The following is a 143,044-nucleotide window of genomic DNA, read 5'->3' on the forward strand; positions in this document are numbered from 1 at the left end:
TGGAGGGTGGAGTGTTTGGCATTGCATCTGCCTGAGGTCCCATCCCTCTTCAAACCCCACCCTCTCCAGGCTCCACCCCTCAAATCTCCAGGAATTTTCCCAACCTGGAGTTGGCAACCCTCCTTCCCTTTATCTACCCCTCTGACTTCAGCTTTCCATTGCCTCCCCCTCCCCCGTAGACTCTACCTAGGAAAAGGACAGTCTTTCTCCACAGTGGGAGGGGGGGGGACCAAAGCATTGTTCTCTTGTCCCCCTTTTGATCTGCACAACAACCCTGTGAGGTAGGTTAGACTGAAAATCTGTGACTGTTCCAAAATCACCTTGTCAGCTTCCACAGCAAGAACCTGGCTCTGGCAGACCCCGCTCTGAAGCCCTAGCTCCTGTGCCACACAGTGGCTGTCATGGGGGGCTGGTGCTGAACAGTAGCAGGCAGCCAGGCCTAGGGTAGCCAGCCTCCAGGTGGAGCCTGAAGACTTCCTGGTATCACAACTGAACTCCAGACAACAGATGTCTCTCCCCCTGGAGAAAATAACTGCTTTGGAGGGTGGACTCTGGCATTATATTCAGCTGAGGCCTTTCCCCTCCCCAAACCCTGCCCTCCTCACTCCACCACAAAATCCCTAGGAATTCCCCACCAGTTAAATAAACAATAAAAATAAAATATATTTTAAGTCTGTTCCAGTTTTCTCATACACCATACACCATATATATTAAAAGATTGTGGTAGATTAAAACTGATAATATAACAATCCTTAATTAATAGTAAGTAATACTAAATATTTAACTTTAACATACACTAACCACACTTTGCTCTATATTATGTCAAAAATAGAATTAGTCAAAAAACATACAGACTGTATTATTAAAATAGCATACTTTTATATAATGAATATTGAATATATACTAGGAGGCAGGTATATTCCCTCACATGTAACCACTTATTCAACTACATCAAATGAATCAAACCTTATATAAACATTTATACATGGCATCTTCAATACATTGTGTCTTCTCAGTTTTTAGTTATAATATAAGTAGTAAGCTTTCCATTTCTACTAGAATTTTTTAGTCAGTCTTGTGTTTACATAGTTCATTTTCATCATAGTATCTAGTGTCACTCCTAACCCCCCCCCCCCCACATTTCAAAATGTTTGGACCAGGGAGTCCAATTCTATGAGCCCCAAAAGAAGGTGCCTCCATCCTCCATTATTTCCAGTGGATGGAAGGCATTTAAAAGGAGTGCAGTCCCTTTAAATATGATTGCCAGAACTGCCTTTGGAGTTCAGTTGTGCTCTTCACAACCTTGCCCCTGGCTCTACCCCCAAAGTCCCCAGATATTTTCTGAATTAGACCTGGCAGCTCTAACCATGTAATATGAGGACACCTTCCTCCAATCTGAAAGAAGGCATGACAGAGTTCCAGCTTTAAAATCTCCCTCATGCTCCGTTTCCCACCCCACCCAGGGCCAGCGCTACCCAGTAGACCATGTAGACTACCGCCTAGGGTGCCATCTGAGCACAAGGGACAACTGCTAACTTTCCCCCTCCCTCCCAATGTATCACCTGCACCACTGGCAACAGTGATCCACGCAACAGTCACCTCGAGACTAGATTACTGTAATGCCCTCTACATGGGGCTGCCTCTGTGCCGAACCCGGAAGCTGCAGCTAGTGCAGAACGTGGCTGCCAGACTGCTGTTGGGGCTCCCAAAGTGGGAGCACATACAGCCGGGGCTGCGTGAACTGCACTGGCTACCAGTTACATACCGGATTCATTACAAAGTGCTGGTTATTACCTTTAAAGCCCTATATGGCCGAGGACCTGCCTACCTTAGGGACCGTCTCTCCCCGCACGAACCCCAGAGAGCACTAAGGTCAGCAGGGAAGAACCTGCTGACTATCCCTGGGCCAAAAGAGGTAAAACTCCAGAGTACCCGCACTCGGGCTTTCTCCGTTATGGCTCCACAGCTATGGAACCAGCTTCCAGAAGAAATGCGGGCCCTGCGGGACTTTGAACAGTTCCGCAGGGCCTGCAAGACCATCCTTTTTCGAATGGCCTTCAGCGACTAAAACTGCTAAGTAAACTCACCATCGGAATAATAGCACCAACATATTAATATTAATTTTATCGTTTTTAGAATTTTAATCGTTTTTAATTAACTGTAGTCTAATATTGTATGTATCGAATTTCTGTTGTGAGCCACCCTGAGCCTGCTTCGGCGGGGGAGGGTGGGATATAAATAAAATGTGATGATGATGATGATGATGATGATGATGATGATGACTGCACTCATTGTTGCCACCACCTGCCTCCTCTGCCTCGTTGTCCATCCTAGTAGCATACCAGGAGTGCTGCGGGCAGTGATGGGGAAGGGGCTGAGAGGGGGGAGCATGTGTGCTCCCCCTCCCAGACACCACTTGAGGGCAGAGGCAGGCAGGGGCACTCTTGGCTTGGGCCCGCTGCCGCTGTTGTGCTTGCCCTCGCCACTGCCCACCTCTTTGCCACCCTCCTCCACCTGGATGGAACGGCGAGGAAGAGGTGGTGGTGGCACCACTCCAGGCCTGGGTGAGAGGAATGCAGCGCTTGCATCTAGCCCAGTGCACCTCCTGCTGCCTTGAGAAGACCCCGAGGTCGGCAGCTGGGATGCCTGCCCACACCCTCCCCTGGGGGATTCCTGCAGCCCCCATTGCCAAGTGACCGAGCTGGACCGCAGCCTCACCATCCACCCTGGCAGCCTACCAGAAGTGCTGCAGGTGGGTGGCAAGAGTGCTGCAGGTGGGTGGCAGAGGCAGTGCGGTAGGGCGGTGACAGCAGCTGCACTTGGAGGCACAAGCAAGTCTGCTTGCCTGCCCCAGACAGGAGAGGGGCCTTGGGAGTCAGTGGTTACATGTGAGGGCACGCTAGCCTGCCCTTGTCCAGTCCCACGCCCGCCCAGGCACGTGCTGGGAGGGACGGTGGCTCAGTGGTAGAGCATGTGCTTGGGAAGCAGAAGGCCCCAGGATCAATCCCCGGCATCTCCAACTAAAAGGGTCCAGGCAAGTAGGCGTGAAAAACCTCAGCTTGAGACCCTGGAGAGCCGCTGCCAGTCTGAGTAGACAATACTGACTTTGATGGACCGAGGGTCTGATTCAGTAGAAGGCAGCTTTATATGTAGGAGGGACGGTGGCTCAGTGGTAGAGCATTTGCTTGGGAAGCAGAAGGTCCCAGGTTCAATCCCCGGCATCTCCAAAAAAGGGTCCAGGAAAATAGGTGTGAAAAACCTCAGCTTGAGACCCTGGAGAGCCATGAATGGGGCTGTGGCTCAGTGGTAGAGCATCTGCTTGGGAAGCAGAAGGTCCCAGGTTCAATCCCCGGCATCTCCAACTAAAAAGGGTCCAGGCAAATAGGTGTGAAAAAACCTCAGCTTGAGACCCTGGAGAGCAGGGGAGGGACGGTAACTCAGTGGTAGAGCATCTGCTTAGTAAGGAGAAGGTCCCAGGTTCAATCCCCGGCATCTCCAAAAAAGGGTCCAGGCAAATAGGTATGAAAAGCCTCAGCTTGAGACCCTGGAGAGCCGCTGCCAGTCTGAGAAGACAAGACTGTCTTTGATGGACCAAAGGTCTGATTCAGTATTTATTTATTTATTTATTTATTTATTTATTTATTTATTTATTTATTTATTTGGGATTTATATCCCGCCCTTCCCACGAATGGCTCAGGGCGGCTTCCAACAATTAATCAAACTTAAAAGTAAACAATTTCAAATATAAAACAGTTAAATAATTTAAGCAGTTAAAACATTAAAACAGAGTAATTCAGTTTCCTATGAACAGATGGCTGGCCAGTTTCTTCAAGTTGTTATCCTAGCTAAATGTAGGCTAGGTATAGGCTAGCCGGAAGAGGGTCGTCTTACAGGCCCTGCGGAACTGCGCCAAGTCCCGCAGGGCCCTCACCTCTTCCGGCAGCTGATTCCACCAAGTGGGGGCCATAACGGAGAAAGCCCTTTCTCGGGTGACTTTCAAGCGGGCTTCCTTTGGCCCGGGGATAGAGAGGAGATTTTGTGTTCCTGACCTCAGTGCTCTCTGGGGAACATGTGGGGAGAGACGGTCCTTCAGGTAGACAGGTCCCAGGCCATATAGGGCTTTAAAGGTAATAACCAGCACCTTGTACCGGACTCGGTATATCACTGGAAGCGTATAAGGCAGCTTCATATGTTCATGTTCATGCTGGGGTTGGAGGGGGGGGAAGAAGGGCGCAAGTGGCAGGGCAGGAAGTCGGGGGTGGAGGGGCCTTGCCTCACCAAAAAACCTGGCACCAGCCCTGCCCCCCCTCCCACTATATTTCATTAAAAATTCAGTATCAGGCCTTTGGATGCAGTTGGCTATTGTCTTTCAGTCTAAAGTGCAGCCACGAATAAATTCCACCCCTACAGCTCTGAGGAATGATGTGAGTTGCAATAAGAAACTGGGCCGGTTCTTGCTCAGGAGGTGAATTTTATCAGAGTGAGATGGCTTAGAATGAAGCGATGCTTCCTAACACTGGACTTGGTTATTATGGGGGGTTTGGTTTTTTTCCTGTCAAGCAGACACTTGGGATAAATCTGTCCTGCACCCAGCATCCTCCTCATTGGGGCTTCCCTAGACTCCAGCAGTGCCAGAGCTTTTCTCTGGCAAAATAGGGCAGCCTCCATATGAGCTCTGGTTTGCAGGTTTGCCTCCATCTCAAAGCTCACTTGGCCAAGTCTCAGTCATCTTCTGCACCCTTCCTGGCGATGCCCTCTTGGACAGCGTTTGTAAGGCAGCCACCTGGTCTTCTCTGTCAGTGCTCATCTAGTGTTATGCAGTTGATGTCGACTCCCGGCAGGATGCAGCTGTGAGGAAAGCAGTTTTGCAGTCCTTATTTCACTGAGTATCCCACTCCCACCATCTGGAGATAAGTGAATTTACTCTTCTCCCATGTGGGACTGCAGAGAAGCCACAAAGAGGAAACCAAGGTTGCACTTACCTGTAACTGTTGTTCATTGAGCAGTCTTCTGTGCAGGCACACATCCCTTCCTCCCCTGCTGTGGGAGCCTCGTGCTCATGAAGTCCTTCCAATTTGGTGAGAAGGAACTGAAGGAAGGAGTTCTCACCCCTCGCCGTCATGTGTTGGCTGGGCAGGAAGGCGACAGACCTTGAGCAAAGGGGGCCGAGAGTTCTGGACACGCTAGAGAACTTTGTTGAAGAAGTCTCGATGGCAGGCCTGCCCAAACATGGTCCCATGTGTGCCAGTACAGAAGACCACTTGATGAACAACAGTTACAGGTGAATGCAACCTTGTGGTCCTCAAGTTTGAGAACCTGATTTTGTAAGTGAAATAGAGCAGTAGAGAAGTCTGAAGTGTTCATCTGGACTGATTATAGAAATGGACACCCACCACAGAGGTTAAGTCACATGAGAAGCATGGTTTTGTTTTCAGCCCGGTGCTCGCCAACAGGAAACAGGGACGGTATGTGCAAAGATGCAAGCTGCAGGCGGCTGTTGAAATCACTGAGGTTATTTTTGTGTCATATATTGGACATTCGCTGAAGCAGTTTCTACTGAAGGAAACTTGCTGAGGCATCTGGTTCAGTGTATTACTGACTCAGTGTATCACTTCTACAAGGGTTTCCAACTTTACAAACCTGTGGCTTTTCCCAAGGGCAGTTGGGAGCAGCTTGTTCTATTGCAATAAGGTCAAATAGAAAGCAGTGGCTTTTCCATTCTGACTTCCCTGCTGAGGCCGCAGACTGCAGTAGCGGTTACAGAAATGGAGACACTGGCAAGTAGGGACTTGAGGAATCTTGATCAGTGAAGGCAGTCCAATTCCTGAAAGTTTGCTAAATAGGCCTGGACCACACAGTGGGTAGCTAAATGAGAGTGTTTTCTGGTCCTGAAGAAAGGTCCTCATCTCCTTCCATCGCACCTGATAGAGCAGGTCCCCTCAGAAGGCCTGCCAGCCTCAGGAATGAGGAACAAGGAGGCTGGACTGGCAGCATCCTTTGCAGGGGTTATTTCATAGAAAATGAGGTGCCAGAGCTCATTAGCACAACTCATTTGTTTAGCTCATTTGCATATGCCACACACACCCTGACATCACTGGAAGGTGTACTAAATTCTATCAGCTCAGCATCTACCTTAAAACGCATCTTGAATTGTAACTGTCATAATAAAACCTTACTCCCATCATACTTTTAAAATTAAAATTTCTCCCATGTGGCCACAGTGGCATGATGAAGATTTCCATCTGTCTGCTTTATACGTTTTGGTTATTTTCCCATTTTTTGCGGGGGGGGGGGAATATTAGAAAGTTTGTCAGATCTTAGAGTTCAGCAAAATTCTCACAGGGGGGTTTGAAGAATGGAGCCCAGAAGCAAGTTCTTTTTTTGGGAGGGGGGGTTGGAAATGAAAGAAAGCACAATAAAATTTAATAATAATAATAAATTTATTTTTGTATCCCGCCCTCCCCCGCCGAAGGCAGGCTCCGGGCGGCTAACACGACACGGTATATACCATGATAGTAAAATACAATATTACAACAAACAATTAAGCAATTAAAACAAATAAAATTACATTCAAAAGTTAAGTTAAAATTAAATAGACAGTTAAACCATTGTGAATTATACATTTCAGTGCTACAGTTCAACTATATCTAGGAAGGCTAGATGTCATTTCCCGGGTTTCATCTTAATGCAAGCTGAAAGAGGGCAGTTTTACAGGCCCTGCGAAACTGGTTTAGGTCTCGCAGGGCTCGCACCTCTTCTGGTAGTTGATTCCACCATTGGGGAGCCATTGTTGAGAAGGCTTGCTCCCTTGTTGATTTCAATCTAACTTCTCTTGGTCCAGGGTCTTTTAAAAGGTTTTGAGAACTAGATCTCAGTGCTCTCTGAGGGACATATGGGGAGAGGCGGTCCCTAGGGTAGGCAGGTCCTCGACCATATAGGACTTTAAAGGTAATAACCAGCACCTTATAGCGAACTCGGTACACAATCGGCAGCCAGTGCAGGTCCCGCAGCCTAGGCTGCACATGTTCCTACCGAAGCAGTCCCACTAACAGCCTGGCCGCTGCATTCTGCACTAGCTGCAGTTTCCGCGTTCGGTATAAGGGCAGCCCCATGTAGAGGGCATTACAGTAGTCTAGCCTCGAGGTGACCGTTGCATGGATCACAGTTGCCAGGTCTCTACATTCCAGGAAGGGGGCCAACTGCCTCGCCCTCCTAAGATGGAAGAAGGCGGATTTAGCAGTGGCAGCTATCTGGGCCTCCATTGTCAGGGAAGGCTCCAGTAGCACTCCCAAACTCTTGACCCTGCGCAAAATTTAGAAGTTCCGGAGCTCTGCTCCTGTGAGCTTCCGTCCAAAATGAAGCCCAGTCCTTTGCATTCCTCTTCCTTTACCTTTTGGAGCTTTTGTCTGTCCACATATCTTCCATTTCCCCACCCCCCACTGTCTCTCCATAACTTCCTTTTATAATACCACCCCTTCCTGACTCTCCCCCCCCCCCAACTTTTCCAGCTAAAAAGGTAACAGGGCTGAGAAGAATGACCCTCAGAGGACACAGCTCTAGACCAATGCCCTGTTCCTGTATAATAATAGAAAAAAACGGGACCATGGGATAAAAAGGCTCTATAAAGCAGCTCCTGGAGTATTATGGTATTGGTAGCAGCAGAAGCACCAGATGCGTCTTAGGAAGCTCATGGGCACAAGCGTCATCAAAAGGACTGATAGATGTGCAAGGGCACTAACATACTTTTCCAAGTTGGTACTCAGAGAGATGTTTTTACCCTAAGATAGAGATGTGCTAGATGGTCTGTGTCTCAGTGGTAAAACATCTACGTTGTGTGCTGAAGGTCTCGTCCCTGGCATCCCACAGTTAAAAGGACCAGGTAGGAAGTGATGAGGAAAAGCCTCAGCTGGAGATCCTGGAGAGCCACTGCCAGACAAAGTAGGCAACACCAGGGCTTTTTTTGAGCAGGAAACGTGCAGGAATATAGTTCCACCTGGCTTGGTATCAGGGATGCGTGGCCTAATATGCAAATGAGTTCCTGCTGGACTTTTTCTTTTAAAAAAAGCCCTGGGCAACGCTGACCTTGACAGACCTAATATTTGACTCAAAAGAAGGCAGTTTATGTATCTGTGCACATATTTATATAGGAACGGGATCTGTGGTTCACTGGTAGGGCATCTGCTTTGCATGCAGAAGATCCAAGGTTCAAATCCCTCGTATATCCAGTGTAAAAGATCAGGTAGGAAGTGATGTGGAAAGACTTTGACTGAAGTCTTGCTGCCAGCCAGAGTAAACAACAGGTAGAAAGCCAGGAGGCACACTGGGAAACAGTTTCCCAGAAGATAAAGCCAAGAGTGGGGGAAAGGTTTTTTATTATTATTATGTGCATCTTTTGGGCCTTTGGGGTTTGAGGACTTTGCCTGATTTGCCAGACTTGAGTGTGGACCTTAGAGCTGAGTATCCCAGGAGAGAATCCAAAGGCCAGAGCATATATTGGTTTTTAAGCTTGTAGAAGTCCTGTGTGAAACAGGGCATTATGCGCATCCCTGTTGCGACTTGTGCCTTGCTACTTTCAATTCTTACGCTGGCTATAAGAAGACTTGAGCGTTGGACTCTATCGCCACGGTTCACCATACCACAATCCGAAGTTCCAGTTTTTAATGTATTAATCCTCTGATACAAATATGGACTTTGCATTCGGGGTGTGGCGGCTGTTTGCATTTTATATAGAATTTTGTTACCTATAAGTAAAAAAGTTTTGTATAAATACTTGAATTATTGAGGCTGGTTTTGGCGTGGATGCTTCCTGGCTTTCTACCTGTTCCGTTTTCCACGTTACTCTTTTTGGTTGCTGTAGCCAGAGTAAACAAGCCTGTCCTTGATGGACAAATGGCTTTACTCAATAGAACGTATATTCATGTATTCTCAGCGCCCATTAACTTCAAAGGAGATTGGGCATTCACATCTACTTTTATGAATAAAGGTGATTGTCCCATTAGAACGTAAGAAGGACCATGCTGGTCTACCAAGTCCAGCCTCTTGTTTCCCGCAGTGGCCAACCAGAAGGGCCACAAGCTAAGGCTTCTTTCTGTTGTTACCACACTCCAGTTCTGTTGTTGCCTTAGCTGGTATTCACTGTGCCTCTTAATGTAGAAGCCCCCTTTAGTTATTCTGGCTCATAGGTTTCAATGGGGCTATTGCCTTGAATTCGTCTAATTTTCCTTTAAAAGTACTTGAGTGTCTGTCACTATATCCTGTAGGAATGAATTCCACAAGTTAAAATGCATTGGGGGGGGGGGGGGAGAGCCGGTTTGGTGTAGCGGTTAAGTGTGCGGACTCTTATCTGGGAGAACCGGGTTTGATTCCCCACTCCTCCACTTGCACCTGCTGTAATGGCCTTGGGTCAGCCATAGCTCTGGCAGAGGTTGTCCTTGAAAGGGCAGCTGCTGTGAGAGCCCTCTCCAGCCCCACCCACCTCACAGGGTGTCTGTTGTGGGGGAGGAAGGGAAAGGAGATTGTGAGCCGCTCTGAGACTCTTCGGAGTGGAAGGCGGGATATAAATCCAATATCTTCTTCTTCTTCTTCTTCCTTCTGTCCCACAGTTCTTTGGTGTGCTCCTTGCCAGATCAGCTTTGGCGTGCAAAGTTCTGTAGCAACTGACAGTTAACGGTATAACTTCTCAGCAGTGCTGTGGTAGTGGAAATCGCCGCAAAGTGGACCTGTGCATTTAACTTCATCTGGGGTTGGTTTACGCAGAGCCAAGCAAGTCTACATGCACTAGCTCTTTGAATCATGGCAACCTCTAGACAAGATTTTAAAAAAAAAAAAAAAAACTTGCAAGAATCTGCCAGGGCTACAGATAAACGCATTGGCAGCAACAGATAGCGAAATCAAATGCACATAGCAGCACATGTGTCTTGCTTGCCGTTCAGCAAAGAGTTAAGGAGCTGTGGTGGGCTTGGCTGGTTCTGGCTACCCTGAAGGAGATGACTTTCTCCCCAGCCCCAAATTCTTGCCTTCTGGCTTCTGTGAAGGGCATCCCATGCCCTTGAGCCATGCCATGTCGGATTGCATCCATCCTTTTGCGCTCCCTTTGTGTTAGGGCACACACTGTGGAAAATCATTTCACAGCTCAGCTATCCGGAGATGAAGATCGGGACTGACAACAGCATGGCCAGAATTTGGGCTTGATGGCAAAATAATCTCAGTAAGTCCAAAGCAGGGAGTCTAGCTTTGTTCCTTGACCTGACGGGGGGATGCCCTTATTTAAGGTATTTTAAACCTAACTTTTTCCATTAAAAACCTATCAGCCAAAGGCCCAAGCCTGAATTCTATGCAGGGAGCTTCTAAAACACACGCTGTTTGATTTCAGAGACATCATTAGTAAATCATATTGTTGTAATGCGCTTATAGCCTGGCCTGGGCCTGGGCCCCTATGCCACAGTAAAGTCTTTGCAGAGTCTTCTGCATGCTTGGGCTACGGTTGCCAACTCCAGCTCAGGAAATTCCTAGAGATTTAGGGCAGTGCCTGGGGACGGTGAAATTTGGGAAGGGCCTAGGGAGCTCAGCAGGGATGTGATGCCTCTTTACCACCATGCCAGTGACAACTATGTAACTTCAAAGCCATGTCTCCACAGCTGGACTGCTCAAAGCTATGGCAAGAAGGCCGATGGGTTCCAGCAATTAATCCTTTTAAAATAAGAGCAATCTGAGCTGCAACATAATGGAGTGGTTCATGTATCAGACTAGGATCTGAGAGACCCAAGATTAGATCCCTACTTTGCCATGGAAACTTGCTGAGTAACCTTGGGCCAGTTACACACAGCCTAACCTACCTCACATAGATGTTGGGGGGGGGGGGGGGTAAAATGGAGGATGGGGAACTATGAATGCTTCCCTGAGTTCGTCTGAGGAACGGGAGGAGAAACATATGCAGTTGAACATATGAAGCTGCCTTATACTGAATCAGACCCTTGGTCCATCAAAGTCAGTATTGTCTTCTCAGACTGGCAGCGGCTCTCCACGGTCTCAAGCTGAGGTTTTTCACACCTATTTGCCTGGACCCTTTTTTTTGGAGATGCCAGGGATCGAACCTGGGACCTTCTGCTTCCCAAGCAGATGCTCTACCACTGAGCCACCGTCCCTCCTACATATGAAGCTGCCTTATACTGAATCAGACCCTCGGTCCATCAAAGTCAGTATTGTCTACTCAGACTGGCAGCGGCTCTCCAGGGTCTCAAGCTGAGGTTTTTCACACCTATTTGCCTGGACCCTTTTTTTGGAGATGCCAGGGATTGAACCTGGGACCTTCTGCTTCCCAAGCAGATGCTCTACCACTGAGCCACCGTCCTTCCCCTTAGAGAGTTAGAGAGACAAAAGATTGGGAGCTTGTGGTGGTAGAGGCTCAGAACTCTGCACATGTTCACTTGAATTGTTGATTTGTTGAGTGGTGTCTGTAACAACTTACACTAACAAAATTGTAATAAAGCACCAGCGAAGGATAAAAAGAGACACAGTGGCCAAGGCCCCTTTTGAAGGGCTGGGTGTTGAAGGCAATTGTCAATTGCAGCCAACGAGTCAGGAATCCAAATCTTTCTGTCAAAAATGTTGATGATCTCGCCTCTGAATTTGTCCCAAGAAAAAATGGGGAAATCCTATAACGATCACCTGGAGACTATTTGTCATTCTTTTATCTTGGTTTGATGTTTCCATTCCTGGGTGGGGTACGGAAGAAGAATTCCATGCGCTGAGGAATGCAAGGGAAGCATAATAGTCACTGGTGTGGCAAGAAGGCTGGACTCCCCTCAAACGAACAGCCGGTTCCCAGACCACTCAGCATCTTAAAAAAGGAATCAACAGAGGTCAATAGTACTGAAAATCAAAATATGTCCCTTGTAAACAGAGGCCATTGGAAGCATATGTGCACTTACCGGTAGGTTGTGACAGCTTAGAAGATGTGCCTAGTGGTATCTGCCTCACCGGCATGCCCCTTTCTATGTCTTCTTCTCTAGGTGCTTGTTCTCACTCAGCAAAAGCCATGGCGCAGCAGCACTGACCTGAAGTAACGTTTTGGTAAGTATTGAAATAATCAGTGGGTAAGAACCACATTTACCGCATTGCTTCATGCACTGTCAAATTCACACTGATTTGTGTAAATAATCATGAACAGACTGAGGGTCTGCATGGAATAATGGGGGATGGTTTAGAAATCTCTCCCAAATGCCCCTCTCTAGGAATCTCTAAGCTTCAAGAAGTGAATATCTCCTCCCCTCTTTAGCCCTTTAACAGACTCTCAGCTGCTTTCGGCTTTCAGTGCCTTCTGGAGCATATTCAGACCTCTATAAACCAGGAGAGGGGTTTTGTTTTGTTTTTTTGGAGGAGGGAGATTTTCAAAGTTATATTAGTCTGCAAACCTGGGAAGTCCCCCAAATATGTAGAAACCCCTACTTTGATTGTGGGTGGGCTAGTATTGTTATCATAACAAAGGCCAGCCATTTTACTACAGACTGGGGACCTGCAAGGAATTTCAGGGGAGCATAATGAATCTGGAAATCCCACTACAGCCCTTGAAATATCCCTATCCATGAATCTCTAAGGGCCATGGGGCTGAAGCTCACTGACTTCTCTCCTTATTTCTAAACTAGTACTCATCTTCTCTCAGCATTCTGTCTTTTCTGGGGAATATTTATTCCTCATCAGACCAATTTTTAATGTTTTTTCTTCCCTTTGAAACTCTGCGGAGTTCCCTGCCTTATCAGTGGGCGGCCGACTTTTGCTGCTTTGATCATCTGCCTGGGGCCCAGCCAACTTGCAATTATTTATAGCGAAGGATGATTATCGTATGGCATTGTGTGTGGAATAGCTAAGAGATCCCAGAAGGGACTGTTCGGCTGCCAAAGCAGTAGTTCTTTTTTTGGCACCACTCGACGGTAAGCAAGGCTTATTTTTAGGCTGAGAGTGCTGCGACTTGCCTAAGGTCGCCCAGCTAGCTTCCAGTGGGGGATTGAACCCAGTTCTCCAGATTAGAGTCCGCAGCTCTTAACCTCTACACCGGGGTCCTCAAACTACGGCCCGCGGGCCAGATGCGGCCCGCTGGGTTATGGCAAAATCAGACCGGAAGTGACGTTCGACCTAAACTCGCGTTAGCAACGCACACTTCCGGCACTGGGCTCAGGTGGCAGAGACAGAGTGTGAGGTGATACCGAGGTGAGGTGAGTTCCCAGGCCGGGGTGTGTGGTGTGGGGAAGGGAGAGTGATGCAGAAGACGGAGAACTGACGGCCTGCGGCCTTGTACAGTAACGGCAACCGCCACAACAGTCCGGCCCTCCAACAGTCTGAGGGACAGTGAACTGGCCCCCTATTTAAAAAGTTTGAGGACCCCTGCTCTACACCAAACAGGCTTTCTTATAGTAAAGAATTCCCATCATAAGCAGGGTAGAGAATCTGCCAGGAGTATTGTCTGACAATATGCTTCTGAAACACTGCATCTTGGAGGCTGAAATGACATATTGGGCAGGAGAGCCCAGTTTAGCAATCCAGGTCTCTCTGGAGCAACTACAAAGTGGGAAGTGGGTCTTGCAAGAACAGCAGACAGACAGATGTTTAACCTTTCCCCCCCCCTGCTTGCTTCCCTCCCACAAATATACAGTGGGAAGCCAGTCAGAGAGCAGCTGGAAGGAACAGCTGGAAGGAAGTTTCCTGTCTTCTCCTTGAACAAAGGGATATCATCGCCCCCTTATTACGACCCTTATATTGAAAGAAGTGGACTTAATTCTTGAAATGTGCTGCACATGTGCAAATCCACAGTCACACCTCCCTGTGAGCACGTTGTAGAGATCCCTTGAGATTTGTAACGCATGCCTCAGTCTCTGGCTTGTAAGCTACGTCCCCTGATGCTGTCAAGGATTTTCAGCGCTTGCCAAAGAGTGGCCAATGGCAGCACTCATCTCTCTGTTCCCCCTGCCCACTGCACTGGCTCTCGACTGGCCCGCTAACCCAGGGCTGTCACTGGCAGGTGGCTCGGAGGTCTGTGTCACTGCAAATTAAGAGATGTGCCCCCCCCTCTTCTGCTTGTGTGCTCTTCCTTCCTGCTGATTTCCCCCCTCTGTTTCTTGCAGCACCAGACTGTGCCTAAGGCACTGTCTGGGTACAGCTTGACTCTTCTTGCTTTATTTTGTCAAGATGGGAAGGCCCTAAAAGGCTAGCGTGAGAAGCCCAATGATTTTCTTGCTTTTTTCTCTCGGTGGGTTCAGGGCCTCGACTGCGATCGCTGTTTCACTCCTGGAAGTTTCCATGGTAGCAACCACAGACTCTGGCATACTTGCGTGAGAGGCGGCGCTTCCATGCCCTGAGTGGGGGGGAAAACCCCGCTCCCTTGCCTCTCCCCATGTAGAAGGCATTCTTATAGCATGTCACATTTGGTTGCGGCTTGGGGAAAGGTTGACTTTTGGCCCTGCTCTTTTGCTAGGATATCTGGCAAGGCTACTGTGCTGGTCATTTGGAGGCCCTGGGACCTCCTGTGTCACAGGCTGGGGCCGGGTCAGGGTCAGGCAAAGTCCAGGGGCAGTCCAAGGTCTGTAGCCGGTGAGCAAAGAGGGCCCAAGGCGCCAAAACCAAATCACAGTCCAGGTATCGCAGGTCAGAGGTTCAGAAGCTGAAGTCGGGGGTCCAGAAGTCAAAGTCAAAGTCAGGGGGTCCAGAAGCCAAAGTCAAAAGCCAAAGTGGATGCTAGCACGTCAGGTAAGTGACTAGTTGCTTCCACAAAGCCTCCTCCCAAAGCCCCCAGCTATATAGCCCTCTGCTGTCTGTTGCCCATTTGGGCTAATTGCGGGCTCAGAGAGGCAGCCAGGATCCTGCTGAGACTCAAGCATCCTCACTCCTAGAAGGGCCAGAATCCTTTCAAAACTCAGGGCTCAGGGAGCGTCTTGCTCGTGAGCGTGCCGCCCTCCTCCAATCCCTGAGGTCCTGACGAAGGCGGTCACGCACACGAGCCACCCGAGAGGGCGAGGCAGGGGGGCTGGGATCTTCTCCAGCAGGAGGCAGGGGCACTGGTGCAGGTGGCAGGGGCACGGTTTCTTCTGCAGGCTCAGCTTCTTCTGCAGGGTCCCCAGTACACATGACATCCTGCCCCGTAAGAACAGGAGTCATCATGGTGGTACAGAGGGGGGGGGGGGACATCCTGGGGCTCATCTGAATCTTTGCAAGCTGCCTCCGTCCGTAATCTTTAGGTTTCTATCATGCCTCCTGTTACATATGACTTTCTTTGGCTGGTATACAAGGCATGTTGCCATGCAACCAGCACGTGGCAGGAAGAAAGAGAGTGAAAAACCAACTGTCCTTGAGAATAACAAAGCAGGCAGATGCCTGTTCTCCTCCCTTCCTTCGTGTTGAGTTATGCATATCCCCCCCCCTTGCACATGCACAGCTGCAGAGCATCAACGATCCAATGTGCCCCAAGCTTTGTCTTTCCTCATATGCAACACAACAAAGCGCTTTCTAACAGTGGCTGCAGGATTGGAAAAGGTCAGTTTATATTCCAATCCCAAAGAAGGGTAATGCCAAGGAATGTTCAAACTATCGCACCATTGCACACATTTCACATGCCAGCAAGGTCATGTTAAAGATCCTACAAGCTAGGCTTCAGCAGCATGTCGATCGGGAACTACCAGAAGTTCAAGCCGGGTTTCGGAGAGGTAGAGGAGCTAGAGATCAAATTGCCAACATTCGCTGGATTATGGAGGAAGCACGGGAGTATCAGAAAAACGTCTATTTCTGTTTCATTGACTACGCTGAAGCCTTTGATTGTGTGGATGACAACAAACTGTGGCAAGTCCTTAAAGAGATGGGAGTACCAGACCACCTCACATGTCTCCTGAGAAACCTGTATAAGGGTCAAGAAGCAACGCTCAGAACGGGATATGGAACAACTGATTGGTTTAGAATAGGAAAAGGAGTTCGACAAGGATGTATATTGTCACCCTGCTTATTTAATTTATATGCAGAGTACATCATGCGGAATGCTGGCCTGGATGAAGCACAAGCCGGAATTAAGATTGCCAGGAAAAACATCAACAACCTCAGATATGCAGATGATACCACTCTAATGGCAGAAAGCGAGGAGGACCTAAAGAACCTCTTGTTGAGGGGAAAAGAGGAGAGCACAAAAGTAGGCTTGAAACTCAACATCAAAAAAACTAAGATCATGGCATTCGGCCCCATCACACCATAGCAAATAGAAGGGGAAGACATGGAAGTAGTGACAGACTTCACATTCCTGGGATCCAAGATCACTGCAGATGGTGACTTTAGCCATGAAATTAAAAGACGTTTGCTCCTTGGGAGCTATGGTGAACCTGGGCAGTATAATAAAAAGTAGAGACATCACCCTGCCAACAAAAGTCCGTATAGTCAAAGCGATGGTATTCCCAGTAGTAATGTATGGCTGTGAGAGCTGGACCATAAGGAAGGCCAAGCGCAGAAGAATAGATGCTTTTGAGATGTGGTGCTGGAGAAGAATCTTGAGAGTCCCTTGGACTGCAAGAAGATCCAATCCGTCAGTCCTAAGGGAAATCAACCCAGACTGTTCCCTGGAAGGTCAGATGCTGAAGCTCAAATACTTTGGCCATCAAACGAGAAGGGAGCACTCACTGGAGAAGATCCTGATTCTGGGAAAGGCAGAAGAAGAAGGGGACGGCAAAAGATGAGATGGCTGGACAGCGTTACTGATGTAACAAACTCGAATTTGAGCAGACTTCGGAGGATGGTGGAAGACAGGAGGGCCTGGCGTGACTTTGTCCATGGGGTCGCAAAGAGTCGGCCTCGACTGTGCGACTGAACAACAACAACAATAACCAGTTTTATAGTCTGTAATGAAATTTTGGGGTGAGGGACAGTTTCCATGTTTCAGACCCTATATATATAATATGTGGTCACCAGTCAAAACACTCTTTAAATTCTTTCTTTTCCTTTCTTTCCAATGCACTCTTTGAGCATAAATATGTGTTTGAACAGTAAATAATAACAGTTCCAAGCCAAGGGAACCATGTTCACTGTGCTTGGAAGGGTAACTAACTAGTACAAATGAAGTTACCTCTGAGTTTTATAGTGCCAGTGCAACGTCTGCACCAATATCTGCCTTCAGTGTACACTTTCCCACACTATGTGTATGATTTTCTGTCCCTGTGGTGGCAACTAATTCGGCAGATAAGTACTTGACAGACAGGGAACTTGTCCATCCAGATTACTTAGCCCATATTCACTCCATACAGCGTTGTTTCCTGAGTTGGTATTTTGGCCTGCAGTGCTTCCCCTGATGGGGCTTGCTGGCTAGCTTAGAGAAGGGTCTTGCTCTGTATAAACCAGGACTTGCCTGAGCCATTTCAGAGATGATGTATTAGGCTGGGGTCTCAAGTATGATAAGAAATAGTAATTCTTGTTTGGGCCTACGTTGACAATCCACTTTCTGAATATAGTTCTGTTCTGCCGCTTAACGTTCCATTCATCGATCGGAATACAGCTGAAGGGAACTACTCTGAGGTCTTTGATGGTGGTTAACATGTTCAGCAGTTGATTTTTCTAGAACTTTGGAAAATAAATCCTATAGCCGCCAAAGCTAAACACAGCAATCAACGGTCATCGTCATTCTCCAAATGGCTTCCAAAACAGGAAAGATTGAGTGACGTATTTATATTCCACATTTCTCCTCAATGAGAACCTAAAGTGACTTACAACGTTGTTCTCCCCCATTTAATCCTCACAACAATCACCCTGTGAGGTAGATTATGCTGAGGCAGAGTGATTGGCCCAACAAACTTTCATGGCATGAGTCTCTCAGAACCTTTGAGGATGGCTATAAAATAAAACGGTGGTGCTTCATGTACCAAGGGACAGTCTTAGCTAATGGCCAACAGGCGCAATTGTCCTGGTCATCATGTTGGGAGGAGCCCTGAGCACCCACCCACAGCACCACCCCCACAATGGAGGAGGGAAAGAAGAATAGCAGGCTTTTGCTGTTCCTGGTGTTTGCCACATCTGGGGCTGCAGTCAGGCAGGAAGGCTGAGTTTGGGAGTGCCGCTAATTACTTCATCGCATTTTGTGATGGAGATTTTCAGTCAAGACTCCCACCGTGATCCAGCCTCACCACACACTTCTTCTGTGGTTGACCCTTGATTAGTGCAGTGTGTGTTACGGAGTATGCAGTCTGGTCTTCTTCCTCTTCCTCCTTTTCTTCCTCTTCCTTCTCCTCTTCTCCTTCTCCTTCTTTTAGAACTTTGACTGTTTTTGAAAACATTTTTTGGGTGCACGTGGGTGCCCGTGCACATATGCACTACCAGGTTAAAAAAAAAAAACAGAACAGCAAAACCAGAATTAAAGGTTCACACTTCTGAACCGGTTTGAGCACTGGGGGAGTTCAGACATCTGAAAATGCAGGATGAATGCACAGACATCCATAAACACCAGTCCTTCTCCAGTGGCTGTTTACTCCGCATCCAACTCATCATATGACAGGGTAAGTACAACTGAGGAATGGGCACCAAATGTGGCTGTGTGAACAAGCCCATTGAATCTGTAAGGGGACAACAACTATGGTCCATCTGACTATAGCCCAGATCTTGGGCTGCTAGCTTCAGCATCAGTGGAAGCTTCCACCCATATCACACAGAGCAAGAGCCACCTGGTGTTTGTGGGGGGAGACAATGATTCTAGGGTTCCATCCTCAGACCCCAGAATCAGTCCCAGAATCACCCAGGCCATACCACAGCGTGGAGAGTCATCACTGGGATTGCTAGGTCCTACCTGGCAGCCAGTATGGGGATCCTGGGTCTTCTCTGGGAGTTTATCCCACAAACACAAAGCACGCGCAGTGCGATTACATCACTCAGACGTGATGTCATCACGGCACTTCCACCAGGGGGTGACGCTCTAGTTTTGGGGCAAAACTCTATGGTTTGTAGCTGATTTTTATTTTGTAGCTGTAGTGGATCGCTGTATGACATTGTTGCTGTGATGGTGTCACTTACAGGTGACATCATCATATCGCAGTGTCAGTCACCATGCCAGTTGGGGGTGGGATTTCCGCCCCCCCCCCCGCCCATTGCTAGCCAGTTAGCCAGCAGCAGGAAAGTGCCCCCCACCAAAGTGGGGAGTCTCCCATCCCCAGTGGGGATCTGGCAATCCTAGTAATCGCAGTGAAGGAACAACATCTCAGCGGGGAAGACTGATCAAACTATGGAATGATCAGAAGCCGTTCGTGTGCAGCCGGCAGGTGGTTCCAGGGTGGATTGGGAAGTTAAAACAGCTCAGAAGCAAGACAGGCTGTGCGAAACAGTGACAATAACCTGCACAGTCTCAGCTGTCCTCTCCTGCTTCAATGTTTACAGCTGGCTGCAGTGCAGGAGGCGGCTGTGGTGAGCCTATGTCCGTCACGGCTGCCAACAACCCGGTCACAGTGGCTCTGCAACGTTACTGTCATTTCTGGGCCTCGGCTTAGCGTGCTCCAGCCTGATAGCAGCCCTCTGGGCAGCTTTCTGATAAATGACAAGGCCAGCCTACATTTGAGAGTTGCCTTCGCTGACCTCTGTCTCTGTTGTTCCTTCTGTCTCCCCTCTTCTTGCTCTCCTCCACTTCCTACAGGTGCCACCCAGCAATGGGTTGTGTGCAATGCAAAAAGAAGTGGGCAAGCAAAAACCAGAGCAACGGCAGCGACGGGGCAGCCAACCAGCCTCCGGACTCCTGCTACAACCCCGATCCCACGCAGCAGAACCCCTCCAACAACTTCACACGCATCCCAGATTTCAACAACTTCCCAGGGACACCGGGGCCTTCCACTCCTGCCTTCCTTCCCGGCTCTGGCCTCTACCCCACCCCAGCGCTGCATACGCATGGATTGGGGGTTGCAGGTCAGTCTCCCGAGCTGTTCTGCGGCTGGGTAGGTTGAGGGTTTGGATACAGGGAACTGGCTTTCTGCTTCTCCCCCCTTCCCTGTTCTTGCACACCCATGCGGTGATGTGGGGTGGCGTTCAGGTGCGTGCCATTAGTGTATTCTTAATTTGCTGTGCTTTGCAGATTGTGAAGCAAAAGTCTGCGGTGGGAGCTGAGCTTTTGAGCAGCTGGGGATTTGGGGTCTAATAAGGGGAAAAAATGCTTCTTTAAGTTGATGAGGGGAAAGTAGAGAATGACAATGGATACTGTCTCTGTTTTTTGTAATCTTTCTTCTTGCTCTCTTTTTCTTTCTTTCAGTTAGGGAAAAAACCTTACGTGCTTAGAGAGTATGGCAGTGGGGATGTTGGTATACCTGCATGGGGGGGAACAAGTTTAGGATAAACCAAGCATTCCCTTGGTTTCTTTTTTCTGTGTGAGCCAGTTTGGTGTAGTGGTTAAGTGCGCGGACTCTTATCTGGGAGAACCGGGTTTGATTCCCCACTCCTCCACTTGCAGCTGCTGGCATGGCCTTGGGTTAGCCATAGCTCTGGTAGGAGTTGTCCTTGAAAGGGCAGCTGCTGGGAGATCCCTCTCCAGCCCCACCCACCTCACAGGGTGTCTGTTGTGGGAGAGGAAGGGAAAGGAGATTGTGAGCCGCTTTGAGACTCTTTGGCGTGGAGGGCGGGATATAAATCCAATATCTTCATCTACCTCACAGGGTGTCTATTGTGGGGGAGAAGGGAAAGGAGATTGTGAGCCACTCTGAGACTCTTCGGAGTGAAGGGTGGGATATAAATGCAATGTCTTCATCTACCTCACAGGGTGTCTGTTGTGGGGGAGGAAGGGAAAGGAGATTGTGAGCCGCTCTGAGACTCTTTGGAGTGGAGAGCGGGAGATAAATCCAATATCTTCATCTACCTCACAGGGTGCCTGTTGTGGGGGAGGAAGGGAAAGGAGATTGTGCGCCGCTCTGAGACTCTTTGGAGTGGAGGGCGGGATATAAATCCAATATCTTCATCTACCTCACAGGGTGTCCGTTGTGGGGGAGGGGAAGGTAAAGGAGATTGTGAGCCGCTCTTCGGCTCTTCAGAGTGGAGGGCGGGATATAAATACAATATCTTCATCTACCTCACAGGGTGTCTGTTGTGGGGGAGGAAGGTAAAGGAGATTGTGAGCCGCTCTGAGGCCCTTCGGAGTGGAGGGCCAGATATAAATCCAATATCTTCATCTACCTCACAGGGTGTCTGTTGTGGGGGAGGAAGGGAAAGGAGATTGTGAGCCGCTCTGAGACTCTTTGGAGTGGAGAGCGGGAGATAAATCCAATATCTTCATCTACCTCACAGGGTGCTTGTTGTGGGGGAGGAAGGGAAAGGAGATTGTGCGCCGCTCTGAGACTCTTTGGAGTGGAGGGCGGGATATAAATCCAATATCTTCATCTACCTCACAGGGTGTCCGTTGTGGGGGAGGGGAAGGTAAAGGAGATTGTGAGCCGCTCTTCGGCTCTTCGGAGTGGAGGGCGGGATATAAATACAATATCTTCATCTACCTCACAGGGTGTCTGTTGTGGGGGAGGAAGGTAAAGGAGATTGTGAGCCGCTCTGAGGCCCTTCGGAGTGGAGGGCCAGATATAAATCCAATATCTTCATCTACCTCACAGGGTGCCTGTTGTGGGGGAGGAAGGGAAAGGAGATTGTGCGCCGCTCTGAGACTCTTTGGAGTGGAGGGCGGGATATAAATCCAATATCTTCACCTACCTCACAGGGTGTCCGTTGTGGGGGAGGGGAAGGTAAAGGAGATTGTGAGCCGCTCTTCGGCTCTTCGGAGTGGAGGGCAGGATATAAATACAATATCTTCATCTACCTCACAGGGTGTCTGTTGTGGGGGAGGAAGGTAAAGGAGATTGTGAGCTGCTCTGAGGCCCTTCGGAGTGGAGGGCCAGATATAAATCCAATATCTTCATCTACCTCACAGGGTGTCTGTTGTGGGGGAGGAAGGGAAAGGAGATTGTGAGCCTCTCTGAGGCTCTTCAGAGTGGAGGGCAGGATATAAATCCAATATCTTCATCTACCTCACAGGGTGTCTGTTGTGGGGGCGGAAGGAATAGGAGATTGTGAGCCGCTCAGACTCTTCAGGGTGGAGGGCGGGATATAAATCCAATATCTTCATCTACCTCACTGGGTGTCTGTTGTAGGGGAGGAAGGAAAAGGAGATTGTGAGCCACTCTGAGACTCTTCAGAGTGGAGGGCGGGATATAAATCCAATATCTTCATCTACCTCACAGGGTGTCTGTTGTGGGGGGGGGGAGGTAAAGGAGATTGTGAGCCACTCTGAGACTCTTCGGAGTGGAGGGCGGGATATAAATCCAATATCTTCATCTACCTCAAAGGGTGTCTGTTGTGGGGGAGGAAGGTAAAGGAGATTGTGAGCCGCTCTGAGACTCTTCGGAGTGGAGGGCGGGATATAAATCCAATATCTTCATCTACCTCAAAGGGTGTCTGTTGTGGGGGAGGAAGGTAAAGGAGATTGTGAGCCGCTCTGAGACTCTTCGGAGTGGAGGGCGGGATATAAATCCAATATCTTCAATATCTTCTTATTATTCCTTTCAATCCAGCTGAATGGAAAGCTGGGTGGGTGGTACTGTTGGTGACTCAATTAACCTGGGGCACAGTGGTGGAGCTGAATGTCAGATGTGCCGAAGTTTGACATGCAGTCTTCCGCTGGGCTCTCATTGTCCTCCTGCTGATGCCCAACAGGTGGCGGAGTGACCCTTTTTGTTGCCTTGTACGATTATGACGCCAGGACCGAGGATGATCTCACGTTTATGAAGGGAGAGAAATTCCACATCATCAACAATACGTGAGTTTACTTATCTCGGAGGGGAAGCTAACGCAGTAGATCTTCAGACTTTCCAGACCCATGGCTCATCTAGCTGCAAGGATGTAACATCAGAGGCGTGACAGGAAGATAGGGAGCTGAGTTATGACCACACCAGTATCAAGGCCAGGACAGTGAGTGACAAATGGAGAGAGGAAGGGGAAGGAAACAGAGGCAGGGAGAATGCCAGAAAGTGGATCACAGTGAGGAATTAGCTGAAAGTTGGTCCCATGGAGGAATCCTCTCTGCTGCTGAGGAGGCTGGGAAACTGGGCTGAAACCAATAAAATGAATTTTAACTGGGACAAATGCAAAGTTCTGCATTTAGGTAGGAAAAATCCAATGCATGGTTATAGGATGAGGAAGACTTGTCTTGGCAGTAGTATGTGCGAAAAGGATCTAGGGGTCCTAGTGGACCATACGTTGAACATGAGTCAACAGTGTGATGCGGTAGCTAAAAAAGGGAAATGCAATTTTGGGCTGTCTCAACAGAAATATAGTGTCCAGATCACATGAAGTGATGGTATCACTTTACTCTGCTCCTGGGTGAGACAAGGACCGTTTCCCCAATCCTGCTCATATAGATTGCCTCATAAGCATTTATATCACCTACAGCTGTACAAAATGCAGCAAGTAGACCTTAGCTGCAAACTCGCTGTATAAATTCTGTTCTCTCGTACACAGCCTGCAGCTTCAAAAGGCAACAGGGAGACGCAGAACAATCCTGTTCCAGACTGGCAGCTGGAGATTATTATCATTCCCTTAAACTTTTTATTTCATCCTTCCGCCAAGGTTTCCTGCATGGAAACTTTGCCTGCATTTTCCCTTACAACAACACTTTGAGGTAGGTTAGGCTGAGAGAGAGAGCGTTTTCGCACTTACCTTAAGCCGGAGCGACGTCCCTCTTCACCGCGCGGCGTCTGCACGGTTTTCGCACTAATTGCAACGCAGCACCTGGAAGAGCCGCAAAGTCCCACAGCTTTTGCGTCGCAAATGTAAACTGGTTTTTGGCGGTTTACATTTGCGACGCAAAAGCCGCGGGACTTTGCAGCTCTTCCAGGTGCTGCGGAGCAATTAGTGCGAAAACCGTGCAGACGCTGTGCGGTGAAGAGGGACGTCGCTCCGGCTTAAGGTAAGTGCGAAAACGCTCAGAGTCACTCACGACTGATTTGAATCTGGTCTCCTGAATCCTTATCGAGCACTGAAACCCCTGCAGTGCACCGGCTACCTTGTTTCCTGTTCATGTCCCTTACTGAGAGATACCCCAGAGATGCCAGAGTTATGTGGGGGGTTTTTTAAAGTGGTTGCTCTGATATAGAAGCGAGGTCCTGTTTGGCCTCATGTGGTTTTTCTCCTGTCTTTTCAGAGAGGGAGACTGGTGGGAGGCCAGATCTCTGAGCACAGGAACAACAGGCTACATTCCTAGCAATTACGTGGCACCTGTGGACTCCATCCAAGCAGAAGAGTAAGTAGGGTAACCTTCGCAGGGGGTACGTTTGTGCTGTCCAAAAATATGCACATATTTCTGCAAAGGTTCTCCCCCTGTACACTCAAGCAGAAAGCCTTAGTGCTCGAAGAGGCTTGATCCTGTGCCCTGTTGACAAGCCTGTCTTATGTGAAGCTAGATCATTGATCCATCTACCTGATTCAGTACCGTCTGACATGCTCTCTGGGATCAGAGTAGGGTTGATAAGTCCAATTCAAGAAATATCTGGGAGCTTTGGGGGCAGAGCCAGGAGACGTTGGGGTGGAGCCAGGAACAAGAGTGTGACAAGCATCATTGAACTCCAAGGGAGTTCTGGCCATCACATTTAATCACATTTCAATGCCTTTCTTCCATAGGAAATAATGAAGGATAGGGGCACCATCTTTTGGGGCTCATAGAATTGGACACCCTGGTCCAATTGTTTTGAAACTTGGGAGGTATTTTGGGGAGAGGCACTAGATGCTATACTGAAAATTTGGTGCCTCTACCTCAAAACATAGGCCCCCCCCAGAGCCCCAATACCCACGGATCAATTCCCCATTATTCCCTATGGGAATCGTTCTCCATAGGGAATAATAGAGTGCTCAGGAGACATTTCCCTCCCCCCCACACACTTTCTAAAGCGGGGGGGGGGAGGGCCTCCAAACCAGGGAATCCCCTGCCCCCTCCCTCTCTCACACACACAAATACTTACTGGGTCTTGTTCCTGCAGAACTTTACTTGATCTGAAAACGAAAGCAAAACAAAGGGAGGGGCTGTTCTCCGAAGCCCTTCCGGTTTCCTGCTTCCTGCTCAGCCTTAAAGGCACATATTTTAAAAACGGACCTGCAGGAGCTTTAAATGACATGGTGATTGTGGGGGGTGGGGCTTTCCCCGCCGGCCAGCTGGCTGGGGGCGGGGAGAAGCCTGTAAAAGCGGGGGATCCCCCGCTGGGACCTGGGTATTGGGAAGCCTAGATCAGAGACAGAGAACAATCTTGCCCAACACTGATATTTGAGTTATGTAACTAGAAGCACCAGGGAACTGTGCTATAAAATGCCTCCCCCACAACTGCATGTCTTCAGATTGCAGGTGGATGATTCCATCTTTCATTGTTCCTCTACTTTTTAAAAAAAAAGCCCTCTCTGCACACAATAAGCTAGCTTGGCAGGGAGAATGGTTCTACCCCCTTTCTTCGCCTTCTGCACTGATTTTCTCTTCGTAGGGAGTTTTTAAGATGGGGGAGCATTCAAAAAATATTAGTCTTCACATACAGTCTTTTTGTTGTTGTTGTTCAGTCGCATAGTCGAGTCTGAGTCTTTGCAACCCCGTAGACAAAGGGCGTTTTCGCACAGGTCTTACCCCGAAGCAACGTCCCTCTTCACCGCGCAGCGTCTGCGCGGATTTCGCACCAACTGCTCCGCAAAACCAGGAAGAGCCGCGAAGGGCCGCGGCTTTTGCGTCGCAAATGTAAACCGCCAAAAACCAGTTTACATTTGCGACGCAAAAGCCGTGGCTCTTCGCGGCTCTGTGGAGCAGTTGGTGCGAAATCCGCGCAGACGCTGCGCGGTGAAGAGGGGCGTCGCTCCAGGGTAAGCCCTGTGCGAAAACGCCCAAAGTCATGCCAGGCCCTCCTGTCTTCCACCATCCTCCAAAGTCTGCTCAAATTCGTGTTAGTTACATCAGTAACGCTGTCCAGCCATCTCATCTTTTGCCGTCTCCTCCTTCTTCTGCCTTCTGTCTTTCCCAGCATCAGGATCTTCTCCGGTGAGTGCTCCCTTCTCATTTGGTGGCCAAAGGATTTGAGCTTCATCTTCAGCATCTGACCTTCCCGGGAACAGTCTGGGTTGATTTCCCTTAGGACTCACCGATTGGATCTTCTTGCAGTCCAAGGGACTCTCAAGATTCTTCTCCAGCACCACAGCTCAAAAGCATCTATTCTTTTGTGCTCGACCTTCCTTATGGTCCAGCTCTCACAGCCATACATTACTACTGGGAATACCATTGCTTTGACTATATGGACTTTTGTTGGCAGGGTGATGTCTCTGCTTTTTATTATACTGCCCCGGTTCACCATAGCTGTCCTCCCAAGGAGCAAACGTCTTTTAATTTCATGGCTACAGTCACCATCTGCAGTGATCTTGGATCCCAGAAATGTGAAATCTGTCACTTCTTCCATGTCTTCCCCTTCTATTTGCTATGGTGTGATGGGGCCGAATGCCATGATCTTAGGTTTTTTAATGTTGAGTTTCAAGCCTACTTTTGTGCTCTCCTCTTTCACCCTCAACAAGAGGTTCTTTAGGTCCTCCTCACTTTCTGCCATTAGAGTGTTATCATCTGCATATCTGAGGTTGTTGATGTTTTTCCCGGCAATCTTAATTCCGGTTTGTGCTTCATCCAGGCCAGCATTCTGCATGATGTACTCTGCATATAAATTAAATAAGCAGGGTGACAATATACATCCTTGTCGAACTCCTTTTCCTATTCTAAACCAATCAGTTGTTCCATATCCCATTCTGACAGTTGCTTCTTGACCCTTTCTCAGGAGACACGTGAGGTGGTCTGGTACTCCCATCTCTTTAAGGACTTGCCACAGTTTGTTGTGATCCACACAATCAAAGGCTTTAGCGTAGTCAATGAAACAGAAATAGACGTTTTTCTGATACTCCTGTGCTTTCTCCATAATCCAGCGAATGTTGGCAATTTGATCTCTAGTTCTTCTACCTCTCCGAAACCCAGCTTGAACTTCTGGTACTTCTCGATCTACATACTGCTGAAGCCTAGCTTGTAGGATCTTTAGCATGACCTTGCTGGCATGTGAAATGAGTGCAATGGTGCGATAGTTTGAACATTCCTTGGCATTACCCTTCTTAGGGACTGGAATATAAACTGACCTTTTCCAAATCTGTGGCCACTGTTGCATTTTCTAAATTTGTTGACATAATGTGTGCATCACTTTAATAGCATCATCTTTTAGGACTTTGAATAGCTCAACTGGGATACCATCATCTCAGCTTGCTTTGTTGTTAGTAATGCTTTCTAAAGCCCATTTGACTTCACAGCCCTGAGCCATCCGTGGGAAGGGCGGGATATAAATCCCAAATAAATAAAAATAAATAAATTTAAAAAATGTCTGGCTCAAGGTCAGCGATTTCACTGTCACGGTTGTCAAGGACATTGAGATACTTCATGTGTAATTCTTCTGTGTTTTCTTGCCACCTCTTCCTGATCTCTTCTGCTTCTGTTAGGTCCCTACCGTTTTTGTCCTTTATCATGTCCATATTTGCACGAAACGTTCCTTTGATTTCTCCAATTTTCTTGAAGAGATCTCTTGTCCTTCCCGTTCTATTATTTTCCTCTATTGCTTTGCATTGTTCCTTCAGGAAGACCTCCTTATCTCTCCTTGCTGTTCTGCATCTGCATTTAGTTGGGTGAATTTTTCCTTTTCACCTTTGCCTTTCACTTTCCTTCTTTCCTCAGCTATTTGTAAAGCCTCATCAAACAGCCACTTTGCTTTCTTGCATTTCTTTTTCTTTGGGATGGTGCTGATTGCTGCCTTCTGTACAGTGTCATGAACCTCCATCCATAGTTCTTCAGGCACTCTGTCTATCAACTCTTGTTCCTTAAACCTATTCTTCACCTCCATTGTATATTCATAAGGGATGTGATCAAGGTCAAACCTGAATGGCCTGCTGGCTTCCCGTTTTCTTCAGTTTAAGCCTGAATTTTGCAATGAGTAGCTCATGATCTGAGCCACAGTCAGCTCCAGGTCTTGTTTTTGCTGACTGTAAGGAGCTTCTCCATCTTTGATTGCAGAGTATATAATCAGTCTGATTTCTGTGTTGCCCATCAGGTGATGTCCATGTGTAGACTCTTGCCCACAATAATAGATGTAGTGATCCTCTGAGTTAAATTCACCCATTCCCATCCATTTTAGTTTGCTGATTCCCAAGATGTCGATGTTCAGTCTTGCCATCTCTTGTTTGACTACATCCAGCTTACCTTGAATCATAGAACTTACATTCCACGTTCCAATGCAGTATTGTTCTTTGCAGCATCGGACTTTCCTTTCACCATCCACAGCTGAGTGTCCTTTCGGCTTTGGCCCAGCCGCTTCACTCTTTCTGCGGTTACTTGGACTTGCCCTCTGCTCTTCCCCAGTAGCATATTGGGCACCTTCTAACCTGAGGGGCTCATCTTCCAGCGTCATATCTTTTAGCCTTTTGTAGCCATCCATGAGGTTCTCTTGGCAAGGATTCTGGAATGGGTTGCCATTTCCTTCTCCAGGGGATCACATTTTGTCTGGGTTCTCAGCTGTGGCCTGTCCCTCTTGGATGGCCCTGCATGGCATAGCCCACAGCCTCACTGAACCGCGCAAGCCCTCTCGCCACGTCAAGGCAGCAATCCATGAGAGGGCACCTACAGTCTAGTGCCGCCCATTCTTCTGCCACGATGTCCTGCTCCTACGAACCCAGACTTTGTTACCTCAGACCTCCTTCCGCACTCAGTGCTGCAGACCCTCATCTGACAGGATCAAAGTTAATGCTCAGCGAAGATTTGCATTACAACAGCTGTGCTATATCGTGCAGGGCCTTTTTTTGTAGAAAAAGCTCAGGAGGGACTCATTTGCATATTAAGCCCACTCCCCTGGCACCAAGCCAGCTGGAACTGCGTTCCTGTGTGTTCCTGCTCAAAAAAAAAGGCCCTGGTGCAGACCTCTGTAGATGTACTCCAGTTTAAGCCCCTTGATTTCAATGCGCTTAGGCTGGAATAACTTTGCAGAGGATTGCATTGTCAATCTGCCGCTTACGTCGCTATTTATTTATTTTATTTGTTTTTATTTATTTTAGTAAATTTCTATTCTGCCCATTCCCCGTAGGGCTCAGGGCGGAGTACAACATATAATAAAACAATAAAATACAATAAAGACATTTTAAAACAGACAACTCAACAGCATGTCATGGGTACTGGGGACCCTGCAGAAGAAGCTGAGCCTGCAGAAGAAACTGTGCCCCTGCCACCTGCACCAGTGCCCCTGCCTCCTGCTGGAGAAGATCCAAGCCCCCCTGCCTCGCCCTCTCGGGTGGCTCGTGTGCGTGACCGCCTTCGTCAGGACCTCAGGGATTGGAGGAGGGCGGCACGCTCACGAGCCAGACGCTCCCTGAGCCCTGAGTTTTGAAAGGATTCTGGCCCTTTTAAGAGTGAGGATGCTTGAGTCTCAGCAGGATCCTGGCTGCCTCTCTGAGCCAGCAATTAGCCCAAATGGGCAACAGACAGCAGAGGGCTATATAGCTGTGGGCTTTGGGAGGAGGCTTTGTGGAAGCAACTAGTCACTTACCTGACGTTCTAGCATCCACTTCGGCTTTTGACTTTGGCTTCTGGACCCCCTGACTTTGGCTTTGACTCCTGGACCCCCTGACTTCGGCTTCTGAACCTCTGACCTGCGATACCTGGACTGCGATTCGGTTTTGGCGCCTTGGGCCCTCTTTGCTCACTGGCTACAGACCTTGGACTGCCCCTGGACTTTGCCCCAGCCCGTGACACAGCACTCCGATTACCGTGACATCACCTATTGCCCAGCCTAGCCATCTCACATCATGATGTCTCATAGGGATGGCAGTTTTTATTCCAGTTCCTAGCATAGATGACAGTGCTGGCCGGGGGGGCCAACCAGATCTAGAATAGACGCCCGCAGCCTCCGCTAAAAGCCTGGCGGAACAGCTCCGTTTTACAGGCCCTACGGAAGGCTAATAAGCCAGACAGGGCCCGGATCTCAATAGGGAGCTGATTCCACCAGGTTGGGGCCAGGACTGAAAAATCCCTGGCCCCAGTTGAGATGAGACGGGCGTCTCTTGGGCCGGGGACGGCCAACAGATGTTGAGAGGGCGAACGTAACGACCTCCTGGGCATATATGGAAAGAGAAGGTCCCACAGGTATGTTGGTCCCAGGCTGGGTAAGGCTTTAAATGTTAGCACTAGAACCTTGAAGTAGATCCGGTACTCGATGGGCAGCCAGTGCAGACTGCGGAGCGCCGGCTGAATGCCCACCCGTAAAGGTGGTGCTGTCAGCAGGCGAGCCGCCGCATTCTGCACCCGCTGCAGTTTCCGGATCAGTCTCAAGGGTAAGCCAGCGTAGAGCGAGTTCCAGTAGTCTAGTCTGGAAGTGACCATTGCATGGATCACTGTAGCCAGGTCCTGGGGGGGATAGATATGGTGCTAGCTGCCTGATTCGCCAAAGATAACAAAAGGCAGACCTGGCAACCGTCGTGGTCTGGGCCTCCATGGAAAGGGAGGCATCCAAGGTCACTCCCAAGCTCCTCACCTTTTGGGCTGGCACCAATGTGGCACTGTCCAAAGCTGGGAGCTCAATGCCCATACCCATCCCACCCCAACTCAGGTACAGGACCTCCATCTTAGCTGGATTCAGCTTCAGCCGGCTCTGTTGTAACCATCCAGCCATGGCTCCCATTGCCTCGAACAACTGGTCGGGGCTGCGACTGGCCGGCCACCCATCAACAGATAGAGCTGGGTGTCATCAGCATACTGGTGACAACCCAGCCCCAAACTTCGGGCAATCTGGGCAAGGGGGCTCATGTAGATGTTAAATAATATTGGCGAGAGAATGGCTCCCTTCAGCACTCCACATACAAGAGGATGCCACAAGGAAGTCTGCTCGCCAAGCACCACCTTTTGTCCCCGTCCCCGGAGAAAGGAGGAAAACCATTGGAAGGCCACCCCCCGAACTCCGGAGATGGCGAGGCGGCGGGTCATAAGGTCGTAATCGACCGTGTCAAATGTTGCTGACAGATCGAGAAGTATCAGCAGTGCTGATCCGCCTTGATCCAGATGCCGTTTTAGGTCATCTGTGAGAGCGACTAGGACAGTCTCCGTCCCACGGCCCGGGCGAAAGCCGGACTGGAATGGGTCCAAGGCGTATGCCTCATCCAGGAAAACCTGTAAGGCTCCTCTTGAGGCGGGCTATCACGAGCAGGGGCCAGGCCAGGCGAAGTCCAGGGGCAGTCCAAGGTCTGTAACCGGTGAGCAAGAGTGTCCAAGGTGCCAAAGCCAAATCGTCGTCCAGGTATCGTAGGTCAGAGGTTCAGAAGCCGTAGTCAGGGGGTCCAGAAGTCAAGCCAAGGTCAGGAGGTCTAAAGTCAAAAGCCGAAGTGGATGCTAGGACGTCAGGGAGATGACTAGTTGCTTCCACAAAGCCTTCTCTCAAAGCCCACAGCTATATAGCCCTCTGCTGTCTGTTGCCCATTTGGGCTAATTGCTGACTCAGAGGGCAGCCAGGATCCTGCTGAGACTCAAGCATCCTCACTCCTAGAAGGGCCAGAATCCTTTCAAAACTCAGGGCTCAGGGAGCGTCTTGCTCGTGAGCGTGCTGCCCTCCTCCGATCCCTGAGGTCCTGACGAAGGCGGTCACGCACACGAGCCACCCGAGAGGGCGAGGCAGGGGGGCTTGGATCTTCTCCAGCAGGAGGCAGGGGCACTGGTGCAGGTGGCAGGGGCACAGTTTCTTCTGCAGGCTCGGCTTCTTCTGCAGGGCCCCCAGCACCCATGACACGGGCTCTACCCTTGCTGCCTTCTGCCTTTAGAATCTCATGGTGGGATGCACCGCATATATGTGAGATGGGGCTGTGGCTCAGTGGCAGGGCATCTGCTTTGCTTGCAGAAGGCTCCAAGTTCAATCCATGGAATATGCATTTAAAGGGGTCATTTAGTAGATTACACGAGAGTCCTCTGCAGTCATGGTGGAGCACCCTGATTTTCCAGGCACACCTCACCTCATTGCGTCTGCACCAGCCAGCAAGTTGGCTCTCTAAGAGCTCTCTGAGACTTCCCGGAGAGCTCTTGGAGAGCTGGCTGGCTGGCTGACACAGATGCAATGGGGCACCGGGGCAGACCCTTGAAGAACGGCTTGTCCCAACAACTCACTGTGCCTCCTCTTTGATTCTCTGACAGGTCTCTGAGAGCTCTCAGAGAATCGACTCGCTGGCTGCCAGTGAGTTGGTTCTCCAAGACCTCTCGGAGAGCCGACTCACACTCTGAGGGTCACTCATGGTGATGTCACTTTTGATGTCACCATGTTGAGGGGGCCCACAAGCTCCCCCCCCCCCAAAAAAAATTCCACAGCTCCTCAAAGCCACGTTTTCTGGCTATGGGGCTGGTCCTCTTGAGACATTACAGAGCATTTACCAGTCAGAGGAGCCTTGATAGATCAATTGTCCGACTCAATAGAAGGCAATTTCATTTGTTCAGTATTTTACATTGTGGGGTGGGGACTGTGGCTTACTGGCGGAGCCAGGTTTGAACCCCAGGAGGCACGCGACGGTCACCTCAAGACTGGACTACTGTAACGCTCTCTACATGGGGCTGCCTCTGTACCAGACCCGGGAGCTGCAGCTGGTGCAGAATGCGGCGGCCAGGCTGTTACTTGGTCTCCCAAGATGGGAGCATATACGGCCGGGGCTGCGCGGACTGCACTGGCTGCCGATTGTATACCGGATCCAGTACAAAGTGCTGGTCATAACCTTTAAAACCCTATATGGCCAAGGACCGACCGACCTGAGGGACCGTCTCTCCCCATATGAGCCCCAGAGAGCACTGAGGTCAGTGGGAAAAAGCAGACTGAATATCCCTGGGTCAAAAGAAGTCAAACTTCAAAGCACCCGCACTCGGGCCTTTTCCGCTGCGGCCCCACAATTCTGGAACCAGCTCCCAGAGGAGGTGCGGGCCCCGCGGAACTTAGATCAGTTCCGCAGGGCCTGCAAGACCGTCCTCTTCAAACAGGCGTTTACCAATAACTGAATTAGTGTTTACCGTTAGATTAATAATGTTTACCGCCAGTGTTGATTTAGGAATGTTTTAATCATGGATTGTTTTAATGTGAATTTTAATGTGAATTTAATGTTTTATTATTGTATTGTTTACTTGAAGTGCTGTTAGCCGCCCTGAGCCTGCTTCGGCGGGGGAGGGCGGGATATAAATAAAATTTTACATTACATTTCCAGCTAAAAGGGTCAAGTAGAAGATGATGCGGGAAAAACATTGGAGAATTGCTGCCAGTCAGAGAAGTTAGTACCAAACCAGGTGGACAAATGACCTAGCTCGGTATCTCTCTCTCGGCTTGGCTTCGCGAACGAAGATTTAAGAAGGGTGCAATAGTCCACGTTTGCTGCAGGCTCGCTGGTGGCTGACAAGACCAATGTGGGACAGGCAGGTCCGGCCACAGCGGCTGCAGGGAAAAGTCTGATTTAGGGTTGGTCCTGTAGCAGTGCGATTCTTCCTCAATCTCCTTTTGTCCTCAAGACCAGCTATGCGTGTGTTCTCAAAGGAAGAGACAGCCTGGTGGATGGTGTGCCTCCATGCTTTGCGATCTGAGGCTAGGTCAGACCACTGGTGATGGTTGATGTGACAGGTGCTAAGGGATTTCTTCAAGGAGTCCTTGTACCTCTTCTTTGGTGCCCCTCTATTTCGATGGCCGGTGGAGAGTTCGCCATACAGGGCAATCTTGGGAAGGCGGTGGTTTTCCATCCTAGAAATATGCCCTGCCCAGCGCAGCTGCGTCTTCAACAGCAGTGCCTCGATGCTGGTAACCTCCGCCCTCTTGAGGACTTCAGTGTTGGTCACAAAGTCACTCCAGTGGATGTTGAGGATGGTGCGAAGGCAGCGCTGATGAAAGCGCTCAAGGAGTCGCAGGTGATGACGGTATAAAACCCACGATTCGGAGCCGTAGATGAGGGTTGTCATCACAACCGCTTTGTAAACATTGATCTTTGTGCCTTTTTTCAGATGCTTGTTGCTCCACACTCTTTTGTGCAGTCGGCCAAAGGCACGGTTTGCCTTTGCCAGCCTGTTGTCAATCTCCTTGTCGATCTTGGCATCTGAGGAGATGATGCACCCCAGGTAGCTGAACTGCTGGACTGTCTTCAGAACTGATTCACCCACAGTGATGCAGGGAGGGTGATAATCTTCCTGGGGTGCAGGCTGGTGGAGAACTTCTGTCTTCTTCAGACTAACTTCTAGGCCGAATAGCTTGGCACGAATTTTAGTAATCTAATTCCTAGCTTTCCATCAAATGCTGGACATGGAGCCTAGGATGATATCATGCCGATCAGAGCAGGCTTAATTCTCTATTGCTGGGGCCCTCCTGATTCAGAGACTGAGGGACCATCAGTCCATGTAAAGCAGCTTCATGGATTCACACGCATGTCTTCTTCCCCAGGTGGTACTTTGGGAAAATTGGCCGTAAAGATGCAGAGAGGCAGCTCTTGTGCCATGGCAGTCCTCGGGGAACCTTCCTCATCCGCGAGAGTGAGACCACCAAAGGTACTTACGCTCCTTTCTTTCTAACCTCCGGGACAAGCTTCTGGGTTCTACTGTGTTGACAACACAGTTTTAGGGGCCTGTCTTGCATTGACATGATGGACAAGGAGGAAAGGTGCTAGAGTTTTTGAACTGGAACTTGTAAGAACATAAGAGAAGCCCTGTTGGATCAGTACTCTAAATGAGGCTGCACCATTGATTTATACAGGGGCATTATGATACCGGCTGGTTTGTTTTCAATTCCCGTCTTCATAATTCCCAGCATAACGTTGGCCTTTTTTATTGCAGTTGCACACTGTCTCAACGTTTTCAGTGAGTTATCTACTACGACCCCAAGATCTCTCTCTTAGTGAGTCTCCACCAGTTCACACCCCATCTACTTGATTTATAGTTAGGATTTTCGGCCCCAGTGTGCATTACTTTGCACTTGGCCATGTTGAACTTCATTTGTCATGTTGATGCCCACTCACCCAGCCTCAGCAGATTCCTTTGGCGTGCCTCACAATCCTCCCTGGTTATCACCAACCTGAACAATTTAGTATCATCCACAAGCTTAACCACTTCACTGCTTACTCCCAGCTCCAAATCATTAATGAACAAGTTAAAAAGCATTGGACCCAATACTAAGCCCTGCGGTACCCCACTGCTTACCACCTTCCACTGAGAAAATTGCCCATTTATACTCACTCTCTGTTTCCTATTAGACAATTTTTGATCCACAAGAGGACTTGTCCCTTTACCCCACAACTCTTGAGCTTACTTAGGAGTCTTTGATGAGGAAATTTATCAAAAGCTTTCTGGAAGTCAAGGTAAACAACATCTATTGGGTCCCCTTTGTCCACGTTTGTCCACCCCCTCAAAGTTCTCTAACAGGTTAGTGAGACAAGATCTTCCCTTACAGAACCCATGCTGAGTCTTCCTCAATAATTTTTGTTGAATGTGCCTATTAATTCTCTCTTTAATAATGGTTTCCACCAATCTTCCTGATGGGTTTGGCTCTCCCCCCCCCCCCCGTAGCTGCAGAAGGGAAGCCAGATGTGGAACAAGGCTGTGGATTTGGAGGGGGGGGTTAGTCTCCCCCCATTGCCATTCCCCCAAGACAATTAAGTTCAGAGTCTAAAATTGCCAAAACGTGCCACTAGTATAGTCCTTTCACAAGACTTGGTGCTTTGGCAGCTTCTAGTGTCCCCATTAGTGGACCTCCTGATGATACCTGCTTGTTTTGGCCACTGTGTGGGAGAGTGTTGGACTGGATGGGCCGTTGGCATGATCCAACGTAGCTTCTCTTATGTTCTTATGACTTTGTCCCTTCAGAATGTACATGTGTGAATTACCTGTCAAAATCTTCTTACCTGTGGGGGGGAGGAAGCAAAAAAAAAAAGAAAGCATGATCTGAGACCTTAGAGTTTACCCTCAAACAAGTGATCCCACAAGTGCTCCATTGAGATTATCAGTTCCTCATGAGAGGATTGTGGGAGGGAAGGCAGCAAGATACAGCCAAACCTCATCTGATCTTGGGAGCTACAATGGGCTGCTATTTGGAAGAGAGACCACCAAGGAAGACTCTGCAGAAGAAGATAACAGCAACCCACCTCTACTTCTCATTTGCCTTGGAACATATGAACATATGAAGCTGCCTTATACTGAATCAGACCCTCGGTCCATCAAAGTCAGTCTTGTCTTCTCAGACTGGCAGCGGCTCTCCAGGGTCTCAAGCTGAGGTTTTTCACACCTATTTGCCTGGACCCTTTTAGTTGGAGATGCCGGGGATTGAACCTGGGACCTTCTGCTTCCCAAGCAGATGCTCTACCACTGAGCCACCGTCCCATCCCCATGGAAGCCGTGAGTCAGCTGCAAATTGACAGCTCTTATGTACGTATGAGAGGAATGTGCCATTCTTTTATGGAGCTTTGAAGGAGCTCCAAGAAATATGTCATTTAGAGAGGCTGTGACTGATTAAGCAGCTATTAAAGTGTTCAAAGCCAAAACGCTTGCCCAAATCCTCTATGGTATCCCTATTTGGATCTCAGCTTTTACCAGGAAAGTGGAGGGCATTCAAGCCTCATTCTTTAGACAAATTCTTGGTTTGCCAAAATGTGTGTCCTACTTTGCTGTCTGCTCTGAAGTGGGTCAGTCTTTGGTGGAGACAAAAGCCTGGATTGCAGTGTTTAAATTCTGGCTCAAAATTCATTTTAGAACAGATCCCAACAGCCTTCTTGATTGTATGAAAAGAGACCCATATATTTCATCCTGGACAGCAGTGCTTCTGTCTAAACTCAATCAATTGGGGTTAGAGGTAGATGATTTTTCTACCGCTGATGAGTCATATATCTTCAGATGTATTAAACTGAGACTATGGGAATCGGAGGATACAAAATTACGGCCAACTGACCCTTATATTTGCTCTCCAGCTTCCTTAGGTCTTTATGCTTTTTGTGGCAAAATGCCCAATTATCTATCAGACCTAACCACTCCAAGTCATCGCAGGGCATTTATGTTGGCTAGACTAAACGCGTTTCCCTCCAAAGTTTTACAAGGGAGATATCAGCGAGTCCCTTTAGCCGACAGACTTTGCTCCTGTGGAGCGAATACCCCTGACTCAATCCAGCATATATTGCTTGATTGTTCTTTATACCATAACCTCCGTAAAGATTTATTTGGCAAGCTTTCTTTTTCTCCAGATTTGTCTATTCTGCCACCCTGTTATTATTTATTGAGTGATACTGAGGGGGTGGTTAGTGAGGCTGTGGCAAAATTTCTGGCTGACATCCTTAAATTTAATTCTGACCATGTTTGAATGCATCTGTACGCTCGGTTTTATCTTGATTTTATCGCCAATGTTTAAATTTTAATATTCTGTGTATTTTTATCTGAATCTATTATGCCATTAAAGGTTTGGTATGGTATGACTGATTAAGCACGTTAAGATTTAGAGTTTTTCTTTCAGTATTGTCTATTGGATGTGTTTGCAATATGTCATGATACGCATCTTGATCTGGGTGGGTTTACAAGCCTAACAGTTCAGTCCTAGGCAGAGTTACGCTCCGCTAAGTCCACTGCAGTCAATGGGTTTAGAAGGATGTAACTCTCTTAAGAATACAGCAGCCCTGTTTGCAGGTGAAAGTAAAAGCATGTACAATCAATGTACAATGTACACTTGCTTTTTCTTTGTATACGTTTTGAGTAACGCATGTATAGCTGAACGTGTGACTGAAGCCAAACATTTTTCTAGGTGGTGGTGCTAAGCGCTGTGGAGTCACAGCTGACTTAAGGCAACCTCGTGTGGTTTTCAAGGCAAGAGATGCTCAGAGATGGCATACTTATTAAGTCTGCTTCCACATCACAACTCTGGTATTCCTTGGAGGTCTCCCATCCAAATACTAGCCAGGGTCGACCCGCTCAGCTTTCTATATCTGACAACTTTGGGCTAGCCCGGGCTATCTAGATCATGGTTTTTCCAGTTGCTGGCCCCCAGTTTCAGTTGCGAGGTGAATGCACGTTGGCTGTTTCTTACAATACATACATACATTCAAAGTTTACATATATTCACAAGTAACAAGTGAACAGCACTTCTGTTCCATAGAATCTGCTGAGGAAAGTCTTTGTGTGACCATTCAGATGGCAGTGTGGCCTATAGGATAGAATTAGAAAGCTGAGCAGCCAGGTTAAAACGGATAAAAGGAAGTACTTCTTCACCCAAAGGGTGATTAACATGTGGAATTCACTGCCACAGGAGGTGGTGGCAGCCACAAGCATCGCCACCTTCAAGAGGGGTTTAGATAAAAATATGGCGCAGAGGTCCATCAGTGGCTATTAGCCACAGTGTGTGTGTATATATAAAATTGTTTGCCACTGTGTGGCAGAGTGTTGGACTGGATGGGCCATTGACCTGATCCAACATGGCTTCTCTTATGTTCTTATGTTAGAATTCAGAAGTGCTGTTCGCTTGTTACAGTGAATACATGTACATTTTTAAACCCCTTTTCTGGGGTCACGTTGCAGAGGCGGCCCAATCCCTCCATTCTATCCTATGGGCTAATAGGATAGGATGGAGTGTGGGGGGGAGAGAGATCCTTTCCCTGAGTTTGCACCCCAGGGGTGAAAAAGCAGGGAGACAGCCCCGGCCACTGGCGCCTCTCAGGAGACCCCTGAGAGGCATGGGGGGAACTCAGAGAGGCAGCCACTGGGCAGCTGCCTCACCGAATCACATGGGGGGCACCCAGTTTGGTGCCCCCTGGAGGCTGGCACCCTATGGAAACATCTAGATTGCCTAGTGGCAGGGATCCTCTTAAGCTGAGCAACGTTATCATAGAGAGAGTGTTGGTCTGAAAGGTATCACTAAAGGCCTCTGAGGCAGAACTCACTGGGGCCAGTCCTGACTATGGCTGCCGGTTCCAGGTTGGTGGGAAATTCCTGCCAGACACAATTTCTTGCTGTGGAAGCCGACTGGGTGATTTCAGACCAGTCACAGACTTCCACCCTAACCTACATCACAGGGTTGTTGTTCAGGTCAAAGGGGGGAGAGGAGAATGATATGAGCTGCTTTGGTCTGTGGAGAAAGACAGTCCTTTTCCTACATAGAGGCTGCAGGGAGGGGGAAGGCAATGGAAAGCTGAAGTCAGAGGGGCAGTTAAAGGGAAGGAGATAGGGTTGCCAACTTCAGGTTAGGAAATTTTCTAGGGATTTAAGGGGTGGTGCCTGGAAAGGGTGGGATTTGAGGGAGGCTGGGATCTCAGGCATGTACAATGCCATTTCCTCCTGGGAACCACTGTTGCCAATCTCTAGGTGAGGGATGGAGATCGCTCAGAATTACAACTGCTCTCCAGATGGCAGAGATCAGTTCCCCTTGAGGTATGTGTGTGTGGAGGGCAAGGAGAGAATGCCTTCGCTTGGGTGGTTGAGAAGACACCAAGTCTTGTGGGGGGGGGGCACTCACCCAGAGCCTGCTTCTAGAGCCCATTGTATTTGTCACCACAACGGGCCTTCTTCCCAGTTTATTCATAAAAGTCTATACAATATGGATACATAACACAAGCAGATCTGTGAAACCAGCTGTAAAAAGTGAGCTTTTTTAACAAAAAAAAAAATCTTTTTTTTTTGGTTTTGCATATCATCTTGGCTTTTAAATTTTTTTCACACTTTTTAATTTTCACACATCCATATAGCAAGCAAAAAAAACCAAAATTCAGGCAGAACTGAATGTTCATTTGCAATCCAGAGAAGATTAAACAGTAAGGGGGGGTGGGGAAGACTTGGGCTAGAAGATCATCAGTGGAGGCAGTTACCTAAGGGGTGGCTTGGCTTCCCCTTGCTGGAGATCTTCCAGAAGAGAGCGGACGTCTGTCTCTCAAGGGATTCTCTAGTTTTAGATTTCCTGCAATGGCCAGAGAGTTAAATTAGATGGCCTCTAAAACCCTTCCAGTTCGAGAACTGATTAATTTGAATCAGTATGTGGAAATTAAGACAGCCAACTGCCTGGAGGGGAGGAAATGCAAGGCTAATGGTTAGAGAGCTGGAGAGACCCACATTCAGCTTTCCATTCAGCCAGGAATCCCAGTGGGATAACTGTGGATCAGTCACTCCCTTTATCCTTATTTTTCTTCACAAGTAGATTAAGCACAGGAAGAGAGAACTTCCACTGCTACCCTGAATTCCTTGGAGGAGGGGAAAGATAAAAAGAGGATAGGTAGAGAAGCTCTCAAGGGATCGCTTTCCTCTCCTTCCCTTGCCTGCCGACAGCACAGGCCTTCAGTCTCTGGGGTTTGAGTGTCATCCTCCTACCCCCAGCCCTACACCTTTTGTGGCTTTTCTTTGATTCCACCACCCATTGCTTTTCTGACAGTCGCTTATGTGATCCCTTGGCCAGTTTTCCAGCTTAGCGAAACCAGGGAGCTTGCTTTATCCCCAGTTCACTGCTGCCGGGAGCACTTTTCTTGATTATATTGGGATGTTTTGTAGCTACTTCTCTGCTTCCTGTGTTTCACAGCATTTGGATGAGGCAGTTTACAACCTACCCCCGCCCCGCCCTTTGTGTGTGTGGATGTGTGTCTATATGTCTAGTGAGGACCTCCCACATTCATTTGATACCAGTGTGGAATTCAGAGGGCACTGGCCAATCCTGGGGTCCAGAATGCCTAATGATCACCTGGAGCTGCTTTCAGGGAGAGCTGGTTACAAATCAAATTATATAAATAAGGGAAACTGTTAGTTGTGGCCAGGTTATCAGGTTCAAACTACACAATACATTTGAGTACTTTTTCATATTCTACATAGCCAGAAAACAGCTGCAGAGGAGCACTGTTTTCCCCACTTGGGGGGGGGGGTGCAGTTGCAGTAAATATACAAACCACTCATGTGACGTCTGAATGCATCGTGCAGTTTGGACCTCAGAATTTAACTTTGTGCTTGTGTTAGGCTAGTAGAAGTGTAATATAGCAAAAGTCACACTTTTTGAGTACAGTGGGTGTGAGAACGAATGAAGCTGCAAAACCAGAGAAGGCAATACACTCATACCGATTTTGCACTAGGGCTTGTCCTGAGTGAAGATCCCTTTTGCCCCCGGTGTTTCTCTTGGTTTCCGCACAAGCTGCCCCGGAGCTGCGAATTGGCACGTGGCTTTTCCGCAGCAAGCAGAAACTGCTTGTAAGAGGATCTCGCTTTCTGCGGAAAAGTGTCATGCCAACTTGCAACTCCGGAGCAGCTTGTGCAGAAACGGAGAGAAATGCCGGAAGCAAAAGGGCTCTCCACCCAGAACAAGCCTAGTGCGAAATCGGTCACAGATTGCGAGGACGTCACTGCCATACCTAGGAGAACAAAGCTGGAGTCAAGTCGCACCTTTGAGACCAACCTTTATTTAGAATGTAAGCTTTCGTGTGCTCTCTAAGCACACGGAGAGCCAGTTTGGTGTAGTGGTTAAGTGTGCGGACTCGTATCTGGGAGAACCAGGTTTGATTCCCCACTCCTCCACTTGCACCTGCTGGAATGGCCTTGTGTCAGCCATAGCTCTCACAAGAGTTGTCCTTGAAAGGGCAGCTGCTGTGAGAGCCCTCTCCAGCCCCACCCACCTCACAGGGTGTCTGTTGTGGGGGAGGAAGGTAAAGGAGATTGTGAGCCGCTCTGAGACTCTTCGGAGCGGAGGGTGGGATATAAATCCAATATCTTCATCTACCTCACAGGGTGACTGTTGTGGGGGAGGAAGGTAAAGGAGATTGTGAGCCGCTCTGAGACTCTTCGGAGTGGAGGGCGGGATATAAATCCAATATCTTCATCTACCTCACAGGGTGTCTGTTGTGGGGGAGGAAGGTAAAGGAGATTGTGAGCCGCTCTGAGACTCTTTGGAGTGGAGGGTGGGATATAAATCCAATATCTTCATCTACCTCACAGGGTGTCTGTTGTGGGGGGCGGGAAGGGAAAGGAGATTGTGAGCCGCTCTGAGGCTCTTCGGAGTGGAGGGCGGGATATAAATCCAATATCTTCATCTACCTCACAGGGTGTCTGTTGTGGGGGAGGAAGGGAAAGGAGATTGTGAGCCACTCTGAGACTCTTCGGAGTGGAGGGCGGGATATAAATCCAATATCTTCATCTACCTCACAGGGTGTCTGTTGTGGGGGGCGGGAAGGGAAAGGAGATTGTGAGCCACTCTGAGACTCTTCGGAGTGGAGGGCGGGATATAAATCCAATATCATCATCATCTTCTTCTTCACTTCATCAGATGAGGGGATGTGCTTAGAGGGCACGTGAAAGCTTACGTTCTAAATAAAACTTGGTTGGTCTTAAAGGTGAAACTTGACTGCTGCTTTGTTCAACTACTTCAGACCAACACGGCTGCCCGCTTGGATATACCTAGGAGAAAGAAGAGAAAGAGCCCCTTTAAAACTTTTGACTCCTGTGTTATTACACCATCTGCTGGTGTCTTGGGTCACTACATCTCAATAATGTTTCCACCTGGACGATGGGATTTAAATCAGGAGGCATCATTCAAATGGCCTGAGTGGCAGAGATTCTGCTTTGCTTGCAAAAGGTCCCCGGCACAGTCCCCGGTATCTCCAGTTAAAACAATCAGGCATGAGGTGATGCGAAAGTCACAGTGTACCACTCTGACCACTCTGAGCTCTGGCTTGCCAGTCACAGTGAACCACTCTGAGCCTGATACGCTAAGAGCCTTAAAACTGGGACTTGAGCAACCATCCTCCTTCTCATTGAGAATAACTGAACTAGGATTTGAAAGTCCCTGGATCGAGTCCCCACTCTGCCGTGGAAGCTTGCTGGGTGACCTCGGGCCAGTCACTCTCTCTCAGCCTAACCTAACCCAGAGGGCTCTGCAGAAGAGGAGAAGAAGGAGGAGGAAAGTGGTCATCAAGGGAGGAAATTAAACTCAATCCCTTCAGACTAAATGGCATGTCATCCATAACTGGGCCGTTAAATATGTGATGTGGTTGAATAAACCCAAAAGCAGGACATGCAAAAAAAAGCTATAGAGCGTCTCTTCTTGCTGAACTAATTTTGCATCAGCAGGGAGGATGAACACTGGAGTTTTTTCTGCTTGCACCTCCCATTTCAACCAACTCATTCAGCTGCATGAGTAGATGGTTGCCTTGGTTCCCACCCCCACCCCCAATAAACTGATGCAGACAAAAGCGCTTTCAATGAGATACTCCCTAAGAGACGTTGGTTCTGTCTTTTTGGAAATCCTCTGAGCGTAACCTTCCCTCTGCTTCCGCTTCTGGCAGGTGCCTATTCTCTGTCTATCCGCGATTGGGACGAGGTGAAAGGTGACCATGTCAAGCACTATAAGATCCGGAAGCTGGACAACGGAGGCTATTACATCACCACACGGGCTCAGTTTGAGACTGTGCAGCAACTGGTCCAGCATTACGTCGGTAAGGCAGGGGGGCAGTCTGAGTTCCAGGAAACCCTCTTGGGGGAGGGTGAACGGTGTTCGCTGGATCAAAGAAATGCTGGGCTGGTATTTACACACCAGGAGCTCATCACTTACTCTTTGGCTTAAATCCTTGGCTATTGCTCTTCGGCTGCACTATCATGGTCATTTGACATTGGAGTATCTCGGATGGGCTAGCCAAGGTCCACTAAGTGAGCAATTGCTATAATGCAGTGATTCCCACCATGGTACCTACCAATTTGCTGGTTTCTTCCCTAAAGCAGAGAGCCAATCCTGGCTTTCCTCTGCCTCACTTGTAGGATGATGCTTGGCTTGGAACCTCCCATTGTAACACCCGTACAGATGGCAGCCATTTTGTGAATAACTTCCCCACCTCCCATGGCAGCCATTTTGTGAATACCTCCCCCACCTCCCATGGCAGCCATTTTGTGAATAATTTCCCCACCTCCCATAGCAGCCATTTTGTGAATAACTTCCCCACCTCCCATGGCAGCCATTTTGTGAATAACTTCCCCACCTCCCATGGCAGCCATTTTGTGAATAACTTCCCCACCTCCCATGGCAGCCATTTTGTGAATAACTTCCCCACCTCCCATGGCAGCCACTTTGTGAATAACTTCCCCACCTCCCATGGCAGCCATTTTGTGAATAACTTCCCCACCTTCCATGGCAGCCATTTTGTGAATAACTTCCCCACCTCCCATGCAAGCCATTTTGTGAAGGCATCCAGTACTCTTTTCTCAACAGGGTATATTGATGGTTTTAGGAGATTTTAAGAGTCCTGCGAAAGCAACTTTTGTGAAGTATTTGTGTCTGCTCTCTCATCATTTTCTCTGTTTCTTTTGATCTCTCTCTCTCTCCTTCCTTTGGCAAGAGAGAGCTGCGGGGCTCTGCTGCCGCCTGGCTGTGCCCTGCCACAAGGGGATGCCCAAGCTAGCAGACCTTTCCGTCAAAACCAAAGATGTTTGGGAAATCCCGCGTGATTCGCTGCAGCTCATCAAGAAACTGGGCAACGGGCAGTTCGGGGAAGTGTGGATGGGTAGGGCTGACCTCAAGAGGCTGAGAGGCTGAGTGGGAGGAGAAGGAAGAGGAGACGAAGAGGCACCAGGACTCTGACTGGCCACTGGAGGGTGGCGGGGGGGGGGATGAGCCACACCAAGAAGCTGCCCCATCTATGGAGATCAGTTAGCTTTTGTAACATTTGCTCTTCTGGGGCTGAGACTCACTCCCCAGTTTCATTTTGCTCCTCTCCTCATGGCTAATTAGGACACAACTACATGCTATACCCAACACCTGTTGGGATGTGGGTATGCAGCCAGACTGGCAAACGAGTATTTTCTGTGCTTTTATGAGTTGTCACCCTAGCAGTTCTCCTGCTACATTTTGTCCTAATATTACAAGCATTAAACAATGACAACTTCTCTGGATAGATCCTTCCCCCAAATATGATAAACCTTAAAGAACACTGAATACAGCAGCCTTATTGAGCCCACAAACATATGGTTTGACACCAACACGAGCATCCTACAAGAATGTGAAAAAGATCTGCCGTCTTGCAAAATGGCAGCTACTGCGAAAATGGCTGTCTCTGCTACTAATAAAGTAGCGTATTTGTAGGGTTGCCAATCCCCAGGTGGGGGCAGGGGATCCCCCGGTTTGGAGGCCCTCCCCCCGCTTCAGGGTCGTCAGAAAGCGGGGGGAGGGAAGGGAAATGTCTGCTGGGAACTCTATTATTCCCTATGGAGATTTATTCCCATAGAAAATCATGGAGAATTGATCTGTGGGTATCTGGGGCTCTGGGGGGCTGTTTTTTGGGGGTAGAGTCACCAAATTTTCAGTGCCTCTCCCCAAAATACCCCCCAAGTTTCAAAAAGATTGGACCAGGGGGTCCAGTTCTATGAGCCTCAAAAGAAGGCGCCCCTATCCTTCATTATTTCCGATGGAAGGAAGGCACTGAAAAGATGTGCTGTCCCTTTAAATGGGATGGCCAGAACTCCCTTTGGAGTTCAATGATGCTCGTCACAGCCTTGATCCTGGCTCCACCCCCAAAGTCTCCTGGCTCCACCCCCAAAGTCCCCAGATATTTCTTGAATTGGACTTGGCAACCCTACGTATTTGGCTTTATTGACTCAAAAAACATGTATTTTGACATCGATGACCATCCTACATGGATTTTAAATATTGCAATAACCGTATCTGCCATCTTGGAAAATATCCCAAAATTGGAATGTCTACCCCAGAAGACTATAAAGCAGCTGTGCCCTGAAACACATGCAAACAATACAGTTCTCTGTATATATATTCTTTTTGCAGAGGGGAAGGTAAGGTGGATCCAGAACTATTAAAAGTTTTCCACTGTGCTAAATATAAGCCGAGGGCTCCATCCGGCGGTCAAAGCAGATATTGCAGCCGGGCAACATTTGTGCCCGTGTTCTCCTCCTCTTTCTCCTCATGGGCTCCAGCCATTGCACAGGTGCATGCGAAACTCATAATTCATTCCATTTTCCACCTCACTCTCTCTCCCTCATTCAACCCACACCCATCCCACCCTTTACAGAGTTCAATGATGGTCTCTGCCACCTTCTAAGCAAGGTCTGCCCCAGTATGAAACCCCAGACTATGGGACTGGCCAAAGATGCATGGGAAATCGTGCGCGAGTCCATATACTTGGAAAAGAAGCTTGGCATGGGATGTTTCGGAGATGTGTGGATGGGTAAGGTGGGGTATATATTGGGCTGTCAGCCTGCACACAGCAGGGAATGTTACGGGGTTCACCTCGTGGTGGAGAGTTATGTTTTAGTATCCGTCTGCTTCCGTAGGGAGGCTGGTGGCTAGACCTGCTGGAGACCTGATGACCGCTGTGTATTAACAGAGCTGGCAAACATCCTTTGCATTATCTAGCTGAAAGGAGTTTGAATGGAAAGGCCAGGAAAGACTTCTGCTTGAATCCTTAGGCAGTTTCTCTATGGCTTTCTTAGATAGGGCTGGCCAAGGTGAAGCAAAAGCTTCTCTCAGATCGATTTCTCACTAGGCTTGTTCCGGTCTTAGAGCCCTTTCCCCCCTGGCACTTCTGTCTGATTTCACAGAAGCTGCCTGGGGCTGCAACATGCCCTGCCTTTCTTGTGGCAAGCAGAAACCAGTTTTCAGAGGATCTTGCTTGCCGTGAGAAAGAGGTGGGGCAAGTCAGAGCCCCGCGGCCGCTTGTGTGAAATCGGACAGAAGCGCCAGGGGGGAAAGGGCTCTGAGACCAGAACAAGCCTAGTGAGAAATTGGTCTCGGATTAATTCCCTGCAGCTCTTAGGAGGATTCTGTGTGTTTGTGCATTCCATGCATTCACAATCTCACTTTGCAAAATAAAATGTGGTGGTACATTTCTCAGGTGATGTCTTGAGGATTTTTTTTTTAAATAAAAGCATGTTTCTAGTCCTTTTGGAAGTCCAGTTAGCATTGGAAGAGTTAGGATAAAGCACTCAATGAAGGGGTTGCAATTAAAATGGATTTCTGACGGTGAAAAAAATGGGCCTTCGGCATGCTGTGTAGCTTCTAGAACCCTTAGTAAGACTGGCAGGAGCAACAGAAATGGTGCAAAAGGAGGGCTGAAGGAGACAAGGGGCTTCCTCCCCATGTCTTTCAAAGCTGAATTACAGCTGTTTGGGGCCTTGATTTGAATTGGCACTTGGTAGGGAGGATAGGGGAGGTTTAACCCTTCCACTCCTGCATCATTTTGCAAAATGTGCTGTTTGTGCTGTTATAGCACTTTTAAAGGAGAGAAAAAGATGGATACCCTTGGTTTAATTTCATGAGAAGGTTGGTGGCTTTGCTTTGCAAAACTACATGGGTATAGAACGGCTCACCCTTCCCTCCTCATGTGGCCCAATCGGAATTTTTTTTCACACGGGACTGCCACTGGCATCCAAATTTCATTTATTTATTTTACTATGTCCACCTTTTTCTCTGGGAGTCGAGGCGGATTAAACAGGGCGAGTCGATTTCATCAGTAGGATGAGACATCTAATAAACGCTGGGCTGGGACCGGGATAAAATAAATCTGAAGGAGACAAGGGGCTTCCTCCCCATGTCTTTCAAAGCTGAATTACAGCTGCTTGGGGCCTTGATTTGAATTGGCACTTGGTAGAGAGGATAGGGGAGGTTTAACCCTTCCACTCCTGCATCATTTTGCAAAATGTGCTGTTTGTGCTGTTATAGCACTTTTAAAGGAGAGAAAAAGATGGATACCCTTGGTTTAATTTCATGAGAAGGTTGGTGGCTTTGCTTTGCAAAACTACATGGGTATAGAACGGCTCACCCTTCCCTCCTCATGTGGCCCAATCGGAATTTTTTTTCACACGGGACTGCCACTGGCATCCAAATTTCATTTATTTATTTTACTATGTCCACCTTTTTCTCTGGGAGTCGAGGCGGATTAAACAGGGCGAGTCGATTTCATCAGTAGGATGAGACATCTAATAAACACTGGGCTGGGACCAGGATAAAATAAATCTGAAGCAAGCATAGAATGTTAAACATGATTCCGAATGCACACATGGTGCAGAAAAAGTGGTATCGCATAGGTAGAAAACTATGTAGTGACAGCAAGGCTGCATATAGCACACAGATAACAGATGTCCTGTTGTCTGCAGCGATACAGTTCACAGTCCCTTCTCTTTGTAAGTACCTTTCTGAAGTAATGACAGGTAAAGGTCTCTGTCAGCTTTGGCTTGCCTTTAAGCCATCGCACTCCCTCCTCTTCAAGGGCTGCAGGCCTCCTTCTCTAGCTGAGTGTCGTCCCCTAGCATGCCTACAGCTCCTCGCAGTGGAGGACAGTCTCTCCCCTGATCCTCCCCAAAGAGGGATTGCATGAGGTTTCATTTTTGCAATATCCCCCTTGCAACCTGTCAGGACCATCCTAGCAAGCCCGTGCGTCAGCGTTGAAGCCAGGATTCTTTTCTTGAGAGGGCAGGCAGGGGGCAGTTAGAGCTTATTTCCAAGGAAACCTGCTAAGCGGATTGGGCTGCTCAAAGGAATGGAGAAGCTGTGCTTGTTTTGTTTTGACTGTGTGTCTTTGCCAGGTCAGGACTCACAGACAAACATTTATAGGAAACTTTATATTAAGTTTATTTGTTGAGTACTTTGGAGGCTTGGGTTGTTTAAAACTGTCACCTTCATATATATTTTTTAAAAGAAGGTTTTGTCTTGTAGCATAGCCTCACCCTTTAGAAATGCTAACGACCTCCCTGATCAGAGTCAATAAAACGATCAGTTCACACCTAAAGCTAGTCCGTTCCTTTCAGCCCAACAACACTTTAGAAATGCTAGCGATCCCCCTGGCCGGACAATTCACACCTCCAGCTAGAAGCTGACAGCTAGCAGGGAAATGAAAACAGCTTTTACCTACCAAAGGGTTTTTTCCCTCTGTCTCTCACCAGAGCAGACATGGTACAATCAATTTTCTGGCTGGGCTGGACAAATTGAGGAGGGGGTGTTGTCGAGTGAAAGCCCTCTCATAGCTATGGATCTCCCATGTTCAACTGTGTTGTAGGGTTGCCCGCTTCTAAGCCGGTCCCTTTAACAGAAGCTTGATCCCCAGCTATGTTTTTATTTTCTTTTTCTGAAATGCACGTAAAGGCCCCACTCTCGAGCTGATGATTCCCAAGGTACCCAGCAATAGTCCCACAGCAACAATACAGTGTTCATAAAATGACAACCATAAATATCTAAAACATGAAGACATCAACACTGTAGCAGCGGCGCGCCCAAAAGAAGCTGAACAATAGCCCCTTTTCTTAACAATTGGTAGGTCGTATCATCCTGAAAAACCAGTCAACGACATAAATAAAATCAAAACTTTACTCAGAGCCTTGAGATAAGATTGCTATAAAAATGTAAAAACGATAAAAGCAAACTTAACAGAATTCCCTGTAGCAGAAACTTTGTCAGATGCTTGAAACAAAAACCCCTAAGTGTCACGGCTGGGGCCGGGTCAGGCAAAGTCCAGAGGCAGTCCGAGGTCTGTAGCCAGCAAGCAGGAGTGTCCAAGGTGCCAAATCCAAATCGCTGTGCAAGTATCGCAGGTCCGAGGTCCAGAAGCCAAGGTCAGGGAGTCCAGAAGTCAAAAGCCAAAGTCAGGGAGTCAGGAACCAAAGTCAAGCCGGAGTGGATGCTAGAACGTCAGGGAGATGACTAGTTGCTTCCACAAAGCCTCCTCCCAAAGCCCACAGCTATATAGCCCTCTGCTGGCTGTTGCCCATTTGGGCTAATTGCTGGCTCTGGGAGGCAGCCAGGATCCTGTTACAACTCAAGCATCCTTGCTCTTAGGAGGGCCAGAATCCTCTCAAAACTCAGGACTCAGGGAGCGTCTTGCTTGTGAGCGTGCCGCCCTCCTCCGATCCCTGAGGTCCTGACGGAGGCGGTCACGCACACGAGCCACCCGAGAGGGCGAGGCAGGGGGGCTGGGATCTTCTTCAGCAAGAGGCAGGGGTACTGGTGCAGGTGGCAGGGGTACAGTTTCCTCGGCAGACTCGTCTTCCTCTGCAGGGTCCCCAGCACCCATGACACTAAGTATGCAGATCCAGACATGCGCATACAGGGAGAAAAACATAGGTTTAATTTTTGCAATCCAGTTTACTATCTGGCATTAAAAATTCAGCAGACTTGCTTTTGGGCACATGGCTGTTGGGTGGGAGTTCTGCAATCAAGGTGCTACCACTGAGAAAGCCCTGATGATGTCCATCTCAACCAGAAGAGAAAACAAGTTGGCACCTTGTATTCCTGTTTAGTAGCTCCAAGTCCTTGCAAAGTTTTACTTATGGATTCCTTGCAAATCAAGTATCTGTTCAAGGGACAGTAGAGGTGGGTGTAGTTACTTCACAGCACTGTTCTAGCACTTTACAAAAGGGGCAAAACTCAAGCAGGTCTCAGAGAAAGGAGGGAGAGTGCTTATATCCCAATTTAAAGAGATCTGCCTAGAGATTAGACAGATTTATGGAGGAAATGATCCCTCAATTGCTACTAGTCCTAAGCAAAGCAGTCAAAACACCGATGTTAAGAGTCAAGCCGGGGGAAGTCTTGGCCTCTGGGCCCTGTTTGTTGGCTCTCCAGGTCAACTGATTGGCTGCTGTTTGAGACAGGATACTGACCTAGAGAGACCACTTGAATGATCCAGTGGGGCACCTCTGGTTTTCTTACTAAGAAGGGATGGTAGTAGAGGCATGGGGAAACTATTCTCTTCAACTTGAAGGATGGGGAGGACTGACCCTTCATTCTTAGGTTCCTTATTCTGGAAGCTTTATCTCATTGTAACACATTTTCTCACCATTCATATTGTAGTGGGCACCATTTTGATTCGGTCATGGCCTTTCCTCATCCATCTCCATTTCCACTTGGGTTTTGGGTGGAGGTGGGCAGGGAGGTCCTTTCTCTGCCTCTGTGGCCCTGACACCCTTTTGCTTGCTCAGGCACGTGGAATGGAACCACCAAAGTGGCAGTGAAGACCCTGAAACCAGGGACCATGTCTCCAGAAGCCTTCCTGGAAGAGGCCCAGATCATGAAGCGTCTGAGGCATGACAAGCTGGTGCAACTCTATGCTGTGGTGTCAGAAGAGCCCATCTATATCGTCACTGAATTCATGAGCCAAGGTTCAAAACAAGGGTTGAGTTCGAGAGCCTTGCTGCTCAGACAGAAATTAGCCTCAGAGCTTGCAAAGGGCAGGCAGGCAGGGAAGGGAGTGTTTGCGGGGTGGGGGGTGGCTGCAAAGAGGTGTCTGGATTAGGCATATCCCAGATGGAACTAGGGACATCTTTCTCTCTCGGCTTGGCTTCGCGAACGAAGATTTAAGAAGGGTGCAATAGTCCACGTTTGCTGCAGGCTCGCTGGTGGCTGACAAGACCAATGTGGGACAGGCAGGTCCGGCCACAGCGGCTGCAGGGAAAAGTCTGATTTAGGGTTGGTCCTGTAGCAGTGCGATTCTTCCTCAATCTCCTTTTGTCCTCAAGACCAGCTATGCGTGTGTTCTCAAAGGGACATCTTTATAACACCGCGATTTGTGTACTTGGAAGGATCTCTGGACCTTCAATTATGTATTACAAAAGGTTTTTCTCTCTGTGATGGAGGAATATGCCCTTCCTGAGGAGCTCAGGAGTGGTATGCCAACAACTCTGTGAGGTAGGTCAGGACTCAGGAAGAGAATGAAGAAGACAACTGAAGATTTATACCCTGCCCTTCTCTCTGAATCAGAGACTCAGAGCAGCTTACAATCTCCTATATCTTCTCCCCTCACAACAGACACCCTGTGAGGTGGGGGCAGATTTATACCCCGCCCTTCTCTCTGAATCAGAGACTCAGAGCGGCTCACAATCTCCTCTATCTTCTCCCCCCACAACAGACACCCTGTGAGGTGGGGGCAGATTTATACCCCGCCCTTCTCTCTGAATCAGAGACTCAGAGCGGCTTACAATCTCCTATATCTTCTCCCCTCACAACAGATACCCTGTGAGGTGGGGGCAGATTTATACCCCGCCCTTCTCTCTGAATCAGAGACTCAGAGCGGCTCACAATCTCCTCTATCTTCTCCCCCCACAACAGACACCCTGTGAGGTGGGGGCAGATTTATACCCCGCCCTTCTCTCTGAATCAGAGACTCAGAGCGGCTTACAATCTCCTATATCTTCTCCCCTCACAACAGACACCCATGTGAGGTGGGGGCAGATTTATACCCCGCCCTTCTCTCTGAATCAGAGACTCAGAGCGGCTTACAATCTCCTATATCTTCTCCCCTCACAACAGACACCCATGTGAGGTGGGGGCAGATTTATACCCCGCCTTTCTCTCTGAATCAGAGACTCAGAGCGGCTTACAATCTCCTATATCTTCTCCCCTCACAACAGACACCCTGTGAGGTGGGGGCAGTTTTATACCCCACCCTTCTTCCTGAATCAGAGATTTAGAATGGCTTACAATCTCCTATATCTTCTCCCCTCACAGCAGACACCCTGTGAAGTGGGGGCAGATTTATACCCCACCCTTCTCTCTGAATCAGAGACTCAGAGCAGCTTACAGTCTCCTATATCTTCTCCCCCCACAACAGAAACCCTATGAGGTGGGTGGGGCTGAGAGGGGTTTCACAGCAGCTGCCTTTTCAAGGACAACTTCTTGCGAGAGCTATGGCTGACCCAAGCCCATTCTAGCAGGTAGAGGAGTGGGGAATCAAACCACGCATTTAACCACTACACCAAACTAGCTCAAGGCTTCAGAATAAACTTCAGGGTGGAGCAGGGGCCGTGTGAACCCATGTCTCCCTAGTCCTGTTTTAATTCTTCACCACACCGCATTGGTTGGCCAATATATCATGCAATGGAAATGGTTTAAAGGTAGAAGTGGTTCAAAGCAGCCGTGTGTCCCTGAGTCAGGCAGCAATGGCTGACATCTGTAGTCGCGGCTTTTGAAATGGCTGTTTGGACATCCCGTGGCACATTTGCATGCATTTCTTTGCAAATGTACTAGGAACAAAAATGCAGCCTCCCTCCCCCTGCCCCAGATTAACTTCTGAAGATATCAGAGCAAGGAAATCTGATGCGAGAGAACTCGGGCATCTCAAGCATTCTTGAAAGGCATCCTAGAAACCTTTACCTCTAGGAGTCGGGGCAGTCAGCTGAGTGGCTGGTGGGAAATTCCGAGGGCTCCCGAATGGAAGATGGTGAGAGCAAAGCAGTGTGGATGGCTGGTGTTCTTGGAGCTTTGCTTCCTAACTCAGAATGAAGTTGGGAGGGACTGCCCAGCTGCTTGGGTTGGAGCCATCGTACACGGCTTGCCTCTCAGGAACTAGAGAATAGCAGAAATGGAGAGCAGGAAACAGAGCACAGTCGAAGGGCTTGGGTCTGCGTGGGAAGAAGCAGTTGGGGAATGGCTTCCCACCAGCAGCTGACCTTCCCCTCCTCTCCACAGGGAGTCTGTTGGATTTTTTAAAAGACGGAGACGGGCGCTTCCTGAAGCTACCGCAGCTGGTGGATATGGCAGCCCAGGTAAGCCGGAGGTGGTTTAATTTCAAAATCAGCTTCCCTGGCGGGCTTCTGAAGAAAAAAAAAAACAAGCCTGCCCTTCAGTCGCTGATTTAAAATATCTCTCCTCCGTGGCAGTTTGCCCCAACAGATTAATCAACTGGCACACTTGGTTTGAACAATCTAGCAATTATGTTGATTAAAGCTTCAAGCCTTAGCTTAGGAAGGCATCCCTTGGCTGCTGGGTCACCAAGCTACAGTGTGAAGAATGTGCTTATCGCTTTAAACCCCCCCACCCTGCAGAAGGAGAAGCAGTTTTGTGCCTGTCTTCTCTCTTCTTCCTCTGCCCTCGCTGTATGGTCCGTCCAGAATTCAGCTTGTTGCAGTAGATGTGGGGGAGGGACAGAAGGGAGGCCCAGGCTAAATGTGACAGAAGCAGGCAGGCTACATCCCCTCGTGCCCTTGTTGGATTTCACGCTATACCCCATGACCCCTTTCCAAGTTTCCCCACTGGGCTAGTGCGTCGCTGTTTGGGGACTGGCTTTCCCCACTTTGGTACTGTGGGTTGAATTCGGGAACATGATTTTATTGCAAGCATTATTATTTTGGGAATCGAAATGTTGTACAACTAACAAAAATTAAACCATGGCATCTCTGGGTGAAAATAGGCCTGCAGTCAGGAGGGAGAGATGTGATTTGTGGCCCTGGAGGAATAAGAAGAAGAAGATATTGGATTTATATCCCACCCTCCAGTCCAATGAGTCTCAGAGCGGCTCACAATCTCCTTTACCTTCCTCCCCCACAACAGACACCCTGTGAGGTAGATGAAGATATTGGATTTATATCCCGCCCTCCACTCCGAGGAGTCTCAGAGCGGCTCACAATCTCCTTTACCTTCCTCCCCTACAACAGACACCCTGTGAGGTAGATGAAGATATTGGATTTATATCCCGCCCTCCACTCCAAAGAGTCTCAGAGCGGCTCACAATCTCCTTTACCTTCCTCCCCCACAACAGACACCCTGTGAGGTAGATGAAGATATTGGATTTATATCCCGCCCTCCACTCCGAGGAGTCTCAGAGGGGCTCACAATCTCCTTTACCTTCCTCCCCTACAACAGACACCCTGTGAGGTAGATGAAGATATTGGATTTATATCCCGCCCTCCACTCCAAAGAGTCTCAGAGCGGCTCACAATCTCCTTTACCTTCCTCCCCCACAACAGACACCCTGTGAGGTAGATGAAGATATTGGATTTATATCCCGCCCTCCACTCTGAGGAGTCTCAGAGGGGCTCACAATCTCCTTTACCTTCCTCCCCCACAACAGACACCCTGGGAGGTAGATGAAGATATTGGATTTATATCCCGCCCTCCACTCCGAGGAGTCTCAGAGGGGCTCACAATCTCCTTTACCTTCCTCCCCCACAACAGACACCCTGGGAGGTAGATGAAGATATTGGATTTATATCCCGCCCTCCACTCCAAAGAGTCTCAGAGTGGCTCACAATCTTCTTTACCTTCTTCCCCAACAACAGACACCCTGTGAGGTGGGTGGGGCTGGAGAGGGCTCTCACAGCAGCTGCCCTTTCAAGGACAACTTCTGCCAGAGCTATGGCTGACCCAAGGCCATGCTAGCAGGTGCAAGTGGAGGAGTGGGGAATCAAACCCAGTTCTCCCAGATAAGAGTCCACGCACTTAACCACTACACCAAACTGGCTCTCTGGAATAGAATTAGATGGGAGTACTGGAGTAGGCATTCAGAAATGCTCATGGAAGGAACATGGTTCAATGGTAGAACATCTTCTTGGCATGCAGAAGGTTCCAGTTTCAATCCGGGCATCTTCCGTTAAAAGGATCAGGTAGCAGGTGATGTGAGAGACCTGACACCCTGGAGATCTTCTGCCTGTGTAAATAGACAACACAGGCCTTGATGGACCAGTCGTCTGATTCAGTAGAAGGTGGCTTCGTGTCTTCGTGCCCTCCCCATGTTCAGTGCAAAAATATATTCTGTCATGAGTTTTCATGAGCTGGAGCTCACTTCGTCAGACGCACAGGGGTGTACATCCCATAATGTTGTATTTATGTTCACCAAAGAAAGGCAGGGGGGGGGGAGTGGGGATGTTACAAAGATGTTTGCTTGGACATTTTAGGACATTTTTTCCCCTCCCTTGGAAGACTCAAGACAGCTTTTTTTTGAAGGATCAAATTTACATTCGCAAATTCAGCTACATGTATTTCATCTGCTGACTTTTTGCCAGAAGGATCTTGCTGCCCGGGAGAGAAACACTGATCATAGGAGAAGGCTTTTCGTGGACTTGCTGCGCTATCTTAGCATACCAGAGGGAGTTTGGGTAGAAATTCATGCAGGAGAGAGCAGTAACAGACAGATGGATGAGCCATTGGCTTGCTGTCTCCTCTTGTCTTGCTCAGATTGCAGCTGGAATGGCCTACATCGAACGGATGAATTATATCCATCGAGACCTGCGGGCAGCCAACATTTTGGTGGGAGACAACTTGGTGTGCAAGATTGCTGACTTTGGCTTGGCCCGACTCATCGAGGACAACGAATACACAGCGCGCCAAGGTGAGTTGTCAGGCTCGCCCCGCAAGGACGGCGCACTGACCAAGTGAGCCTAGAGAGAGCGGTGATTTGTGGCGCCGGAGGAGTGGAATCAGATGGGGATAGGGAAGGCTTGGACTGACGAGAGGAATGTCAGGCATCCAGTCCCATCTGTGAAAGCTAAATTGCTGACTCCTGCACTTTCAAATTGCCTTGGGCATATACAAGGAAGCGGGACGGTTTCAAGCTTCACTTGGTTCTGTTCAAAACCGGGCTCCTCACTTTGTCAGTGGCTTGCAGATTGCATTTGATGGACAGCCCAAGGCCTGTGATTTTTCACCTTACCTGTTCAAGCCTTAAGGCAGGCAGGTATAGGTCACTGATTCAGCCGTAACGGCTGTGTCGAAAGTATAGATGCAGCCTAAAGTTCTGTTTAAGGATGTAATCTCAGGCTAAGCAGGGATGCGCTTTTACATTTTTATCTTTGCCTCTTAACACAACTTGTGTCTCAAACTTGTAGTGTTTGTTGATGCAGTGGGGAGGAACGGTGGCTCAGTGGTAGAGCATCTGCTTCGGAAGCAGAAGGTCCAAGGTTCAATCCCCGGCATCTCCGAAAAAGGGTCCAGGCAAATAGGTGTGAAAATCCTCAGCTTGAGACCCTGGAGAGCCGCTTCCAGTCTGAGAAGACAATACTGACTTTGATGGACCGAGGGTCTGATTCAGTAGAAGGCAGCTTCATATGTAGGAGGGATGGTGGCTCAGTGGTAGAGCATCTGCTTGGGAAGCAGAAGGTCCCAGGTTCATTCCCCGGCATCTCCAACTAAAAAGGGTCCAGGCAAGTAGGCGTGAAGAACCTCAGCTTGAGACCCTGGAGAGCCGCTGCCAGTCTGAGAAGACAATACTTTGAAATCCAGATTAATAACACTCCAGATCTCCCATTCATGGTAAAATATCTCAGCAGTCAGACATCCCTGAGGAAGAATGAGAATACCATCCAAGGAGGAGACCTACAAAAGACAGACGTCCTAGCAGAAAGTCCCTTGGTCTTATAGTTCTTGTATTGTGGTTCCTGGGAGGAGCAAGTGCGACGCCTACTTTCTGTTTTTCCTCAGTTGGGCCTGAGCAAAATGAGGGGAAGGCCAAGAACGAGGGAGAGCTCTGTAAAGAAGTTGTTACTATAAAGTTTAAAGTTTCTTCAAAGGCTGAGAGTGTTTTACTATAAAGATAGAAATAACAGACCCTGAAACAGGTCTTACTGAAGAGGTTTATATCGGACAGGCTGATGGCACAGTCACCAGAAACTGCTCTGAGGATTTAAGTCAGTTTGCAGATGTTATGGTGGGTGAGCCAGTCAATGGTCTAACGCGTAATTCCTAGGCATGCTTCTTTTCCTGCAATCTCAACGTCTTCCCTGTCTCTTTCCTGGCAGGTGCCAAATTCCCCATCAAGTGGACAGCCCCTGAAGCAGCTCTTTATGGCAAATTCACCATCAAGTCAGACGTGTGGTCCTTCGGCATCCTCCTGACTGAGCTTGTGACCAAGGGCCGGGTACCGTATCCAGGTAAAGCCATCTTAGTGGTATAGCCCTCCTCTGGGTCTGCTTTTGAGGAGTGGGTTTTGTCTTCTTTAGTCCAAGTTGGGATTTTTTCCCCCAGCTTTCCTTTTCATTGGAGATGTCAGGAACTGGGCCTACGACCTCTTGCATGCCAAGCATGTACCGTATCACTGAGGGCCAAACTAGATATGACAGTGTCCTCAAGGCTTCCACAAGAACCATGACACCATTTAAAAGTGATTTCCTGCAGCATAGTGCTCTTGCTCCCCTCTGCCCTGTGCACATACTTTGTCAAGTGCCAAAGAAGTCACTGAGCGGCGAGCCATTTTGGCACTTTATAAGTTGCAGGGAGAACAAGAGTGCCTCAGCCCACTGCAATCAGGGCCTGATCTCTGGGCCAGTTTGCAGTCTTCAGCAGAAAGTGGGTCGGATCCACAGAAGGTTGGGAAGGAGTTAATGACCCCTCCAACCTCTTATTACCGCAAGGAACTCTGAACATGCTCTGAGAAACCTGCTACAGCTTGGGTAATGTGTATTTTAACTTAGTTGGTTCAAAAGTATTGCTTTTTATTTGAACCTCTCTGTGCCTTTCCCTGTATTGTGTTTTTTGGCCTTTTCCATCCCTTTTTGAAATCCAGTCTCTCTCTCTCTCACACACACACACACACACACACACACACACCTTTCTTTTATAAATACATTTTTGGCTTTGCTTGTTTCTCTGGGATATTTCTCTTTATCTCTTCCCCACATGCTAGACTACACAGGTGCTATTGGGTTGGGGATAAGGTATTCTAGGGTGTCTACCCTGTCACCTTGTTATTGTGCTAGAACCACACTAGAAGGATACCTTCTCAGTGGGTCAGCCTAGATGTTCTCAGGAGATCCTTAGGGGTGGAATCAATCAATAATGTATTACGGTACCAAGCCAGACAGTATACATGGGGGGGGGGGGGGGGTGACCAATGTATTTTTCAGAGAACCCTTGGCCTAAGGGGGTGTCCCAACAAAGAAAGACAGCATTCCCCCCTTCTTACTGTACTAATCAGACCCATGGGAGCAGCATCCCCATGGTGGCCACAAGGAGGCTGTCCAGTTTCTAATTTGGTCTTCAGTGATGGCCCTTTCCTAGCATTATTACAGGGGAAAATGTGATTGATGCCCCTTTCCTTAGCAGCATTTTGCTCACTAGTACTTCGTAATGGTTGCGTTTTCTTGATAAAAATAATACATTTTGCAGACAGCAAACTTAACATTAGTAAACAGGCAAACATATCTGCCTCCAGTGATTCAGAACCGGATTGATTGCCTGATAAAACAAAAGCAGGAGAAATCTCTGCTTATAATGACCAAGGGCGTTTTCGCACTTACCTTAAGCTGGAGCGACGTCCCTCTTCACCGCGCAGCGTCTGCACGGTTTTCGCACTAATTGCTGCGGAGCACCTGGAAGAGCCGCAAAGTCCCGCGGCTTTTGCGGCGCAAATGTAAACCGCCAAAAACCAGTTTACATTTGCGACGCAAAAGGCACGGGGCTTTGCGGCTCTTCCAGGTGCTCCAGAGCAATTAGTGCGAAAACCGTGCAGACGCTGCGCGGTGAAGAGGGACGTCGCTCCGGCTTAAGGTAAGTGCGAAAACGCCCTAAGTTTACTTTTCCTGGGCATCAGACTTAAAACGTAGAACCATCAGAAAAAGAAAATGGGTTTATCTTCACTACAGAAATATAGCTTTAACAGTCATCCCCGCCCCCCAATGGACCCTAGGAGTTTTAATTCAGGGGCATGGGGTAAATGGATTCTTAGCTAGGAGCACACAAGTGCTCCATGTGGGGCAGGACTGCCCCTCATCCCACCCTGGCTACAGCCCAGCCTTCAGCAAATATTGCGAGGGTAAGAGGATGCAAGATTTGTGTGTGCTGTCCTTTGTTCCTTGGAGGAATAATGGGATAAAAATGTGATAAAGGAGGAGGAAAATCTCAGTATAGCACCCCCTCTTCTGATTATCATGGGACACACAATCCATTAAGACGGGGACTCCAGTCTTGCTGGAGACTTGGGGGGAGTTCTGAGAACAAATGTTGAGCATTATAACAAAATGTCTGACTTGGAGGTGGGGGGAACCAATCCCAACATGGCTGCCATGGAAACAGATTCCAGCCACAGAGTGTTGAGGAGTTGGGGTGTTTGTATTTCCATGGTGTGGCCTGCTGTCTTGAAATTGGTGTTCACTGCATAGACAAAGGCAGTGTCTCCTGGGCTCTTCTGAAGCGCCTCTTGCTCCAATAAAGTGGAGAAAAGTCAGAACTAGCTCTTAGCTTTAAGGGAAAGCTGATTTTGGGAAGAAACGAATCAATACAAGGAGTTGCAGCATTAGCATCATCGGGCCTATGGGCACAACACTAGGGGCCACGGTACTAAGGAATCCTATTCTGTTATTACTGTATATTTCCGTAGCTTGTACTAGGGAGACTGTGGTGTGACGACTTCACACCTGACAACACATACACACTTGTGGTCTTACCCCCTTCCCAACACACACACACACACACACACAGAGTATTCGGCCATGAAATTTCTTTTTAAAATCTAAAATCCCATAAAGGGACCTTTATAAAGATGGGAGGGACAATGGCTCAGTGGTAGAGCATCTGCTTGGGAAGCAGAAGGTCCCAGGTTCAATCCCCGGCATCTCCAACTAAAAGGGTCCAGGCCAATAGGTGTGAAAAACCTCAGCTTGAGACCCTGGAGAGCCACTGCCAGTCTGAGGAGACAATACTGACTTTGATGGACCAAAGATCTGATTCAGTATAAGGCAGCTTCATATGTTTATATGTTTGGGGAGGGACGGTGGCTCAGTGGTAGAGCATCTGCTTGGGAAGCAGAAGGTCCCAGGTTCAATCCCTGGCATCTCCAAAAAGGGTCCAGGCAAATAGGTGTGAAAAACCTCCACTTGAGACCCTGGAGAGCCACTGCCAGTCTGAGGAGACAATACTGACTTTGATGGACCAAAGGTCTGATTCAGTATAAGGCAGCTTCATATGTTCATATGTTTGGGGAGGGACGGTGGCTCAGTGGTAGAGCATGTGCTTGGGAAGCAGAAGGTCCCAGGTTCAATCCCCGGCATCTCCAAAAAAAAGGGTCCAGGCAAATAGGTGTGAAAAACCTCAGCTTGAGACCCTGGAGAGCTGCTGCCAGTCTGAGAAGACAAGACTGACTTTGATGGACCAAGGGGGGTCTGATTCAGTAGAAGGCAGCTTCATATGTTCATATGTTCAATGGTAGGTAATTATTTCTTAGATTTTTATCTCAGCCTTCCTCCATGGAGTTCAGGGTGATGCACATAGTTTCCTCTCATCCTCACAACAACCCTGGAAGAAATGTAGGTTGAAAAAGAGGCCTGGAGTCACCCAGGGAACTTTGTGGCTGAGTGAGGAATGCAAATGAAGACACTCCAATCTCCCCTGCCTTGGTTTGACCCAGGGATTTGCCATCTGTGTGGAAATTCTAGAACCACTAGAACCACTAGGGTGCGAAGAGAAGGGCAAAAAGATTAAGAACATAAGAACAGAAGAGAAGCCATGTTGGATCAGGCCAACGGCCCATCCAGTCCAACACTCTGTATCACACAGGGGCCAATTATATATATATATATATATATATATATATATATATATATATATATATATATATATATATATACACACACACACACACACACACACACTGTGGCTAATAGCCACTGATGGACCTCTGCTCCATATTTTTATCTAACCCCCTCTTGAAGCTGGCTATGCCTGTAGCTGCCACCAGCTCCTGTGGCAGTGAATTCCACATGTTAATCCCCCTTTGGGTGAAGAAGTACCTCCTTTTATCCGTTCTAACCCGACTGCTCAGCAATTTCATCGAATGCCCACGAGTTCTTGTATTGTGAGAAAGGGAGAAAAGTACTTCTTTCTCTACTTTCTCCATCCCATGCATCATCTTGTAAACCTCGATCACGTCACCCCGCAGTCGACGTTTCTCCAAGCTAAAGAGCCCCAAGCGTTTTAACCTTTCTTCATAGGGAAAGGGTTCCAACCCTTTAACCATTCTACTTGCCCTTTTCTGCACTTTTTCCAATGCTATAATATCCTTTTTGAGGTGCGGTGACCAGAATTTTGATGGGACTAAAGGGCTTCTGGCTCTGACCTGTGTGGCCCAGGCTAACCTGGTCTTGTCAGATCTCGGAAGCTAAGTAGAGTTGACACGTGGCTAGTATTTGGAGGGAGACCTCCAAGGAAGTCCAGCGTCGTGATGAGGAGGCAGGCAATGGCAGGCCACCTCTGAATGTCTCCTGCCTTGAAAATCCCTCTGGGTCACCGTAAAGTCAGCTGTGATTTGATGGCAAAATCAAGGGGCTTCTGTACTGTACTGTACCAGGCGAGGGCTGCCCTCACTTGGGACCAGGGCGAGTCCGTCGACCCACCGAGACATGTTTTTAAATGGTTGTACTAGTAGACTTCATGGCCCACCCCACCCTGGCGCTGACGCAATCCCTGTTCCTTTTCTGCAGGCATGAATAACCGAGAGGTGCTGGAGCAGGTTGAACGAGGGTACCGCATGCAGTGCCCGGGGAACTGCCCGCTCTCGTTGCACGAGTTGATGGTGCAGTGCTGGAAGAAGGAGCCCGAGGAGCGGCCCACCTTTGAATACCTCCAGTCCTTTCTTGAAGACTATTTTACTGCCACAGAGCCTCAGTATCAGCCGGGTGACAACCAGTAATGGTTGCCAAGGGCGTCAGCTGGAACTCTTGTCCACAGGCAGCCCATTATGGCCCCCGGTGGGCCTGTGGCATCTTGGGACGGTCTATACAAAGAAACGATGCCTTCCCACTCTAGAGTGTGTGTGGGGGGGAAGGCTCTCTTTTTTGTACAATCGGGTTGAACTCTGAGGGTTTTTTAAATGATTCTACTGGGGAAAGGGTTTCGGGCGGGCGGGCGGGGTTGTGAATTTGTGTTTTAAATTCTGCCTCTTCCTGGGTGACTGCCAGTTTTGGGAGAATGACAAACGAAGGTTGAAATTAGCAAGGGGAGAAAGCTGGTTTTGTATAGTGTGCTCTTTCCTTTACATCATTGCTTCCTTTCTCCTGCCCGCCCACACCTGCCATTCTGGAAGGTGGTGATGAATACTCAAGAGGGACTGCTCTTATCCTGTCCTTTTGCAACACCCCTGATGTTCCCACCTCCCCGCTTATAGCTACCTCCTCTGCCACGTGTGTGAGCTGTATCATGTGGCCCGTTGGCTCACTGACATTTGTGGCTTGAGGGCACCCATGCAGGCCGAACTTAGCTCCCAGCATAGCAGTCATTAGGCTGCCAATCTTGAGTTGGTGACTGGAAATCACCCAGAAGTACAACTGATCTCCAAGCTACAGAGGTAAGTTCCCCTGGAGGAAATGGCTGCTTTGGAGGGTAGAGTCTATGGCATCGTATCCGACTGAGGTCCCTCCCCTCAGGCTCCAACGCAAATCCTCTAGGAATGCCCCAACCCAGAGCTGGCATGGCAACCCTAGCAGTGGTCCGACTGAACAGCAACATGTCTTCTATGCGTGTTGGCAGAGAAGGCTTCCTTGGATGCTGAGCCTCGGGGTCTGAGCTTGGGACCGACCGCATGTAAGGCAACTTCTCTTAACCCTGAGCCTCAGCTCCAGCTCTGCCCAATATGCAAACCTGAAAATCGAGGCAGGAGGCTGCTTGCATTTTGGAACAAAAATGAACATTGCAATTCTGGAATTCTCCTCTTTCCCCTATTTTCTAGCCCTTGTTAATCCTTCCCCTCCCAGCTCCACCTGGGGTACCTGCATTTGTTATCCCACCTTAATTATCACTCACCAGAACCCACCACTGACTCAAAAAACCTGTCTATGTGATGATCATCACACTTTGTATCCTGCTGTTGCTGTGAGGAGCTCAGGGCATCCTGCGTGGTTCCCTGCATTGTATGCTTACAACCACACTGTGCGTGATGAGGCTGCAAATGGGCCCACTGAGCATCCTGGCAGGGCACGCATTTGAACCCAGATCTCCCCAGTCCTGAATACTGAGTGGTTTGCCTTGCATGGGCCCATGAAGCAAGTTCTGTGCCAGGCGCTAAACTTTATGTTCAGCTTTTGTGCACACAAATTTGGCACCGACAAGCTTCCCCTTAAAGGCAGCATAATTTTCTCCCATCCATCAAACTACCCTGGTTTCCTGGAAGTGACATTGTAAGCAAGGGGGGACTGGCCCTTTAACTTACTGGGAAGGTTCTTGGCAGACTCTGGGTCCAGAGAGCCACAGGTGGGTCCAGGAGCAGGCTAAGCCCAGTAACTCTTCTAGGGCCGCTTGGCTAGGACCCCTCCGTGGCAATGTCGATTGGTGTCAGCTCCTCAGTTGCTTCTTCCCTTATAGCTGCTGGGTTGCAGGATGGGTTATCAGAATCCCAGTCAGGTCAGAGCTGCAGTACTGCGTTAAAACATCATGGGGGGGCGGGAATTCAGATGGGTCCCTTCCAGGGCCTCCTTGAATTGTCTTGGAGACAGCAAGTGGGCATGAGGTAGGGTTGCCAAGTCCAATTCAAGAAATATCTGGGGACTTTGGGGGTGGAGCCAGGAGACTTTGGGGGTGGAGCCAGGAGACTTTGGGGGTGGGGCCAGGAGACATGGGGCGGAGCCAGGAACAAGGGTGTGACAAGCATAATTGAACTCCAAGGGAGTTCTGGCCATCATATTTAAAGGGACAGCACACCTTTTAAAATGCCTTTCTTCCATAGGAAATAATGAAGGATGGGGCACCTTCTTTTGGGGCTCATAGAATTGGACTCCCTGGTCCAATCCTTTTGAAACTTGGGAGGTATTTTGGGGAGAGGAACTAGATGCTATACTGAAAATTTGGCGCCTCTACCTCAAAACACAGCCCCCGCAGAGCCCCCAATACCCACAGATCAATTCCCCATCATTCCCTATGGGAATCGTTCATGGAGATGCATAATGGCTGTGGGGGCGGGGCTTCCCCCGCCGGCCAGCTGGCTGGGGAAGGGGGGAAGCCTGTAAAACTGGGGGATCCCCCGCTGGGACCTGGGGATTGGGAAGCCTAGCATGAGGCCTTGTATTTCAACTCAGACGGCTCAAATTGAACAGGTATAGTGGTACCCCAGTCTTGGGGCGGATCAGGCACAACACCAAGGATCTGTCATTAGTAGCTTCCATGTTTTTAAAAGCTTTTTAGCAGGTCCAGGTGTTTGCTGTTCACAGAAGTGTCTTATGGTGACAAGGTAGCTAACTAGGGTTGCCAATCCCCAGGTGGGGGGCAGGGGATCCCCCTGTTTGGAGGCTCTCCCCCCGCTTCAGGGTCATCAGGAAGCGAAGGGAGGGGAGGGAAATATCTGCTGGGAACTTTATTATTCCCTATGGAGATGTATTCCCATAGGAAATAATGGAGAATGCATCCGTGGGTATCTGGGGCTCTGGGAGAGCTGTTTTTTGGGGTAGAGGCCCCAAATGTGCAGCGTAGCATCTGGTGCCTCTCCCCAAAATACCCTCCAAGTTTCAAAAGGATTGGACAAGGGGGTCCAATTCTATGTGCCCCAAAAGAAGGTGCCCCTATCCTTCATTATTTCCTATGGAAGGAAGGCATTTAAAAAAGCGTTCAGTCCCTTGAAATGTGATGGCCAGAACTCCCTTTGGAGTTCAATTATGCTTGTCACACCCTTGTTCCTGGCTCCTCCCCCAATGTCTCCTGGCTCCACCCCCAAAGTCCCCAGATATTTCTTGAATTGGACTTGGCAACCGTATAGCTAACCCATGAAACATTTATGATTTAGCAACGCCCCGCCCCCCCACACACACACTAACCTCTCAAAGCTGCAATAAATGATAGATATCTAAGCCCCTCTCCTGCCTAATCCTACATCCAGTTTAATGGCAGCTCAGAGTCAGGAGGGGTGTTTTAAATCTTGGAAAAAGCATGAAAAGAAAGGGTAAACTCCCTCTGACTCAGCACCCTTTGATGCAGTTGCTTTAATCTGCAGAATATCCTGATTTCGAATCAGTTTTTGGCCCTTTGGCTATGTTCAGAACTCAAAATGCACGTTTAATGAGCTTTTATTTGTTTGTATAATTTTTTTAAATTGTTCTTCATTTTCAAATACAGCAACAAAATAGATGCTGCCCTAGGCTCCCCAATCCCCAGGTCCCAGCGGGGGATCCCCCGTTTTGACAGGCTTCCCCCCTCCCCCAGCCAGCTGGCCGGTGGGGAAGCCCCGCCCCCACAGTCATCCTGTAGTTTTAGAGCTCCTGCAGGTTTAGAAACCTGCAAACAGGTCCCTTTTCAGAATGTGTGCCTTTAAGGCTGAGCAGGAAGTAGGAAAAAGGAAGGGCTTCATGGCAAAGGGTCAGTAACAGTTTCCTCAGAGAACGGCCCCTCCCTTTCTTTTGCTTTCCTTTTCAGAGCAAGTAAAGTTCTGCAGGAACAAGACCCAGTAAGTATTTGTGTGTGAGAGAGAGGGAGGGGGCAGGGGGTTCCCTGGTTTGGAGGCCCTTCCCCCCCTTTAGAAAGTGTGAGGGGGGAGGGAAATGTCTACTGGGCACTCTATTATAACCTATGGAGAACGATTCCCATAGGGAATAATGGGAAATTGATCCGCGGGTATTAGGGGCTCTGGGGGGGGGGCTATTTTTTGAGGTAGAGGCACCAAATTTTTAGTCTAGCATCTAGTGCCTCTCCCCAAAATACCCCCCAAGTTTCAAAAAGATTGGACCAGGGGGTCCAATTCTATGAGCCCCAAAAGATGGTGCCCTTATCCTTCATTATTTCCTATGGAAGGAAGGCATTTGAAAAGGTGTGCTGCCCCTTTAAATGTGATGGCCAGAACTCCCTTGGAGTTCAATTACGCTTGTCACACCCTTGTTCCTGGCTCCACCCCCAAAGTCTCCTGGCTCCGCCCCCAAAGTCCCCAGATATTTCTTGAATTGGACTTGGCAACCCTAGCTGCCAGTGTCACAAGGGCCATTGGACTCAGCTAGCTTCCGGCCTCCAGCATCCTGCCAGGAACTTCCCCAGTGAGTTAAAGGGTCAGTCCGCCACTGATTGAAACCATCTTTGTCTTCCTGCCTAAGCCAATAAGCCAGACAAGGGGCCTAAATATTTTGCCACAGATCATTTTGTGTTTCAGTCCTTCTTCTCTAGCGGTTTCTCTCTCTCACACGCACCTCTATGTTTCTTAACCAGAGCTGATATTAAAGCCATAATATGACATCTGCATGCATGTTGTGAGAGTGGACAGTGGTGCTAAAACAGGGAGGGAGGGAGTTATGGGTAACAGAAGGACCAGGGAAGGAGACAAGTCTGAGAAGGGAATGGGAGCTGCAGTGTTATCTGTTGTACAGTTATATCTTTTGATAATGGTGTCTCTTAACTAATGGGACAATGCAGACTTCTCACATCTGATGAAAGGAAGGAAGCCAAGTCTACATTAGGAAACCTCCCCCCCCCCCTCCAACTTCATATTTGATACTTCTGGAGATCATTTGGAAGGGAGAGAAGTGTCTTACTTTTGCTTACAAATGCTTAAGTCCAGTGGCCGTCAGTCCATGGGCAGGTGGGCTGCAGAACTCACCTCTTGGATGGTGAACCTTCTACAGAGCTGTCGGGTTTTGCTGCTTTGGGGAGGAACATGTCGTTAGTGAGCATGTGCACAAAGCAAGGGGAGTGTCTATGATGAAGATGATAAAGACAGGAAAATCCCCCCGGGGGGGGGCGGCTTTCACATGTGCTAAATAATGCCGTTTCAGTCCAGTTCAGCAATCATTTGCAAATGGATTTTGCCATTTCACGTAGTAAAATCCAGTTGCAAAGTGGATTGAAATTTAATGCGTGTGAAACAAGCCAGAGTGTCATTACGAAGACCGTTTTCAGCCAGTTTTTTTCCTCCTCCTCAGTTTTCCAAGGGTGGGAGACTGGGGCTGAGGACAGGGCTTACCTGCCGCATGAGTCTAATTTCTGCTGCGTGCTCTAGCTTATTGAATCTGTGAGCTAAAGGTGGGTCTTGGATCTAGAAAGGTTGAAAGAGCAGAGCCATTGGCTTAACCAGTATAGGAGGCAGTAGCTGGGGTTTGCTTTGATCCGTCAAGGCATTGCCTCTGCCGTGATCATTTGCGGGGAAGGGCAGATTCTTTTGTTCACACGTTATTAGTCCAGTGGTCTTCTAGCCAGTGGTTTGGATTCTCAGGTGTCTTGCATGCTAGGTTGGAAGCCTCTCTAGAGTTAGCACAAAAAAGCAATGATGCCATGGCTCTTGCTTCTCTTTTCACGCATGCTGAAAGGAGTAATAGACTGGCGAAGTGAAAGTCACCCCAGCTGGAAAGGGCTCCTCCGTTGCTCAGATCTTGGCTTGTATATCACTGGTGCCTGGCTTCTGTTTCCTGGCCTTAACTCTCTTGGTCTGCTGCCCATGTCCTTGCTGGACACCAACAGGGGCATAACTCTTGCTCCCCTTCAACTATACGGTCCCATGGTTTCCTGGTGTACACTTCTGTGAGTCCCTTGCTTGGTGAGTTCTGGGTCTGGAAAGGTGGAAAGCCATTGCTTTGGGCAATAATATTATGATACAGGATATCCTAGAGTTCATTTCTGTTCTTCGTTAAGAAGCATATTATCTTAGGAGCTCTGAGAAGGGTGAAAGAGGGCCCTGCTCTGGCTACATTCACATGAAGGGTCTGGGAAAGTAAATATGCATGGAACTGTCTTATATTGTCAAAGATTTCAGGTTTTCACGGCTGGTAACATCATTAGGGTTTGTAGAATCTTTCGGGCTCAAGTGCCGTGTTCTACTGGAGAAAGTTTTCCTTCCAGACGTTTCGTTCTCGGCTGCGGAGAACATCCTCAGTGGCGTTGCAGCCGGAGCAGGCGCTCTGACCTTCTTGGCTGCTATGCATTGAGAAGGAATGCTGTGCATCTGGAAGGAAAACTTTCTCCAGTAGAACATGGTACTTGAGCCCGAAAGATTCTACAAACCCTAATCTCTTATATTGAATCAGACCATCAAGACCAGTATTGTCTACTCACACTGGCAGTGGCACACCATATCACCTGTGGCCTGTTTCTTTTAATTGGAGATGCCAGGCATTGAACCTGGGACCTTATTTATGTAAGTCAGAGGCTTTTCCACTAAGCCACAGCCCCTCCCCCCCCCTCTAGTGTACAGCAATAGGTCCACAGTGGGCCCTAGATGCAATGTTCTCCAGCGTCTCTTACACATGCATACACACAGTGGAGGAGGTGATGCATAATGCTTTAGTCTTGTAATGTCCCCCTTTGGCTGTGAGTTCCCAGACTGGAATTCTCAGTCAGGCACCCATTCTCGGGTCCATTCAGCAGAGACAAAAGCTGACTCAGAACATTAGGCATTTATTTGCAAGGAGACAACTCTAACAACAGATAACTTCAGCAAACGTTCAAAACTGGAAACTGAAACAAGAGCTCCATCCAATGGAACCAAACTAAATCACATAGATGTTAGTGGAGGAGCTAAAATAATTCACTTGCTGGAAAGGAAAGGTCCCCTGTGCAAGCACCAGTTATTTCTGACTCTGGGGTGACGTTGCTTTCACAATGTTTTCACGGCAGACTTTTTACGGGGTGGTTTGCCATTGCCTTCCCCAGTCATCTACACTTTCCCCCCAGCAAGCTGGGTACTCATTTTACCGACCTCGGAAGGATGAAAGGCTGAGTCAACCTCGAGCCGGCTACCTGAAAACCCAGCTTCTGCCGGGGATTGAACTCAGGTCGTGAGCAGAGCTTAGGACTGCAGTACTGCAGCTTTAACACTCTGTGCCACGGGGCTCTTCACTTGCTGACCATATACCAAAATAGAATCTGTTAAAGTGGTATCTTTTCCATGGGTGTTAAAGGTGCACAATTCTTTGCTCAGTTTTACCTACCAATAGCCATCATTTTCATCTAGGATGGTAAACAGCTTCTCCCCAGCCAAGTTTTTCCTGACACCCTCAACAATGGGAATAGAGAAATGCTGCTTAAACACTGCCTTATTAAGATCATGTGGATCAAGACAAATCCATATTGAATCATTTTTCTTTTGTGTGATCACTAGGCCACTGATACAAGGAGCGGGTTTTGTAATGTTTGTGATGATGGCTTGTGCTTCCAGTTGGTGAACTGCATCCTTCAATTGGTTCGTAATGTAGTAGGGGAATCTTTCTACACGCACGGACAACAGGAGGGATTGATGCGTCCGGAAAGATGTGGTGAGTGCCAGGAAATTGACCCAAGTCTTCAAAAACATCTGAGTAGGTCATTTCTTGGTCCAGGTACAAAAAGAGGTAACGAGTGGACTCGCTTGAGGAGATCAAGACTGATGCAGGCTTCTCTTCCAAGCAATGGAATGACCTCATTAACAATCACACAAAAAGTCTTCTGGGCTTTACTGGGGCCTGCTCTGCTGTGAGCCACAATTGCCCCTAAGGGTTTTATGCAGGCGCTCCCAAAATCAACTGGTGTTTTTATAAGGTGCACTTTTTCCTTCAAAGCTTTAGCCACTGCAGTAGGGATGGTGTTTGTTTCAGTTCCACTGTCCAGTTTAAAAGAGACTGGGAGACCTCCCATGGTTACTGCGCCAGGCCTTAGAGCACTCAAGAGTAGACAGCAAGCCCATTAACAGCATTTCCACATCCCTTTCTATCTTTGAATATTCTGCTTCCCTTCTGCACGCTTTAGCAAAATGTTTTTTTTTTCCCTTGAGCATTTGTAACAAGTAGCTCCAAAGCCTGGGCACTGCCTAGGCTCTATATGCTTCCACATTTATCGCAAATCATTAGGGGAGGGACGGTGGCTCAGTGATAGAGCATCTGCTTGGGAAGCAGAAGGTCCCAGGTTCAATCCCCGGCATCTCCAAAAAAGGGTCCAGGCAAAGAGGTGTGAAAAACCTCAGCTGGAGACCCTGGAGAGCCGCTGCCAGTCTGAGTAGACAATACTGACTTTGATGGACCAAGGGTCTGATTCAGTATAAGGCAGCTTCATATGTTCATATGTAGTTTAGCTGGGGCAGGTGTGTATGGTGGCTGGAGCTGGAACACTTTCACTTTTGCTCCATAGGGTGCAGTGTTGCGTCTACAGGCCTGGACATTTGTGAGAGCCTTCCTTCTGCACGTATCAATTGCTTGCTAGAGGGTGAGATCAGGATTTTGCAATCCCTTATACTGAATACAACCTTGTCCCTTAACAGGAGATCCTCAGGACCAAGCTCACAAAGCTGTGCTTTTTATCTAAGCTCAGTGGCAAAATAATTTTTCCAGATGCTTCATTGTATTGTAATTGCCAAAACTAGTATCTCTCAAACATAGCGTTCTTTCTGGTTCACAGGGGGCTTGGAAAGCTGTGAAAACTTCTGCCAGGGTCTTCTTGATAGGATTTGCAAACACATCTCGCAAATTCATGTCTGACGGAGGCTTGAAATGCTCTATTGCTTTAGGAGGAATGTATGTTCCACTTTGGCTGTGGGTTCTCAGACTGGAGTACTCACTTAGGCATCCTTTTTCAGTTCCATTCAGCAGAGACAAGGTGGCTCAAAGCATCAGACAGTTATTCGCAAGGAGATAACTCTAACAACAGATGACTTCAGCAGGTATACAAAACAAGAAACTGAAACAGGAACTCCACCCAATAGGACCAAACTAAACCACACAGATATTAGGGGCGGAGCAGACTGTACCATTACATATATACAATAAATATACCACATCTCGTGTAAGCCCTGTTGGCACTGGCAAAGTCATGAGCTCCACTCTCTCCAAATCCCTCTGCCAGCATAAAATGTAGGGCTGCCAATCCCCATTTGATTTCCTGATTTGGAGGCCCTCCCCCCCCCCCCACTACAGGGTCATCAGAAAGCGGGGGATGGAGGGGAGGAAATGGCTGATGGGCACTCCTTTATACCCTATGAAGACCGATTCCCATAGGGTATAATGGAGAATCAATCTATGGGTATCTGGGGCTCTGGGAGAGGTTGTGTTTTGAGGTAAAGGCTCCAAATATCTGGGGACTTTGGGGTGGAGCCAGGAGACTGGGGTTGGAGCTGAGAGCAAATTTGTGACAAGCACGATTGAACACCGAACAGGCTAGGGTTGCCAATCCCCAGGTAGGGGCAGGGGATCCCCCGGTTTGGAGGCCCTCCCCCCGCTTCAGGGTCGTCAGAAAGCGGGGGGAGGGGAGGGAAATGTCTGCTGGGAACTCTGTTATTCCCTATGGAGATTTATTCCCATAGAAAATAATGGAGAATTGATCCACGGGTATCTGGGGCTCTGGGGGGGGGGCAGTTTTTGGAGGTAAATGCACCAAATTTTCAGTACAGCATCTAGTGCCTCTCCCCAAAATATCCCCCAAGTTTCAAAACGATTGGACCAGGGGGTCCAATTCTATGAGCCCCTAAAGGAGGTGCCCTAATGTCTCCTGGCTCCACCCCCAAAATCCCCAGATATTTCTTGAATTGGACTTGGCAACCCTAAAACAGGCCCAGTGTGTGGGCGTAGGCAACTTTGGCAAATGCCTAGGGCACCAGCTCCCATCAGGGGCAGGCACCCCCTCCCCACTTGCACCGTCCCCGAGCCTTGCTTCCCGTCCGCAGCGCTTGCCAAACTCTGCAAGCGCTGCGGATAGGGTTGCCAATCCCCAGGTGGGGGCAGGGGATCCCCCGGTTTGGAGGCCCTCCCCCCGCTTCAGGGCCATCAGAAAGCGGGGGGGGGGGAGGGAAATGTCTGCTGGAAACTCTGTTATTCCATATGGAGGCTTTTCCCATAGGAAATAATGGAGAATTGATCTGCGGGTATCTGGGGCTCTGGAAGGGCTGTTTTTTGAGGCAGAGGCACCAAACTTTCAGTAGAGCATCCCGTACCTCTCCCCAAACTACCCCCTCCAATGTTCAAAAAGATTTGATCAGGGGGTCCAATTCTACGAGCCTCAAAAGAAGGTGCCCCTATCCATTATTTTCTATGGAAGGAAGGCATTTAGAAAGTTGTGTGGTCCCTTTAAATGTGATGGCCAGAACTCTCTTGGAGTTCAATTAGACTTGTCACACCCTTGCTCCTGGCTCCACCCCCAAAGTCCCCAGATATTTCTTGAATTGGACTTGGCAACCCTAACTGTGGAGGGGAAATGCTGGTTTTTTCCCCTGGCTTTAAGGGGTAGTTTCCCCGACCCCTTAAAGCCAAGGAAAAACAGTGCTTCTCATCCACAGAGCCTGCTGAACTCAGCAAGTGCTGCGGAGGCGATGTGCTGAGTGCTGGCATGATGTTGTCACTTCTGGGTGACGTCACCTCTGGGTGATGTCATCAGGCCGCACGTGCGCAAAGCGCACACACAAAAAATGGACTGGGGGAGGGTGCGTGTTGGGGTTCTGCCTCGAGCGGCAGAACCCCATGCGCCGGGTCTGACTCCAAAGGGAGTTCTGATCATCACATTTAAAGGGACCATTTCCTTTAAAATGCCTTCCCTCCATTGGAAATAATGGAGGATGGGGGTACCTTCTTTTGGGGCACATAGAATTGGGCCCGCTGGTCCAATCTTTTTGAAATTCGGGGGAGTTTTTGAGGAGAGGTACTAGATGCTATGCTGAGAATTTGGTGCATCTACATAAAAAAAAATGGCTCCAAAGCCCCAGATACCCACAAATTGATTCTCCATTATACCCTAAGGGAACCGGTCTCCATAGGGTATAATGGAATGCCCAGCAGACATTTCCCTCCCCACGTTCTGATAACCCTGAAGCAAGGGGAGGGCCTCCAAACCGGGTGATCTGCTCCCAGCTGGGGATTGGCAAGCCTCTGAAGAAAATGGGATCTGCAGCTATAGGACACCCAATCTATGAAAGGGAGGGGGGAAGGTGATTGGTTGTGTTGGTTCCCCACCCATCTCTTGGAATGCCCCACCCCAAGCTAGTTGCTGAGCACAACAGTAGATGTGGGCATGCAGGTATTACCACATTGACACATGATACCTTTTTGCTCTCGGTCTGCCCCCCCCCCCATTCACCCTTGTCTATACTTCCCCCCTCCACTTCTTGGCCTTGGACTACCCCACATTGCAGCTACAGTCCTTTCCCTTGCTGGAAAAAAAGTACGTATATTCAAGATGATGGTAGCCTCTACAGCAGTTGCTTTCTTCCCTAAAAGACAGAGTCATTTTTTAAAACCCTGACTCCTGAACCCAAATAGTGTGCAAAGCAAAACAAAGCTCCTGTACTTCCCCTGGTTGTATAGAAGAGATCTGACTGCAGCATTTCTAACCCCTGCATCACTAGATTACCTGGCCAAGCAATGCTTTGTCTACACAAAAGAGCTGAGAAGCCCTTGGGTCGCCCTGCAATCTCAGCACCTCGTGACCTGGCAACTAAGGGATGCATTCCACCTTTGAGCTGGGCAGAGAATTCGGCATCTTGTCAAATAGCACCAGGGTTTGGTCTGGGTTTGGGGGGGACGGTGGCTCAGTGGTAGAGCATCTGCTTGGGAAGCAGAAGGTCCCAGGTTCAATCCCCGGCATCTCCAAAAAAGGGTCCAGGCAAAGAGGTGTGAAAAACCTCAGCTTGAGACCCTGGAGAGCCGCTGCCAGTCAGGGGAGGGACGGTGGCTCAGTGATAGAGCATCTGCTTGGGAAGCAGAAGGTCCCAGATTCGATCCCTGGCATCTCCAAAAAAGGGTCCAGGCAAAGAGGTGTGAAAAACCTCAGCTTGAGACCCTGGAGAGCCGCTGCCAGTCTGAGAAGACAATGCTGACTTTGATGGACCCAGGGGGGTCTGATTCAGTATAAGGCAGCTTCATATGTTTGGGGAGGGACGGTGGCTCAGTGGTAGAGCATCTGCTTGGGAAGCAGAAGGTCCCAGGTTCAATCCCTGGCATCTCCAAAAAAGGGTCCAGGCAAATAGGTGTGAAAAACCTCAGCTTGAGACCCTGGAGAGCCATGAATGGGGCTGTGGCTCAGTGGTAGAGCATCTGCTTGGGAAGCAGAAGGTCCCAGGTTCAATCCCTGGCATCTCCAAAAAAGGGTCCACGCAAATAGGTGTGAAAAACCTCAGCCTTAGACCCTGGAGAGCCGCTGCCAGTCTGAGAAGACAATGCTGACTTTGATGGACCAAGGGTCTGATTCAGTATAAGGCAGCTTCATATGTTCATATGACCCTCAACAGGATGGCCTCACACCTTCCTTTCAGCATGGCATTCTACTCATATGGCCAGAGATCCATCAGGCAAAGACATGGCAAGGAAGAGGAGCAGTCCCTCCTCCCCTAGCAATATGGATAGAGCAAGAGAGCAGCTCCTTCTGCTTGCTGCCCTAGCTGCTCCCTTGCCTAAATTGGTGGAAAGCAAGTACCTGGAACAACAGTGGGCCAGGAGGTCCAGTTTGGTGTAGTGGTTAAGTGTGCAGACTCTTATCTAGGAGAACAGGGTTTGATTCTCCTCTCCTCCATTTGCAGCTGCTGGAATGGCCTTGGGTTAGCCAGAGCTATTGCAGGAAGTTGTCCTTGAAAGGGCAGCTGCTGTGAAAGCCCTCTCAGCCCCACCCACCTTACAGGATGTCTGTTGTGGGGGAGGAGATTGTAAGCCACTCTGAGTCAGAGAGAAAAGCCAGGTATAAATCTGCAGTCTTCTTCTTCTACTACTGGACCCTTCTGCAGAAGTGGACCTTTTGCAGCTGCCCAAAGATCCTGACCCCAGTACCAGCCCTGAAAGATACCAACCTTATTGTGGGTGGGTTTATTTATTTATTTCTCGGACTTATATCCCGCCCTCCCCACCAAAGCAGGCTCAGGGCGGCTAACAACAATCAAACCAAAACAGTAAATAAACAATTAAAATGTGAACAATTAATGCTAATTAAATAATATTAAAACAGTTTAAAACGACTTAAAACAATTTTGGTTGCTAGTGTTGATTTCATTACATTCAGTGATGTTGGGCGTCTACACCAGCTAAAGGCAAGTCGAAATAGGGCTGTTTTACAGGCCTTGCGGAACTGAGCAAGGTCCTGCGAGGCCCTTACTTCTTCTGGAAGTTGGTTCCACCAGTGGGGGACCGCAATTGAGAAGGCTCTCTCTCTGGTAGCCTTCAGTCTCGCCTCCCACAGCCCAGGGATTGACAGTAAATTCTGCGATCCAGATCTGAGTACCCTCTGGGAAACATGTGGGGAGAGATGGTCCCTCAGGTAGACAGGTCCTCGGCCATATAGGGCTTTAAAGGTGATAACCAGCACCTTGTAGCAGATCCGTAATACTATTGGCAGCCAGTGCAGTTCCCGCAGCCTTGGCTGTATGTGCTCCCGTATAGAGAGACCCAATAACAGCCTGTCCGCCGCATTCTGCACCAACTGCAGTTTTCGGGTACGAGACAAGGGCAGCCCCATGTAGAGGGCATTGCAGTAGTCCAGTCTCGAGGTCGCTGAGCTCAAGGAAGGGGACCAACTGTCGTGCCCACCTAAGGTGAAAAAAGGGCGGATTTTGCAGTGGCTAGGGTTAAAGCCCTATGCTAAATTTATATACTTAGTGCATTTTAATCCTAGCCTTTGACCAAAGAACTCAGGACAACATTCTGTGTGTCTCTGTTTCATCTTTACAACAACCCTGAGGCTGAGAGAGAGAGAGGAAGAGATCAAGGTAACTCAGCAAATTTCACAAGAGAGTGGGGCTTTGAACCTGGGTTTCATCTGTCTTAAGCCTCACATCAACCACCATTCCACATATGGAAAGGTGCCTCCTGGAGTTACACACGTATACCTAAGTCTGAGACCCAGACTAAACTATTATATTAAAGGCTCAGGACTTGGGTAATTGGAAGAACTCTCTTATGAGCCTTTTGAACAGTGGACATGAGCAAGCCGAGATGAACCGAACGACAGCATCTTCCAGCGTCTGAATATGTAGCACATTCCAAAGAGTCAGACTGGTGTTCAAGACTCTCCCTTTCTTGTTTCACCTTCCCAGCCCTCTTGTGGGTAGGTTGAGCTTGAGTGACTGGCACAAAGTCACTCAGTAAGCTTCATGACCAAGAAGGAATTTGAACCCCAGTCTCAGAGATCCTAGTCCATTGCGCTAGCCACTACGCCACCCAACTCTCATTTGTAATACTTCCCACCTTTCTTTAGCTTTTTTACAATCTTGTTCCCAGTAGGTAATAGGGTTGCCAATCCCCAGGTGGGAGCAGGGGATCCCCCAGTTTGGAGGCCCTCCCCCCGCTTCAGGGTCATCAGAAAGCGGGGGGAGGGGAGGGAAATGTCTTCTGGGAACTCTATTATTCCCTATGGAGATATATTCCCATAGAAAATCACGGAGAATTGATCCGTGGGTATCTGGGGCTTGGGGGGGGGGCTGTTTTTTGGTGTAGATGCACCAAATTTTCAGTATAGCATATAGTTCCTCTCCTCAAAATACCCCCCAAGTTTCAAAAAGATTGGACCCGGGGGGGTCCAATTCTATGAGCCCCAAAACAAGGTGCCCCTATCCTTCATGATTCCCTATGGAAGGAAAGCATTGAAAAGGTGTGCCGTCCCTTTAAATGTGATAGCCAGAACTCCCTTTGGAGTTCAATTATGCTTGTCACAGCCTTGATCTTGGCTCCACCCCTAATGTCTCCTGGCTCCACCCCCAAAGTCACCTGGCTCCACCCCCAAAGCCCCCAGATATTTCTTGAATTGGACTTGAGTGACTGACACAAAGTCACTCCGTAAGCTTCATGACCAAGAAGGAATTTGAACCCCAGTCTCAGAGATCCTAGTCCATTGCGCTAGCCACTACCCAACTCTCATTTGTGATACTTCCCACCTTTCTTTAGCTTTTTTACAATCTTGTTCCCAGCAGGTAAACAAGCCTGGGAGAATAAAGTTGGCAATACCGATTATTTTTAGTCTAGGTTGGCTGCAGATAGCTGAAGACACGTCAGGGGACAACAGCTAGGGTTGCCAATCCCCAGGTGGGGGCAGGGGATCCCCCGGTTTGGAGGCCCTCCCCCCGCTTCAGGGTCGTCAGAAAGCGGGGGGAGGGGAGGGAAATGTCTGCTGGGAACTTTGTTATTCCCTATGGAGATTTATTCCCATAGAAAATCATGGAGAATTGATCCGCAGGTATCTGTGGGGGGGACTGTTTTTTGGGGTAGATGCACCAAATTTTCAGTATAGCAGCTAGTGCCTCTCCCCAAAATACCTCCCAAGTTTCAAAAAGATTGGACCAGGGGGTCGAATTCTATGAGCCCCAAAAGAAGGTGCCCCTATCCTTCATTATTTCCTATGGAAGGAAGGCATTGAAAAGGTGATGGCCCTTTCAATGCGATGGCCAGAACCTCCCTTCGGAGTTCGATGATGCTTGTCACAGCCTTGCTCTTGGCTCCACCCCTAACGTCTCCTGGCTCCACCCCCAAAGTCTCCCGGCTCCACCCCCAAAGTCCCCAGCTATTTCTTCAATTGGACTTGGCAACCCTAACAACAGCTGATTTGTCCAGAGGGTCACCAAGCACGTTAGAGAAGAAGCTCAGTGAACTTCAGAACTGCAGCGCAAACGGGCCCGCCACCCAGGCTTCTGCCGCCCCAGACCCAACCCCGGGCTCTGCAAAGCTTGTGCAGCAAGATGACGTAAAAATGATGCCATCGCTTGGCCCGCCCCTCGCCCAGCCCTCTGCCTCTTCAGAGGGAGCCGGCTGGGGAGTGGCTGTTTGCCTGCTTTTTCTTGCATGCCTGCAGGAAGGAGTGCGCGGGCGGCTGCTGCCCAGCGAGCTCCCTCCCCTCGGTGCGAGAGAGGGGGCGCTTGGCCCCGCCCCCGTGGCAAGGGGTGCTTTAGAGTCCCCCTTTCTATGCCATGCTGCAAATAAGGAGAAATAAACGTGCCTAACAAGTATGCGCCCTGGTTGCATGGTAAATCAACGTGCCTTGAAAATGAAGTTAGCATGGTGATCAGAGCACCTGTTGCCATGTGTCCCTAGGATGAAGATTATAATTTTAGGCTAGCTAAAAGATGCCAGTTTGACAGTGTTTTGTTGTTGTTGTTGGGGGAGGGGGTTGCTCTAGTCGCTTCCCTCTCCTCTCTTCCATGGACCCTTTGCGATTTTCTCTTAACTCCTTCTCGTTCCTTTCCCAAATCCTGTGCTCAGCGTGGCTGCTCGGAGAGATGTTAAGCAATGCAATTTGCAGGGTTTAAAAGAGGACTGCCTGCCTGGGAATCCACAACCAGCTAGCCATAGGCAGAGCTGTTTTGAGTTAGGACAGACAAAAGGAAGTTGTCTTCGTTCGCGGAATATTAGCTTGTAGCATGGAGTGACGCGGGATATAGCGATGGCCGCTAGTTAATTTAGCTTGGAGAAAAAGTCTGTCTGTGACTATTCTCCACAAAGACTAACTGGAGCCTTCCATGTTCAGAAGAAGAGTACTTCTAAATGCTAGTGGCCGCAACAGGAGAGGTTCTGGTCTCCATGGCCTTTTTGTAGATCTGCCGGGGGGCATCTGTTTGGCCACCGTGTGAAACAGGATGCTGGATTAGATGGGCCCTCAGTGGTCTGATCCAACACAGCTGCTGCTACATTCTTAGGTTCAGTGTGGTATAGTGATTAGAAAAAAAGGGGCTTGTTTCAGAATGAAAGATGTGCGATGTGTAGAGTGCAGGGAAACAAATGGACGTGTACAATTGTTTGCCCTGGGAGTCGGAGGGGTGAAATAGTCAGAGAGGTGGATGGGGATGGGAATTCAAGATGGCCCAGGAACAAAACAGTCTGAGAGGCCTCACAGGGCTGGCAGCACTCCTGGGACCTGACTCTGCTTGCTCCAGATGGCCAGCAGCCCTCCAGCAATCTTCCCTGTCAGTTAAATGGCCAGCCCACCCCTATCCACGTCTCATTTTAGCCATTTAAACTCACTGGGTGACCTTCAGCCAGCAGCTGTCTCTCCACTTCATCCACCTCACAGCGACGTTGTGGAGATAAAATGGAGAAGGGAGAACTGTGTGTGCCACTCTTGAGCTACTTGGAAGTAGGGTGGGCTTAAAATGCCCTAGAAGGAAAGAGACACTTGGCTTTCGGTTGCTAATTTGGAGGGCGGAAGGAGTGAGATTCGGTAGAATTCCATGTTGCTGAAGCAGCCCCCATCTGTCCAAGAGGATAAGAGAATCAAGACTACGGAAAGTGTTTCTGGAGAGCTGCCAGACTTCGATCAGATCCACCTCTTGTATATTCAAGGATCATACAGAACGGGGTTTTCTAGACCCAGTAGCCCTTAGCGGTTCTTGTAAGTGGCGACAACCAGGTGGGCTGTAGCCAAATCCGGTCCATTCACGGCAGCCCCTGCCAGTTCCCAGCAACCTCCTCTCTCCCCACCCCCGTCTCCTCCGCAGCCAGGCAAATTCCCCTTGCTCAAGGACAGAAGCACAGAGAACAGCTTGCAGGGGCCTGGCACCCAGGATGTCAACATTGATTGCGGTGAGAAAAGTGCAGCTAAGTGAGAAATCTCCTAAGCCCCTGCCCTTTCCCCGATCCAGCTGGTGTGCGTGACATGGCCTCCCCCACCGCACTCTGAAAATTGGCAGAAGCCAGACTCACGCTGCCAGCCGCTCGCAGGATCAGGCCATTGAGCTTCGTTGGCCCATCTCGCCGCTACCAGCCTGTGAGAAATCTTGCTGCCAGCCATCTGCAGAGGCCATTTGGTGCAAGCTCCCCTCGCAGCCAAGCTTGCTGGGGAGTTGTTTCCATGCTGACCCAGGCAGCGAAGACAGCTGGCTGTGCAAATGTGGTGAGGGGTCAAAAAAAAAAACAAAGGAGAGAGATGCAGTTCTCTGGGTGGCAGAAGGAAGGTCCACAGAGTGGCAGGCAAAAGGGATGGACATATCCGGTAACCCTGCCCTGAACAGTGCTGTGTGACGCACTGCGTTACTATTGTGGCAGGCACAGAGAAAGCAGAAGGAATCTGCAGTAAAGTTTGAAGACAAATCCTTCTCTCTGGGAATTTTTGTTGTCCTACAAATCCAGTCATCCCCATAGAGGAGGCAGAAATGAAGAAGAAGATTTGGTTTTATACCCTGCTGTACACTACCCAAAGGAGTCTCGGAATGGCTTACAATCCCCTTCCCTTCCTCTCCCAACAACAGACAACCTGAGGGGCAGGTAGGGCTGAGAGAGCTCTGAGAGAAGTGCTCTTGAGAGAACAGTTCTTAGAGAACTGTGGCTGACCCAAGGTCACCCAGCAGCTGTATATAAAAGAAGAAGAAGATATTGGATTTATATCCTGCCCTCCACTCCAAAGAGTCTCAGAGCGGCTCACAATCTCCTTTCCCTTCCTCCCCCACAACAGACACCCTATGAGGTAGATGAAGAAGATATTGGATTTATATCCCGCCCTCCACTCCGAAAAGTCTCAGAGCGGCTTACAATCTCCTTTCCCTTCCTCCCCCACAACAGACACCCTGTGAGGTAGATGAAGATATTGGATTTATATCTCGCCCTCCACTCCGAAGAGTCTCAGAGCGGCTCACAATCTCCTCTACCTTCCTCCCCCACAACAGACACCCTGTGAGGTGGGTGGGGCTGGAGAGGGCTCTCACAGCAGCTGCCCTTTCAAGGACAACCTCTGCCAGAGCTATGGCTGACCCAAGGCCATGCTAGCAGGTGCAAGTGGAGGAGCAGGGAATCAAACCCAGTTCTCCCAGATAAGAGTCCGCACACTTAACCACTACACCAAACTGGCTCTCCATCCAGTCTGGGTGACGAATGTATACATTCAGAATGTGCACAGTAGTTAATATAATGCATAAGCAATGTGTAAAATGCTTAAAAGGTCATTTTTTTTCTGTCAAGAAAAGCAGACCAGCACAGTGCTAAGATGTGAAGACGAGGATCGATTTTGAGGCATTTGCGTTTAAGCCAAAAAAAATCATTTGAAATGAGAGACGCTCAGTGGGGCTGATATTTTTGAAACGTTAAAAATCATCAGTATGTACACCTGTGTGAGAAGTAGATGATGTGTTTCAGTAAGGCTTCGAGGTGCAAGGCACTGAACAGGCACCAAAAGGGACCAACCTATGACATGTTGTCAGATGCTGGTAGCAGGCACACAGTGTCTACAGGAAATAAGTTTGGGTCATGAGGATCTAGCTACATGATATACTGTTTCCAGGTTCATACCTAGATCTACCCTAGATCCTGCTGGATGCCATGTCCAGGTCTACACGCAGTTGACCCTTCTTTGTAGAATTGTAGACCTGGCTGATTGCTTTCTCTGTAATGATAAAACAGCCTTGAGATTTGCAAGCTGAGTCCGCTAACCAGCAACGATGGCAGGTTTTTTTATTTATTTCATTGAAATATTTATACTCCACTTTTCTCTCTAAAAGGGGAGCCAAAGCAGTTTACAACCCTGTTCTCTCCTTCCCCCATTTTATTGTCACAACAACAGCCCTGTGAGGTAGGTTAGGTTGGAAGACAACGACTGGCCCAAGGTGACCCAACAAGCTTCCATGGCAGGATGGGGGTTTGAACCTGAGTCTCCCAGATCCTTGTTTCAGGATCGTAGTCAGATTTCAAGTTTCGTGGGGCCCTCAGCAGGAATTTTTTGGGGGGCAGGGGGCCACCCAGTTTGGCCCTAAACATTTTCTCTGCTTCTCAAGTAAAGTAAAGTAAAGCAGGAATCACGACCGCCCACCTGGATCTATCTCAAGTAAAGGGACAGCCATGCTTTTCAAAAGTAATTCACTCTTCCTGAATACTGGAGAAAGGGACTTTGTCCTTTCTGGACCTGAGCTCCACTTCCCCCCCCCCCCCTTTCTTATCTGCCCCTCTCCTGTGAGACACCTGTCCTGCATAGGGTTGCCAAGTCCAATTTAAGAAATAGGGGACTTTGGGGGTGGAGCCAGGAGACTTTGGGGGTGGAGCCAGGAGACATTAGGGGTGGAGCCAAGATCAAGGCTGTAACAAGCATAATTGAACTCCAAAGGGAGTTCTGGCCATCACATTTCAAGGGACGGCACACCTTTTCAATGCCTTTCTTCCATAGGAAATAATGAAGGATAGGGGCACCTTCTTTTGGGGAATCATAGAATTGGACCCCCTGGTCCAATCTTTTTGAAACTTAGGGGGTATCTTGGGGAGAGGCACTAGATGCTATACTGAAAATTTGGTGCCTCTACCCCGAAAAACAGCCCCCCCCAAAGCCCCAGATACCCGCGGATCAATTCTCCATGATTTTCTATGGGAATAAATCTCCATAGGGAAGAACAGAGTTCCTAGCAGGCATTTCCCTCCCCTCCCCCCGCTTTCTGACGACCCTGAAGTGGGGGGAGGGCCTCCAAACCGGGGGATCCCCTGCCACCACTCGGCAAAAAGTGAGGGGAATGGCGGCCCTTCCCACACAGCCTAGATCCCAGCAGCTTCTCCTCTCTCCATCCCACCGATCCCTGATGCTTCTCCTCCTCCCTTCCCTTCCCTTCTCATCTCAGATCGCAGCAGCTTCTCCTTGCCCCTCCCCTTCCCACCCAGCTCCATCACAGCAGCAGCTGGAGCTTTCCCAGGCTGCTTCCTGCCCCGCCCCAAAGGACCATGTGCCTTTGCACCTCCAAAGGTGTGAAAGGCTTCAACTTTCTGTGTCTATGTGTTGCTATGAAGAAGCTGGCTGGTGAGTAGAGAGTCCAATCCCCTACATCAGATTTGCGAGAAGGGGGTGGTGGTGTGGAGGAGAGGGAAACGTCTTCATTATTCTCTATGTGGAATATTTCTCCTAGGGTATAATGGGGAATTGATCTGGAGGTTTCAGGGGCTCTGGGGGAGCTATTTTTTGAGGTAGAGGCACCAAATTTTCAGTATAGTATATAGTACCTCTCCCCAAAATACCCTCCAAGTTTCAAAACGATTGGACTAGGGGGTCCAGTTCTATGAGCCCCAAAAAGAAGGTGCCCCTATCCTTCATTATTTCCTATGGAAGAAAGACATTTAAAAAGGTGTGCTGTCCCTTTCAATGTGAAGGCTGGACTCCCTTGGTGGAGTTCAATTATGCTTGTCACACCCTTGTTCCTGGCTCTGCCCCCAATGTCTCCTGGCTCCACCCCCAAAGTCCCCAGATATTTCTTGAATTGGACTTGGCAACCCTACGACTCGGCCTAAGCCACCCCACTTTGTTACTTCACTGAAGGAATTGAGGGAGTTCTTAACTATATGAAGAGGGTTGTAGTGTATCAGCAAGGGTGTTCACTAGAAATGTTAAAGTTTCACACTTAAACCAGGAAGGGCCATGGGAGCGAAGCCTTATTTACCTCTAGAGAGGCATATATTCACCACAGCTATGTTTGAGCTTCTGTCCACAGATCTAAATTATATTAAAGTAGTATATAGAGTGTGAGCACTTTGGGGACAGAAATTAATTTTGCTGAGATCTGCTCTGAGCCCATGGGATACAGTGTGATATAAACAAACAATATATATATATTTAGAAAAAAATCTGTTCTTCTCCCACTTGTGGGTTTCTTAAGCTAACTCTTTAATGGGGGTTGGACTAGATCTCCCTGGAGGTCCCTTCCAACTCTATGATTCTACTATTCTTCATAGACAATAAAATACACAGGGTCATGTGGCACAGGGAACTGTTGTGGATAATTAAATACTTATTGTTCAGCATTCACACACAGAAAAGCAAGCCTAAGCAGTCTCCTCAGAAGTAAGTCCCATTTTATCCAAGGTGGCTTGCTCCCAGGAAAACGTCCTTTGGCTTGCAGCTAATCTCTCCTTAGGAGGAAGGCTGGAGAGCCAGTTTGGTGTAGTGGTTAAGTATGTGGACTCTTATCTGGGAAAACCAGGTTTGATTCCCCACTCCTCCACTTGCACCTGCTAGCATGGCCTTGGGTCAGCCATAGCTCTGGCAGAGGTTGTCCTTGAAAGGGCAGCTGCTGTGAGAGCCCTCTCCAGCCCCACCCACCTCACAGGGTGTCTGTTGTGGGGGAGGAAGGGAAAGGAGATTGTGAGCCGCTCTGAGACTCTTCGGAGTGGAGGGCGGGATATAAATCCAATATCTTCTTCATCTTCTTTTTAACCGTGGATGAGGAACATGTGGGAAATTACCCACCAGGCCTTATAAGCTTGGTTTTCGCTGCTTCCTGCAGTTGATGGGCTATGTTAGTTGGCTTGTCTGCCTAGTGTGGTCAGATAGAGAAAGGTTAACTGGAGCTTTTACTGCTGGGTGTTGTGTTGAGAGCATCCTGCTTTTGAAGGACTATTGTAAGGATACGGTTGCCAACTCTTGGTTGGGAAATTCTGGGAGACTTGTGGGTGGAGTCTGAGGAGGGCAGAGGTCTCAGTGAAATGTAATATTATAAACTCCACACACACACCCCAAAGCAGCCATTTGCTCCAGGTGAATTGATCTGTGTTGTTGACAGACCAACTGTAATTCTGGGAGATCTCCAAACCTCACCTGGAGGTTGGCAACTGTGGCATCCACAGTGTCTGGCAGGAAAGGATTTAAAGCCGGTTTGGAATGAATGTATTGCTTCCATTCTTGCTGCCATAGTCAAATGAATGATTTTGGCAAAACCAAGCCACTGACATACAAAGGAAGAGTTTCTACCTGTTAGATGTTTCTGGTATGCAGAAATCAATCAAACAAAACATTAACCAAAAGAAAATGGTCTGATGTGAACTGAGCATGCCTCAAGGAACATGGAATATTTTAGAATCAGTTGAAGTGTGGGGGAAGATGGGGAAATGGCTTAATCAGGTCTCTGAGAGTTTACAGGATCGTGGGGAAGAGCTGGGTTGGGAGGTGATTTCTTAGTTATTTCTCCTTCCCCAGTGGTTCTTAATTGTTTCCTTTCATTGCATGAGGCTTGCCTCATGAGATAAAAAACACAAAGGGTGTTGCCAGTCAGGCCTGATCTGTCAGGTGAGTGGCACTGGACTCTGAGGAGGAGGAGACTGGATTTATAGCCTGCCCTTCACTCGGAGTCTCAGAATGGCTTACAGTCTCCTTTCCCTTCCTCTTCCCACACCAGACACCCCGTGAGGTAGGTGGGGCTGAGAGAGCTCTTGAGAGAACAGCTCTGAGAGAACAATGACTGACCCAAGGTCATCCAGCAGCTGCATGTAGAGGACTAAGGAATCAAACCCCATTCTCCAGATTAGAGTCCACCACTACACCAAACTGGCTCCTGAAAGCAAATTCTGGCCTGGCTTGGCCCTTGACTCAAGGTACTCCTAGGATAGTCTTCTCATAACCTGATTCTGAGTTGAGATGCAGGGTTAATGGCTGGCAACCGGGGCAGAAAAACATCAGGACTGTATTCATAGATGCAACTTAAAATGGAGGAGAGGAGAAGGGTGACAACCGCACTGGGTCCCCACTGAAGAAAAAAGATGGGGTATAAATTAACTAAATGACCAAAATATTGATCAAACTGTCTCTTGCTATAAGTGTACTTGTATGGAAAAGAGAAAGGAGATCTTAAATGTGGATGTGCCAGGGTTTTTTTTTTGGGGGGGGGGGATTATGGTGAATGCAACAAGATTGATTTACGGTCACATTTTAGCCTTCCTCTACTTCCCAGTGCATGCATAATGATACTTCAGGCATAAAACTTCAGGCCAGCCAGCTTAATCAAAACAGACAGAATTGTGATCATCCTGTTGCATTCACACATACTACAGCAAATGATGCTGTGGTAGAGACTGTTCAAGAAGAGTTTGCCTTCCTGAATACATTTGCCAGAAGGGGAATCTTGTACTATAGTGTCGTATGACACTAGTGCTCTAGTGTTCTGCTATCTAAAGAGGCCCTTCTTTCTTTGGTGGACAGAGGCAACCTCAGAAGGGGCAGAATGCGCCCTGTTCTGATATGGTTTCTACGTCAAAACGGTTAACATATGAAGGTGCCTTATACCGAGTCAGACCATTGGCCCAGCTAGTCACACACTGTCTATTCAGCCGGCGGTAGATCTCAAAGGTATCATTTGCTAGCTTTTTCCAGGAATGTACCGACGTAAGAAAGAACCTTGGTGGATCAGACCAGTGCTCTATCTAGTACAGCATCCTGTTTCCACGCAGTGGCTCTGGAAGGTCAACGAGTATGGCATAGAGAACAAAGCCTTCCCTTGAGATTGCCTCCTGGCACTCACGTTCACAGGTTTACTGCCACTGAACTTGGAGGTTTCTTTTAGTCACTGTGGCTAGTAGCCATTGATGGATGTCTGCTCTATATATCAGTCTTATCCCCTCTGAAAGCCATGTAAGTCTCCAGCCATCACTACATCCACTGTTAGTAGGCCCCACAATTCAATCACTCATGAAGTATAGTATTTCTCTTGTCTCTCCAACATTTCTTTCCCACTGGAAATGCCTGAAACTGAATCTGCATGCATGGTTTACTTCTGGAGCACCCAAGCAGTCATTAGCAGTGGGGGACAGAAGGGAGATGGATGGATCCTTTTTTTTAAATTTCTACTTTTATTGATAAAAATAGAAGAAAAATAGAAAAAAACATACATAAAATAGAAAGACTTCTGATTTTCTCCTTCCTTTTATTTGTTAGCCTCTTTGACCAATAGTCTTCAGCTCAAGATAAAACAAGACAGTAAACACAAAACAAATTACAAATAATTTAAAACCAAAATAGACAAAGAACAAGGGGGAAAACCAAAGATCATGATCACAAGACATAACTAAATAATCTGAAAGACTACCCAATATCTTCTGATTTTCTCTAAAAATGTTAGCTTGATTCCAAAGTTTTACCTTATATATGAAGAATAAAGAACATGCTTTTTAGTATCTTAATATCTTAATCAAAACCGCAGATCATCAGATCATTATCTTTTCCCTGTAAAAAGTCTATAAGCGATTTCCGGTCCATAATAAATCAATTGTTTTTTTCCCTAACCAACACGGTGAATTTAGCCATTGCTGCAAGGTCCAACAGCTTCTTCAACCATTCTTCTATTGTAAGTATTGTCAGACACTTCTGTTGCTGTGCATATTAATATTTGTGCTGCTTTGATCATATATACAAAGAGCAGGATGGATCCTGAGCACCCAAGAAGGGCCCAACTCAGGAGACTGTAAGCCTCGAGGCCACAGTTTCCTTGCATGAAATTATAATTGCTAAATCATTGTGGGGAATGTTTCAGCTCCACAGTTTCAGCCCCTGAACTGAAACAGCACTGAACCAAAGCCAGCTACATGAGCCAGTGACCCCTTCTTGTGTTGTTTTTGAGGCAAGGAAAGCAAGAAGCCCTCATATTTAAGGGTAACAGTCACATGATGTCATGCTCCTATGTTACGTTCCTTCCAAACGCAATTTGTAGTGGTCTCAGAGCTTTTGCTTTTAACCCCAAAGGAAAAATAAACCTATTTTAATCAGGGAAATCTCCAAACTGGCTATATGGCTCCTACTGCCACACAATGGGACTGGGCAGAGCTCAATTCTGCTTTCAATATGGTGCTGGGCTAGGGTTGCCAATTTCAAGTTGGGAAATACTTGGAGATTTGGCGGGGTGGAATGGAGTTGCCAGGTCTGTGTTGGAAAAATTAAGGGAGGGACGGTGGCTCAGTGGTAGAGCATCTGCTTGGGAAGCAGAAGGTCCCAAATTCAGTCCCCAGCATCTCCAAAAAAGGGTCCAGGCAAATAGGTGTGGAAAACCTCTGCTTGAGACCCTGGAGAGCTGCTGCCAGTCTGAGTAGACAATAGTGACTTTGATGGACCCAGGGTCTGATTCAGTATAAGGCAGCTTCATATGTAGGAGGGATGGTGGCTCAGTGGTAGAGAATCTGCTTGGGAAGCAGAAGGTCCCAGGTTCAATCCCTGGCATCTCCAAAAAGGGTCCAGGCAAGTAGGTGTGAAAATCCTCAGCTTGAGACCCTGGAGAGCCGCTGCCAGTCTGAGAAGTCAATACTGACTTTGATGGACCAAAGGTCTGATTCAGTATAAGGCAGCTTCATATCTTAATATGTTTGGGGAGGGACGGTGGCTCAATGGTAGAGCATCTGCTCGGGAAACAGAAGGTCCCAGGTTCAATCCCTGGCATCTCCAAAAAAGGGTCCAGGCAAATAGGTGTGAAAACCTCAGCTTGAGACCCTGGAGAGCCGCTGCCAGTCTGAGAAGACAATACTGACTTTGACGGACCGAGGGTCTGATTCAGTATAAGGCAGCTTCATATGTTCATATGTTCATACCTGGAGACCTGGGAGTGGAACCACGAGTGGGCACTGTTTTGGGAGGGGAGGGACCTCAGCATAGTACAGTGCCATAGATTCCACCCTTTAAAGCTGCCATTTTCTCCAGGGGAGCTGATCTCCTGGCCCCACCTGGAGGCTGGCAATCCTAGGAGCCTGGAGGAGAGCAGGCTTTGGGGAGGCAAGAGACTTCAGTGGGATATAATGCTATAGAATCCACCTTCCAGAGCAGCCATTTTCTCCAGGTGAATGGATCTCTGTTGCTTGGAGACCGGATGTAATATCAGGAGATCTCCAGCTACTACCTGGAGGTTGGAAACACTATGCTCTAGGGTTGCTGATCTCCAGGTGGGGGCAGGGGATTCCCTGGTTTGGAGGCCCTCCCCCCACTTCGGGGTCATCAGAAAGTGGGGGCAGGGAGAGGAAATGTCTGCTGGTCCCTATGGAGACTGATTCCCATTGGGTATAATGGAGAATTGATCTGCAGGTATCTGGGGCTCTGGAGGGCCTGTTTTTTGAGGTAGAGGCACCGAATTTTCAGCATAGCATCCAGTGCATCTCCCCCAAAATATCCTCCAAGTTTCAAAAGGATTGGACCAGGGGGTCCAATTCTATGAGCCCCCAAAGAAGGTGCCCCATCCTTCATTATTTCCAGTCGAGGGAAGTCATTTAAAAGGTGTGTGATCCGTTTGAATGAGATGGCCAGAACTCCCTTTGAAGTTCAATTACCTTTGTCACAACCTTGCTCCTGGCTCCACCCCCAATGTCTCCTGGCTCCACCCCAAGGTCCCCAGATATTTCTTGAACTGGACTTGGCAACCCTACAGTATGCTTGGAAACTCAGTGCCACTCTCCTTGAGCTCTTTTCCTTCTCCCTCCTGAGCCATGCCGCCGCATTAGTGTGGCTCAGTATGGAAAGTGAGGGAAAGCAGTTTTGCCAGAACCGCAGGGGTCTGTGATCACCATTATCCGTGTGCTTTTGCACAAACATGCCAGGGAGGGGTGGGGGAAGTGGCTTCAGTGAAGGAATGGTGGGGTGAACAGTTTTCCCATGCTGTTTGCTGCAGCTGCCATGTTTTTGCAGCAGCCTCAGTTGGGCAAAAATCATGCCCTTCTAGCCGTAGGGCTTTTAAGGCAGTGGCCACTGCAGTCTGCCTTCCCCCACCACCACCACCCCCGCTCCGGAAACTGTTCCTCTGTCGCTCTCTGCCCTGCCAATAAGCAGTTTCCCTGTGCCCAAATGCGTTGCACCCCAAACTCTGTCCAGCTGCCGTTGTCTTCCAGCTCCAGCCCCTGGAGAAACACAAAAGCAGCTTTGGCCTCCCCCTCAGCCTTGGGGGAGTGGATGGGCAGGGTTCCAGTGGCAGCTCAGGGCTGCTGTTTGAAGTATCTCACACGCTTAATTGCAGCTGGTGGTTTCCTGCTGTACTGAGGAATGAACAGGCTGGGAGGCCTGGCCCTGCCAGAGACTGAGGGGGAAGGGAGGGGAGGCAGTCAAACAGCTGCCCTGTTTTTTCATGGCTGCAATGGTTTGCTTCCGAGAGAGAATCAACCCTGCAAAGAGCTATAAACCAGAAGCCGAAGGAGACACAGCTGTGCTTGGCTGCGAGGGGAGGGGGCAGGGGGTTTATGGCACTGCAGACCATTTGCTGCATTTGTCAAGGGGGAAATATTTAGCCTCATTTGCGCTGGGGTTGCCTCCTTTCTTTTTAGTTAGCCATTCACTGGCTTGTAGGTCTGAAGAGGGAGAGTGTTTTATTGCTTATGCTCCAGAGCTTTAGAGCTTGACACGGAAGAGATCCAGCAAATTATGCTTTCCCAATGTTGAGAAAAAGTGTTGTCCAATACAAATCAAGGCCATTGATGGTATGGGGTGGGGCTAGGGTTGCCAATCCCCAGGTGGGGGCAGGGATCCCCCGGTTTGGAGGCCCTCCCCCCGCTTCAGGGTCGTCAGAAAGCGGGGGGGGGGGATGTCTGCTGGGAACTCTTATTATTCCGTATGGAGATTTATTCCCATAGGAAATCATTGAGAATTGATCTGCGGGTATCTGGGAGGGCTGTTTTTTGAGCTAGAGGCACCAAACATTCAGTACATCATCTAGTGCCTCTCCCCAAAATATCCCTCAAGTTTCAAACGATTGGACCAGGGGGTCCAATTTTATGAGCCCCAAAAGAAGGTGGCCCCTATCCTTCATTATTTCCAATGGAAGGAAGGCATTGAAAAGGTGTGCCGTCCCTTTAAATGTGATGGCCAGAACTCCCTTTGGAGTTCAATGATGCTTGTCACAGCCGTGATCTTGACTCCACCCCTAATGCCTCCTGGCTCCACCCCCAAAGTCTCCTGGCTCCACCCCCAAAGTCCCCAGATATTTCTTAAATTGGACATGGCATCCCTATAGGTATAATGGAAAATTGATCCACAGATATCTGGGGCTTGGGGGGGGGGGCTGTTTTTTTGAGGTAGAGGCACCAAATTTGCAGCATAGTATCTGATGCCTCTCCTCAAAACACCCTCCAAGTTTCAAAAGGATTGGAGCAGGGGATTCAATTCTATGAGCCCCCAAAAAGGTGCCCCATCCATCATTTCTAATGGAGGGAAGGCATTTAAAAGGTGTGCGGTTCCCTTATATGTGATGGCCAGATCTCCCTTTGGAGTTCAATTGTGCTGGTCACAACCTTTATCTTGGCTCCACTCCCTAAAGCCTCCTGACTCTACCCCCAAAGTCCCTAGATATTTCTTGAATTGGACCTGGAACCCTAGGTGGGGCTGTGGGTGCTCTGCCCCTACTGGAGCATCAATTCAATCCACATTTTTTAAAATACAGATTTTAAAATGTGTGAGACAGCAACTTCATTTAAATCAGGAGCGTTTGTTTTTATAACGGGAACATTTTTCATTATTTAAAAAAATCCCTCACAGCAGAACACCGCTGAAGTGGAATCCGTATAATCTCCAGCCACTCCCAGATCTGCCATCTTATTCCCCACTGCTCATGATGGAGTGCAGAAGATCATTTTAGCATTGAAATACACCCGTAAAAGTAGTGAGGGAAGTCCTTCCAGATTTCAGGAAGGGATTCCTAATAGACTTGAACTTAAGAATATGTTCTTAGTCATCCTGTCATCCTCAGGCAAAGGCTTCCAAGGCAACTGCTGAAAAAATGCTATAAAGTTTATGGGGAGGGACGGTGGCTCAGTGGCAGAGCATCTGCTTGGGAAGCAGAAGGTCCCAGGTTCAATCTCTGGCATCTCCAAAGAAGCGTCCAGGCAAATAGGTGTGAAAAACCTCAGCTGGAGACCCTGGAGAGCCACTGCCAGTCTGAGAAGACAATACTGACTTTGATGGACCAAGGGTCTGATTCAGTATAAGGCAGCTTCATATGTTCATATGTTTGGGGAGGGATGGTGGCTCAGTGCAGAGCATCTGCTTGGAAAGCAGAAGGTCCCAGGTTCAATCCCCGGCATCTCCACTGAAAAAGGGTCCAGGCAAGTAGGCATGAAAAACCTCAACTGGAGAGCCGCTGCCAGTCTGAGTAGACAATACTGACTTTGATGGATCGAGGGTCTGATTCAGTATAAGGCAGCTTCATATGCTCATATATGTTCATGCAGCTCACTAAAACCTACAACCAGCCATGCCACGGCCCATAGGCTGGATGTGCAGTCTGCATGCACCAGGATTGTGCTGGGATGGATTGGCCAATTCTCACAGGGAAATTTCCCCGTGGGCTGCTCCCTAGAGGGCTGCTGGTGGTTAGGAGCAAGCTGAGCCACGCTTCAGCAGCTCTGCCAATGCCCCGAGGGCCACCCTTCAGTGGCCATGTACATCATGATCCAAAGGATGCTTAAGATCATTGAACGCCATCTTAAATCTGTATTGAAACTAGCACCAAATTATTTTTAAACTGTTTAATGCTTTTAATGTAATTTTTTTTAATTATAAGCTATGTATTGTGAGCCATCCTGAGCCTGCTTTGGCAGGGAGGATGGGATATAAATCCAATAAAACAAAGAAATAAATAAAAGCAGTGTCTGTCCATGGTTTGCAAGACGAAGCAGCGGGTGCAACAGTGTTCATTGCTGGTGCTGCGGGGCTCAGTACACTGCAGGAACTGCTCTGCTCACTTGCTCTAATATCTCAGTCCACTCCTGAAGCTGTAGAACCGAGAAAGGACGTCAGGCCTCACTACAAAACAGCTGCCATGGGAGGTGAGACATATGAAGCTGCCTTTTACTGAATCAGACCCTCTGTCCATCAAAGTCAGTATTGTCTTCTCAGACTGGCAGCGGCTCTCCAGGGTCTCAAGCTGAGGTTTTTCACACCTATTTTGCCTAGACCCTTTTTAGTTGGAGATGCCGGGGATTGAACCTGGGACCTTCTGCTTCCCAAGCAGATGCTCTACCATTGAGCCACCATCCCTCCCCAAACATATGAACATATGAAGCTGCCTTATACTGAATCAGACCCTCGGTCCATCAAAGTCAGTATTGTCTTCTCAGACTGGCAGCGGCTCTCCAGGGTCTCCAGCTGAGGTTTTTCACACCTATTTGCCTGGACCCTTTTTTGGAGATGCCAGGGGATTGAACCTGGGACCTTCTGCTTCCCAAGCAGATGCTCTACCATTGAGCCACCGTCCCTCCCCAACTATATGAACATGAAGTTGCCTATACTGAATCAGACCTTTGGTCCATCAAAGTCAGTATTGTCTCCTCAGACTGGCAGCGGCTCTCCAGGATCTCAAGCTGAGGTTTTTCACACCTATTTCCCTGGACCCTTTTTCGGAGATGCCAGGGATTGAATTTGGGACCTTCCGCTTCCCAAGCAGATGCTCTACCACTGAGCCACCCATCCCTCCTACATATGAAGCTGCCTTCTACTGAATCAGACCCTCAGTCCATCAAAGTCAGTATTGTCTACTCAGACTGGCAGCAGCTCTCCAGCGTCTCAAGCTGAGGTTTTTCACACCTATTTGCCTGGACCCTTTTTTGGAGATGCCAGGGATTGAACCTGGGACCTTCTGCTTCCCAAGCAGATGCTCTACCACTGAGCCACCATCCCTCCTACATATGAAGCTGCCTTCTACTGAATCAGACCCTCAGTCCATCAAAGTCAGTATTGTCTACTCAGACTGGCAGCGGCTCTCCAGCGTCTCAAGCTGAGGTTTTTCACACCTATTTGCCTGGACCCTGTTAGTTGGAGATGCCAGGGATTGAACCTGGGACCTTCTGCTGCCCAAGCAGATGCTCTACCACTGAGCCACTGTCCCTCCCCAAACATATTAAGATATGAAGCTGCCTTATACTGAATCAGACCCTTGGTCCATCAAAGTCAGTATTGTCTTCTCAGACTGGCAGCGGCTCTCCAGGGTCTCAAGCTGAGGTTTTTCACACCTATTTGCCTGGACCCTTTTTTGGAGATGCCAGGGATTGAACCTGGGACCTTCTGCTTCTCAAGCAGATGCTCTACCACTGAGCCACCGTCCCTCCCCAAATCTGTAACAGGCTGCCATGGCTGGAGGCAACTGCAAATTGTTGAGAGGTCTTCTTCTGATGGAAGGAGTGGTTTCTGAATGGGCACTACCTGTAGGCACGACAGCTGTATCTTCCGGGCTCTTCTGAAGCAGCTCCTTCTGCAGTGAGCTGGAGAAAAGCCCAGATTAGCTCTTTGCTTTAGGAAAGAAGCAAATTGGCTCCAGAAAACACATTTGTGGGCCCCACGGCCCCCACATCCATTATGTTGAAGACAGCCAGATTACTCTGACATTAAGCTCACTGGATAACTGTGGCCCAACACTTGCTCTGTCAAGGTCAGTCTTGTTTACTGTGATTGGCAGGAGCTCTCCAGGGTCTCGGGCAGAAGTTTTTCATGCCACCTGCTACCTGATCCTTGTTACTGCAGATGCCAGGAATTGAACCTGGGACCTTCCGCATGCAAAGCAGTCGCTCTGCCCCTGTGGATGCAGGACTAGACAGCTTGTCCGTGGAGAGGAAGATGCCTGCTTGCGTTGCAGCCACCTTAAACCCTTCTGTTTGATCCTTTCTCTGCCTTCATGTGCCCTGATTTGTTTTTTCTCCCCCTAGTTTCTGTTTCTGCTCCTGGTTTGGGGAGGGGAGGCAGCTCTTCTCTTTGCCTGACAGCTGAAGCGGGAGCTCTCTGACCTGCCGCTGACACCCCCCTGGCACATGACCCGCTTTTAGCCCACTCAAAACCCCTGACAGTGGCAGGAGGTGATTAAAGGGGATGCATCCTTTAATCGTGCTGCACAGGCTCATTGCTTCCTATCCCTCAGTCAGAGACGGTTTTGGAAGGGTGGGATGGGGAGGGGGGGGATTGATTTTATGTTAATCACCAGCCCGGTGACTAGGGTGGTGTGACTGCGAAATCAAAAGGCACTTATCTGCTTTCCAGAAGGACACTGCAGGGAATATGGCTGCTGTTTTGTTTCTCTCCCAGCATCCTCTGGTCTCCTGGGGCAGCCCTTGCTCTTTTTCTGAAGTGTGTATGTCTCTCTGTTTATGCTTCGGGAGGGATCTCTGGGGGCAGAGGCAGGAATAAGGCTGTTCTCCAACTCTCAGAAATATATCTGTGCTCTCCACCTGAAAGGTCTCTGCTGTGTTTTGCCCTAAACTCTGCTGTGGTTCAAATGTTAGGAGTCACAGCTTGGTCGCTGCTGCAGAAGCATTTTTGCACAATTGGGGGAGGGGAAGCTGAGGCCCCACCCTTCACCTTAAGATTGAACTGGCACGGTGAGGATGCAGAAGCAAGCAAGCACGCAGACAGATTGTATAAAGTACTCCTCCTTCCCTTGGCTATAGCACTTTGACGCCAGCTGCATGCCTGGGAGATGGTCCTTGCAAAGGGAAGGGGGTTTCCCAGGCAATCCCCTATCCCTGTGTCGTGTGAATAGCACATCCTGTTTTTCATTCTCCAAGGCACTCTGGGTAGCGTACATGGCCTCTTACCTATTTTAACTGGGGATACTGAGAATGTCAGAATGAACATTTTCAGTGGGCGAATGTACTAGGGTTGCCAATCCCCAGGTGGGGGCAGGGGATCCCCCGGTTTGGAGACCCTCCCCCCGCTTCAGGGTCATCAGAAAGCGGTGGGAGGGGAGGGAAATGTCTGCTGGGAACTCTGTTATTCCCTATGGAGATTTATTCCCATAGAAAATCATGGAGAATTGATCCGCGGGTATCTGGGGCTCTGGGGGGGGCTGTTTTTTGGGTTATATGCACCCAATTTTCAGTATAGCATCTAGTGCCTCTCCCCCAAAATACCCACCAAGTTTCAAAGAAATTGGACCAGGGGGTCCAATTCTATGAGCCCCAAAAGAAGGTGCCCCTACCCTTCATTATTTCCTATGGAAGCAAAGAATTGAAAAGGTGTGCTGTCCCTTTAAATGTGATGGCCAGAACTCCCTTTGGAGTTCAAATTATGCTTGTCACAGCCTTGATCCTGGCTCCACCCCTAATGTCTCCTGGCTCCACCCCCCAAAGTCTCCTGGCTCCACCCGCCAAAGTCCCCAGATATTTCTTGAATTGGACTTGGCAACCCTAGAATGTACTGACATTATGTCACCTGCGAGCCAAACCTTGGACCTCCTTGCCTTGCTGCCGCCCGAAACATGTAGCTGCACAGTGGCTGTGCCGGCAGTTTCCTTCTGCCTTGTGAGTTGTTTTTGCATCCAGTGAAATCATCTCTCCTCCGGGGTGCTGGATGGCAGCGTGTGGCTAAGGACCCCCTGATAACAGCTGTGTGAAAATGCATATGCAGAAGGGGGGGAAACCCTCAAAACCTGATAATGCAGACATAAAGGAACACTAAACAGTGAGGTTTTAAAAAAATAAATTAACGCTGTGTGTTTAAATCATGGCTGACTGGTTTGCTCACTTTTCATTTCAATGACTGGATGCTGAGAAACCTGGCCTGTGGGGGAGAAGGGAACTTGGATTCTATTGGGCAGTGTGAAAATGCCCATGCGTGAAATGCTGCCGTGCGCACTGTAGTGTTTGAATATGTGGAAAGTTACCAGCTGAAGATGCTTGGGTTGTTCACAATCAGCCAAACTCTTCGTGGAAAAGTCAACAAGAAGAATATGAGCCCAAGTGGAGGGTGTTTGAACACCCCTAAATTTAACCTCACCATGTCCTTTTCATGATAAACAATTTTTATTGGTAACATGTGGTAGCAGAACTATATCTACAACTTGTAATTAGCTTAAAGTAAAAAAAGCTTTTCTACCCCATATCTTACTTTCCCCCCACCCCTCCCTCCGTTACTTGACCCCCGCCAGTGTTATTTTCTTTAAAAAAGCAAGTATTAAAGGTACCCTTAACTATTAAGAAAAAACAAAAAAGTCTTATTCTTATTTTAAGAGTCTTAATCGTCATCAAAGATTGTCCAATGTCCTTTTATTTTCCACTCTTTTTCTACGTATCTTCTGAATTTCTTCCACTCCAACTTAAAAAGTTCCAAATCATCATCTCGTAATTTGCTTGTTAATTTGTCCATTTCACTCCATGACATAACTTTTGTAATCCAATCCCATTTCTCTGGTATTTTTTCTTGCTTCCACAGCTGCGCATACAATGTCCTAGCAGCTGAGAGCAAGTACCATATTAAAGTTCAAGCTTCTTTTGGAAATTTTTCCATTTGTAATCCCAGCAGAAAAGTCTCTGCCACTTTGTTAAATTCATATCCCAAGATCTTAGAAATCTCTTGCTGAATCATCTGCCAGAACATTTTAGCCCTTTCACAAGTCCTCCACATATGGTAGAAGGATCCTTCATGCTTTTTACATTTCCAACACCTATCTGGCATCTTGTTGTTCATCTTTGCTAATTTTTTTGGAGTCATATACCATCTATACATCATCTTAAAACAGTTTTCTTTAATACTATGACATGTTGCGAGTTTCATAGAGTTCTTCCACAAATATTCCCAAGTTTCCATCTTTATTTCTTTATTTACATTAATTGCCCATTTTATCATTTGAGATTTCACTACTTCATCCTCTGTAGACTATTGTAAAAGTAATTTGTATACTTTTGAAATTAATTTCTCATTATCTCCAAGCAGAACTCTTTCCATTTCTGTTTGCTCTTTCCTTATTCCTTCAGTTTTAATATCTTTCTCCACCAAGCTTTTTATTTGTTGCATTTGAAACCAATCATATTTGTAACTCAATTCTTCTGCAGTTTTCACCATGTCCTATGGAGTACATTAGCCTGAAAGGCCCTCAGGCACCCACAGAGCTTCCTGGGTTAGGTGTGAATCTGAAGCTTCCAGTTTGGTGTAGTGGTTAAGTGTGTGGAGAGCCAGTTTGGTGTAGTGGTTAAGTGTGCGGACTCTTATCTGGGAGAACCGGGTTTGATTCTCCACTCCTCCACTTGCACCTGCTAGCATGGCCTTGGGTCAGCCAGAGCTCTGGAAGAGGTTGTCCTTGAAAGGGCAGCTTCTGTGAGAGCCCTCTCCAGCCCCACCCACCTCACAGGGTGTCTGTTGTGGGGGAGGAAGGGAAAGGAGATTGTGAGCTGCTTTGAGACTCTTTGGAGTGGAGGGCGGGATATAAATCCAATATCTTCATCTACCTCACAGGGTGTCTGTTGTGGGGGAGGAAGGGAAAGGAGATTGTGAGCTGCTTTGAGACTCTTTGGAGTGGAGGGCGGGATATAAATCCAATATCTTCATCTACCTCACAGGGTGTCTGTTGTGGGGGAGGAAGGGAAAGGAGATTGTGAGCCGCTCTGAGACTCTTCGGAGTGGAGGGCAGGATATAAATCCAATATCTTCTTCATCTTCATCTTCTTCCTGCTCCATTTCTAACCACTATACCACAATGCAACATCTTGCTTGATTCTCTCCAGTTTCCGGAAAGGTGGGACAAAAATCTATCTGATTTTTTTAGCTCAGATTTTGGGACTTAGCCTAGATCACCAACATGGTTTGACTATTACGTATGCATGTCTAAGAACCAGAGACAGGAGGGCACCCACCGAAATCTATAGGGCCATATTGTTCTTAAAGAGATAAGGATTCTGTTAGCAAACAGCATGGCCCCTACAGAGGCATGCGTGAACTGAATGAGTGCTGATTATGGAAGGTAAGTGCATGTGGACACCCATTCTCAGCTTCAGAGCCTCTCACTAGCTTTCTCACTGATGCAATATCCATTTTTCTTTGTTTTAGGCACATCAGTCCTTTGTTTTAGGCACATCAGGAGCTGGCCTCCCTGCAAACCTACCCCATAGTATGTTATCCCTGTCACGTTCCCCCCCCTCCCCACCTCAGCCTTCTCTGCTGCTCCCCTTTGAACTTTCCTCTCCTTAAAAAGCCTGCTGCTGATGCTGTGCACAGAATCCCAGGCGTGCTCTGGGCAATGCAGAGAGGAAAAAGACACCAGGAAAAAGCAGCTTCCAGTCTGCAGACGTCTTGCTCGGCATATCCCCAATTAGAGTGCCTCCAGCTTCCTTTGCTGCGTAGGCATCACACTGGGAACTCATCTCCCTCTTGCCTCCCACCATCACCTCGAAATTGCTCTCCTCATGACCGCCTTCTAATTAATACGCTCCATCTCTAGATCCGCCAGCCACTGATGTATCCTTCTCAGGCATCTTTGGCTTGCACTGAGCCACTTCCAGGTTCCAGTCGAGCAGTGGTAAGGTGGCATGGTAACTACTGAGCACACACCTACACACACCCAGCATGCGGTGCAAAGCAACAGGCTCACAGCTGCAGGTGTCTGTTGGGTTTTAGATTAGATATTTTTTTTTTCCAGCAAGCTATCACTTGTCAAGGCTGCACTGGATACGGACAGACATCATTCGTGTGAGATTATGCCCTCCAATGAGGCATCAGACCTCCGTTTGCCAAAGTGAGCTGGTTTGTACAGCTGTAGCAATCTGTGGGGAAATTACCAAAAGAGATGACCTAACGCAGTGTTCAAAGGACATGTTACAAATGGGGAAGCTTTGAATTTCTCATTCGGCCCCAGAAATGCTTATTGGAGACGTTCAAACGCCTACTGTTTCAACTCAAACCTTGTTTGCTAGCCACAAAGAGGGAGACGGGTTTTAGCTAGATTGTCAGATCATTAACCCATTTGCAGCTGCTCATTAGGTTGCTTCAAATATTCCTTACTATCAGTATAGCCATCCGCTTTCACACATGCACATGTAGCCCAATGGTGCTCCATTATCCCCCCCCTCCCCTGCAAATGCTATAGCTCCATATGTCAGGCAATTGTTAAAGCTACGTTTATATTACTGTGCTTAAATAAAGTAGTCTTTAGCAATATTAATGGCTGCTAGTCTGTTTGGACTGCCAAAGATTTTGTGCATGCATAGTTTTGCAAAAAAAAAAAAAAAAAGTGCAAACCTGCTGGTCATCCAGGTGGGTCAAATGTCTGACTCAGACAGCTTTGTATGTATTTTTGTTACACTTGTGACGGCCATCATTGCAAGTGTTAGGCCGAGCTCCTGTTGTAGACGATCCTTTTCGCTAAAGATGGTAGGGACTGAAGCTGGCACTATCTATGCGCCAAGACCTTTTGGAATGTGATGCCCCACTTGAGTAGCATATTGGTTTCTTGCCATTAACGTACACTCTGTTGAAAGTTGATGCCTTCTACCTGAACAAACTAAAAAACAGTTGAGTGTGCATGTCTTTCATAGGCACCTGTGGACAAGACGTAAGCACCAAAATTGGTGTGCTGAAAAAGACCGACCAACGGCCTACCTGGATCAGCTTCTAATGTAATGAGAATGGCTCCTCAGATGACCACAGGGAGGATCACCAGCCAGGTGGCAGTCACCTGCTGATAAGCAATTATCAACACGTTTCTGGATACAACTCAAAGTACCCAGGGCAAATGGCATCTGACTGGCTGTCTTTTCCCGCACTGTCCAGCCCACCACTGAAGATCTTCCTTCCTGTCCTAGAGGCCCCCACCTGCTCAGCAGAGGAAAGCAGCGGCCAGACAGTGGTGGCACCTCGCCTTTGGAATGTGAACACATGAACACACACGAAACTGCCTTATACTGAATCAGTACATTGGCCCATCAAAGTCAGTGTTGTCTACTTAGACTGGCAGCAGCTCTCTAAGTCCCAAGCAGAGGTCTTTCACATCATCTACTTCCAGATCTTTTCATTGGAGATGCCAGGAATTGAACCGACTACCTTCTGTGTGCCAATTAGATGCTCTATCTCTGTGCCACAGTCTCTCTCTTCCCCTTAGGATCTCTTGGTGCCTACCTACTCACTTTACGGTCTTTTAGGCGCCAGAGTGAAGCCTTTCTCTTTACCCAAGCTTTTAGCTGGTGTTCCATCTTTTTGAGCTGGCCTGCTTCAAATTGGAGTGCCGCTTTACGACCTGTGAGTTTATAGTCTGGAAATTTTATGGTTTCATTGTATTGCTTTAATACAAGCAGGACTATGAAACAGTTAAATACTTTTCATGAATAAATCTAGACAACAAAAGTAGTTGCACCCTGACCTGGATAGCCTTCGGAAGCCTGATCTCATCGGGTCTTGGAAGCTAAGGAGGGTTAATTCTGGCAAGTATTTGGATGGGAGACCTCCTCGGAATTCCAAGAGGCAGTGCAGACTTTATTCAACCACCTCCCTGAACATCCACCAGGCCCCCAGTAGGGGTTAGTCACCAGAGGTCTTCCTCTTTCAAGACTTCCATGCACGCACACACAAATACAAAAAATACTAATTTTTTTGTGTTTTAACAATTTATTGATAACATATGGTTACAAAACTTAATTATAACATTTTCTATACTAACCCATATGGTAATTCAATCCCCCCTCCCTCCAATGTTGACTTCCCCGAAGTTATAGATTTAAGTTCAATACTTAAGGTACTACTAACCGATCAAAATTCAATATTTTTTTTCTCATTAATACTAAAAAATTGTCCAATGTCTTTTTACATTCCACTCTTTCTCCATATATCCTTTAAATTTCTTCCACTCCTTTTTGAATATGTCTAAATCATAGTCTCTTAGAGTTCTAGTTAGTTTGTCCATCTCACTCCACGAAAAAACTTTCATAATCCAGTCCCATTTCTCTGGTATTTTTTCTTGTTTCCACAGCTGCGCATACAATGTCCTAGCAGCTGAAAAAAATACTATTTTTTTAAAATTATCCAGCCGCTGAAATTTCATAGTTGGGTTTGGGTTGTTGTGTCTATTTTTAAAAATGCTGTCAAGTAGCAGCCTCCTTATGGCAATCCCAAAGAGCAAGGAAGCCCGAGGACCAGATCAGGCCCCCGGAGGGCTCCCATCAGGCCCACGAGCAACTCACTGTCATCCCTCTCTTACTCTCTCTCTTGCTTCCTTTTGCATCCCAGCTTCCTTTGCCAAGCTTGCTCAATCGCATAGCAGCTACAGAGCAAAGCCTGTATTTTCTCCATTGACTGACGAGCATATGAAACAACTTATGTACAAAAGCTCAAAATGCCCAGCCATTTCATGTTTTCCCCCTGGGTGTTAGGCTCAAAGCATCGACTATGATATTTCTGTAATGAATGTCAATAAATCGAAAGTAGGTTTGCAACTTACAGACACACACCTGAACGACATCTGAACAGCCTACTCAAAATTGCCACAGCACAGACACGGTCTCCGTATTTTGATGCAGTAATTCAGAGCAAGGGGTGTCAGGAATCAGAGACTGTTAAAGAATCAAAAATATTGCAGGAGTGCAAATCTTTTAAGCATAATTTTAAGTTTTAAAAAATCTTTAATTGTGTATGTCTGGGTCCTTTACAGAGTTTATATCTCTGCTCCCTGGCATTAAATTTTATGACAAAGGTCTCAAATGAGTTTGACACCCCTACCATAGAAATTTCAAGGCAAGGGACATTCAGATGCCGTTTGCCATTGCCTGCCTCTGTGTTAGAAACCCTGGCCTTCCTAGGTGGTCTCCCATCCAAGCAGGCCTGTAGCTACGGGGGGGGGAGGCGGGGGGGGCCTGGCTCCCCACCCAACCTCCCCTCGACCTTTATGGCCCCTCCTTTCCCCGCCGCTGTCTCCACAACCACTTCTCTGGCGACCCCCATCTCCCCGTTACTCTGGCGGCCCCCCCTCCCTCCCCCCCACCTACCCGGTGAAGCCCCAACTCCTGGGGCTCTTTCAAGGCGACCCCCCCACCCCGCTGATCAGCTGATCGACAGGAAAAGCTGCACCAAGGCTGGCGGTTCCTACGCTGGCTTTCAGGCGCGCTCGGCACATTCAACGCTGAATGCCCCAGCACTAAATGCGCTGAGCAGCCAGAAAGCCGGTGTAGGAACCACTGGCCTCGGTGTGGCTTTTCCCGCTGATCAGCCGGGGGGCCGCCTTGAAAGAGCCCCAGGAGCCGGGGCTTCACCAGGTAGGTGGGAGGGAGGGAGGGAAGGAGGGGAAAGCACCGCGGAAGGGGGTGGGGGCCACCAAAGCGGCAGGAAGATTGGGGGCTGCCAGATAGGGTTGCCAAGTCCAATTCAAGAAATATCTGGGGACTTTGGGGGTGGAGCCAGGGGACTTTGGGGGTGGAGCCAGGGGACTTTGGGGGTGGAGCCAAGATCAAGGCTGTGACAAGCATAATTGAACTCCAAAGGGAATTCTGCCCATCACATTTCAAGGGACGGCACACCTTTTCAATGCCTTCCTTCCATAGAAAATAATGAAGGATAGGGGCACCTTCTTTTGGGGCTCATAGAATTGGACCCCCTGGTCCAATAGTTTTGAAACTTGGGGGGTATTTTGGGGAGAGGCACTAGATGCTGTACTGAAAATGTGGTGCCTCTACCCCAAAATATAGCCCCCCCAGAGCCCCAGATACCCGTGGATCAATCCTCCATTATTTTCTATGGGAATAAATCTCCATAGGGAATAACAGAGTTCCCAGCAGACACTTCCCTCCCCTCCCCCCGCTTTCTGACGACCCTGAAGCGGGGGGAGGGCCTCCAAACTGGGGGATCCCCTGCCCCCACCTGGGGATTGGCAACCCTACTGCCAGAGCATTGGCCACAGAGAGAGTGGGGACTGCCAGAGTGGGGGGGGGGATCCCTCCACCCGATTTTTTTTTCCATCCCCCCCCCCACCTAAAATTTCCTGGCTATGAGCCTGCCTGCATCCAAGTACTAACTAGGGACAGCCTTGCTTAGTTTCTCATGTCCAATAAGATTAGCCTAGCTTGGACTGTCTGGGCCAGGGAATTAGGTATATCCTACCATTTTCAAACTACTTATGGAAAGACTTAAATCGGGCTGAGCCTGCAACTCCTCCCAATAAGAATGGAATTTTACTCCAGAGTAGGGTTGCCAAGTCCAGTTCAAGAAATATCTGGGGACTTTGGGGGCGGAGCCAGGAGACATTAGGGGCGGGGCCAGGAGCAAGAGTGTGACAAGCATAAATGAACTTCAAGGGAGTTCTGGCCATCGCATTTAAAGGGACAGCACACTTTTTAAAATGTCTTCCTTCCATAGGAAATAATGAAGGATAGGGGCACCTTCTTTGGGGGCTCATAGAATTGGACCCCCTGGTCCAATCGTTTTAAAACTTGGGGGGGTATTTTTAGGAGAGGCACTAGATGCTATACTGAAAATTTGGTGCTTCTACCCCAAAAAACAGCCCCCCCCAAAGTCCCAGGTACCCGTGGATCAATTCTCCATGATTTTCTATGGAAATAAATCTCCATAGGGAATAATAGAGTTCCCAACAGACATTTCCCTCCCCTCCCCCTGCTTTCTGACGACCCTGAAGCGGGTGGAGGGTCTCCAAACCGGGGGATCCCCTGCCCCCACCTGGGGATTGGCAACCCTACTCCAGAAGAAGCTGTCACGCACCAGAGGAAAAAGACTCCTCCTTCGCCAGAAGAGGGTCACGGGATCAAACTCATACCCTCACATGAAGTTGCCTTCTGCTAAGTCCGGCCCTTGGTCTATCCAGGAGAATCTTGTCAACCCTGACTGGCAGCTGCTCTCCTGGGTCTCAGTTGGAGGTCTTTGACTTTTCTGATCCCTTCTAACTGGCGATGCTGGGGACTGATCCTGGGACCTTGTGCGTGCAAAGCATTCTTTATCACTGAGCCATGGACCCACCAACCTTTCACAGATAAAAATAGGAACATAAGCTTTGTTCTTCCTCAGTCTAGGTGAATGGAATGCGGTCAGGAGGTTGTTCCACAAGCTTGACATCAGTATCAGCCTTTGCCTCCTGGGACTGCATCCCTCCTCTTGCGTGCAACTGTCACATGATAGTTTTGCTAACTCCGGAGCTGCTCCTTCAGAAGCGCATGGGATGGGCATGCTGAGAGGAAGCTGGGTGCTCTTAGCCCCTCCCATGTAGACTAACTGGAAGGTGGGGAAGGAATTCGCTGTGTTCCAGCTATGCAGAAAAAAACTGTCTTGCACCAGACAACTAGAAAGCAATCAGCAATGATATCCCCCAACTCCATTTCCTTCAGCTCAAGGATCAGCTGCGGGGGGAGGCGGATAAGCACACAGGAGAAAAACAATAGGCAGGAAGGCTTGTGGCATCAGCTCTCTAAGCCAAGGAAGTTTGGTAGGATGATTTCAACTTTCCCTTCCATAGAAGATTGTCAGGAAGGTATTGGGCGGAGGGGGGGTGTTAAAAGACCACATTGTTTTGGATTTTATAGGGTTCCCAGTCTCCAAGTGGGGCCTGGAATTCTTCTGGCATTATAACCAGGGCTTTTTTTTTTTTTAGCAGGAATACAGTTCCACCGGGCTTGGCATCAGGGGTGTGTGGCCTAATATGCAAATGAGTTCCTGCTGGGCTTTTTCTACAAAAAAAAGCCCTGTGCGAAACAATGGTGACACCGGGAAGTATGGTCTAATATGCAGGTGACTTTTTCTACAAAAAAAGAGCCCGTATTATAACTGATCGTTAGACTACAAAAAGCAGTTCCCCTGCAGGAAATGGCAGTTTCAGAGGGCAAACTCAGTGGCGTCTCCTCCCCAGGTGTTTGCATCCCCAAGCACAGTCCCCGAATCTCCAGGAATTTCTCAAGCAGGGTATGGCAACAGACTCTGTTGCCAAATCCATGTGCATTTTGTAGGGTTGCCAATCCCCAGATTTGGAGGGCAGGGGATCCCCTGCTTTGGAGGTCCTCCCAGCACTTCAGGGTCATCAGAAAGAGGGGGGGGGGAGGATGTCTGCTGGGCACTTCGTTATTCCCTGTGTAGACCAATTCCTATAGGGTATAATGGAGAATTAATCTCCAAGTATCTGGGGTTCTGTTGGGGGGGGGCTATTTTTTGACACAGAAGCACCAAATTTGCAACATAGCATCCAATGCCTCTCCTCAAAATACCCTCTAAGTTTCAAAAGGATTGGACGAGGGGATCCAATTCTATGAGTTCTAAAAGAAGGTGTCCCTATCCTTCATTATTTCCAGCGGAGGGAAGGCATTTAAAAGGTGTGCGGTCCCTTTAAATGTGACGGCCAGGACTCCCTTTGGGGTTTAATGATGCTCGTCACAACCTTGCTCCTGGCTCCACCCCAAAGTGTCCTGGCTTCGCCCCCAAAGTCCCCAGATATTTCTTGAATTGGACCTGACATCCCTAGCATTTTGCATCCCAGTATAAACGTGCTTGACACATGTCCTTCTGTGGATATAGGGCAGCAAAGTAAAATATCAGGCGCCATCTTATCTATGCCTTTGCAGGCCTTGGCAACTGAACGTGAAGGGTGTTATAGAAGTGGCCTTTGGGAAGCGCACAACGTGTGGGGGAGGAGGTCTCTCCACGGAAGGCTCTGGTTAGCCCGGGAATGACCTCAAGGTGGCAGGCCTTTGCAGCCTGATATGCCACGGAAACTGAATTATGCCCATGGGCAAGGACAGAGTTGCGCATTGATTTCCTCACACAGGTGCCTGAGAGGCTGCAACGGGGCCATCCTTTAGAAAGGCCTCATTACGCCTCGAGGGCTAATCCTCTTGGACTGATATATGCAGCGCGGGTCTATCTGTCTCCGGACACCTAGGATTTATGGGCTGCCTTTTCCTGATGTCTCTCCAAAGGTGTTCTGAGGCATCTATCCAGTACTGAGCATAGACATGACATTTTCTGTGCTGGAGAAGTAGATTTCAGCTTCTCTCATTCTCTCCCTCCCTTCCTCGCTCTCTCCCCGACCTTCCTAGTTCTAAAGATTCTTAGGCTGGAAGGAAACAGAAGTGTTCTGTTTTTTTTCCCAGAGACATGAAGCTTATTTGAAAGAGTTTGTGGTGCATACAGTCATGATTCTCCAATATCCCATGTAGTTGGCGTGCTGGGTGCTGCTGGAGGGGCTCTTTTAAAGCAATGTGAAGCTTGTTGCAAGCAAAGGTAGCAGGAGTCAAACTTCCGTCTTCAGCAAACAGGCAGGGCAGATATTTTGCATTATTTTCAGAAACCGCAAAACCTATTGAACCAGAGGCAAATTTATTTATGTTCAATTCTCCCCAACGGGAACTCAAAGAAGCTGATATTGCCCATTCCGTTTTATCTTCACAATGATCCTGTGAGGTAGGTTAGGCTGAGAGGGTGTGAGCAGCTCAAGGTCACCCAGCAGACATCCATAGCAAAACGGGGATTCAAACCTGGGTCTCCTGGATCCTAGTCCAATTCTCTACTGGCTCGTACATATGGAACAAAGAAACATGCCTTTATACCCAAAGGATCTCGGCAATCCTTCTCAAACCACTTTCAGATTTTTTTATTTTTTTTTTAAACAGCTATTATTGGAGCCTTGGTGACTGAGAACCTTTCCATGCGTAGAAACGGCTATTCCTTCCATGAACCAAAATTGATGTCCCTATAAATGTGAAAAACCAGCACCACAAGGACAGTTTCTTGTCACTCTTTCCTTTAGGCAGAGAGACTGGTTTGCATTTGTATTACTTTCTAGGGCAGCAGTCACAAGCACACCTGTACAACAACTACATTTTCAGGATCCATTCCCTGTTTCTCAGTCTTCATTCACCAAGCACCATATAACAGAGCTTATCATAGAATCATAGAGTTGGAAGGAACCTACAGGGCCATCCAGTCCAACCCCCTGCACAATGCAGGAAACTCACAAATACCTCCCACACACACATACACACACACACACACGTCCCCAGTGATCCTTGTTCCATGCCCAGAAGACGGCAAAAATCTCCAGGATCCCTTGCCAAACTTGCCTGCAGAAAATTGCTGCTTGACCTCAAAGTGGCATAAGAATATAAGAGAAGTCATGTTGGATCAGGCCAATGGCCCATCCAGTCCGACACTGTGTCACACAGTGGCCATAAAAACCAAGTGCCATCAGGAGGTCCACCAGTGGGGCTAGAAGCCCTCCCACTGTGCCCCCCCAAGCACCAAGCTGTTTCCTTGGTTATGTAAGAAAGGGCCATGAAAACTAAACACTGATGCAACCTCTCTTACCCCCCCCCCCCCCGTTCTTGTGATCTGCCTAATTCACATTGCTGTCAGATGGCCATCTAGCCTCTGTTTAAAAACCTCCAAAGGAGAGCCCGCCACCTCCTGTGGAAACCTGTTCCACTGAGTAACCGCTCAGATTGTCAGGAAATTCTTCCTAATGTTTAGCCAGAAGCTGTTTTGATTTAATTTCAACCTATTAGTTCTGGTATGACCTTCTGGGGCAACAGAAAACAATTCAGCATCATGCTATATATTACAGCCCTTCAAGTACTTGAAGATGGTGGTCATATCATCTCTCAGTCATCTCCTCTCCAAGCTAAACACATCCAGCTCCTTCAGCCTTTTCTCCTAGGACCTGGTCTTCAGACCCCTCACCATCTTTGTTGCCCTCCTCTGGACATGTTCCATCTTGTCTATATCCTACAGATATCACGTCTATTTCCTTGTCTACAGGCCTTTTTTTGGGTCAAAAACACACAGGAATCCGGTTCCGGCTGGCTTGATGACAGGGGGTGTGGCCTAATAGGCAAATATGTTCTTGCTGGGCTTTTTCTACAAAAAAGCACTGTGTGAAACAATGGTGATGGCAGGGGATGTGGCCTAATATGCAAATGAGTTCCTGCTGGGTTTTTTCCTACAAGAAAAAAAGTCCTGCTTGTCTATATCCTATATCTTTAAGAATTCTGGCGCCCAAAACTGAACATAATACTCTAGGTAAAGTCTATCCAGAGGAGAGTAAAGCAACACCATCACTTCTCATGATCTGGACACTATACCTCTGTTGATACCGCCCAAAATCACATTTGCCTTTTTAGCCGTTGCATCACACTGCTGACTCGTGTCCAGTGTAAGCTCCACTAAGATGCCTAGATCCTTTTATCATGCTCAGAAGGATTTGAATAGCAGCCAAAGAAGCTTTCAAAGGCAGGCATCAATGTGCAGAGGAGGAGGAAAACAAGGTTCCCTCTTCTATCATTTGGTACCCAAACAAGGAGGATCACTGTATGCCAGGATCGAGGCCCACAAAGTATGGAGTGGGACTCCTAGATAGGATTTTGGGGGCCCTAAGTGGGGGATGACTCCATTGCCCCCCCCCCCCCATTATGGGGAAGGCGCTGCTTGCTCTCCATCCCCAGCACCATTTCAGGGCTGGAAGCTACACCCCCATCCTTCTCCCTCACATACTGCAGAGGAGGAAAGAAGGAAGCTCCCCTTCCCCTGATGGCAGGAGCAGGCTCCCCACAGGCTGCCTGTAGGGGTTGGAGGAACCTGCCCGGGCTGGTTGGCGACCCTCCACCTCTGGTGCCATAAAGGATCACCAAGATATACATAGTGGATGGGCTGGCTCTGTAGAGATCCTAGGTCCTGAAGGCCCTGGACGCTCGAGGACCAGATCAGACATATAAAAACCCCAAGTGGAATGGCCATGTAGTTACAACTCCATGGATTGGTGAGTACCGGATCTTGTACACCCTCAGTTAAAAGACATTGGTTCCTTGGTGGTGTAAGCAACACAGGAAGGGGCGTAAGCCTCCCCCTTTTCGATTAAGATTCCTGACATCCAGTTCAGGGGAGGGAAGGTAGATTTAACTCTCAAACTTCCACTCAGTTATGCTATTCCAAGCTGGCTGCGCTGCGGCCATTTTAAATTAGTGATAAGTGTGTGTTTTAAACGACCCATAAACCCGTGTCTGGGGAGAATTGCCAGTTCATTGTTGGAAAATACCTGGAGATTTTGGGGGGTGGAACCTGAGGAGGGGAGGGGAAAGGGAGGGACTTTAATAGGTCAGTGTTGTTGAGTGCACCTTCCAACAGGGCTGGATTAACAATTAGGCCAAGTAGGTACTGGCCTATGGGCTCCCATGCCTCTAGGGGCCTCAGGCCAGCCCCCCACACACACACAGTTTCCCCCCTGCTTGCAGCCCTCACAGCCTGCCCGTGCAGCCAGCAACTGAGACACTCTTTGTCTGACTCGCCTGGTGCACCTGATGCTGGTGTCATCACCAAGTTTGCCTCTCTCTGCCTTAGGGTTGCCAAGTCCAATTCAAGAAATATCTGGGGACTTTGGGGATGGAGCCAGGAGACTTTGGGGGTGGAGCCAGGAACAAGGGTGTGACAAGCATCATTGAACTCCAAAGGGAGTTCTGGCCATCACATTTAAAGGGACTGAACGCTTTTTTAAATGCCTTCCTTCCATAGGAAATAATGAAGGATAGGGGTACCTTCTTTTGGGGCACATAGAATTGGACCCCCTTGTCCAATCCTTTTGAAACTTGGAGGGTATTTTGGGGAGAGGCACCAGCTTTCCCAGAGCCCCAGATACCCACGGAGCCATACTCCATTATTCCCTATGGGAATACATCTCCATAGGGAATAACAGAGTTCCCAGCAGATATTTCCCTCCCCCCGCCCCCGCTTTCTGATGACCCTGAAGCGGGGGGAGGGCCTCCAAACCGGGGGATCCCCTGCCCCCACCTGGGGATTGGCAATCCTACTACCTCTCCTCCGCAGCTTTGTCAAAGGGGCTTTTGAGAAGGTGCTTGTAGGCTGCAGCATGGGCCGCAGGTAGTGGGGTGGGCGCTCCAACTCTGAGGTAATTTGCGAGGGGCCTCCCAAGATTTCGACAGACTGCCTAGGGGCCTCCACGGGTTTTAATCCGACCCTGCCTTCCAAAGCGGCCATTTTCTCCTGGTGAATTGATCTTTGTCATCTGGAGATTAGTTGTCATAGTGGGAGATCTCCAGCCACCACTGGGAAGTTGGCAAGCCGAGTCTGAGCTGTTCTATTGCTGAAGAACGGGGTTAATACAACTACTCCTTTGCAAAAGGAAAATAAATGAAAATCATGACCCTCGCCAACCAGTCCAATGAATTTGACTCAGGTAGGTGTTCCTTCAAATATGCTGGCTGTTTGGCCTAACACTTAAGAGAAATTGCTAAGAGGATTGTTGCAGCTTGAAGCAGCTCACGCGAAACAAGGGTTCCGTACGACCTTGTCCTTGGAAACTTGGATTATTGGCTGCATCTTTGGACAGACATTAAACATCTGGAGTACTACACCAGGACTGCATGGAATGAGATGGGAAGTTTTACCATAGGATGTAAAGAAAGGCTCTTGGTGCTATTGCTTCCTTTTCTATTAAGGACTAAAAGTTACGGTTGTTTTGTAATTTATGATGGTGGAATTTGTGCGTATTTTTGTTGACCTTGTATAATTTGACAATAGAAGCTGGTTTTCACGGTGGGTTATGTACCTTTGATTTTTTTAACTCCCAGCTGGGGGCAGGGGATCCTGCGATTTGGAGCCCCCCCTTCACTTCAGGGTTATCAGAAAGCAGGGGGTGGGAGGGAAATGTCTTCTGGGCACTATGGAGATCGATTTCCATTGGGTCTAATGGAGAATCAATCAGTGGGTTTCTGGGACTTGGGGGGGGGGCTGTTTTTTGAGACAGAGGCACCATGTTTTCAGCTAGAGGGCTGGAGATCTCCCACTTTTACAATTGATCTCCAGCTGGCAGAGATTTGCTCCCCTGGAGAAAATGGCAGCTTTGGAAGGTGGACTCTATGGCATTGTAGCATGCTGAGGCCCTCCCCTTCCCTTCCCGAACCCACCCTCTCCCGGCTCCACCCCTAAAGTCTCCAGGTATTTCCCAACACAGACCTAGAACCCTGTTTTCTGCATAGCATCTGGTGCCTCTCCTCAATGCCCCCCCCCCCCCAAGTTTCAAAAAGATTGGACCAGGGAATCCCATTCTATGAGCCCCAAAAGAAGGTGCCTCTATCCTCGGTGCTTTTTTTTTTTAGCAGGAACGCTCTAGATTTTTTGTGTGGTCCTCCTTTTTGAGTTTATTGCCCAAGAACAACCTCTGAGGAAGTCTGTGCTTAATGGACATGTTCAGAACAGCACTGGAGGCAATAGAGCAGGTGAATAGAATTGGAGGGGGGAGTGAAGCTCTTCAATTTCAGGAGGCATATCTAATGGCCTTCAAAACAGTTGTGGTGGATCACAGATGTTGAAAATCCTTCTAGATAGATTCCTCAAGGACAGAGTCCTGGCTGTTAGCTATGATGGCAAAACAGAACCTCCGTTTCGGATGCGGTGTATCTCTGAGTTCAGGCTGCTGAGAAGCAGCATCAGAAAGCAGCTTACTTTCTGAGAAGTCTGGCTGACTCCCATGGAAAACAGAATGCTGGACTTCTTTGGTATTGTGTGTGTGTGTGCGCGAGCGAACGCAACCTGGAAGTCGTGGCAACCTCTGGTGACTAACCCCTACTGGGCACCTGTAGAATATTCAAATAGGTGGCTGAATAAAGACTGCCCCTGTTCTCCTGTCTCTGGTATTCCAAGGAGGTCTCCCATCCAAGCACTTGCCAGAGTCAACCCTGCTTAGCTTCTGGGATCTGACAAGATCAGGCTTTCCTGGGCTATCCAGGACAGGGCAGACGATATTATTTTTACTTTAGGTACTTATACTCCACATTTCTCCTGAATGGAGATTAAAACTGGCTTACAATTGGAGTTGCCATGTGGCCGGGGTGGGGTGGGTGGGGGGGATGTCGAGTCTCTTTACTTTACTTTTACTTTACTTTATTTATGATTTATATCCCGCCCTTCCCACCAAGTGTCAGGGCGGCTCACAACACAAAATCCAACATAAGAATATTAAATTTAAGCATTTAACACAGTTAAAACATTTAAAACATTAAAACTTTAGGGATAGCCTAAATCTAGAAGAGCTACACTTAGTTTCCTGTGCCGGTTAGTTATAAGCCAGCCGGAAGAGGGTTGTCTTACAGGCCCTGCGGAACTGAGCAAGGTCCCGCAGGGCCCTCACCTCTTCCGGCAGCTGGTTCCACCAGGAAGGGGCCATAACAGAGAAGGCCCTATCCCTAGTAGATTTTAGGCGGGCTTCCTTTGGCCCGGGGATAGCAAGAAGATTTTGGCTTCCCGATCTCAATACTCTCTGGGGAACATGTGGGGAGAGACGGTCCTTCAGGTAGGCAAGTCCTAGGCCATATAGGGCTTTAAAGGTAATAACCAGCACCTTGTACCAGACTCGGTATATTATTGGCAGCCAGTGCAGAACCCGGAGCCCCGGCCAAACGTGCTCCCATCTTGGGAGCCCCAATAACAGCCGGGCCGCGGCATTCTGCACTAGCTGCAACTTCTGAGTTCGGCACAAGGGCAGCCCCATGTAGAGGGCATTGCAGTAGTCCAACCTCGAGGTGACCGTAGCATGGATCACTGTTGCTAGACCGTCGCGCTCCAGCAAGGGGGCCAGCTGCCTTGCCCGCCTAAGATGAAAAAATGCGGACTTGGCAGTGGCTGCTATTTGAGCCTCCATGAAACCATTATCAAGGACAGAATGAGTAGGCACATTGATGAGCACAGGTTATTGAGGAAGACTCAGCATGGGTTCTGCAAGGGAAGATCTTGCCTCACTAACCTGTTACATTTCTTTGAGGGGGTGAACAAACATGTGGACAAAGGAGACCCGATAGATGTTGTTTACCTTGACTTCCAGAAAGCTTTTGATAAAGTTCCTCATCAAAGACTCCTTAGAAAGCTTGAGAGTCATGGAGTAAAAGGACAGATCCTCTTGTGGATCAAAAACTGGCTGAGTAATAGGAAGCAGAGAGTGAGTATAAATGGGCAGTCTTCGCAGTGGAGGATGGTAAGCAGTGGGGTGCCTCAGGGCTCAGTACTGGGTCCCATGCTCTTTAACTTGTTCATAAATGATTTAGAGTTGGGAGTGAGCAGTGAAGTGGCCAAGTTTGCGGATGACACTAAATTGTTCAGGGTGGTGAGAACCAGAGAGGATTGTGAGGAACTCCAAAGGGATCTGCTGAGGCTGGGTGAGTGGGCGTCAACGTGGCAGATGCGGTTCAGTGTGGCCAAGTGCAAAGTAATGCACATTGGGGCCAAGAATCCCAGCTACCAATACAAGTTGATGGGGTGTGAACTGGCAGAGACTGACCAAGAGAGAGATCTTGGGGTCGTGGTAGATAACTCACTGAAAATGTCAAGACAGTGTGCGTTTGCAATAAAAAAGGCCAACGCCATGCTGGGAATTATTAGGAAGGGAATTGAAAACAAATCAGCCAGTATCATAATGCCCCCATATAAATCGATGGTGCGGTCTCATTTGGAGTACTGTGTGCAGTTCTGGTCGCCGCACCTCAAAAAGGATATTATAGCATTGGAGAAAGTCCAGAAAAGGGCAACTAGAATGATTAAAGGGCTGGAACACTTTCCCTATGAAGAAAGGTTGAAACGCTTGGGACTCTTTAGCTTGGAGAAACGTCGACTGTGGGGTGACATGATAGAGGTTTACAAAATAATACACGGGATGGAGAAAGTAGAGAAAGAAGTACTTTTCTCCCTTTCTCACAATACAAGAACTCGTGGGCATTCGATGAAATTGCTGAGCAGCCAGGTTAAAACAGATAAAAGGAAGTACTTCTTCACCCAAAGGGTGATTAACATGTGGAATTCACTGCCACAGGAGGTGGTGGCGGCCACAAGCATAGCCACCTTCAAGAGGGGTTTAGATAAAAATATGGAGCAGAGGTCTTTCAGTGGCTATTAGCCACAATGTGTGTGTATGTATAAATTTTTTTGCCACTGTGTGACACAGAGTGTTGGACTGGATGGGCCATTGGCCTGATCCAACATGGCTTCTCTTATGTTCTTATCTTTAAGGAGGGCTCCAATAGTACCCCCAGGCTTTTGACCCTGTTCGCCGCTATCAATGGCGCACCGTCAAAAGCTGGCAGGGGGATTTCCCCCCCCCCCGGACCCTGATGACCCAGGCAAAGGACCTCTGTCTTCGCCGGATTTAGCCTCAGCCCGCTCAGTCTGAGCCACTCAGCCACAGCCTGTAACGCCCGGTCTAGATTTTCTGGGGCGCAGACTGGTCGGTCGTCCATAAAGGAAGCTTTAGATGGAATGGTGATTACCTGATAAGGTTATTTATGCACCTGGATGCTTCACGGCTTCAAGTGCCCATTTTCATCTACTAAGCCTGTATTAAAGTACCAGGACACTGTTCTTCAGGCTTGTTGCAAACCCCACTTACAACAACAGTCACCCCTCCTGCACTTTAGCCTCACAACAACCCTGCGAGGTGTATGAAGCTGAAAGAAAATGACCAGCCCAGGGTCACCCAGCATGGCAGAGTGGGGATTGAAACCTAGGTCTCCAGTATCGTATTCCGGCGCTGTGACCACAACACCGCACTGACCATTGGTCTGATCCAGCAGAGTGCTTCTTATATTTTTTAATTGTGTGGGCTTTTTCAGATTGTCTGAGCCTGGGAAACACAGATCATCTGTCATTTAAAATGGCATGATATCAGGTACCCAGATGCCTCTAAGGTAATCTGTTGTCTACGGGACAGAGATGATATTGGGGGAAGTGTGTGGATTGAATTAGTGATGGAAGCAAGGGGCATGGACCCCATATGAACTTCCTTTGGTCCAGTGATGGGGAATTGCTGCCCCTTGCGACATGAAGCCTCCTCGGACAGAGCTCCTCTTTCACCTCAGGTGTTTCCCAACGTGTGATGGCTTGGCTTTGCTAATTAGCTTTTCAATGGGGATTCACTCGCAAGAAATATTCTTCCCAGGATGCTGTTCTGAAAATGCTTTTAAATCTGGGTGAGAGCCTGCCCTCTAGGCCTTAATGAGGGCATTCTGCACATGGCTGCTGCATGGGATGAATTCAGAGAGAGAGAGAGGGGCCTTCTATTGAATAGTCTCTGTTTCTGAAGTTCTGCAGAATCCTTTACAGTTATGTGCTTGAGGAATAGTCACATGGAATGGCTTTTGTGTGGAGAGTTTCCAAAAGGTTCCCGTGTCAAAACATGAGACACATGAGAGTTCTGTTGGAATTCCCAATGTGTTTTATTCACTCTGAACAGCAAACGGGGGCTATGGATTAAGCCTGTGGTGTTTGGGAAGGGAAGGTTAACTTTTCCCATTTGCACTGTTTCCCCAGTTGAAAATGTCCCCATCGGGCTGCTTAACCATGGTGGTGGTGCGGTAGGGTTGCCAATCCCCAGGTGGGGGCAGGGGAACCCCCGGTTTGGAGGCCCTCCCCCCACTTCAGGGTCATCAGAAAGTTGGGGGAGGGGAGGGGAATGTCTGCTGGGAACTCTTTTATTCCCTATGGAGATTTATTCCCGTAGAAAATCATGGAGAATTGATCCGCGGGTATCTGGGGCTCTGGGGGGGCTGCTTTTTGGGGTAGAGGCACCAAATTTCCAATATAGCATCTAATGACTCTCCGCAAAATACCCCCCAGGTTTCAAAAAGATTGGACCAGGGGGTCCAATTCTATGAGCCCCCAAAGAAGGTGCCCCTATCCTTCATTATTTCCTATGGAAGGAAGGCATTGAAAAGGTGTGCTGTCCCTTTCAATGTGATGGCCAGAACTCCCTTTGGAGTTCAATGATGCTTGTCACAGCCTTGATCTTGGCTCCACCCCTAATGTCTCCTGGCTCCACCCCCAAAGTCTCCTGGCTCCACCCCCAAAGTCCCCAGATATTTTTTGAATTGGACTTGGCAACCCTTTGGTGGGGAGTCATGCACTATACTCAGGACTGGTCCTGTCACTAGGCAACCTATGGTTGCCTGGGCCACTGGCCTTCTGGGAGCACCAAATTGGGCACCTCCAAGTGACATTATCAGTTCAGGCGGGGGTGCCAGACAGCCTAGGGCCAGCCCTGATTATACTCCTGTCTTCCAAGGGCAAACTTTGGAAAAAGATATAACATGCAGCTAGGTCTTCAGGCAAACCTTGGCAAAGAAGATCTACCACAGGAAAGATGGCAGTAGAGTCCTTTGTTATTAAGACCAGCGGACAGTCCTGATTTGGGAAACTGTTACGGGTGGTGTGGCTGGCAATTCTGTGGCCGCTGGGTCTTGGGAGGGGAACCAACACCGTAGGACTTCTCCCAATCTCTATGGTAAAGGCCGTAGAGACTGAGAAAAGTCCTAGAACATAACAGACACTATGATTTCCCTTCCAGGTGATCACCCTGAGGAATGTCACAACCTCCATGCCATTGCTTTCCCCTCCCTTCTTTTCCAGTTGCTCCATTGCTTGACCATGAGTGATGGGGGGGAGAGCTTGTCTGATATGATGACTGAGGGTGTGTCATCTAGCACTGCATCATCTATTCATATCAATGAGACAGGAATTGTATCCACTTCTTGATGACATACAATAATAGTACCTATCCATGAAAAGGTGATCTAACAGACCCAATAATTATTGGCCCATAAGCTTGTTATCAGTGGTGGGCAAACTATCTCTCTCTCTCGGCTTGACTTCGCGAACGAAGAGTTAAGAAAGGTGCAGTAGTCCACGTCTGCTGCAGGCTCGCTGGTGGCTGACAAGACCAATGCGGGACAGGCAGGTCCGGCCACAGTGGCTGCAGAGAAAAGTCTGATTTGGGGTTGGTGCTGTAGCAGTACGATTCTTCCTCAATCTCCGTTTGTCCTCAAGACCAGCTATGCGTGCGTTCTCAAAGGAAGAGACAGCCTGGTGGATGGTGTGCCTCCATGCTTTGCGATCTGAGGCTAGGTCAGACCACTGGTGATGGTTAATGCAACAGGTACCAAGGGATTTCTTCAAGGAGTCCTTGTACCTCTTCTTTGGTGCCCCTCTATTTCGATGGCCGGTGGAAAGTTCGCCATACAGGGCAATCTTGGGAAGGCGGTGGTTTTCCATCCTGGAGATATGCCCTGCCCAGCGCAGCTGCGTCTTCAACAGCAATGCCTCGATGCTTGTAACCTCCGCCCGCAAACTATATACTTGCTCTATAAGAAGTGACTTCTCTGGATTGGGTATGAGGCCACTCAAAAACAAGTTAGATTCTGGAGAGGAGTTAGTGCAGTTAACCACTGGCATACTCTTCAGTTTATTGTAGACGAGTATACCAGATTACAAGGCGGTATGTTAGCTGTTGCCTTTGTGGATCTCAAAGCAGCTTTTGACTCCACGCCTAGGCAAATATAATGGGACAAACTGAATAAATCATCTATTGATAAGCATCTCCAACAATTATATGAGCAGTCCAGTCCAGGTGAGATGTGGTCCATCTGGTGAACTAACCAGAGCTATTCCATTGAGTAAAGAAGTCAAGCAAAGATGTATCCTTGCTCTGTTGCTATTTAACTGAAATTTCAATTATTTTAAGTTTTCATATTTCTGGAGATGAATTTCACTCACCTTACCTGGCTCACATTCCCTGTCTCTTATATGAGGACAATACCGCTCGTCTGTCAAGATCTTTACTTGGCCTATGTAAGCTTATAGATTCCTTTCTGTAGTATTGTTCCAATGAGAGCTACCTATTAATGTCATTAAGTCAAAGGTTCTTCTTTTCAGCAAAAAAAACCCCCAAAGGATAAAGAAGCACAAGTGCGTCAGGTCAACCTGCAAGTGCAACATTTCAAATATCTGGGAGTTATTTTTCAAGCAAGCCTTTCTTGGAAGGTGCACTTGAGCTCTGTTATAAAAGTTGCTCTGAATGCCGGGAAGGACATCTCAAGATTTTATTGCTCCTCTGGTGGCCAAAATGTTCCTGCAACAGTTAAAGTATTTAATGCTAAACTCATCAGGCAGATGCTATACACTACTGGGGTTTGGGTCAAAGCAGCAACAGACAACATCAATAACGGTTAAAAAACGTAAAGATAGTCCCCTGTGCAAGCAACCAGTCGTTTCCGACTCTGGGGTGACGTTGCTTTCGCAACGTTTCCATGGCAGACTTTTTACAGAGTAGTTTGCCATTGTCTTCCCCGGTCATTTACACTTTACCCCCAGCAAGTACCCCCAGTACTCATTTTACCGACCTTGGAAGGATGGAAGGCTGAGTCAACCATGAGCCAGCTACCTGACCCAGCTTCCTCCAGGATTGAACTCAGGTCGTGAGCAGAGCTCAGACTGCAGTCCTGCAGCTTTACCACTCTGTGCCACGGGGCTCCTTATCGATATCAACAGACTACTATTCACATTCCTGTGTAATATTTTGGGAATCCCTCAATGCGTGTCAGTTTGGTGTAGTGGTTAAGTGTGCGGACTCTTATCTGGGAGAACCGGGTTTGATTCCCCACTCCTCCACTTGCACCTGCTAGCATGGCCTTGGGTCAGCCATAGCTTTGGCAGAGGTTGTTCTTGAAAGGGCAGCTGCTGTGAGAGCCCTCTCCAGCCCCACCCACCTCACAGGGTGTCTGTTGTGGGGGAGGAAGGTAAAGGAGATTGTGAGCCGCTCTGAGACTCTTCGGAGTGGAGGGCGGGATATAAATCCAATATCTTCATCTACCTCACAGGGTGTCTGTTGTGGGGGAGGAAGGTAAAGGAGATTGTGAGCCGCTCTGAGACTCTTCGGAGTGGAGGGCGGGATATAAATCCAATATCTTCATCTACCTCACAGGGTGTCTGTTGTGGGGGAGGAAGGTAAAGGAGATTGTGAGCTGCACTGAGACTCTTCGGAGTGGAGGGCGGGATATAAATCCGATATCTTCATCTACCTCACAGGGTGTCTATTCTGGGGGAGGAAGGGAAAGGAGATTCTGAGCCGCTCTGAGACTCTTCGGAGTGGAGGGCGGGATATAAATCCGATATCTTCATCTACCTCACAGGGTGTCTGTTGTGTGGGAGGAAGGGAAAGGAGATTGTGAGCCGCTCTGAGACTCTTCGGAGTGGAGGGCGGGATATAAATCCGATATCTTCATCTACCTCACAGGGTGTCTGTTGTGGGGGAGGAAGGTGAAGGAGATTGTGAGCCGCTCTGAGACTCTTCGGAGTGGAGGACGGGATATAAATCCAATATCTTCTTCTTGTCAGCGATAGCTCTGAGAGCCAAAGCTAGGGAAATGTCTTTTGAAGCAAGACTTGGGGCAGAGCATTTGGATCCTAAAATCAAATCCAGAATCAAGCCCCCTTGGACTAGTCAAGCTGGACCATCACACAAGGGACCGGGACGCATTAGGGGATCATAAAGTTACTGACTGGAAGTTACAGGGCAAGATCTAGGGAGGAGGCAAAGGGGGGTGCTTGCCCCGAGCGCCGATGGAGGGGGAGGGGCTGTCAAATTGGGTATGGAGCCCATTGTATTCTATGGGACCATAAGATAGAATGGCCCATAAGGGGGAGTCATTTTTTAATCCCCCCCCCCCTCAACAAACATGTCGATCCGGTCCTGCTATGATGTGACAGAAACAATGAATAAACAAGAATTGACCCAGTTCATTAGAAGACACCTAAGGGACTTTGATTATGAGACTATGTTGATCAGAGCCCGCAGAGGGCATTCGTCTTTCTAAGCAGGCATTCTCTCTTCAACGCAAATGCAAGACTGTCTATCTAAACTAATTTTTTCCAAAGTATAGAACGGCATTCATGCTTGAGGGCCAGAATGCCCTACCTTCAGGGGTGGTGTTAGGAAGATTCGATAGAATTTCGTATTCAGATAGACTCTGTAATTGTGGCCGCAACGAAATCGATTTTGTGGATCATATTTTTTTGACTGGCCCAAATTTTCAGATCTAAGAGCTGAATTGATCTCTCAATTATTTATTCAGGACTTTTATCTCTTCAGAAACTAAATCACCTGGGTTACTCAGAGATAAAGATAAACAAACTACTTTGTGTGTGGTGATGACTTCTGTAGTAACGTTTAGGCTCTCCTTTTTTGGGGGGGGGGGGTGAGGGTTTGTTCTTTATGACTCTGGTTATGAATACAGTAATTTTACTTCATATCAGTTGTGGTTCAAAGTCTTCCTTACTGGGATTGCTTGTTTGTGAACAGTTCCCTGTTCATTTCTCTTTAACGTTTGTTTATACTTCTGATTCAGATTCTTTGCATTTTGCTATTGGTTTTGTAGATTCACTGGCACCAGGTACATTTTACCTGCAGTCTATAAGCACAAGTGAACCCCATCTACACTGGCAGTGGTGAGCTGAGCTCTGCAAAAGCAAAGCCCCAACAACCCAGGAGTGAACTGAACTCCACCAAAGCTCGCAGTGGTCAACTGAGCCCCGACAATGGGAGTGAGAGTCTGGGAAACTTGATGCTGGAGTAGGTGTGTCTTTGGTCCGATCTGATGTAGGGGGGAAAGGTACACGAAGGAAAGAGTGAAAGGGGCAGGCCAAAGGCAGGTGCTCATTTTTTGTTGTTGATGCCAACAAACCAGCAGAAGAATTGAAGAAGAAAGAAGAATTGCAGATTTATACCCCGCTCTTCTCTCTGCAGAGACTCAGAGTGGCTTACAATCTCCTATATCTTCTCCCCCGACAGCAGACACCCTGTGAGGTAGGTGGGGCTGAGAGGGCTCTCCCAGCAGCTGCCCTTTCAAGGACAACTCCTGCGATAGCTATGGCTAACCCAAGGCCATTCCAGCAGCTGCAAGTGGAGAAGTGGGGAATTATAATATAGTGGGTTCTATGCATGACAGAGTCTCATGTAGTGATAACAAGCTCTTTATTAGGAGTCACATAGTAAGGTTACTATACAATGACTCGATGGGGCCTGCAGGCCCAACTTATATACATCTCTAGGTTCCCACGCTAGCACATCATTGGGTCATTCAAACTGGTGGGGGCTTGTGATTGGTCTAGGGCTGCAGGGATTTGGATCCTGCAGCCCTTTGTTCCCACGTCCCCAAGCTCAGTCTGCCTGGCTCATATGAGCCGGCGGGAATATCCAAGTCTTCTCTTGAGTCCACATACATAACAGGAATCAAACCCAGTTCTCCCAGAGAAGAGTCCATGCACTTAACCATTACACCAGACTGGCTCTCCAAACAGGAAAGAATGCTGCAGAAGATTCTTGTCATTGCTTGTGCAAGGTAGCAGATCTAATGCAGTAGAATGGCAGCTTTTGTCTCAGAAGCTGGGAAATGTGTGGGGGGGGGGGGGGCGGAAGGGGAGGAAAATGAACTATTTTTGGCCTCCTCTTTTGCTTCCTGGGATTTGTAGCCTGGAGCAGGTCTGAGCCAGAAGGAATGACGTGCTGGGTGTTAGCAAATTGCCCGCATTGCTAATGCAGCTTGCGTGCCTGACCTGGACTCCCAGCTCCCGATGAGCAGGTGGATGCTCTGGAACAAGGGCTCTGAACCTGATGCAGCAGTTTAGCGTGACTTGTTTATTAAGCCTCCGAGGAGGTCACTATTTGCAGGCAGGGCGGGGTAGATTTCTGCCTGCCTGAGGCAACATGACAAGGGTTGTATTCAAACAGACTAATGATTTATCCAGCACGGGCTGGAAAATAGATAGACAGGTGCTGATAGATGGGGGGGGCACACAGTTTAACGCTTCACATCTGATTGTGGAACTCGGTCACTTCCTGAGAAGCTCAACTGTTGTTTCCAAATCCCCATAGAGCAAGTTGCTAGTCCTCAGGTTTACAAGAGATACATTAGGGGACTTAAGGCAGCTTACTACCACTGCAAATTTGTCTGAAACTTGTCACAACTTCCAGCCAAGAAGCTACGGGGACTGTGAAGTTCTGTGAAGGGGTTTGTGCAGGGATCTACACTTCTTTGTAAGTAAAGAACTAGAGGATTTCAACATTCAAAGCAAAAGGTTAATAAAAGAGCCAAATGTCAGAAAGCCTGTTTTCATAATTGGAAACGTACAGTTCAAGGGTAGCCACACTTGCTTAACATAAGAGCCACATAGAATAAACATCAGATGTTTGAGAGCCACAAGACATGAATGAGGAAGGAAGGAAGGAAAATAGATGGGGAGGGAGAGGTGGAGAGAAAGCAACTTTAACTTTAAATGCATTCTCCAAGCCAGCCAACAGGGTGTTGCGGGCTTCAAGAGCTACGTGTGGCTCCCAAGCCACAGTTTGGCCATCCCGATGCAGTTACTAATTGTGGGGCTGATATAGATAACATATGGATTAATAATTCATAAAGTTTCTGCTGCCTAAACATTGTTTCTAAGTAGTACTTTCTTTGGAAGTGGCAGATAGTAACTAATAAATATAAACAAGGGCACCTTATTTTAGTGCACTGGCAAAAATGCGCTCATGGTTTGTACTTGGATTCCTGGCAGCTCTTCACCTCTACCATTTCCTTTTCTGTAAAGCATCTTTAAGAAGCTGTTGGCATCTTTGTCTGCCATTCCCTTCACATCCTGCTAATCCCAGTATCCCACTGACCCTTCCAACGTGTGTGTGTGTGTGTGTGTATAAAATGCCATCAAGTTGCAGCCAATTTAAAGTGACCTCACAAGGTTTTCAAAACAAGTAGAGGTGCTTTGCCGTCCTCTGCAAAGTCTTCCTTGGTGGTCTCCCGTCCAAGTACTGACCCTTAGCTTCTGAGATTTGCTGACGTCAGACTATACTGTACCATTTTACATCTTCCCTTCCAACATACCTTACCTTAAAGATTTTATTTTGATTTTTTTTTGTGGGGGTTGTATTTGGTCCTGGAAAAGTACCCATCCAACATTATGGCCTCCAGAAGCAGTTTCTCCCGGCGTCAAAGTGCTTGAATGTTAGAATGGGGTGTCCTGACAACGGACGTGGGTGAATCCAGTCTCTTCGCAAAGGGATGTGCCAAGGTTATAGCCAGGTTAGATCTGTTTTCCTTAAAGGTAACTGGAAATTTGCCACCTGAGACAGGTGCCTCCTCTTGTCGGAGGACCATCTCTATCCCGTGATACTCAGAGCCTTCCTTCTGCTTCAAGGTCTGCACAAGTCTCCCCCCCCCCCCCCCCCCCCCACAAAACAAGCTCTGGAGTTTGAGCTCTCGGCCCCCTGGTTTGGCTATGCACACTTTGCTGTGCTGATGCTGACAAGAGGAGACCTGAGGCCCTTGAGCGGAACTAATGGGCTTTGGAGTGGCATGATCTTTCCTGACACCTGGTCTCTTCTCCCTCCTACAGAAGCACAGGTGATGCATCCTAAGAGGGCTTTTGCATCCGGGCCTGGCACTCCCCCTGGAAGCCATCTCTTCTGCCATCAGAAAACACAGCACACATCATGCCACACATACCATGCTCCACGTTAAAGGAAACATGCAATAATGTACTGTTTACTTTAGTATAATAATAATAATAATAATAACTTTTTATTTGTATCCCGCCCTCCCCGCAAGCAGGCTCAGGGCGGCTCACAACACATGAATACAGTATACAATAAAACCATGTGCAGTCAATTATAAATTCATATACAATTCAATATAAAATCATCCTTAAAAACATTAAAATTACATTAGAGTTAAGATTATGGTGCTATAATTAAGATCTTTCATAAATTCCAGTGATTAGAACATAAAACATAGGACGTATCCAACAGGACTTTCTGGCTCGGTTTATGTGAAGGCTGTTTTAAAGAGGTGGGTCTTACAGGCCCTGCGGAATTGATCTAAGCATCGCAGGGCCCGTACCTCCTCCGGGAGTTGGTTCCACAGTAGGGGGGCCGCTACAGAGAAGGCCCGATCCCGGGTGGACTTCAATCTGGCCTCCTTTGGCCCAGGGATATTCAGCTGGTTCTTACCAGCTGACCTCAGCGCTCTCTGGGGTTCATGCGGGGAGAGACGGTCCCTCAAGTAGGCAGGTCCTCGGCCATATAGGGCTTTAAAGGTAATAACCAGCACCTTGTAACGAACTCGGGAGGATGACCCGAGTGAGATTTGTTTCAGTCCCTCAGAACAAAGAAAATTGTTTTTTATTAACAAATGCTTTATTTTATTTATTTCCTGCTTTTCTCCCTCTTGGGGACTAGGGATGCCAACTGGTCTGGAGAAAAATGTCCTGACCTTTTAGTAGAGGTTTAATGTGTGGCAATGGGCACGGCTTTCTTCTCCAGCAGCTGCATGTGGCTGAATGTGCTTTCCTGAGTTAGGCCTGCAAGTACAGGGTCCATGAAACATTACTCTTGTTTTAGTACACTGCCTTCACTAAGCCTCTAGGTAAGCTGCTAGCTGGTTTTGTATCTACTGCCTTGAAAAACATACTGGGGGAAAGTTACATAATGGAGTGTTACTTGAATACTGCCACATAGGGTTGCCATTCCCCAGGTGGGAGCAGGGGATTCCCCGGTTTGGAGGCCCTCCCCCCACTTCAGGGTAGTCAGAAAGCTGGGGAAGGGAATGTCTGCTGGGAACTCTATTATTCCCTATGGAGATTTATTCCCATAGAAAATCATGGAGAATTGATCTGCGGGTATCTGGGGCTCTGGGGGGGGGGCTGTTTTTTGAGGTAGATGCACCACATTTTCAGTACAGCATCTAGTGCCTCTCCCCAAAATACCCCCCACGTTTCAAAACGATTGGACCAGGGGGTCCAATTCTATGAGCCCCAAAATAAGGAGCCCCTATCCTTCATTATTTCCTATGGAAGGAAGGCATTGAAAAGGTGTGCTGTCCCTTTAAATGTGAGGGCCAGAACTCCCTTGGAGTTCATTTATGCTTGTCACAGCCTTGATCTTGACTCCACCCCTAATGTCTCCTGGCTCCATCCCCAAAGTCCCCAGATATTTCTTGAATTGGACTTGGCAATAATACTGCCACATGAACTTTGCCCATTTTTTCTGGACCTGACGAGAGCACTCAGGGTGTGTGCCCCTATCTGTATTTTAGCTCTGCTTCTGTTTGTTAACCCCTAGTTCTGAGATGAGTTGCAGTAAATCAGCTTTTCCCTGTTTGTTTCTAACAAAGCACCTTCATGATTTTGAATATTGAGATAACCTTTGACAGGCTGGTGAAGATACATTCCTGCCAGCAGTAGAACAAAATTGAAAGTGTTCAGAGGAGAGTTGCACCTTCCCGCCCCCCCCCCCCAGGTTTTTGAATGGTATTATAGATTTAAGAGGAAAGAAAGTTGATGGGGAAGCTATGGAGAAGGATTGGCAACAACCTGGGGGAAAAATGATGTTGTTTAAGATGCGGTTTAAGTAAGAGCGTTTTCGCATTTACCTTAAGCCGGAGCGACATCCCTCTTCACCGCGCAGCGTCTGCGCGGTTTTCGCACTAATTGCTCCGCAGAACCTGGAAGAGCCGCAAAGTCCCGCGGCTTTTGCGTCGCAAATGTAAACCGCCAAAACCCAGTTTGCATTTGCGACGCAAAAGCCGCGGGACTTTGCGGCTCTTCCAGGTTCTGCGGAGCAATTAGTGCGAAAACTGTGCAGACGCTGCGCGGTGAAGAGGGACGTCGCTCCGGCGTAAGGTCAGTGCGAAAACGCCTTAAGTCTATGGGAGACCCTTTGGGTGAGTGGGTGGCTTTAAAAAAACCAGTCAGTCAAACAAATAAACAAAATGTCCTGCCCCCTTAATAGAGGTTTAGCAAGGTGTAAAACAGATCCAGGCGGGCAGCCGTGTTGGCGTGAAGCAACAGAACAAAGTAGGAGTCCGGTAGTACCTTTAAGACCAACCAAGTTTTATTCAGAATGTAAGCTTTCGTGTGCATGCAGACTTCTTCAGAAAGCCGTAAAAAGCTCCCACCTCCAGTTTCTAAGCATTGCCTCTGTTAAAAGGACAAGACATTCTTCTTCAGGTCTGTTAGGAACCCTGTTATGGAGGGTTTGCTAATGTTGCAAAAAAATATCTGTCAGAAGATGAGTGAATGCCGTCCGCAAGACCTCTGAGAGCAGGACAAGAAGTCAGGCTTTAAACAAAAGGGAGATTGGTTCATGGCTGTTCCATTCCGCTTAATGTAACCAAGCCTCACTCCCTTCCCTGTTGTTTTGGAAAAGATGCTTTTCCTCTGCACTGCTCTGAAAGCTAGTCCACACTGATTTGCATGGGGTCTTTAACGAAATCCTGTAATTAAATGAAATTTGCCAAAAGCCAGTTGAGGAGGCTTGTTTTTCTTCCTGTGGTGCTCCTCAGAAGTGATGCAGGTAATGTTCTACTCAGTTTCATCCACCCTGGCTAGTTGCTTTTATTTGCTAGTTAATTGCAGGCAGCTATAGACCCTTTGTTATTTTAAAAGGTGTTATGCTATTGTACTGATGGGCTCATGAACATATGAAGCTGCTTTCTACTGAATCAGACCCTCGGTCCATCAAAGTCAGTATTGTCTACTCAGACTGGCAGCGGCTCTCCAGGGTCTCAAGCTGAGGTTTTTCACACCTATTTGCCTGGACCCTTTTTTGGAGATGCCGAGGATTGAACCTGGGACCTTCTGCTTACCAAGCAGATGCTCTACCACTGAGCCACAGCCCCATTCATGGCTCTCCGGGGTCTCAAGCTGAAGTTTTTCACGCCTACTTGCCTGGACCCTTTTTAGTTGGAGATGCCGGGGATTGAACCTGGGACCTTCTGCTTTCCAAGCAGATGCTCTACCACTGAGCCACCGTCCCTCCTTATTTATAAGAACATTAGAAAAGCTCTGCAGGATCAGACCAGTGGTCCTCCAAGTCTAGCATCTTGTTCCACACAATGGCCAAACATTTGCTCTGGACTAGCGGTCCAACAAGCAGGGCACAGAACCTTCTGTGGTATTCAGGGGCTGACTGTCTCTGGATATGGAGAACATAAGAACATAAGAACATACAAGAAGCCACGTTGGATCAGGCCAATGGCCCATCCAGTCCAACACTCTGTGTCACACAGTGGCAAAAAATTTTATATATACACACACACTGTGGCTAATAGCCACTGATGGACCTCTGCTCCATATTTTTATCTAAACCCCTCTTGAAGGTGGCTATGCTTGTGGCCGCCGCCACCTCCTGTGGCAGTGAATTCCACCTGTTAATCACCCTTTGGGTGAAGGTTCCATTTAGCCTCCATTTGGAGGTTCCATTTAGCCTCCATGGTAAGTAGTTGTCTAATCCTTGAATCTCTCTAGCCCCCTTTTAAAGCTGTCTATGCTCATGGTCAGTAAATACCACAATTTAATTTCTAATTGAGTAAAGAAGTATTGCCTTTTGTCTGGCCTGTACCTATTGCCTATCAACTTCACTGGGCAGCCCAGAGAAGAAGAAGAAGAAGAAGATATTGGATTTATATCCCGCCCTCCACTCCGAAGAGTCTCAGAGCGGCTCACAATCTCCTTTACCTTCCTCCCCCACAACAGACACCCTGTGAGGTGGGTGGGGCTGGAGAGGATTCTCACAGCAGCTGCCCTTTCAAGGACAACCTCTGCCAGAGCTATGGCTGACCCAAGGCCATGCCAGCAGGTGCAAGTGGAGGAGTGGGGAATCAAACCCGGTTCTCCCAGATAAGAGTCCACACACTTAACCACTACACCAAACTGGCTCTCAGAGCTAGCAGGGCTGAAGAGTCCTGAGCTAACAGAGCTAGCAGGGCTGGAGAGTCCTGATTTCAAAAGCCAGAGGGAGAAGAAGTCTCAGAGTGGCTTACAATCTCCTTCCCTTCCTCTCCCCACAGCAGACACCCTGTGAGGTAGGTGGGGCTGGCAGAGCTCTCTTGAGAAGTGCAGAACAGCATGGAGAGAACTGTGTCTGACTCAAGGTCACCCAGCTGCCTGCACGTGGAGGTGTAGGGAATCAGCCCCAGTTCTCCAGATGACAGTCTGCCACTCTTAACCGTTACACCAAACTGGAGTGGGGAGTAAAATCATGCTGGGATACAGCAGAGAGAGATTAAGGAGTGAAGGGGTGAAAATGGTGTTGTAGCACTAGACAGAACAGGACAGCATTCCACACCACTGCAGAGCTGCTATTACTGATGAAGTTATTTTCGACAGAGCAGGAGGCAAATAATAAGGGATTTAGACCCCAAGGTAAGTGAGCACAAAACTCCTTTTGCTAATACATGCTGCTGCCCCACAGGGATCTTATTCAAAAGAGAGAGTTATGGTGTTTGTTCAAAGATGGAAAGTTGCTGGGAAAGGATCCCTGACCTGTGGGCAGCTCAGGATTCAGGAATCATGCCCCTGCTGCTGGACCCTATGTGTGTTCCAGGGTTGCCAATCCCCAGGTGGGGGCAGGGGATCCCCCGGTTTGGAGGCCCTCCCCCCCGCTTCAGGGTCGTCAGAAAGCGGGGGGAGGGGAGGGAAATGTCTGCTGGGAACTCTATTATTCCCTGTGGAGATTTATTCCCATAGAAAATAATAGAGAATTGATCTGCGGGTATCTGGGGCTCTGGGGGGGCTGTTTTTTGGGGTAGAGGCACCAAATTTTCAGTACAGCATCTAGTGCCTCTCCCCAAAATATCCCCCAAGTTTCAAAACGATTGGAGCAGGGAGTCCAATTCTATGAGCCCCCAAAGAAGGTGCCCCTATCCTTCACTATTTCCTATGGAAGGAAGGCATTGAAAAGGTGTGCCGTCCCTTTAAATGTGATGGCCAGAACTCCCTTTGGAGTTCAATGATGCTTGTCACAGCCTTGATCTTGGCTCCACCCCTAATGTCTCCTGGCTCCACCCCCAAAGTCCCCAGATATTTCTTGAATTGGACTTGGCAACCCTAGTGTGTTCACTTAGAGGAGGAGGAGGAGGAGGAGGAGGAGGAGGAGAAGAAGAAGAAGAAGAAGAAGAAGATATTGAATTTATATCCTGCCCTCCATTCCGAAGAGTCTCAGGGCAGCTGCTGTGAGAGCCCTCTCCAGCCCCACCCACCTCACAGAGTGTCTGTTGTGGGGGAGGAAGGGAAAGGAGATTGTGAGCCGCTCTGAGACTCTTTGGAGTGGAGGGCGGGATATAAATCCAATATCTTCATCTACCTCACAGGGTGTCTGTTGTGGGGGAGGAAGGGAAAGGAGATTGTGAGCCGCTCTGAGACTCTTCGGAGTGGAGGGCGGGATATAAATCCAATATCTTCATCTACCTCACAGGGTGTCTGTTGTGGGGGAGGAAGGGAAAGGAGATTGTGAGCCGCTCTGAGACTCTTTGGAGTGGAGGGCGGGATATAAATCCAATATCTTCATCTACCTCACAGGGTGTCTGTTGTGGGGGAGGAAGGGAAAGGATTATCACCAAAGGGTGATTAACATGTGGAATTCACTGCCACAGGAGGTGGTGGCGGCCACAAGCATGGCCACCTTCAAGAGGGGGTTAGATAAAAATATGGAGCAGAGGTCCATCAGTGGCTATTAGCCACAGTGTGTATGTGTGTGTGTATATATATATATATATATATTTGGCCGCTGTGTGACACAGAATGTTGGACTGGATGGGCCATTGGCCTGATCTAACATGGCTTCTCTTATGTTCTTATGAGCTTGTGAGCCGCTCTAAGACTCTTTGGAGTGGAGGGCGGGATATAAATACAATATCTTCATCTACCTCACAGGGTGTCTGTTGTGGGGGAGGAAGGGAAAGGAGATTGTGAGCCGCTCTGAGACTCTTCAGAGTGGAGGGTGGGATATAAATCCAATATCTTCATCTACCTCACAGGGTGTCTGTTGTGGGGGAGGAAGGGAAAGGAGATTGTGAGCTGCTTTGAGACTCTTCGGAGTGGAGGGCAGGATATACATTCAATATCTTCATCTACCTCACAGGGTGTCTGTTGTGGGGGAGGAAGGGAAAGGAGATTGTGAGCCGCTCTCTTCGGAGTGGAGGGCGGGATATAAATCCCTTTAATCATTCTAGTTGCCCTTTTCTGGACTTTCTCCAATGCTATAATATCCTTTCTGAGGTGCGGCGTCCCCACCACACACAACAACCTTTTCCTACAGCTCAGGGGACACTTCCTCACATGCCACCTCTCCCCTCTCCGGCAAGGGTCCCCTTCGCCCCCATTGGAAGCCCTTTGTCGCCACGTTCTCTGGGGATGCAGTCTATTCTCTGGGGATGCAGCCCTGTCTATGCAGCCACGTTCTCTGGGGATGCAGCCCTGTCTATGTCTCTAGGGTTCAGCTTCCTCCAGATGAGCCTTTCCAATACTAGCCCTTTAACCCTGGAGATGAAGGCAGCTTGGCTGATCCCACTCAGTCTCGGAGCCACTCCGTATCAGTCTCCCAGGCAACTGAAGGAGCAGCAGCACACCACTAACAGAGACCCCTGGCGGCTTCTTGGTGTGGCCACCTGCCCACGAGGCCAGGACCTGCGGCCAAACTTGGCAGGGGGAGGCACTGGACGCCCCCACAGGGATTGGATTTCCACCTGCAGGACAGAACAGCAGAAGCTCATCTGGGCATGAGCAGCTTCATCTGTGCTGTGACAGGCTCAGCCGTGAATGTGGTCTGCCAGCAGGAGTTGCGACTTCAGCTGTGCAGAAGGGGGCACGGCATGGACCCAGCCGCTCAGGCGACTGTTTGCTCCACAGTACACCTACCTGTCCTCTGTCTGAGTGCTAGAGAGTTGCCACTCAGCTGTTCGATGCAGCTTGTGCAGCTGCTGCTTGAGGCCACAGTGTGCCTAGAGAACAGGTAAAGGGGTTGCTAGGCGAGCTGTCTCTCAGGAAGCAGCGGCGCAACATCCTCCCCATAACACTCCCTGTCGTCTTCTGCAGGTTTGCTGCAGACAGGGCATTCCTCTCCCTCCAAAAGCCTCACCTGGAATGTTCCCCAAGGGCTTTGACAGCTAAAGAGTGAGAGCCAGTTTGGTGTAGTGGTTAAGTGTGCAGACTCTTATCTGGGAGAACCGGGTTTGATTCCCCACTCCTCCACTTGCACCTGCTAGCATGGCCTTGGGTCAGCCATAGCTCTGGCAGAGGTTGTCCTTGAAAGGGCAGCTGCTGTGAGAGCCCTCTCAGCCCCACCCACCTCACAGGGTGTCTGTTGTGGGGGAGGAAGGGAAAGGAGATTGTGAGCCGCTCTGAGACTCTTCGGAGTGGAGGGCGGGATATAAATCCAATATCTTTTAAAGAGGGGTAGATAAATTCATGAAAGACTGTCTCATCAGGGGCTTTCAGCCATCTTGTGGCAGTGAGTTCCATAAGTTAATTATTAACGTGTGAAGGAAGGAGAAAATAATTTTGCTTATCTGTCGTGAACCAGTTCCCAGTCAATTTCAGTGGCATTCATTCTGGGAACCTTCATGCTTTTGTTGTTGTGAGAGGAGGAGAAAATATTATTTCATTACACACCACTCATAATTTTTGTAAGCCTCTATCCTGTGTCTCTTCTAGCTCCTCCTGCCCAGCAGTCTTTTCTTTTCTTACGACAAAAAAAAAAGCCCCAAATGCTTCAGGCTTTTCTGCAAAGGAAGTTGCCGCAAACCATTGATCATTTTAGTTGCATTCTCTGTGCCTTCTTGCAGCCTTACAATTTCCTTTTTGCGATGAGGAAACCGGAACGATGCACAATTGTGGCCATACCGCACATTTAAATAGTGGGATATGACTTGCTGATTCAGTATTGTGGTACATTGTAGAGAGAGACCAGGGAAATCCAGCTACTGTGCAGTCAGTAACTTGGGCCAATCACTCTTTCAGCCTAGCCTACCTTACAGGGCTAGTGTGGTGATGAAGTGGGGGAGGCCATGCCTGTTATCCGGCCCTCTTTGGTGGACTAAAAATGTAGTCAAACATTTTAGAAAATTCTAAGGATGATCTCCAGTTCTTATAATCAGAGGTAGTTTTTTTAAAAATTAAATTGTAATTAAATTGTAAAACAGGAGCACAGGGGCACTTAAAAATGAAACTATAATTCCAGCACTTTAGCAACTAATGCAATTTATTCCAGCACAAGCTTTCACAAGGCCGAGCTCACTTCATTAGATGCATTAGAGTGCAAATCCATTGCACCAATTTATATATACGACAGAAATATGGGATGGGGGGATGTTAAAGAGAAAGGCCAATTCAAATCAAGGTTCAATCCGGCATCAGTTCGGAGTGATCAGTTCAGAGAGACACTCCCAATTATTGTCAGATAGGCACGTGTAAAACCTAGGGTAGGATGGAATTAGATAAGCAGATACACGAAGAAGGTAGAGGGGTATGGCTGAAGTAGTCATTATCTGTGAGAGGGTAGCACCTTTAGTAAGAAATGAGAGGTACCCGTTAAAACTTGGCTGAGGCTCTGCTAAACACCTGCATTAGAAATGAAAGTCGTATTTCAGTGCCTTCCTAGAAGAGAGAGGGGGAAATCCATGATCAGATTTCCCACTTTTTAAAAAGTTGAAAGCAACCGCTGGAGGGGAGGCGTATCCAAGCTGCAGTTCTGGGATGGGTCTGCTAATCTTTACCTTGCATTGTTTTCACGAGTGCAAGTGAATGCCATCTGCTAGTTTTCCTGTGTAGGGTGAGTGGGAAGCATGCAGACTTAAAAGCATACCCGTATGTTGTTGTTTTTCTTAAAAAAATCTTGTGTGGCAAATAGGGAAAAACTGAAACCAACAAAACGGCAGGTGGGCAAGGGTTTCTTCTTCCCCCACCACCCAGGGTATTTATTCATCCTCTCCAAGTAGCTGCTTTGAACCGTTTTTAAAAAGGTGGCACCTTCTAAGACCCCAACATGTCTGCAGCATGGCTATGGCTTGGCCCCAGCAGATGTCCAGGATACACCAATATAGGGATTAGGGGCCATTCCAAGGCAGGTTTCAGGAAGGCACCCTGGCTAGGGTTGCCAATCCCCAGGTGGGGGCAGGGGATCCCCCGGTTTGGAGGCCCTCCCCCCGCTTCAGGGTCGTCAGAAAGCGTGGGGAGGGGAGGGAAATGTCTGCTGGGAACTATTATTCCCTATGGAGATTTATTCCCATAGAAAATCATGGAGGATTGATCCGTGGGTATCTGGGGCTCTGGGGGGGGGGGTGTTTTTTGGGGTAGAGGCACCAAATTTTCAGTAGAGCATCTAGTGCCTCTCCCCAAAATACCCCCCCCCAAGTTTCAAAAGGATTGGACCAGGGGATCCAATTTTATGAGCCCCAAAAGAAGGCGTCCCTATCCTTCATTATTTCCTATGGAAGGAAGGCATTGAAAAGGTGTGCCGTCCCTTTAAACGTGATGGCCGGAACTCCCTTTGGAGTTCAATGGTGCTTGTCACAGCCTTGATCTTGGATCCCCTGCTACCCACCTGGGGATTGGCAACCCTATCGCTGAGTCAAATGGGAGGCACCCGTTTGGTGCATCCGGAAGACTGGTGCCCTGGGCAATTGCCTAGTTTGCTTAATGGCAGGGCCGGCCCTGTCTCCCTCTCACACAATTTGAATTGTGGGGGAGGGAGGATGCCATTGCAGAGGCCACAGTCAGTGGGGCGTTACAGCCACAGCTCTCCCAGGGCCCCCCAGTGGCTATGGGCCTCTGGGGGGACATGAAACATTATCCCGTGTTAGCGCAAAGGGTGTGAATTCTACCCATTCCAGGGAGCCCATTTTATGCTGCTTGGCTCGTAGCTTCTTGGAAGCGGTTTTGTGCTAAATATGATATTTTATGACCCCTGCACAGATGTGAGCTTCAAACCTGATGGAAAAACCTTGACAACTGCAGGGCTCTCTGTGGTTAATACCTGACCTTTCTAAACTTGGGATTATAGTTAATGAAGTCTTTTAAAACTTTCATTCGACTGAAGGTGCCATCTTCTGTCCAGCATCCCCCCACCCTTGAACAAAGCTTCTCTATCCATTCTGGTTTCTTTTGAACACTGGATCTTGTTCTGGTGTGGTGCAGTAGACCTCTTATGCACAGGCTATTTGCTCCTGTTTTGGTTCCCATGAGCAGCATTCTGCATCTGAGCTTCCTCGTGGCATTTCCTGCTTGTTGCCTTTCTGTAGATTCCTTGAAGGTTCTCTGCGCTTTCTCAAACTACCTCTGCCTTCCACAAGGAAGGTTTTCTGTGCCCCAAAAGGTGCTGCCCTCTTTAGCACCATTTCCCTAAAATATGCGGAAACATCAGAGGAACCACTCTATAAAAGCCATATGTAAGACAAACTAAGTGAGGTTCCAGGAGACTCGTGTTTGAATTTCCACTCTACCCTGAAGCTTGCTTGGTGATCTTGGACCGATCACTCTCTTTGTGTCCTGGAGTGGGCTGGGAGGCAAAAAGAGCTCCGCCCCCATGCCCAAAGGTGAGGAAGAGCTCCTCCCTGCCCACTTCAGGTAAAACAAAATAGGAGTCGGTTGCACCTTTAAGACCAACTTAGTTTTATTCAACAACAACAACAACAAAATTTTATTTGTGTCCCGCCCTCCCCGCCGGAGCAGGCTCAGGGCGGCTAACGGCATCATTCAAATTTCAATTATACAAAGATGCATAAAACTCCGTTTAAACACTAGAAACATTTCAGTTAAAAATTCTAGTTAAGTTTAAAATTCAGTTAAATTAGATTGATAAAAGTGCTAATGCTATGTTGGTTTTATGTTTTTTGTGATGGCGGTTTCCATTAGCAGTTTCCTTTTTCATCAGCGAAAGCCAGTCGGAAGAGGAAGGTCTTGCAGGCCCTGCGGAATTGTTCTCGATCCCGCAGGGCCCGCATCTCCTCTGGAAGTTGGTTCCATAGGCTCGGGGCTATAGAGGAGAAGGCTCTTTCGTGTGCGTGCACACTTCTTCAGCCAAGGAATGAGGAAGAAGAAGTGTGCATGCACACGAAAACTTACGTTCTGAATAAAACTAGGTTGGTCTTAAAGGCGCCATCGACTCCTATTTTGCTCTACTTCTACAGACCAACATGGCTCCCTATTTGGACCCACTTCAGGTAAAGTGAGGCACACTGATTCTTGCAAAGCAAGGGCTGCCAACTCGGGGCAGTGGTTACCACCACCTTTTGCAGGGCTACCTTGTGTGAGGTGAGTCACATCTTGCTTGGCTAGGGCTTTTTTTGTAGCAGGAACTCCTTTCCATAATAGGCCACACAACCCTACTGTAGCCAATCCTCCTGGAGCTTACAGTAGGGTCTGTACTAACAGCCCTGTAAGCTCTTGGAGGATTGAAGAAGATGAAGCAGAAGATATTGGATTTATATCCCGCCCTCCACTCTGAAGAGTCTCAGAGCGCCTCACAATCTCCTTTCCCTTCCTCCCCCACAACAGACACCCTGTGAGGTAGATGAAGATATTGGATTTATATCCTGCCCTCCACTCCGAAGAGTCTCAGAGCGGCTCACAATCTCCTTTCCCTTCCTCCCCCATAACAGACACCCTGTGAGGTAGATGAAGATATTGGATTTATATCCCGCCCTCCACTCCGAAGAGTCTCAGAGCAGCTCACAATCTCCTTTACCTTCCTCCCCCACAACAGACACCCTGTGAGGTAGATGAAGATATTGGATTTATATCCCGCCCTCCACTCCAAAGAGTCTCAGAGCGGCTCACAATCTCCTTTCCCTTCCTCCCCCACAACAGACACCCTGTGAGGTAGATGAAGATATTGGATTTATATCCCGCCCTCCACTCCGAAGAGTCTCAGAGCGCCTCACAATCTCCTTTACCTTCCTCCCCCACAACAGACACCCTGTGAGGTAGATGAAGATATTGGATTTATATCCCGCCCTCCACTCCGAAGAGTCTCAGAGCGGCTCACAATCTCCTTTCCCTTCCTCCCCCACAACAGACACCCTGTGAGGTAGATGGAGATATTGGATTTATATCCTGCCCTCCACTCCGAAGAGTCTCAGAGCGGCTCACAATCTCCTTTCCCCTCCTCCCCCACAAAAGACACCCTTTGAGGTAGATGGAGATATTGGATTTATATCCCGCCCTCCACTCCGAAGAGTCTCAGAGCGCCTCACAATCTCCTTTACCTTCCTCCCCCCCCAACAGACACCCTGTGAGGTGGGTGGGGCTGGAGAGGGCTCCCACAGCAGCTGCCCTTTCAAGGACAACCTCTGCCAGAGCTATGGCTGACCCAAGGCCATTCCAGCAGGTGCAAGTGGAGGAGTGGGGAATCAAACCCGGTTCTCCCAGATAAGAGTCCGCACACTTCACCACTACACCAAACTGGCTACATCAGAGGGTGTGGCCTAATATGCAAAGGCGTTCCTGCTACAAAAAAAAGCCCTGTGCTTGGGTACAATGACCTCAATGAGGGAGAGGTTGCCCCCCCTGGACATTGGTCCACTAGGCACTTCCCAGAGAAGGCAATGTCTTATCCATTCCTGTCTCCACCTAATCCATCTTGCTGGGTTGTTATAATAAGGATAAAAAGCAATAGGGAGGAACATGCCTGCCCCCCTGACTTCTTTGGAAGAAGGGTGAGACCAAAATGTAGTAGAAAGTGTTCAAGTGGTCATTTATTAGCCAACGGCCATTACAAAGATAGTGTTTTTTGTGTGCACACTAGGAATGCCAGGCCCAAGAGAATGGGAATAAAATGCAGATGGGTATTGATCTTAATCCGTTTCAAAAAACAGCAACGAGAATTCAAAGCTGATGTCATCAGCCAGAAGAGGCCAAACGATGCTCTGGATGCACAAAGCCAGTGCATTTAGAAGCCCGAAGAAGTACCTGCATCAAATTTACTTGCCTGATAGCATTCCATGAGGCTTGCTCCCAGGCAGGATGTGATTCCTGCTGTAGCATCTGAAAAGATGGCAGAGCCCTCTTGAGCCAAGTCCTACCCTACAAAATCCATTGAAGTCAGTGGCCTTGGAGAATGAATGTGCACGGGATGAGAGGGGGCCACCACCATCGGCTACCTCTGCATGCAGCCTAGGCTATGCCCAAGCATTCACTGGGACATGCATGTAGAACCTACACATATACATACCTATCAGCCTGTGGCATTTTTTATTCCGTCCTTCCTCCAAGCATCTCTTGCTTCTTCATAGAGAGCTCCATAGAGAGCCAGCTTGTAGAAAATAAGGTGATGGACTATAAATTGCGCATAAATCCATGTTTCTGTTCCTTGTGTCTTCTCTCCGTCTCTCAGCAGGGAGAACGTTGTGGCTGGTCAGCTGCAGGGGGTGATACTATTCAACAAGCCACAGTTTGAGGATTTAGACGGCAACCATTTGTACAAACTGTAGTTAACAAACCCTGTTTTGAAGTCCTGATATGGTGGCATGATGCCCCCCACTCCCAGCCAGTGGCCCTATCACCCCAGGGCTGTAGCATAGTGTATCCACCTGGCCAAAGATGAGTCACCACTCAAGAGATGCCAAAGTTGTCAATTTTACTGACTAGCTCTGTTTCATGATTGCCAACCTCAAGGTGGGACCTGGAGATTCCCTACTATTACAACTGATCTCCGGATAACAACTGATCTCCAGATAACAAAGGTCAGTTCTGCTGGAGAAAATGGCTGCTTTCCAAGGTAAACTCTGTAGCATCATACTTGGCTGAGGTCCCTCTCCTCTCTAAACCCTCCCCTCCCCAGGCTCCACCCCCAAAATCTCCAGGTATTTCCCATCCCTAAACCTATCTGAGGTTAAAAGTCGTCTATGTGGTCTGGCCTGGCCTCACCTCTGCATACTTTCACCCAGGTTCTTAGCCTGCTTCCCCTGATGAAGTCCTTCAACTGGTCTTGGCAGCTTCTAGCTCTAGCCACCTCATCTTCTGGTGGGGTACTGCTGTAGCGACTAGACCACCCAGGCCTAGCCTACTGGTTTATGCCCAGAACATAAGAGAAGCCATGTTGGATCAGGCCAATGACCCATCCAGTCCAACACTCTGTGTCACAGAAGAGAAGCTATGTTGGATCAGGCCAATGGCCCCTCCAGTCCAACACTCTGTGTCACATAAGAACATAAGAGAAGCCATGTTGGATCAGGCCAATGGCCCCTCCAGTCCAATATTCTGTGTCACATAAGAACATAAGAGAAGCCGTGATGGATCAGGCCAATGGCCCATCCAGTCCAACACTCTGTGTCACATAAGAGAAGCTATGTTGGATCAGGCCAATGGCCCCTCCAGTCCAACACTCTGTGTCACATAAGAACATAAGAGAAGCCATGTTGGATCAGGCCAATGGCCCATCCAGTCCAACACTCTGTGTCACATAAGAACATAAGAGAAGCCATGTTGGATCAGGCCAGTGGCCCATCCAGTCCAACACTCTGTGTCACATAAGAACATAAGAGAAGCCATGTTGGATCAGGCCAGTGGCCCATCCAGTCCAACACTCTGTGTCACGTAAGAACATAAAAGGAGCCATGTTGGATCAGGCCAATGGCCCATCCAGTGCAACACTCTGTGTCACATAAGAACATAAGAGAAGCCCTGTTGGATCAGGCCAATGGCCCATCCAGACCAACACTCTGTGTCACATAAGAACATAAGAGCAGCCATGTTGGATCAGGCCAGTGACTCATCCAGTCCAACACTCTGTGTCACATAAGAACATAAGAGGAGCCATGTTGGATCAGGCCAATGGCCCATCCAGTGCAACACTCTGTGTCACATAAGAACATAAGAGAAGCCACGTTGCATCAGGCCAATGGCCCCTCCAGTCCAACACTCTGTGTCACATAAGAACATAAGAGAAGCCCTGTTGGATCAGGCCAATGGCCCATCCAGTCCAACACTCTGTGTCACATAAGAACATAAGAGAAGCCATGTTGGATGAGGCCAATGGCCCATCCAGTCCAATATTCTGTGTCACGCAGTGACCCAAACTCAGGTGACATTAGGAGCTCCACCAGCAGGGCCAGAATGCCAGAAGCCCCCCCACTGCTGCCCCCAAGCACCAAGAATACAGAGCATCACTGCCCCAGACCGAGTGTTCCCATCTATATCTTGTGGCTACTGATAGACCTCTGCTCTGTACGTTTTAGCCAATCCTCTCTTGAAGCTGACTGTGCCTATAGCCGCTACCATTTCTTGCAGCGATGAATTCCATGTGTTAATTACTCTTTGGGTGAAGAAGTACTGTACTTCCTTTTATCTGTTCTAAGCTTACTGCTAATTAATTGCATTGAATGCCCGCAAGTTCTTGTTTTGTGAGAAAGGGAGAAAAGTACTTCTCTCCTTTCTCTTTCCCATGCATAATTGTATAAATCTCTATCATGTCACCTTTCAATTGCCATTTCTCTAAGCTAAAGAGTCCTAACCCCTTTGACCTCCTCCTGCCTAACTACAGTACTGCTGGCATGCTTAGGGCAGTGCCCACGTTCTACCCCTTCTTTCTCAAGGCTGGAGTGCCTCAGGATGGGACAGACGGCAACCAACAAACTCTCATTTGCTGAAATCTCTGGGTCCAGACATCACAGCTCACCTTGGTTTCAGCAAATCACAGTTTGCAAAGTATAGTTTATGATGAGGTCTCAATGCAGTTTAGCATCCCTGCTAGTCTCAGATGTTCAAGGGGACGTTGGCCTTTCAAATAGCAGCTTCCCATGCAGGAACTTAGGCAGGAAGGAACTTGGAACACATCTTCTGCACAAAGATTGCCTTGCCTCACATGTACAGTCACTCAGTGTACCAAGACCATACGCAACAGCGTACAGCACTCCCTGTATAATGGTCGGAGTTCTTTGCTTGTCTGCACAGCAGATGTTGTTGAGCTCTGCAGCTGGCAGGGTCTATTCAAGGGAAGCAGAATGGCCGCTTCATAGAATCCTCAAGTACTGTTAGATCTTTCCATACCGATATTGATTCCTGTGGTCTCTCCCTCCCCCCACCCCGCCCCGCATTTTTTTTTTCTGCATTACAACCTGTCATCTGTAGTATCTTCAGTTATATGTTTCTCCATTGCTCCATTTGGGGAGGGTGGTAGATCTGCAGTAGACCACCTGCTAGGGTTCCCATTCCCCTGCCCCTGATAGGAATTCCCCATCATTGGGGAGGGACGGTGGCTCAGTGGTAGAGCATCTGCTTGGGAAGCAGAAGGTCCCAGGTTCAATCCCCGGCATCTCCAAAAAAGGGTCCCGGCAAATAGGTGTGAAAAACCTCAGCTTGAGACCCTGGAGAGCCGCTGCCAGTCTGAGAAGACAATGCTGACTTTGATGGACCCAGGGTCTGATTCACTAGAAGGGGAGGGACGGTGGCTCAGTGGTAGAGCATCTGCATTGGGGAGGGACGGTGGCTCAGTGGTAGAACATCTGCGTGGTAAGCAGAAGGTCCCCCGTTCAATCCCCAGCATCTCCAACTAAAAAGGGTCCAGGCAAATAGGTGTGAAAAACCTCAGCTCGAGACCCTGGAGAGCCGCTGCCAGTCTGAGTAGACAATACTGACTTTGATGGACCGAGGGTCTGATTCAGTATAAGGCAGCTTCATATGTTCATGTCCCCTGGTTTTGGTGCCTCTAACCTGCCAGCACAGAGATGGCTGCTTTGTAAGGTAAACTCTATGGCATCATACTTGGCTGAGGTCCCTCTCCTCTCTAAACCCTCCCCTCCCCAGGCTCCACCCCCAAAATCTCCAGGTATTTCCCATCCCTAAACCTATCTGAGGTTAAAAGTCGTCTATGTGGTCTGGCCTGGCCTCACCTCTGCATACTTTCACCCAGGTTCTTAGCCTGCTTCCCCTGATGAAGCCCTTCAACTGGTCTTGGCAGCTTCTAGCTCTAGCCACCTCATCTTCTGGTGGGGTACTGCTGTAGCGACTAGACCACCCAGGCCTAGCCCACTGGTTTATGCCCAGAACATAAGAACTCCATTGTCACCCAATATGCCCGAAGCCATGATTTCACCCGGAATTGCTGGCATAGTGCCGGGCGCGTCATGTGGGGGACATTCTAGCATTTTTAAACCCAAAAGTAGAGTTTTTAGCCCCCCCCCCCCCAAAAAGTCCCTGGCTAGCAGCCAGGTAAGACCTAACAGCCCTACCACCTGCTTTGCAAGCAGAAGGTCCCAGGTTCAATTCCAGGCATCTCCGTTTAAAGGAGTTCAGGGTCAATTCACACAAAATATGCGTGGTGGACATGTGCCCCCCTTCCCACTTGGGGCAGATCTGTGCCTGGCGTTCTGTGCTAGAAACTAAGTTCGGCGGGGTGGGGGTGGTGGGGGAGGGATTTCATCATGGTATGCAGGGAAAAGGGCGGTCCCACCCTGAAACAGCTCCAGTCTATTGTTTTCCCACCCTGAAACAGCTTCCGTTTACTGCCATTTGCCCCATCAGGGACATTTTGCATGTACCACCAGCTACTCATGATTTGCTCTGTTGAGAAAATGTGTGGTTCCTGGAAAATGGCCTGCAGGTGATGGTCCCAATTCAAATTGAGCCCCCACAGGCCTGGGAACTGAGATCCTACCACAGAACTCCAAGAGCACATCTGTTGACAGTCCGTCTGTCCACCATATGGACTTCATAATATGTGGATTGGCCAACTCTTCAGGTGTTGGGAATGACCTGATCTCTGCCAATCAGAGACCTGGTGAAGTAATGGCCTGATAGCTTCACGGGCACATTGTTATGAAGGGGCTACAGCTCACTGGCAGAGCTCATGCTTTGCATATAGAAGTCCAGGCTTGAAAATCTCAGCTGATATTCGAAGAGAGAGCCAGTTTGGTGTAGTGGTTAAGTGTGCGGACTCTTATCTGGGAGAACCGGGTTTGATTCCCCACTCCTCCACTTGCACCTGCTGGAATGGCCCTGGGTCAGCCATAGCTCTCGCAGAGTTGCCCTTGAAAGGGCAGCTGCTATGAGAGCCCTCTCAGCCCCACCCACCTCACAGGGTGTCTGTTGTGGGGGAGGAAGGGAAAGGAGATTGTGAGCCGCTCTGAGACTCTTCGGAGTGGAGGGCGAGATATAAATCCAATATCTTCATCTACCTCACAGGGTGTCTGTTGTGGGGGAGGAAGGGAAAGGAGATTGTGAGCCGCTCTGAGACTCTTTGGAGTGGAGGGCGGGATATAAATCCAATATCTTCATCTACCTCACAGGGTGTCTGTTGTGGGGGAGGAAGGGAAAGGAGATTGTGAGCTGCTCTGAGACTCTTTGGAGTGGAGGGCGGGATATAAATCCAATATCTTCATCTACCTCACAGGGTGTCTGTTGTAGGGGAGGAAGGGAAAGGAGATTGTGAGCCGCTCTGAGACTCTTCGGAGTGGAGGGCGGGATATAAATCCAATATCTTCATCTACCTCACAGGGTGTCTGTTGTGGGGACGGGGGGGAGGTAAAGGAGATTGTGAGCCGCTCTGAGACTCTTCGGAGTGG

The 143,044-nt window shown here is 48.5% G+C and overlaps 1 protein-coding gene and 2 non-coding genes across 5 annotated transcripts; 2 read left to right on the plus strand and 1 right to left on the minus strand.

Moving 5' to 3' along the window:
- The first annotated feature begins 11,997 nt into the window (after positions 1–11,997).
- Positions 11,998–62,670, plus strand: LOC132585651 (proto-oncogene tyrosine-protein kinase Yrk). Of its 3 annotated transcripts, none has more exons than XM_060257506.1 (12): positions 11,998–12,072; positions 19,634–19,899; positions 22,675–22,777; positions 24,161–24,259; positions 34,488–34,591; positions 43,318–43,467; positions 44,362–44,526; positions 50,942–51,121; positions 53,427–53,503; positions 55,911–56,064; positions 57,470–57,601; positions 62,144–62,670. In XM_060257506.1, the coding sequence occupies exons 2-12, from the start codon at positions 19,647–19,649 to the stop codon at positions 62,350–62,352; spliced, it is 1,626 nt and encodes a 541-aa protein (XP_060113489.1). In that variant the 5' UTR covers positions 11,998–12,072; positions 19,634–19,646; the 3' UTR covers positions 62,353–62,670. The 3 variants fall into 3 exon arrangements, with proteins under 3 accessions (XP_060113489.1, XP_060113490.1, XP_060113491.1); XM_060257507.1 differs by lacking the exon at positions 44,362–44,526 and adding an exon at positions 46,045–46,200; XM_060257508.1 differs by lacking the exon at positions 44,362–44,526.
- On the plus strand, positions 56,587–56,653 carry TRNAP-CGG (transfer RNA proline (anticodon CGG)). The gene has a single exon. It is a non-coding gene; the product is annotated as a tRNA-Pro (tRNA).
- Positions 62,671–94,195: 31,525 nt separating the features above from the next.
- Positions 94,196–94,262, minus strand: TRNAL-GAG (transfer RNA leucine (anticodon GAG)). The gene has a single exon. It is a non-coding gene; the product is annotated as a tRNA-Leu (tRNA).
- Positions 94,263–143,044: the final 48,782 nt, after the last annotated feature.

This window comes from Heteronotia binoei, chromosome 17 (genome assembly GCF_032191835.1).
Source record: "Heteronotia binoei isolate CCM8104 ecotype False Entrance Well chromosome 17, APGP_CSIRO_Hbin_v1, whole genome shotgun sequence".
In the NCBI taxonomy this organism is placed as follows: Eukaryota; Metazoa; Chordata; class Lepidosauria; order Squamata; family Gekkonidae; genus Heteronotia; species Heteronotia binoei.

What these genes read in the sequence shown, in the direction of transcription:
- LOC132585651 (XM_060257506.1), top strand. Translation starts at nt 19,647, where the DNA reads ATGGGTTGTGTGCAATGCAAAAAGAAGTGGGCAAGCAAAAACCAGAGC. An exon ending in GCATGGATTGGGGGTTGCAG is followed by an intron (nt 19,900 to 22,674) that starts GTCAGTCTCCCG and finishes GATGCCCAACAG; the next exon opens with GTGGCGGAGTGACCCTTTTT. An exon ending in CGAATACACAGCGCGCCAAG is followed by an intron (nt 56,065 to 57,469) that starts GTGAGTTGTCAG and finishes CTTTCCTGGCAG; the next exon opens with GTGCCAAATTCCCCATCAAG.